Below are 144,179 nucleotides of genomic sequence, written 5' to 3' on the forward strand. Positions count from 1 at the left end.
ACTATGTAGAAAAGTCTGTCACATGAGAGGAGTGAGTTAGCCTACTGATTAGGCTACTGATAGACCAGAATTCTGCCAGAGTGATAGGACTGATAAAGTGATGACATTTAATATTTACCTACAAAATATCTCCTTAAAAACAGCTTTCAAATGGGTAGATTTTGGTAACCGATTGTGTCTTAAACACTCCATGTGAAATGTACCCTGGTGATCTGATCCAAAGAAAAAAAGATTTAGGTCATTTATGGTATAGTAAGAAGTCTGTCAAAAGCAAAAGGCAGTAAAATTTTTGTGTTGGGATACTTGTGAGATCATTAAAAAATAGAAGTTATTAATTTTTGTTCAGATTTTATACCGCCCATATTTTAATGTAAAACCAAAAATATATCATAGCTTGGGTCCCATTTTAATAGCAGGAATTTATGCTACAAGAAGATTACCCCAAGGGATGTAACTATAATCACATTTTAGAATCCTCACACTTTTCCTCTACCTAGATGTGTGCCCATAGATGGTTATACACTCTCTATCAGATTCAGCTTTCTCATTTTTAAGGTGAGAAAAATCGGTAACACCTGCTTACTAATAGGTGGCAACACATGTAAATTACTTTGAGTAATACTTGGTACACTGTAAACATTCAATAATGGGTTTTGTTGTTACTATTCACTTTCAGGTTTCTGTCTTAGCCACTCTGCAATTATAAGCATTAACTATTTTACACAACTTAAAAAAAGTCAGCCAAATAGATAAAGAATTTGTCTATTCTACCAATATTATGGAATTTGGATGAGCAAACACAAACATTATTAGACTGCACATTAATACATGTATTCATAATTGTCCTGGGGGTTAATTAAGTTTCTGACAAATCTGGGTAGTCCCAGATTTTAGTTAAGGCCAGGATAAGAGGGGATTAGTCAGGTAAAGTTCTGAGGACATAGGGCATTTTGGTGGTTATGGAACAGAGATTCCAGAATACTCGGATTAGATTTGCTTGGGCAGTCTCAGCAGACTTGGTACCTGATCACTGTGCTTTCTGATTGTTTAAAAAAAAACTTTATACACTTTGAAAATTACAGCAATATATACTGGTATTTCTATTTGGGGACACAACCAACAAATTACATATAAGATTAAAATTTACTCATACAAACTCACTCAGCGAAATTATAAAGTATGTTCCTCTCCAACTCCAAATTATAAGATCCTAGAAATCAGGAATCCTGAGTAATGTATTTAAAATATATTAAAGGATTCAGATTCTGAATAAATATTTTTAAGAGACAAAACTAAGGATTTTGTTCGTATAGTGAACTCTTCATCCAGAAACTCTGTATCTTTGCTACATTAGTGTATGATAATAATAACAATACCAATATTAGTAGTAGGAGTGGGCATTTAAGTACTTATTCTGGGAAGGCATCTGTTCATTTCATGGTTTAACTCAGTTAATTCTTGTAACATTCTCATATAGATTACACTTATCATCCTTACTTTATGGATAGCGAAGCACAGGCACAGAGAGTTAAAATAATTTTCCCACTTTCCTAAGAACTGGCATTTCAACACAAGCAGTCAGACTCCAGATATGAACTGATTCTCACTTTGTCTTACTTTCTGGAACAGGCAACATACATTCATATGGAAACTCTATTCATTCATAACCATCTTCCCATTAATCTAGGGCTTCAGGATCTTTCTTAATCACACTGTTCTGCTATTTCCAGACTATTTCTCATAGGTAGAAAAGGTAGAAATATAATACCAGAGCTCTGTTTTTTCTCTGTCAGGATTTTTCTTTTGCTAATCAGTCTATACTACAAAGTCCACAATTTTAGCCACTCCTTCAAAAATATCGTAAAATCCTATTTTATTGTTAACCCTGGACCAAAACAAATATTTTCTAGTATCTCAGTTTCTGAGATCTGCTGGGAAACAAGCAATAACAATATGGACTTAGACCACTGCAAATGTAAGGTTTACAATTTTAGCTGTATTTCTAAGTAGTTCTTTCTGCATACAAAGCTGTGGCTATTCTTACTGCTTGAAGTACTTGCTCAAGTCCAACAGTTCTCTATTTCCCCACCTCTCCCACCTGAGGAAGATGACCTCGTTTCCCACTTCAAAGAGGAATAGAGTGAAATATGGCACTCTGTCACCAGCTTCTACATATTTCTTGCTTAGCATGCCCTTTCCCCCCTGTGCACACAACGGATGCTAATATAAACTACATTCAATGTGGTTTTAGATTCCAGAACAGGCTATGATCAAAAGCACAAACTCTGAAACTGAACTTCTTGGGTTCAAACATGGTTCCGAATGTTGTTTCCTATCTGACCACGGGCAGATTTTTTTAACCACTTGCAACTCAGATTCATTATCTGTAAAATTGGGATAATAATCGTTCCTACTCCTTAGGTGATTATGGGGACTAAGTGAGCAAATGAGTATAGACTGCTTGGAATAGGGCCTAGCACATAATAAGTGGAACAGTAATTATTATTTTAATTACTTGTCTTCCAAGAATTACCTTTAGGTTTATCCTTTGCTGTATAGTTGTCTCTGATTCTCCGTGTGGAATTAAGTTAGTCCCTTTACTTCTGTAGTCCCACAATTCTTTATATTTTAGTTTTATTATAGCACCTATCACCTTAAATTATACCCAACAGTGTAGAGTTGTGAACAGAGGTTGTACCTTACCTTTGTACTGTTACCACATTCCCTTCCAGTAGTTCAGAATCTCAAAATATTGTTAGTAAATGAATTAAAATGAGATTATGAAACTACTCCTCATTAATACCTGAAAAATAAATGTAATGTCATTGATATGGAATGGTCTAGCTTTTCCAGGTATTCAGTTAGTATCTGAAGCACTTCTGTTCACTTAGTAGTGAATAATATTTTATTTAACTCTCTAGTGTGAACAACCATGGGTGTCTTATAACACACATCTTTCCTGTTTATTTTTTAAAATCTGCAGATAAATTTCAGGAAATATTATCTGTAGACAAAAAGTACCTTGATAACAACAAACAGATATATTCAAATTTAAATAAGTCTAGCTGCATTTTGGCTCATAAAAATTTCAATCCCTATGCAATTTTGTGAGCTATTATTAATGTGGTTATCATGTATCTATGTATAAATATAAATAGAAAACTTCTAACTCATGTATAATTCATACACTTCCTTGAATGAACTGCAAATGTAAGAATTGAGGCTATAATCTTTTCATGTTATAGATCAGCAGTCCGAAAGTATGATCTGTGGGCCTCTAGATGCTTCTGACACATTTTCAAGAGTGAGTGCAAAACTATTTTCATAATAATATGACATTAGTCTCCTATTTCATTGTGTTGACATTTTAGGGATGGTGCAAAAGCAATGATGTGCGAAAGTGATGTGCCTTAGGGCAAGCCAACGCAGTGGCACCTATTTGTACTGTAGTGATTGTATTCTTCATCACCACGCAAGCAAAATTCAAAAAAAAAAAAATACTAGCTTCACTTAAGGATGTCTTTGATGAAACAGTAAGTAGGATTTTTTTTTTAAAACCTTAACCCATCAGAACATGTGTGATAAAACTGGAGTATGCATTCAGCACACTTCTGTTGGGTACATACAAAAAATTGTTGGACACGTAAAGGGACTAGTGCAATTGCTTGACTTGCAGGTCAAGCTAGCTGCTTTTTTTTTTTTTTTCATTAAATGCCATTTTTTCTTGAATGAATGACAGGTAGATGCACTCTGATTATTCAGACTTGTATATCTATATCTGGCAGATATTTTCTCGAAAATGAGTGAAGTGAGCCTGTCACTTTAAAGAAAAACTGACAGCATTTGTTGCCAGTGAAGGAACTCAAGCTATCAAGTAAAAATTCAAATTTTAGAAAACGTGTTCATCATTAGGAGCTCCACAGTTTCTAATACCTAAAGACTTTCCTGATGAGGTTGGTGATAATAAGTGATTTTTTTTTATATTGTATACTGAAATGTGTCAACACCAGGAAGGTCTGCAAACCTCTGTAAATTTTCCATATAACCAGCATATAATTTTATAAAATCATGCACGGTAAAATATTCAAAGTACAAGTTAAACTAATGGGTTTTAATATAACAGTTCAAAAAGTTGATTGATATAATTACAGATTTCATAGTGCAGCTCACCTTTGAGAAACTACCACCTGTCAAATACTGGTGAAGTAGCAAAGAAGAATATATGTAAGTATTTAAAAAAAACTGTTAAAATATGCCTTCCTTTTCCAACTAAAAATCTGTAGGAGGTCATATTTTCTTCATATACTTCAACAAAAATAATATATTTCAATAGATGAAACGCAAGGACAGATTTAAGAAACCAGTTATCCTTCACTAAGGTAGACATTTAAAAGGATTTTTAAACATGTAAAAACACTTAACGGTGTAAAAAGTAACTATTCTTGCCAAATATTCTTTTTTGGTTTGGAAAATATAGATACTTTTCATAAAACTATGTTATTTATACTCACATATAGTGGTGGTATTATTGCTATTTTAAAATTGATACCTCTCTTTGGGTATCAATTAGTTGAGCATCTGGCTCTTGGTTTCAGCTCAGGTCATGATCTCACCGTTCATGAGTTCAAGCCCCACGTCGGGCTCCATGCTGACAGTGCAGCAGAGTCTGCTTGAAATTCTCTCTCTCTCCCTCTCTCTCTCTGCCCCCCCTTCTCTCTTTCTCAAAATAAATAAACTTAAAAATTAATTTTCTTCTTTAAATTGATACATACTGAATATTGACATATGTAAACCACATAAACAAAAGCTCTTTGGGAATCCTCACCAATTTTTAAGAGTATAAAAGGGTCCTGAGACCAGTACATTTGAGAACTGCTGCAGTAAACAGTGCAGTCAGCATTGCCAAAGCATATGGAAGGAGAAATCAATTTAGGTGTTTGGAAGTTCCTATCCATACCTATGTATGTTTGGCAAAGGGAGATGGAACACTTGGTGTAAAAGGGTCTTTAATGAAACAGTCTCCTTTCAAGTTCACATGCATGTCTGAGCACAGCCCCAAAATGCCAATCCAATCACACAGAAGGAGATGCTATTCTTATTTGTGTCCATTATGTGTTAAGTATGAAAGCTGGGTCCTGGGTACCAGATTCTGTGCTGCTAAAACAAAAGTAAGGGTATTAAAAAGATCCTTGTACACAAGAGCCTTTCTTATTGGCTTATCTACTTTGTGCTGGTTCTTTTATATCATTTGATTAAACCTAAGAAGAAAACTTTCACTGGTACATAGACCTGAGAACAGACAGGAGAAAATGTGTTTTCTATTAGAGAAAGAAATTGTTGATTTGAGAAAGAAAAAGTATACTATGAGAGAATTCTTCAAAGTGAAATTATAAAAGTACATTATTGAATTTTTAGTATCAAAGAAATAACATGTTATGAAATTTTGGCATCATAAACACCTGGAAGGGTTAAAATGGATCACATGCTGCTGCAGAAATTTTGTTATCCATTTCCCCAGCCTCCCCTCCATTTCCTGCTTTGTGTTCTTTTTAAAGAACACCACTTCAAGGATGTAGAAGCTACTTTTTGATGTCAAAGTGACACTTCCCTTGTTTCTTTTGAGTGAGGAGAGGCCTGGAAATTTCATTAGTCCCTCATTAGGGCTTTCAAAAAGTTCAGCTATTGATTTCATAAAATTCCTTTCCTGTATTTTTCTGTAAATGTATACAATAGCTCCTAACACATCCTCCTCCAGGAAAGCAGACACTCAACTAGCAATTTGACCTTCAGAATTTCTAAATGATGTAAGAGTGAAGTAATTATAGCACATATGGATAAATCATTATCAAAAGTATTCAACTACTGATTTCTTTTTTCTTTTTTCTTTTCTTTTCTTTCTTTCTTTCTTTCTTTCTTTCTTTCTTTCTTTCTTTCTTTTTTTGATAACGTGAGGGCAATGGGCTTGATATCTGGCACAGGGCTAACACTTAAAAATTACATATTGATTTCTAAATAATAATAGCAATTAGAGTTTCTTGTTAGGTACATTAGTTTCTATATGTATGTTAAGGATTTATAAAGGTTCATGAACTCTTTGGGGTGAAAAGGATAATAATTGGCCATCTGTGAAAGAAAAGCCGAACGATCAACATTTCTGGAAGTTTTTCTTTCTATAAACTATTTAAGACAAAATTTGTAGTCTAGTGCCGTGCAGTTTTCTACATTCTTGATTTCAATCCCTACTTAGAAAGTTTTTTGGCTTCAGCATCCTCTTCTGTTAATAAGAATAGCAAAACCACAGTCACTTATATGAAAGGTATAATTCAGAATAAGAGTTAGCAATTGCAATATTAATTAATCCTCTAATCTGTTTCCAAACAAAACTAAAACAATACAAAGTAACAGAATTAAGAAATAATACATTTTTAGAATCCAAGTTAAAGCATAGGTAAGAACATAAGATTGGAAATCAAAAGATCAGAATATGAGTGTAGGTTCTAAGAGTTCTATTTTCTTCACTTAAAATAGGAATAAGAATACTGTCATAATGTCTTGTCAAGTTACTGTATAAAAACATCTAACATACTCTAAAAAGCTCTAAGTGTAGTAGCTATGATTGCCATGGATCTTCCCTTTACTTCTTCAAATTTTCCCCATCCTTCAAGATACAAATCAAATGGCTTGTTCATAAGAATCCCTAGTTCCATTCAGACCCAAATAGCTCTTCTTCCTATGGACTCAGCTCTTGTGGCACATACAATTAAATCAGGCATGCCATCCCTCATGACATCATTTATCTAATGTTTGTATGGTTTTATTTGATTTTTCCTGTATTCATTGTCTCTCAATGTTGTATGTTCCTTAAAGTTATTAATGATGTCTTATTTTTCTTTGGATCTTTTATAGTTTGTGGTGTCTTGAACATAATTAACATACTATTAATATTTGTTGATTATTATATTAATGATAGGCTTTATGAGGTTTTCAAGAGTACAGGAGACACTTTCATGAAAGCATTTAAGAAACTATAGAAGAAAATAACTTACCTATAAAATTAATATGCCTCTTTGGAAGAGAGATAAATCACTGTGGTTTGGAATTGGAAAGGGACAATCAGATCATCTAGTTTAAAGTTTTATGTTATGGATAAAACTGGAATCAATACATAATTCATCACTGATTTTCATATTAGATAACTAGCTATCATTCTATGACTTTGTAAATCATTTGAAACAAATTTTCAAATAAGCGTAAGTCATTTAAATGTGTGTCTTCTAATAGATGTATATGAACTCTACATGTTATTCGAAGTTTCTTATCTTTTTATCCTTGGTAATCATAGATCTAGCTATTGAGACAATTTATTGGTTATAAGCTATTTTCTTTCTGAAGGAGGAAAATAATTTCTGATTCCATGTTTTTCTTCTGAAAAAGGTTTAAATGTTTTGTTTCTGAAGATTCTGTTTTGTAAGGACAATGCAAACCTAACTTAAAAGTCAATATTTCATATATGTCACATGAAGATTCACCTCATGAAAAGAAAACAGGTTGAGGAAATAAAATCCTAGCTGGTTTATAGGGATAAAGAGACAGGCAATGAAAACCATTTTTTCCAGGAATAAGAAATCTGTCCTTATTATCTGTACATGTAACTGCCATGCCAACAGAGTGTCAGATACATTACAAAGTTAACCTCAAATCCTGCTCAACTCTGATACTATTGTGCCCAATCTATGTGCTGATGCCACTCAAAACACAGAAGCAACTTCATACCTCAGAGGCTTAATGGGAAAAGCACCTCTCTTACTTCTTTATGCTACAAGCATGAAATGTGGACTTTTCTTAAACTATGGAAAAAAAAATGTATCACTCATCCCAAAATTGAGGGAAAGGGTTATTTTGTTCTGTTTGTTGGTGTTTTGGTGGTTTTTTTTTTCTTTTCTTGTTTTTAAACCCCAAAACAGTGCCAAGAGCATTAAGTACATTTTTTTAAATATGAACTTTATTGTCAAATTGGTTTCCATACAACACCCAGTGCTCATCCCAACAGGTGCCGTCCTCAATGCCCATCACCCCCCTTTCCCCTCCCTCCCACCCCCCATCAACCCACAGTTTATTCTCAGTTTTTAAGAGTCTCTTATGGTTTGCCTGTTTCGACTAAGTACATCTTTAAAATACCACCTTTTTTGGGGTGCCTGGGTGGCTCAGTCGGTTAAGCATCTGACTTCAGCTCAGGTCACGATCTCGCGGTCCGTGAGTTCGAGCCCCGCGTCGGGCTCTGGGCTGATGGCTCAGAGCCTGGAGCCTACTTCCGATTCTGTGTCTCCCTCTCTCTCTGTCCCTCCCCCGTTCATGCTCTGTCTCTCTCTGTCTCAAAAATAAATAAACGTTAAAAAAAATTTAATAAAAAAAAAATAAATAAATAAAATACCACCTTTTAATAAAATACCAATTTTCTGGTACAGAAATGATTTCACTGAGTCAGGTAAACCCAGCCTACAAATTAGCGTATAGTGTTCCTTTTATAAAAGTAATAAGAGCTGATCTACATGGATAAGAGGCTTTTAGTTCTCACAGAGAAAGGATGATCACAAAGTAAACTCCACACTGCTTAGGTGAGAGGGAGAGAAGCATGAAAACAAACAACAAACAAAAAAGTACCTGAAAACTGAAAGGTAAAAGAGAGGTCACCTCCAGGGTAAAATGTTGCCTCACAACAATTATAGACATTAGGACATATTTAATTGTCTCTGTCAACCCCTCATTTATGTATGAAAAAACCTCTCAAAGAAAAAGAATGTCGCTGTGATGCAGAACTCAGAAGGCTCCCCCTTGAATCTCTGGCAAACGTCTTGGATGTTAAGTGAGCGTTCTTTCCAAGAGATCACAAGCACATCCAGGCATCCATCACTCACTCCTTTAACAACCAGATATCAGACCTGTCCTTGGCACTAGCACGGTGCCGGTGCCGTGCACTCCATGCCCTCAGGCCAGGCCAGAGAAGGCGGGGGTGGCTGTCAGGGACCCTGGGATCCTGTTTGTCTCCAGGTGGGGCTGAGACAAAGCTTTGCATATTCTGCCGCAAGGCTGGCAGCCAGAGTAAGTTTCCTGAGATAAAGCAACTTATTTCCCTTTCAAACTGTTACATGAACTCACTGGGAGAACGAGAGAAATGGCTGTAATGGGAAGGACACTGAATCCTCATTTTAGAATAATGGATTCAAGTTCCAGCTCTGCCATTTATTGCTCGACTTCTTCCGCCCCCGTCCCCTCCTGTAGTGGATGCAATTTAACCTCTCTAGGCCTCATCTTCTCCACTGATAATGTAACAATAAGACCTCTCTAGGAAGCTTATAAGGTTGTTAGATTTCAAGGAGAAAATCAATGTAAAAGCACTTTATACGTTTGTAAATACACTGCAAACAACAAAGTTATTATTCCAGGTCATAAAAGAGAATAGCCTCTATTTCAGAAATATCACTTAATCAAATATTGCACAAACGTATTGTAAAGATTAATATCTTCAATAACTTACATTGGCTTGATTTAATAAGCTGAGAATTCATTAGTTTTGCTCATCAAATGTGTGCCTTACTGGTGATCATAAGAATAAATAAAAAAATAATACGACACGACACTGAGAAATTGCAAATAATGACATACATTCCCATTTAAAACATATTTAAAGTTCCCTACAAAAGAAATGCTATATTTTGGTATTCTGTTAAAATTCAAACGTTAACTTAAAATAGAAAAGAATAAAACAATGCCCCAATTTATAAAAGAAACAATTTAAATAATATTCAGTATATGATTCTTTATGATTAGCTCTGCATAAAAGTATGTAAATCATGCAATTACAATGTGTACTCTCAAAGACTATTTCCTGGGTTTCCCATCAAATCATCACATTTAGCTTTGGAGACAGGAAAGATATTACAGCATCGTTTAAGGAAGAGAAATGCATTTATTTAAGTCTGGCTTTGTACAAAAGGAAATATCAAGTTGAAAGCAACCCTTTTTCTGATGATTTCCTTGATGAAGGTATAAAGAGTTTCTATGGCAAAGAAGCCTAGCTCAAATGTGAAATGCTTGACTGTTTTGTTTGGAACACACATTTCTATTTTGCAGCCACGGCAAGATTGATGAAATTCTGGCTGGTGAGTGTAGGGGGAAAGATAAGCCCTTATGTCAAGAGTTTCTGCTAACCTTGCTACATTTAGTATCAGAAAGAGAGTGGAGATTTGCGGCTTACTGAATTCTGAAGCCAAGAAAATGAGATGGAAAAAAAAAATTAAAGAAAAACTACACACATTCTGTTTTAGTAATCTCGTATGCTTTCAGGGTACTAGATAGCTATAATAGGATTAACTTCAAGACAGTTTTAATAAACAGAATTATTAAGTTATTGGGTTCATGCTATATCTTATATACACAGGCACATTTTTCTTGTGGCTTAATTGGGGATTGATATTTCAGTCTGGTAGAAGGTCTCCTAAATGTAATAATAATAGAGTTAAAGGAAATTTTTCTAGTCAAACTCTTTCCCCTTTCCCAGCCAACTGCATTTAAATGAGGATACTTCTACTTGTTTGGTATAAGGATATTTTAAGCCATCCTATATTAAGTAGGACAATACAAAGAACTACTAAGTTTGTAGTTCAGATAGGTCTAAGTTTTATTCTAAAATTGCTGCATCCACTTTCCTCTAAATTTATAACCTTAAGTAGCTCCTCTCAGCCTCAGTTTCTCATGAAAATCAAAACTATTAATAATTAGCGGTCATACCTCCTGGTTGCAAGAAACAGGCTTTTCCTAATTAATGAGGAAACTGGTCCAATAATACAGTGGACCATTATGGAAATTTCTCTGTGCCACGGAATCTTCAAAATACTGCAAACACATTTAACCCCCACATTATTATTGTTATTCTCTGTGACAGATGAGGAAAGTGAAGAGCATAGGGATTAAGTTACTTGCCCAGGGTCACACAGCTAGGACGTGGCAGATCTGGGCCTGTGCTCATAACTCATACTCTAAACTGAGTCTTTTGTTTGTTTGTTTCTTTGTTTGTCTTTGAGTCTTCAGCTTATTAAAATAACACTGGGTGACTCACAGAGATATTAGCCTGGAGGCAAGCAGTCAAAAGCAATGATCAAAACCATGTTAATGAGGAAATTGCCCGCTGCCATCACTCCCCAGCTTTGAGCCAATGAGCTCTCCCAGGGTAGCTTCTATGCAATTTCCACCTCTGAGACGTGCCTGTCGTCAGCAGCCACCACTGTTGCTGCTGCCATCCCCAGAGTATGAGAGGCAAAGCTCCTCATTGCAAGCCAGGCTCCGGTGAGACTGGATGTTAGTAGGAAAGTGGGGAGGGAGTTGACAAGGAAGGCTGGAAAAGAGAGCTCTGGCTTGTTTAGCTCCTCTAGGCCAAGAACCTATCTTGTTTCCAGCAGGACTCAGAGGGTGAGGGATTCTCCCAACAGAGAAAAGTCTCTTAAAGGTTCGAAAAGTGAAACCAACAACAAAATCCCACTTTAATTGTTCTAAAGATTAATAGAAATAATGTCTAGAAAAGGCCAATTGTTTAGTGATTAATTATGTTCTGGTGTCAGCTCACCTCAGTTCAAACGTCAGTTTTTCCCTCTCAAGTTGTGTGACTTTAGAGAAATTACTTTATCTCACTGAGTTATTTGTTTCATTGTATGTTTTTGTGAGCATTAAACAAAATAAAGCATGTAGCTAATTATATTAAGCACTCCAAATGTACATATAAAGTAAATCTAGCTATGCCTATGTAATAGCAAAAAAACCCAAAAACAAAAACAAAAACTGGTTAGTTAAAATAAAATGAAAATTATGGGACTCCTGGGTGTCTCAGTCAGTTAGGCATCTGACTTCGCTCAGGTCATGATCTTGGGTTCATAAGTTCGAGCCCTGCTTTGGGCTCTGTGCTGTCAGCTCAGAGCCTGGAGCCTGCCTAGGATTCGGTGTCTCTGTCTCTGCCCCTACCCCACTTGCACTCTGTCTCTCTCTCTCAAAAATAAATAAATGTTAAAAAAATAAAAATAAAATTAATATACTGATTATTTTTTACCAGTTGACAGGAAATTTCTGATTTGGGTAAGTATAAAGTTCTAATCAATTTTCTTCAAATGATTGGAAAAGTTCCATTAAAAATATAGATCCATTTTTAATCAATATTTTAGAGTTTAAAGGAGCAGAATATTATCATAAAATGGGCAAATTCAGTTCTTAAAGTTCGTTCCCATTCAATTTGGAGCTAGGTACTCTTCTTGTCTAATAAAACCTAACACACATTAATATTTGGGGACTGACAGAATTCAGAATATAATCCTGAAGTTTAAGATTTTTGAGTTTTAAATGAAATTTATATCTGTAAATGTCAATCCTTTTACTTGAGCATTCTGGGGTTGGGGTCTTTTAAGTAAAATCCTTACCGTTAAAACTATAGTAATTTCACAATTGTATGTTTAGCTCGATGTTTCAAAAGGAGTTATTTACACATATTTTGTGAGATTGTCATGTATCTTTATTTCCAGATGCACGGGTCATCATTTCTACACACATTGAATGGTGTGGACCTTGAAGGAGAGGAAGACCAGAATTGTTGAGTCACGCTAAGGAAGATCACAGGCAGACCCGGCTAATTTCCTACTCACGTTATCCATTCTCTCATTTCTCCTTGTTATTGTAACCCCGACTGTGTTTAAAGTAGAAATGTCTCTTCTTAATGTCCCAGCCTTTACTGAAATTAGGGGTGGCACATGATGGGGTCCAGGACAGGCTACCCCAGACTGTGCCACTTTAGCATGAAGATTATTTTGAGCTGAAGACAATCAAGGCCAACAAGACTCAAGAAGAGTCTTTTTTTACTTCCCCCATTAATTGCCTACAATAATTTAGATATGGAGCCTGTACCAAGAAGAGAACTATTACTAAAGTAACTTTTTATACAAGAAATACTTTTCCACATAGCTTGTTTACCAAACATTTGTCTTCCCCTTTCCTTGTGAATTGATTTCCTTTCCTTTGAAGTCCCAAACCCCTATCCCTTTCTCCTTAGCTCAGGACTGCCTAGAAGTCTCAACTCTCTGACTCATATTTTTATGGGCCCCTTACATATATTATTAAATGTGTTTTTCTCCTGTTATTCTGTTAATTGTATTATTAGACCAGCCAAATAATTTAGAAGGATAGAAGAAAATTTTCCTCCTCCCCAAAGCATATAGCACAGATCTGGCCACAGAGTTGTAGGTTAAATCTTCTGGGTATGGCTAGGAAAGGGCACCATATTGAGTAGAATTTCCCATATAGGATAGGCTTCCCCCCCCCCCCCCGCCTTTTTTTTTTTTTACTTTCTTCTTCTTCTGTAATATAGATGTGAGTCAAGAACGAACAGCCATCTTATAACTGGGATGCCTATAAAGGTGGCAAATTATATCCAAAAGACAGCGGTCTTTAGATTGAAGCAACATGGGATATAAATGGTATCAAATAGTTGTTTCCTTACTATGACAAATCTTATTAAGTGAAAACTTCATTTATGCCAGTGGAATAATATTTCTGCTGAATTCACTATCTCTAGCAATCACCACAGGGGATAGATTTCTAGGATGGAAAAAATTTTTATCAAAAATTGAAAACCAATATTCCATTGTCTTTTAGATCCAGAGTTTTTATTAAAACAATAACAACAACTTACTCTTGTTTATTGAGCCTGTAACTTTTTTCGGCCTCCTCAATTGCATTTAAATTTTTCTCTTTATCATTATTTTGAAATTTGAGAATGTGTGAGTTTGTCTTTGATAATTTATATTGTGTGGCTTTTAGCAGGTCATAAGCTCTGAGAAATATTTTTCCCCTTTATATCCTTTATCCAATCTTCCTGGATCTCTTAAGCAGATGTTGGAATTTTAAAATTTATCCTCAATGTCTATTAAGCCTTCTTTCCATTTTCGTTGTTGTTTATTTATTGGCCATATTTATATTAGAGAAATCTTGATCAGTGGTGGATGCCATTTCTGAGAGTTATTTTATGGAAAGGCAGAGTGGGGTGGTGATTTACTGACCTTAGCTTCCAGGTGAGTGGGATCCCGTTCTTCTTAGATGTTACCAGCTAGGAGATACTACCAAGGGAGAACTATAAAGTACTTAACTGCTGGTAGATTAAGTCAGGCTTTGTTTTGGTGTTTTAATAGTCATTCTACAGATCTTAATGATACCAAACAAATATTTATTGTAGTCCCTAGGGCACCTAGGCTGACAGGAAATCTATTCGGTTTGGAGTCTAACATTTTGACATGAAGCTTCAGGATTCACCATGGAAGGTGAAGAATACATTTTCTGAATGTTTCCATTTTGGAGTGACATTATAAGAATGACATTATAATTGTGTTTATCTAATATTTGAAGACTGACCATTTACAAAACACATTAGATTATTTTGATCTGATATTAGATTGTATGACTGAAATAGATGAGATGGTGAAAAAAGCTGTTGATTTCATACCTAGTAAAAGAAAATGCTTGTGTGTTTGTCATTTTGTATTTAAAAAATAGTTATACAGCTATACAGCTGCCTGAGTGGCTCAGTTGGTTGAACACCCAACTTTAGCTCAGGTCATGATCTCACAGTTCATGGGTTTGAGCCCTGCGTCGGGCTCTGTGCTGAACACTTTAGCTTAGAGTCTGGAGCCTGCTTTGGATTCTGTGTCTCCTCTGTCTGCCCCTCCCCTGCTCATGCTCTGCCTTACTGTCTTTCAAAAATAAATACATGTAAAATAAATAAATAAATAAATAAATAAATAAATAAATAAATAAAAATAGTCATACAAAGAATACAAGCCTCTATCCTCTTTAGTAAAATACTCAAATTTCCTTACACATTTTATTGGCTTGAAGCAAGTTACACAGCCACTTGTAAGCATAAAAGAACATGTGTTAAAAAGGGGGAGAAAGCAAACATCTGAGAAGCCTGTTACCATCTGCTCTACTTTGTATGGCACAGATAGTGAACAGCCAGAATGGATACTGGCCAGAGCCTCAGACTGGAATCTTGCAGTCCCTGGTAATGCCAAACTACTACCCTTTGGTTGTCGAGTTGCAAGGAAATCTAAGGGTCCTGGAAGAGATGCTTGTGGGCTGGAGCAGTGAGCAGCACATAGGGGCCTAAGAGCAGTGTCCATTTGTCCATTTGTCCATTCTCAAAAAGAAGTCCTACGATATTTTAACAACTGGTTCAGCTAATCTGTTCCAGCTGCATATTAGCCCTGCCACAGTCCTTTGTCCTAGATGGCCACACCTTCACTGCTTTAGCCTGGAGAAGAATCTCTGATGCCTATTTATCAGCAAAAACATAAGAGGAAGCACCTATTAACTTAAGTTAATAAACATCTATCAACTTTTCTGAATCAGAGCCCCACTGATTCATCCTGACAATTGCCAAAAGGAACTCTTCTACTTTACATTCTTTGTCTGTGAACATGGTGTGCCTTAGATTCCCTCCTGCATCTTCAGCAGGCTTTCCCAAAAATGGTTTGAACTATGGATCTTTTGACAATCTGGTCCCATCAACTTTATCTTCTTTCATAATTCTCCCAGAATTTTAGTCTGCCAGCGTTTGTAGTTTTCTAGTGATAATAATGATATTTCTTTAAAAATTCCGCATTTGGTCATTTCTAAGAATTTGAAGTGGGAAGGAAGATAGTCCTATTTGCTTATTCTGCCATCTTGCTATGATGTCTTAAATGGATTATCTACTAAAGTTCCTCCTTAAAAACTGATGAATTTTACATGACTAAGATAACTGCGAAATAGGTTGCACAGCCATCTGTTGACCAGCTTTTTCTGGGGGTATAGGAGATAAGAAAGACAAAAGAAAAGTGCAAGGGGTAATATCAAAAACCTGGCACTGAATCCCAGCTTTGCCTGTTAATAATTAAATACCCTTTTTCAACTCACCTGTTTACTCTGCAACTCTGTTCTCACATTTTAAAGTAGAGATAATAATTTCTACCTGAAGAGTTAAGTGCAGATGATAAAGATAACACCTATAAACAAATCTGAGTCTTAGAAGCAAGTATTAAATTGCAGTTCTTGATATTAGTGTAATGCTAGAAAATTCACACATTGTATGATGATTGACCAAAATTGTCTATAAACAGAATGAACAAACATTCCAGTTTACTTGACCAATACTGGCTTATAGCCGTTTTCCTAGCAAAGTATCATTAGCACAGTCTTCAATTCACAAAAGTATCCCAGTTTGGAAGACTGGGCATTGTATAATAATGCTAACATTAAATACCCCCGAGCTTCTGTGATACTATGATCCAGGATATAGGTATGCCAATCAGTGGAGATAACTGCCTTTCTTGGAACTTTGGTAATAAGCATTGAACCAGCCTTGTTCATTAAATGAGTATAGCCATATAACTGCATACTGGAGGATCTGTAGTAGCTAAGTGTTCAGCTACCCAACTGGGCAAGCATAGGTTGAAATTCAGGTTTTCACGTATACCAGTTCTGTGAACTTGGACAAGCACTCAATCTCTCTGAGCATTGGTTTCTTTCTCAGTAAAATGGATAGTCATCAAACCCTTTGAAGATAAATGAGATAACATATGTCCAATGCTTATCACACTGTGATAAGCACATGTTGCAGCAGCATAGATGCTTTCTGCAGAAGACACAACGTAGCATGGAATTCACAGTAGATTTTGGCACTTTTTAACTTGTGCAGATGGGTTTTGGTATCCACTTTCATAGTGTACTATTTTTCCCTCAATGTGCAACAAATTGCACCTTTCAATTTATTAATTCTCTGTTTTAGAACACACGTGATACTATGTTGAGATGAAATAAAATGGCACATAGTCCCACGGTGATGTTCATGAGTAAAAAAGGAAGGCTGAAGCCTATGTCCTCCAAAGACCAGATGGGATATTTCCACTTGTTTCTGTTCATTTTACAGCCCAGATGAGACTGAAACAACAGGATCTTCGGGGTCCCCAAAGGAAGAGAACTCCATGTTGACTTCTGATTTATTGATTCCTTCCATTATTCTATCTCCTGGGTTTAAAATGTTAGTGAATGGAATGATTTTGTTGATGTTTCCAATAGTGGTCTCTTGCCCTCAAAGATGCATACTATTTAAACAGGAAATCTGCCCTTTTAGCACTGAAATAAATACAACTAGTGATGAACCACCCGCAGGCAATTTTCTAATGAAGCCCCTCAAACCATGACTTTCCGGCTACATGGGCCAAGGAAGACAAACACAGCTTTGAGAAGAAAAAGCTGACTTTCATTTTTATTGGAATTTCTCAGTTTTTAATTCATAGAATTTTGATAAATGCTATTGCTCCAAGGTCACCTCCAGGGTATTGTGAGACTTCCTTCTTCCCAGCCATCCTAAATATTTCCCTTTTTCCTCCTTTAAAGAAATCTTCATCCGTAATTTTCATGTGTTGTCTATTAACAAAACATGCACATGGAATGCAGACGCTCTATATTTCAAACATTTCTAACCTTCAAGGATGGGGGAAGAATTAAACAAGGGAGAAGGCTGGCTTCCAGCAATAACACAGCTTTAATAAATACATGAAATATTTATAGAACACATAAAGAACAAAGGAAATAGAACACTTCCTCTGTGTATGATTTCTCTCAATGTTTCAGTCAGCCAGGTCTTTTGCCAGTATTTTTTTTTTTTTCCTTGAGATGTCCGCTAAGCAACAATGAGTGAGGTGTACCTGGGTAATGTACTTTCAACATACTGTCTCTCCTAATTCTCAAGAAGAATTTTAGACGTTAATCATGCTGGATTAACATTTTTATTGCGGGCACATTTTTTTTGGAGTAAGTTCATTGAGAAGTCTAAGGCCTTTAATAAGTCATAGCTAACTGAAGGCACTATACAATTTTAAACCAGAACAATAACAAAATTTATTGAAATATCATAATTATTATTAATTATTAGAATTAGTAATTTCTCTGCATAACTTAAGAAACTTAAAGACAGTTATTTTCTCAAAGTCAAAGAGAGAGTTAGTGGCTTCATTTCTGTAACTCCTTTCTAGGGACCTAGCTCATATTTCTCTAGAGTTTAGTTTAAATAAAGTCTTTGCAAATAAAATAATTTATTTAATTGGCAACAAAAATGTATATAATTTTTGTGATGAGAAAGAGAAAATTAGAGCATGACAAATACCTTTTTGGTAAATTACTGATGTATAATATCTACCCTGATAGTAGCATTACTGGGTATCTTCCCCATATATCATTCCCCATATACCTTCCTCAAAGTTATATCTCTTGTCCTGTCTTCCCAAACTGGGATCCTGAATTTAGCACTGTTGTTAAGATGGTATTTATATTCAATAATTAAATTTTATAATGCTAGCTTATATTTATTTTACCAGAAGCTATGCTAAGTGCTTTACACAGATTATTCCATTTCATATTCAAAACAGCTCTATTGTATTGTATCACTCTTATCATAATATAAGAACACTGAGGACTTGAACATTTTAAATAATTTGACCAACATCACAAAGGGAAGGAGAACAGCCTCCACGTAGACACCTGGCTCCATGTGGACTCCATTCAGCCAAGAAAGAAGATGGTGCAACTTTAAATTGCAGTGTTTCCTCTCTCCTCAAAGTAAAATGTGGTAATTGATTCAGGAAACTTCTGTGTGTGTGTGTGTGTGTCAAATTTCAAATTTCACATATTCATGTCATATATACATAGGATATACTAACCTAAGATAAGAGCAAGCATCAATGTACACATGTACATTCTGGAATCAACAGGCAGCTGCCCGTGGAAATGACCTCCTAGTGTCCCACCTCCATTTTCTGGACCTGGCCTTTCCTTCTTCCGGTGAGGACCTTGCCTATGTTGTTTGCTTTGTTTAGGGGGCAGATCAACTTTCACTTATAAATGTTTTCTCCGCATGTGGGATTCAAATTGTCTGAACTCAAGGACTGTTAGGAGAGATATTGTATATGAGCCAGGACAAGACTTTCAGGGAATCTGAATAAGGCTGATTCTTAGCAAACCACTTGGAGAAAAGTTCAGCATGGAAGAAAGGGAAATCTGTACACATACTGCAACTGGGAAATTAGTTTAAATAATCAAAGCAATTTTAAACAAATTTATTCCATTGGCTATAAAGACATGGTAACCTAAATTATTATGTCTGTGGACACCAAGCAGGGGCTACAGATAGATCTGTTACACAACACGTAAGCACATACACATATTCAGATAGATATACAGATAGATCTGTTATGCAACATGTAGGTACACATACATATTCACCTACTTTTTATTTAATTGTTCTTCTGTATGACCTAATGACATGATATTTTTACTATGGTAAATAATTTCTCTAAGAATTCCTTTTAAATTTTGCAAGCTAACTTCTACTAACTCTATCAAAATTGGTTGATCCTCTAAAAATGTTGTGTGGATCTATACTGTGGGTGAACAGTTTTTTTTTTTTTTTTCTTTTTCAGTTCAGTCTTTCCCCCCATGCTCATCTCAACTCTATCCTGAAAATCATAAAGATGGCATGTTGGCTGCCTTGAGCTAGTCAGCTAGCTGACTGCTATCAGTTGGATCTTATTGGCTTGCTGGTTGTAATTGTCATTATGTAAGTAAATTTTCCACCCCATGCTTCCTTCCCCTTTAAGGCTCAGATAAAAAATTAGCTCTTTCACGAACCTTCCCAGAATCCCAAGTAGTACAGTGTTCCCCGCTTATCCGCGGTTTCACTTTTCGCGGTTGCAGTTATCCACTGCCAGTCATCCTCCGGAAACAGATGATCCTCTTCAGAATCATGGCCAGAAGGTCCACAGTAGCCTAATGCTATGTTACAACGCCTACGTCATTCACCTCACTTCATCTCATCGCGGTAGGCATTCTACCATCTCACATCATCACAAGAAGAAGGGTGAGTACAGTACAATAAGGTATTTTGAGAGACACAGAGAGAGAGACAGAGAAAAAGACCACATTCACAAATTTTTTTTTTTAATTTTTTTTAATGTTTATTTATTTTTGAGACAGAGAGAGACAGAGCATGAACGGGGGAGGGGCAGAGAGAGAGGGAGACACAGAATCTGAAACAGGCTCCAGGCTCTGAGCGGTCAGCACAGAGCCAGACGCGGGGCTCGAACTCACGGACCGTGAGATCATGACCTGAGCCGAAGTCGGCCACTCAACCGACTGAGCCACCCAGGCGCTCCCACAAAATTTTTGTTACAGGATATTGTTACATTTTTTGCATTTTATTATTAGCTATTCTGGTTACTCTCTTACTGTGCCTAATTTATAAGTTTAAGTTTCTTATAGGTACATATGTCTAGGGAAAAACATAGTATATATATAGTGTTTGGTACTATCCACAGTTTCAGGCATCCATCCACCGGAAGTCTTGGAATGTATCCTCTACAGATAAGGGGTTAACTACTGTATTACTTTCTCCAAGGCTCAGTTCCTATAGCAGCTTCTGGTATCTCTGAAAGAGCTCCTTTTACCATCTGTCTTGCCTTATACGTGAGAAATCTTATATACTCTGTCTCTTTCACTAGTGTGAACGTAATGTGTACATAGAGGAAGGCTTGGTTTTCTTTCTCTTACTCTTTTTGCTAGCAAGGCCTAGCACTGTGTGTACTAGACATTTAAACGTATTTGTTAAATAACAACAGACCACTTTTACGTTGGTTTATGTGAGGTTTTTGATAAAACGTATTTCTTTTAAACTTCAGAGCTATTATTCCCATTTTACAGTTAAGCAAACGTAGGCTCTGAAGAGTTATGTGACTTCCTTTCAAAAGGTGGCAAGAATCTACTGTTATAGCATCCATCTTAGAGATGTTCCATTTTCATCTTGCAGTTCAGTATTTTTATTCATATTTGTCATCTTACTCTTTCTTAACCTTTTAGAGAACTTTAAAATAATGATAAATACGCTTATCACTTTTATGCCTATTAGTATTTATAGTTGACCTGAATTCTACCTATGTGATACGATTTAAAAAGATACAGATGAACTCTGCTTATCTTTAAATTCTCTTCCAATGTACTAAATTTAAAACAAACAAACCAACAAACACCTCTCTTTTGGTGTCAAAGTAAAAAGTTAGATTTTTATCTACAGAAGGCAGCAGTTAAAGTACATTGAACTATACTAGCCAGAGTAGTAAGCATGATTGTAGCTGACATTATGGAAGCTGACAGAACGAACTGCCAAATACATGAGAATAGATGTGTGTGGCAATCCCTAGAGGTTGAGACACGCCTTGAAAGCGCTGTGGGAGAACCCACAGAATCTCTTTTCCTCGAAGATCCCAGTGGCCCTGACATTTCAAGGGAACAGAGACCACTGCTTACAATTGTAAAACACTTTAGTTACTGGTGCGTGTAGCAGTGGGTTGCCTTAAGAGTGGAAACATTGGGCAGAGGGTATTAAATTATTAAAAAGAGATGCCATCCAACAAATAATGGTGGAAATCGTGTCCTGATGAGAGACTTTTGATTCAGAAAAAATGGCCTGATTTGACAAAAAGTAAGTTATGTAGTTAAAACAACTAGTGTTCATTTTAGGATGTGGTTAGAAGAAATTTGAGGCCAGCTCTACCAGTGAAGGGGCTATGAATATTGAAGAGTAAACATGAAAGAGATACAGAGACAGAGACAGAGAGAGACAGAAGTGCCATTAGCTTTATTTTCTGCACTTTTCTTCTACCTAGGCTTTTCTCCTGTAGTCAGTTCTGAAGAGGACTGTTCTGAAATTCAGTCTGTGAGCCTTGTTAAATGAGATTAGTTCAGAGAAACTCTCAGAAATGACAAAAAACTAAAAAAACACATGAGGATTATGGGGCCCCACCCCTAGGACTGATAGCTTATGGTAACACCAGGGAAATGGAAGTGTTCCAGATATAGACTTCACCTGTTGAATGACTACCATTTTTGTCTTCCATGCTGTTTACAATACCTTATAGGAAGCATTCAATTACATTAATCCAAGATTCCCCAGAGATTTTAATATACAATGGAGGAGAAAAGGCAAATACTGAAAACAATCAAAAGACCTTTGAAAGCTAGGAGAAGAAAAGGGATAAGAAAGGGGAAATAAAACAAAAAAAACGAGAGAGAGTAAAGTAACTTGGATGTTAGGGAGAAGTGGAAAGCTACAAATTATTTCCTCAGAGGCCACTAGGAAACCTTTAAACAAGATTCCTCTCTGGCATAGAGCAGTTTGAGCATTAAATGTAACTGATTGCTATTTTATGAAGAAAAATATTACATCATTTAAACAACCATCTATCCAATTGTATTCCAACAGATCAAAACTAAAAGCAGTCAAAATCACCAATATATAAAAAAATTATGACAACATAGTTCTAGAATTATCGCATCTCTTTAGTTGAGTAATCACACAACCAGGTGAGTATTTAAAAGGCATATGTTGACTAAATTAGAAATGCAACAATTTACAAGGTAGTCAAGTAAATACTTTGCAGTATTTATTGAATGAATTAAATTAATTTTGTGCTTTCTAACTTAAATGCTGAGTTTTCTTGGATCTACTTTTGTCTAAATATATTTTTGCTAAGAAACCAAAACACATTGAAATTAAATTAGATTGCATAAACAAAACAATACTGAGGTTGAAATAAGCTTTTAGCATTATTTCTGCAAGTATAAGCATGTGTAAAAGTAACATACTTCTATAAGTCTTTAGTAGCAACTATTTTTAGGGACTATGATAAAACCTGATTTTGAGTAAATTAGATTTTGAAACCTCAAAATTGAAATAGGTTTGGCATTTTCTCATCACTGGAAACTACCCATGTTATTAAATAAGAAACCTGAGAACTGTATTTTCCATGAAATTTTTGAAATGCCACAAGTGGCATTAAATGATATTTGGCTATGTCAGTGCAGTCTTGAGTCTCTTTTCGCTGAAATGCTATCCAAAGACAAATGATGCAATTTGCCTATATGTACTTCATCCTCCAAACCCCACTTTTTTTCCCCTTCATGAACATGTACTGAGATCCATTGCAGGAAAGCTTCCTTAAAGTAATATCATAATAGTCATGTTTCAAAATCAATATGTCAGATATTCCCCATTGGTATTTAAATATGTTCCACATTCTTTTTTCTGTGGAGTAGTATTAGCAAATTATATTATTCTAATTCACTGATGATTTGCCGTTCCCATCTACTACTATGGAAAAAAAATGACATAAAACATTTATTAAGCTTCTACTATGCACCTAATAATTAAGAAACAATCCCTATTCTTGAGGACTGTATATTTTATTGGGAGACTGACAGTAAATAGGTTATGAAAATGCAATAGAGGGGCACCTGGGAGGCTCTGTCGGTTAAGTGTCTGATTCTTGATTTTGGCTCAGGTCATGATCTCATGGTTCATGACCTCGAGCCCCCGCATCAGGCTCTGAGCTGATGGCATGGAGCCTGCTTGAATTCTGTCTCCCTCTCTCTCTCTGCCCCTCCCATGCTTGTTCTCTGTCTCTCAAAATAAATAAAAATAAATGTAAGAAAATAACTAAAGTGCAATAGCATGACTATGGTGACAACTGTATGAACAAAATACTATACAAGGGTTCAGAAGAGAAGCATCTAATCTAGTGTTAGAGATAAAAGATGCTTAATGCTCAATAAAAATATCTGAAACTATAACAAGAACATTAAAATTTTAAATTATGATTTGTCAATAAATGTCTGTTTAGTCAGGAGTAAATTCACCAATTAGCTAGATGTCCTTGAGCAATTTCCTCACTTCATTTTTGTGTTTAAAATAGAAATAATAGTATCAATTACAAAGTACTTTACTAAATATTAAGGGTCCAGTGTGTTTGGTTTAGAAGAAATTCAATTTTTGTTCTCAGATTTGTATATGGAGGTAATAAAAATCAACTGTGTATATGCTTAAGTATCAGGGAAATTATGTTAACATAATGGGATGGAAAATAAAGTTTTATTTATCTTTTTAGTGATTTTATTTAGGACCTGATGAAAAATTTTGTAAATCATGGAAAAACATCATGGATGACATTGTAGCTCAAGGCCATTTTTACTTGAAGGCTATTATTTTTAAGCTATTCATAATGGTTTTCTCACAAATATAGCCTGAGCTCTGTAATTTCTCAAAAACTATAGAAATAGTTTACAATCCAAATGGTCTGTTTAATAAGATGGAATTGCTTTTTTATTTAAGGGATTATGATTTGCTAGTAGAAAAAAATTTAGATCTATTGTATGTGGTTTTAATAAAACGTGGAAAGTTTACAAAGACTTTGCAGTCTTGAACTTTGTCTTGATTGAAGCTCATACACATTTTACAAGCCTAGTCTATCTTTAGTACAGAAAGAGGTGCCAAGTATGAAGAGTTATGGTCCCTACCCTCAGAAAAATTGATGTGCACGTAGTGGAGTGCCAAATGGCATAACATAGGTAATATGTGGTGGTGAGGTCATTGGGTATGGATTAAATATAGAACTACACAGATAAAAAGGTTCTGGTTTTCCCAAAGAAATCTTGTTAATTCCTACTTCTATACTTGTGTCCCTCTAATTCATTCTCTACCCACTGGGTCTCTACACACGGTAACATAAGGTTCTTTAAAAATATTTATTGTATCTTTCAAACTTCTTGCTAAAAACCCTATGATGTCTTCCACTGAACTTGGGAAAAAGACTAAAATGAGTACTATGCTCTATAAAATGTCTCATGATCTGAGCTCTGCCCATCTCTCCTGTTTTATTTATAAAGTGTCTCCCCCCCGCCACGGCCTCCTTCATCAGACCTGAGCTCATATGACTCTTCTGTCTTCACAGGTCAAAACTGATTCAGTCTCACAGTTGCTCTCCCCCCCCCCCCAGCTTTTTCTTTTTTTTTTTTAATATATGATATTTATTGTCAAACTGATTTCCATACAACACCCAGTGCTCATCCCAAAAGGTGCCCTCCTCCATACCCATTACCCACCCTCCCTCCCTCCCACCCCCCCATCAACCCTCAGTTTGTTCTCAGTTTTTAAGAGTCTCTCGTGCTTTGGCTCTCTCCCACTCTAACCTCTTTTTTTTTTCCTTCCCCTCCCCCATGGGTTTCTGTTAAGTTTCTCCCCCCCCCCAGCTTTTTCAATGTAACATTTTATCATAAGCATTTTCTTACATAATTAAATATTTTTAACAAAACGATTTGTAGTAGCAAAATAGAAATACATCACATTTTAAATCATTTTGAAGGGCTAACTTTAGTTTCTCTCAGCTAAGAAATACTTTCCCTTGTTGGATAAATTTCTTTTTAACCATCAATTTTCTTTTGCTTTGAACTCATGATTTGGGTAGAGCTGTTTCTGCTCTAAGTACCAGAGGTAGATTCTACTTAGCTTAAACTCTGAATCAGTTTGAGGTAATCAGCGGCAGACACCAGGAATATTGCCCTGAAGGCCCCTATTATTTAAAAAAAAAAAAAAAAATTTTAACGTTTATTTATTTTTGAGACAGAGAGAGACAGAGCATGAACGGGGGAGGGGCAGAGAGAGGGAGACACAGAATCTGAAACAGGCTCCAGGCTCTGAGCCATCAGCCCAGAGCCCGATGCGGGGCTCGAACTCACGGACCGCGAGATCGTGACCTGAGCTGAAGTTGGACGCTTAACCGACTGAGCCACCCAGGCGCCCCTGAAGGCCCCTATTATTATAAAAAAAAAAAAAAAAAAAAAAAAAAAGAAAGAAAGAAAAGAAGAAAAGAAGAAAAGAAGAAGAAGAAGAATAGAATCTACAGGCAAAGAAAGGTTGGAATTCTGAGTCCATCCATTTCTGAAACTAGCTCTAATTCTGATTTTTTCATTTCAAATTTCTTAAAATTTTACATCCAATATCTCAGCAATCTACCTTTGTCCTCATGTCTGATGTGAGATAAAATATTTATTTATTTATTCATTTATTTCTTTATTTAATTTATTTATTTATGCCCCTGGTTCCTGGCATGGAATTCCTAAAACCTTTGCAATCTCCTAAGTGATAAAAATATTAGAAGCATCTTTTATTCTAATATTTGATCTTGCCCTTAGTTCTTGACACAGAGTTCCCGAAACCCTTTAATTTCCTGGGCTACAGTGAGGTGACTCTGGGTGGGCTTCTGAATGACTCCTGGATGAAGGCTGATCCCTAGAAAGACCAAGCCATGATTTGAAGCTTGGAATTTTCGGCCCTCTGTCCCCCATTCTCTTGAGAAGGGAAGAGGGACTGAAAATAGAGTCAGTGATTGATCATGCCTACATGATGAAGCCCTATATAAAAATCCCCATTGTATGGGGCTTGAAGAGCTGCCAGGTTGACCAACACATTTGCATATCAGGAGGGTGACACTCCCCAACTCCCTAAGGAAAGAAGCTCCTGTGCTCAGGACCCTCCCAGACCTCAGCTTATGCATCTCCTCATCTGGCTGCTCATCTGTATTTTTATCATGTCCTTGAATAAACTGGTAAACGTGTTGCCCTGGGTTCTGTGAGTCACTTTACGAAGGGTGAGAGTACCTTGGAAATCGAGATCGGTGGCCAAGTCAGACAGAAGTTGTGGGTGACCTGGGGACCCACTACTTGCCACTGACACCTAAAAAAGGGTGGAGGCCATTTTGTGGGACTGAGCCCTTAACTTCTGGGATCTGACACCATCTCCAGGTAGACAGGGTTAGAATTGAGCTAAATCGTAGGACACTCAGCTGGTATCACAGAGAACTGTTTGGTGTGGGAACAATCTCCACACATCTGGTGTCATTGTTGTGCATTTGTGGTAGTGGTATGAGAGTAAAGGACACCCTCAAGAAAGAAAGACATAAGAGGTAGACTGAATTGAGTTTTTCTAATATATCTGTTTCTTCCAGGAATTGAGTTAATGTTTCAAAGGGCAAGATTGTTTTTAAATCTTCTGATACATGCTTCCAAGTTGTTTTTAAGAGGTGAGAGTACCCTTCCAAATTCAAAGAAAAACAAAATCTAAGGGAGGAAATAAAATCTTTACCTTACATTCTTCCACTAGTTACTTACAGGATGTTACTAACTTTTAAGTTGGGAGTGATTTACATATTAGTACATGGGGAAAAAATGACAGGAAATGAACCCATCTGGGGACTGATTAACTCTCAGTGTTCTCGACATTAAGGATATTTAAATGATTATGAATGGATGGAAATCAGTTTTAAGATATTAGGCAATTAAAAAAAGTTCCCAGAAGCCATATATATTGTAAAATGTACTTATTTTTTTCTATGTATTTAATTTTAGTTGACTGTTTTACATTTTGCCTCATAATAGTGGTATAAGGATTATTTTATTTGGTTGGGCCCCTAGGCCTATTTTAAAAGCCAAATGAGAACCATCCAATTAAAACTAAATAGTTAGAGAAATAACAACTTTAGCAAGTTGGTCATTTGGAGGATTATCTGTTTGGTGAATTGACTTTTGAAGAACTGACTTTCAACAAAATGACCTAGACCCAGATCCAGTGGGTCAAATTTTACTGTCTTAGATTATATGAACAGTCTTTGTTTATGAGACTTTACTAGCCCACAAAAGACCAACTCCAAAACCAAGAAATGGGCATGAAATAAAGAAGGGCAGATTTGGGAAGGGGGGGTATCTGGGTGGCTCAGTCGGCTAAGTGTCAGACTCGGCATTAGGTTCCACACAGACAGCTTGGAGCCTGCTTGGGATTGTCTCCCTCTCCCTCTCTCTCTGCCCCTCCTCCTGCCTCAAAATAAATAATAAATTTAAGAAAAGGGCAGATTTTAATTAGACATAAAGAAAAATTGTGCTAATTTTAATTGAGTTGACTTTCAGTATGCTTAGACACTCATCTCTGAAGTTCTTTTCCAGGCCTATGAGGATAATGCCTCTCTTAATCCAATCCAAGGCTAATGGGAAGGTTAAACACAGGGAAATGCTAAAGGATCCAGGAATACATGGAGAGGATAAGTTCAGAGGAATGCAACGAAGGGGAAGGCAAAAGTTCAGAAAGCACTGGCTGGGCACAAAAAGGACAAATGACAAGGGTTTTAAGCATTTCACACTATTATTGGGAGAAGCAGTGTGGACACAGACATAGGACATATGATGCCTATGATTGTTTCTTTAGAGGCACAGCCCGAGCGGAATTTTTGTGCAAATGATTTATTGAGAGAATTGTCTCAGGAGAAAGGGAGTGAGGGAAGCAGGGTGGCAGGAGGAAGTTAAGTAAGCATGGGTTTGGTCTCAGCTGGAATGCAGCTTCAGCATGACCCCAGAGGCAGTCCTGGAACCTGAATCCTACCTCAGAACTGATCCTTTCCTAGCAGTTGGCCATTGCCCAGTGGCTACTGTTAACACCCCACACACGATTTGTCTGTGGCTTACTTTAGGCACTTGGGGATATTTATACCTACATTTGTGAAATGCAAAGTAGGAGTCATTAGCCATCCTTACCCTTTATGCGTGAGGTAGTTGATAATCTGAGGGAGCTAGATTTTCTATGAATATTTTTATGTTTATTAAATTACAGGGGCAAAATTGAGAAAAGGTTGACTTTCTTTGGTCATTAAATCATGTTAGAGCTACAGAACTGTTTTCCACTGGTAGATACATTTAGCGGACTAAAGACTTCTTGGGTATACATTTTCTCCTAATTTTTTTTTTTAATTTTTAAAATGTCTTTAATTTATTTTGAGGGGGGAGATAGGCAGAGAGAGGGGGAGAGAGAATCCCAAGCTGCCAGCACAGAGCCTGACGTGGGGCTCAATCTTACAAACCATGACCAGAGACGAAATCAAGAGATTTTGACTGAGCCACCCAGGTGTCCCTCCCCTAAATTTCTTATATCATTTGTTCCATTAAAGTGTATTTAGATTCATGTGATTATTTTTCTTAACAAGAGCTGTGATTGTTTATCTGAACTTCATCGTGACACAAGCAGTGGGACTATAAAATGGTTTTAACCAATCCTGTTTACTTTGTGGGATGGCAAATGAGCTGAGTTAGACCACAAAGTGTTGGGCTGGATTGGAAGACTGGCACATGTTAATTCTGACTGGCTTCAGTAGTGTCTCATTTCAGCTTACCACTGAAACAGTAATCAAGCAGTACAAAGGTTCCATGAATTGAGGATACAAATAATTGACTGCAAAGAGCTTGGCAAAGCCACCCTGCATTTCTTAAGGAGACATGCCTATGGTTTAGGAGTTGGAAGCCTGTAGGTATTGAGAATCCTGCCCAGTGATAGATAATAGCTGACAAATGAAGGTATTTTATCCATTAGATTGGGACAGGGGCCACCTTGGCACTAAGCTCCTCTTTTACCAGTATATAAGACAATTCTTTCTATGCCACAGGTACTGTTTAATTTCTTACTGCTGCATTAGGCCTATTACTATGGGCACACAAACATAATCAGCTTAATTATTGGAGATCTAGGGTGAGTAGGCTAATCGTGGGGTCAAAACTCATAAACTAAATCTATTTCTTGAAAAAAAAATCCAACTATATAAAAATATTCTAAATTGTGTATTAAAGACTGACTCCAACTGACCACAAGACTGATCCATTAGTTTCAGAAAAATTGGTCAAATGCTAAATAATCAGTATGAACCAACCAACATACATAGATTCAGTCGCCACTTAGGAATAGAACTGCTAAGGTTCAGTAAATTGGGGCAGTAAATAAGGTTCAGTAAATTGGTTTCCTCTCAGGTCATGATCTCACGGTTTGTGAGTTCGAGCCCCATGCTGGGCTCTGTGCTGGGAGTGCGGAGCCTGCTTGGGATTCTCTCTCTCTCTCTCTCTCTCTCTCTCTCTCTCTCTCTGCCCCTCCCCTGCTTGTGCTCTGTCTCTTATAATAAATAAATAAACTTTAAAAAAAGATACTGGTAAATTACCATATGTGGAACACAGTAAGCACTTGCAGCATGTATATGGGATGAATCATTCTATTTTCTGTGCAACTTTACTTCAGGAAGTGTTCATACATGTTTTAAAAAATATAATAATGCATTTACATCACATTATAGTACATCCTGCCTACAAAAAGTAAATGATCATTCATACTATTGTAAGACTATTATTATCAGGAACTCCCTGATGCCAACTAGGAATCCTGTGATTTTTTCCTATTGAGCCCAGGGTGTAAACTTTACTTCTCAAAAAACACCTCTCTTCTCTTACCTCTTTGTCTCTTTCTCAGACACTTACATACATATCTTCTTTGTCAATCAGATTTCAATCTCTAGTTAACTCAGATATTGCTGGATGACAATCCTCTTTAATTGAACTTCCATAGTTCAGTAAAATTTTATGAACAACAGATCTGCCTGTTTGTGTGTGTGTGTGTGTTTATCTGTGCATTTATCTATTCACTCATCAGTGATTGCTTCTTCTGGCTACCACCTAGAATCAGGTCAACAGTGCGTGTGCTCTGCATATTCTTTTGTCATCTAAGACAATTCACTCATCTCTTACATCGCATTTGTTGTCTACTTGTTTAGGGATAGGAAATCATTATATACCTATTTGTCACTAGAAAATTAATCAAGTCAATTTAATACATTGTGGGTTCCTTTTGGAAGGTAGGGGCATACAACTCAAGTCAATTATTTTATCCCTTAATTATACCTATGCGGCATTAAAAGAATTATTCTATAGAGAAATAATTGACAATTTAATTCCTCAGACACATTTCAATACATACTATAATCATGAATTTGATAACCATGACCCCTAAAGTATATTGTTTGAGAAAACATAATGAAAATTCTTAGCATTATTTCACTGGATTAACAGATTAATAACAAAACTAAAGAATTTTTTAAATTATGCCAAATTAAATCATTTAGTAAAGAAAATAATAACAGAAGATGAATTTCCACTTCTCAAAAAATATAAGCCATATTTATATATGGGAAAAAACTACTGTTTGGCCTACTTTCTTCTGAAGCCTAGGAAATAATTCAGCAACAGTAACATAAGAGCTTACTCACTGCATTAAAACATAGAGATTAGTCAAGCACAGGTTGCTCCTAACAATTAGGCTTGATAACTCACAATCACATTCTTCCTGAACATTCTGAGCTTTGATACCATCAATATTTTTTAGTCAAGTTTCAGAATCACCATATTAAGGATTTGAGTTTAAATTATCCATTAACAACTTTCTGGCTGATGATATTGAAATACAACACTCTTGTATCTTTGCTTTCACTCATCACCATGCAATATGCTCCTATTTAGTGTTAAAATGGGCCGAGCCATTTTGAGGAGTGTTTTTCTTTAAATACAGCTATTATTCCAGAGTTTTGCCAGCCAGTGACAGAAATCTAACTCCATGGCTTTAAATGGAAAAAAAAAAAAAGGAGACTTTTTGGCTCTGATAACTAAACCATGAAAAAGAATGCAATAGCTGAACCCCGTCTCAGTGTCAGATTTCCTCACCATATCCCTTCCTCTGTTTCTAACTGTAAATGCTCTTCAGTCTCTTAGTATCTTGTTTTCACTAGTGACTGTGTCACCTTCTTCCAGATTTGCTTGCGTGGTTCTGCAGATGCCAACTGTACCCTTGGTTTCAAAGTTACATACTTCACAACATAGAAAGCTCCAGACTGTACTACAGGCCTATTGGATCACTGACCTTTTAGGTATAAGATTGTTTTTCCTTTTTTAAATTGAGATAGAATTTGTGTAGCAAAAAATTCATCTTTTAATGTATAAAATTCAGTGCTTTTTAATATATTCACTCAGTTGTACAACCATTACCACTATCTAATTTGACAACATTAGCTTGTCTTGAAAAGAAATCTTTTATAAACTAGCAGTCAATCCCCATTCCCACCCCCTTTCTTTCCTCAGCCGCTGGAAATCAGTAAACTACTTTCTGTCTCTATGGATTTGCCTATTCTGGACCTTTGGTATAAATGGAATTATACAGGAGCTCCTGGGTGGCGTACTCGGTTAGATGTCCGACCCTTGATTTCAGCTGAAGTCGTGATCTCAGGGTCATGATATTGAGCCCCGAACAATGGGCTCCATAGTGATCGTGGAGCCTGTTTATGACTCTCTCTCTCTCCCTCTCTCTCTGTCCCTCCCCTGCTTTCTCACTGTCTCTAAAAAGAGAAAGAAGGAAGGAAAGAAGGGAAGAAAGGAAGGAAAGAAAAAAAGAAACAAAGAAACAAAAAAAGAAACAAAGAAAGAAATGAAATGGAGTTATATAAAATATGGGATATTTTGTGTCTGACCTTGTGTTTAGCATAATGTTTTCATCCATGTTGTAGCATGCATCAACACTTGTGTGGCTATATAACATTCCACTGTATGGAGAGACTACTTTTGTTTACTGATTTATCAGTTGTTTCTATTTTTTTGGCTATTAAGAATAATTCCACTATAAATATTTGTGTGCAAGTTTTTAAGTGGACACATGTTTTATTTCTCTTGGGTATAGGTCAAAGAGTCAAACTGCTGGATCACATAGTAATTCCGTGTATAACTTTTGAGGAATTGCCAAACTGTTTTCTAAATCTACTGTACTATTTTATACTCCCATTAGCAATGGATGAGGGTTCTAATTTCTCCACATTCTCCTCAACGTGGTTATTGTCCATTTTTTTATTCTAGCCACCCTAGTAGATATGAACTGGTATCTCGTTGTGGTTTTGATTTGCATCTTCCTGTGGCTGATGATGCTGAGCTTTTGTCATATGCTTATTGCCCATTGTATATCTTTGGAGAAATATCTGTTCTTATGCTTTGCCCATTTATTGGGTTGTCTTTTTATTATTGAATTGTGTAAAAACTGTACACACTATAGAGAATAGACCTTTATCACATTTATGGTTTGCAAAAATTCCACGTGCACTTGAGAAGAAGGTGTAGTCTGTTGGTATTAGACGGATTGTTCTATAAATGACTATGTAGCTCTAGTTGGTTTATAGTGTTGTTCAACTCTTATTTCCTTCCTATTCTTCTGTTGTCCATTCAGTTACAGAAGTATGGTATTGAAGACTTCATCGATGATTGTTTAACTGCCCATTTTTTCATTCGATGAATCTATACATAACAGTATGGGCTCTGGTTGACAAACTTTTCCTATCCTTTTATTTTCAATCTATTTGTGTCTTTGAATTTAAAGTGTGTCTTTTATAGACAGCATATAGTTGAACAATGTTTCTTTTTTATCTATTCTGCCAATCTCTGCTTTTGACTGGAGTTTTTAATATATTTACATTGGATGTAATTACTGACAAAGTAGAATTTATGTGTGTCATTTTGCTATTTTCTATATATCTCTTTTTGATTCTGTAGTTCCCCATCACCGCCTTCTGTTGTATTAAATGTGTATTTTCTCATGTATAATTTTGATTCTGTTGTTTCTTTCAATACATTTTTGGGATATTTTCTTAATGCTTGCCCCAGGTGGTCACAATTAACGTGTTATAACAAACTAACTTGGATCAATATACACTTGATTTAAATAGTTTCCAAAAACTTTGCTCCTATATTGCTCTTTCTCCCATTCTTTATGCTGTTATTTTTATAATATATTTCATTTTTATACATTGAATGCCCATCAACAAAGATTTGTAAGTATTGTTTTATGCAGTTGTCTTTAAGATGAGACAAGTGAAAAAAAAGAGTCACATAAAAGATGAAATGTAAACCGTCCTTTATATTTACCCCTGTGGTACTTTTACCAGTGTCCTTTGTTTCTTTACACTAATTCAAGTGTTTTGTCTAGTCTCCTCTTATTTCACCATAAAGGGCTCTCTTCATATTTCTTGTAGGATAAATTTTCTAGCAACAAATTCTTTCTGTTTTTATGTATCCAAGAATGCCTTAATTTTTTTTTTTTTTTTGATATTTTAAGGATAGTTTTGTTGGATATGGACTCTTTGGTTGACAAACTTTTTCTTTCAGCGTTTTGAATATGTCATATTCTGGTATCCATGATTTCTGATGATAAATCACCTGTTAATCTTACAGAGGATTTCTTATGCTCAATGCATTGCTTCTCTTATGCTCTTGTCAGCTTGTCTTTGACTTTCAACAGCTTGAATGTGATGCAATTAAGTGCAGATCTCTGTGAATATATACAGTTTAGAGGCTGTTGAGCACATACAAGAAGTGCAGATTAATATTTTTTCATGAAATTTGAGAAGTTTTGGGCATTATATCTCCAAATACACTTTCTGCCTCTTTCTGTCTTTCCTTTCCTTCTAGTACTCCCATTATACACATGCTGATATACCTCATGGTATCCCACAGGTCTGAGGCCCAGTTCACTTTTCTTCATTATTATTATTATTATTATTATTATTTATTATGTTTCTCAGTGCAATGGCCTGAATATTTGTGTCTCTCCACAATTCACATGTTGAAATTCTAATGTCCAATATGATGGTATTGGGTGGTGGGGTCTTTGGGAGAGCCTAGGTCATGACAGTAATACTCTCATGAATGGGATTAGTGCTTTATAAAACAGACCCCACAGAACTTCTTAGCCAATTCCACTCTGTGAGGACACAATGAGATGTCTGCAACTGAAAGAGGGCCCTCACCTGACCATCCTGGCACCTTAATCCTGGACTTCCAGCCTTCAGAACTGTGAGGAACAAATTTCTCTGGTTTATAAGCTACTTAGTCTGTGGTACAATCCTAAGGGAGTGAGACACTGAGACTGGATAATCTCAATTGAACTATCTTAAAATTTTTTTTCTATTTATTAATGTTCTCAGTTTGGTGAGATACTGTTCCCATATTTTCCTTTAACTCTTTAGACATGGTTTTCTTTAGTTCATTGGGTAAATTTAAAATAATGATTTAAAATCTTTATTTAGTAAAACTGATGTCTTGTTTCCTCAATATCGTTTCTATTGATCTATCACATATTTTTCTTGTGTATAGGTCATACTTTGTTATTTATCCGCATGTTTCATAATCTTCATTCTAAAATTGGACACTTTAGATAATACAGTGTGGCAACCCTGGAAATTAGATTCTCTCCCATCCGTAAGATTTATTGCTGTTGCTGCTTATTGTTGTAGCTATTTGTTTAGTGACTTTCCTGAACTAGCTCTTTAACATTGGTACTGTTTATGCAGTATGCATTGGTACTGTATGCAGCCTCTGAAGTCTTTGCATAGTAAGCTTGATGGTTAGCTAATACTTGGACAGAGATTTCCTTAATGCCTTGAATCAATAAATGTCCCATCTTTCTGAGTGGCTGTGGATGCATTTGGGGACAACCTTCAATATTCATACAGGCAGTTAGCAACTCTGCCTTAGTCTTCATTTCCTGCTCAGGTGCAGTTTCAAGGACAGCCACGGGACAATGCTTACAGCTTTTCTTCATCTTTCCTGGGCAAGCACAGAGACCTATGCATGCACATAGACTTCTAGATTCCCAGAAATATCGTGGAGATTTTAAAAGCATCCTGTAGACATTTCATTCTCCAGGTTTTTTTCTTTTAAGTTTTTCAGTTACCTTGTTGTTTTCCCCAATTGTTATTGCTACATATGACAACTCTAATGTTAAACAACTGCTGCCGATTACTTTTAAAATGCTCCCAGGGAAAAGATGTTCATACTGGATGAACTCTGACTCTAGTCAAATAAAGGAAAGCTTCGGGCTTTTCCAGGGAGCTTCCAGATGGATTAAATAATGGCAGTAATCTGGGCATGGGGCTTTGAAAGAGCTCTCGTTCCATTCTGCTCCCTATCATGGCTGCTAGTCTGGTAGTTATCACCATGATTGTGGGACTGATAATTTTTAAGGCTACCATGAAATTTGTGAGAAGGGTCTAGGAATATGAAAAATTAAAATTCCACAAGGCTCACTGATGCTACTGAGATCCAGGCATTTCTTTTAAATAAATACTTTCCAGATTGTTCCAAGCTCTTTGTTCATTTCTGCTAATTTAATTTCTGCTAATTTCTGTTAATTTAAAAATTGATTTTGAAAATGTTTGCCAATGTTCTGGTTGCTTTTATTGAGCAGAGAATATTTGGGGGTTCTTACTCTGCTCTTTCCACTCATGTCATCTGCCATCTGCCACCTAATGTGTGAGAATTTGAGTTTATATTTTCCTCTGGATTACAACCAAGAGCATCTCCACTGATACCCTTCTCCACTCAGTATAATTTATGGCCTCCAGTTCTGACTTTAGATGTCTTTTTGAAGAGCTAGCTCGTAATTAATAAAATCTCGGGATAAATTCAGATTGACAGAACCTGAGATGTCTCTCCATGTCCTGTACAGTCACTAAGACAAGAGAGTGTTGGTCATCCCTCAGTTGTACCAGCTGAGTTGTCAGATGAAAACCGAAGTGAAACTGTGCTGGCAGGCCCCACCTGGGCCACATTATCAGAGCAGGGAGAAACAGTTTCCTCAAAGTAAAGTGATGTTGTTCTGAACATAGAGAATGAGAAATGAGAATGCGAAATGAGAAACTATGATGTTCTGGTCATTCACAATATGGCAAAATCAGAAGAGAAGCTATATAGTCTTGTCATTCTGCTTTGGTTTCTTCCATGTTCCATACTCCATGTTTGTTATTAAAATAAACTTCAAATCTCAAATTCTATGCATGAACTTCAACTGTGAACTATGACTTCCCTGATCTGTAGGAACAGTGAAAGGCTTTGATATAAGGGATTCTGTTGGGAAGAAGAGGAAATACTAAAGAACAAAATAAATAGCATTCTACTTATCAGAAATTGCATACTATGATTTTTCACAGATAAGAAAAATAATAGCAGAAGATAAGCCACCAAGTGTCTACTATATTACATGAATTCAAAAATAAGCCAGCAAGCAGAATGTTGGTTTGTTTGTTTTTGGTTAGAAATTCTGATAAAACATATTCATGACTGCATTTTAATCAGTAACTATGTTGCTGTTGAATGTTGTCATAATGCCAAGGCTTAAAGATTTTCACATATTTTTTGTTTATTTTGCTTTTAGAAAAAGCTCTTTTCACCTAATGTATGGATTTTGATAAAAATAGCTTTGAGAAATGATTGTCTAAGTGAGATTCTTATACATAACCATAAGCCACTCTTACATTTCAATAAAAGATTTCCCTCTGTCCATTCTCTTAGTTCAAAAATGTTATACACAATTCAGACAATAGTGCTATCAATTAAAACAGTGCAATATCCTTGAAACAAGTTATGATTGGATAAATATTCCAAATGAAGTAGAGAAGGGGATTTTTGATGTCCTTTGTGGCTGATCCTATTTAAGTCTAAGGGTATAACTTAAATGTCTGGATATCCAATAGGAATAGTAAAATAATTATTCTGGTCCTTTCCTGTGTAGAAATAAATATTTCATAACTTTAAGACTGTTAGAAATTCAATATTATTCTATATCCTGGGGTCATTGCCAGTATACTCTTGTGTTTTGGGGTCATTGCCAGTATACTCTTTGGAGCTACAGATAACAAGGAACTGATAATGAAAGTGAGGTATGAACTACAGCTATTTGCTGTGTATTTAACCTCCCTTGCAACTAGACACTCTCAGCAGTAAGACAGAGGTTGTTTCCTTGCCAGGTCCTTATTCGGCTGAACAAAATTTTAGATTTCAAAGACTCTCAGAGATAGACACGGTTTTGCTTGTCACCCAGTCCACGATTTAATTGATACATGGATTTCTCTCAGTCATCTTCAAATGTTATCCTTCATCTTTAGAATACAGTCAATGACTGGAATCCTGATTTCCTAATGACACAAGCCATTCCAATTCCAAATACCTTCTAGAAACTTGTTTGTTGTATAAGCTGCAGTTTGACTTGAGATTTCAAATACTGCACTTAGTTTTGCCCCAGATAGGTAGGGAAAATCGAAAGACTTACATACCATACTATTGAGAAATTTCATACTAGGTTACAAAGAAATAATTCAATTTAGATTCTTTCATTGAGTTAATGAACTATAATATTAGAAGACTGATAAAGATATTGCTATTATAGTCCATTAAGATATTTGACAGTTTTTTATTATGATGATGAGAAAATAAGGACTGGGTGGTGGGGTGCCTCAGTGGCTCAGTCAGTCAAGCGTCCAACTCTTGATTTCGGCTCAGGTCATGATCTTAGGGTTGGTGAGTTCAAGCCCTGCATTGGGCTCTGTGCTGACAGTGCAGACCCTGCTTGGGATTCTCTCTCTCCCTCTCTCTGCCCCACCCCCTGCTTTCTCTCTCTCTCTCAACATAAGTAAACTTAAAAAAAGGGGGGGGGGGGCGGTAAAATTAATCTATAATAGTTGAGTGAAGAAATGTCCCCCAAAGAATGTTTATTAATGGATTTCTGTTAACTTGGAGTTCCATTGTGAAAGAGCATTTCTTTGAGCTTGTCTCATTCAACAATTCTGTCAATATTTTGCATTAGAATGATGAAAAGCATATTTATTTATATGTAGATGGCATGACAGAGAAGAGGAGCTCTTACATGTAATAGCTAACAGAGTCAGAATCCACATGATTGTGGCACATTAGATGTATGGGCCAAACCTAATCCTCTAAAATTTTAACAGAGAAAAAAAAAGTCTTAAACCGTGGAGGTCTATACCTTACAAGCATATGAAGAAAATCCAGGCGTTGTAGGTGACTAAAAGCATATGAATAGCTAATGCAGAGATTAGCACACTAAAACCCAGTCTGTTTTTGTAAATAAAGTTTTACTTTACTATATTTTGTAAATACTGTTTTTGTAAATAAAGTTTTATTTACTGTATTTCATCCAGCCGTGTTCATTCGTTTACATATTGTGTTTGTTTTCATGCCACAACAGCATTGAGTATTGCAACAGAACTTCATGTACCTCAACACCTAAAATATTTACTACCTGGCCCTTTATGGAAAGACTGTGCTGACCCCTAACCTAATGCAGACAGTTTTTGTTAATAAACATAGAGTGTCCATGTACGGGGGGATAATAGCCCCCAGTGTTTTCTGCGCTATTTCCTAGTTTTGTCTTTATTAAAAATTTCAGTCCTGGGCTCCATGTTTTGCTAGGGACATTAACAACTACCCAGAAGACAGGTAAAGGGGCTGCAAAGAAGCCATGTTGAAGACGAGTAGTTAAATACATTGGAAATAATTAGCTTAAAGGAGAGAAAATGAAATCAACATAGCTATACTTGTTTTAAATAGATGAAAGATAATTATGGAGAAGAGTTATTTGCTATATTCTCAAGCTTCAGAGAGCTGGGAAAAATGGGTTAATGAAATATATAGAGTTAAGGTTTAGCATATTATGACAAAGAATAATCTACCGATGATAATTATCTGAAAATAAAAAGTAGATTCCCATTTGTGGAAAGAATCAAGACCGACAGCTATGTCTGCTTTTTGGAATCAATATACACTGTCTGAGGAACAAGAAGAATTGTACTTCAGATGAATTTTGAGTCCCTACAAATTCTGATATTGACCACCACTCATCTAACACCAGACTTTGTTTTGCGCTGATTGGTTTCCAGCTTTTATTTCCTCTGTTCCCACCCTTGGATCTGTCTGCTTTTGTGGCACACAGCACAAGTTATAATTACCCTATCCTGACATCTATCTTTGATCTTAGATGCAATAGTACTTTAATTATTTTATCTGAATGATTATAATTCTGGCCTTAGACTATATAGTAGATACCTGGCTCAAATCCAACCCTGTGATCATATTTACTCATGCAACAAAACATGCATTGATCACCTACTATCTATCAGGCATTATTCCAGGACCCAGGGATATAGCAGTGTTTATTGTTCATAACTGATCTGAATCTGGGCAGCATCTTGGATGCACCTTATTTTCTTAACCACTTGTTGTATAAGGATAATATTCACAGTAGGCTACTATTTTGTACTGTTTAAAGATATTTATTACACACTTAAGTGATACTACTTGGTAGGTACTGTTCTAAGTAAATCTTTACAAATACTAGGAAATCTTTACAGATACTAGATTATTTAATGGTAGTGGCATTTCTACAAAATAGGTTCTATTATTACTTCCATATTACTGATCAGAAAACTGAGACCAAAGAAATTCAATAACTTACCCAAGACTACCAAAAGTGCCAGAAACAGGATTCAAATACAAGCAGTCTAGCTCTAGAATTCCTGTTCATAATCACAAGAAGTTGAGTGAAGTTTCTATTAGTTTAGATGGAAATGTTTTCCCTTTCCTTCCCTCCTTTCTCTGATCTTACTTACATTACCCAGAAAGTCTCTTTCAAAGGAAGCCATCCCACGAGAGTACTGAGTCTGAAAACCACATCAACCTTCTGAGTTCCGGGAGGTATTTGTTGGATAAGAGCCTGACAGATCTTAGTATAACTGCAAAGTGGAAATTCAGAACTCTGCTTAACTCCAGCCTAAGTACTGGGTTAAAGAAATGGAGGAGGCAAGAGCAAGAGGAAAAGCAGGATGGGAGAGAATGCTGAGTCAGAAATGCAATCTTATAAAAAAAAACAAAATTATCTAACGCCCACAAAGAATATTCTTCAGGTACTGTGGTCATTTTTACAAAATACATTGCTCATGTATAAAATTAAAACTCTCAAATAGCTTCCATTAGAAGACCATAAGGGCTGTTTATTTTTCATGCTTATATTATGCCTAGCTGCTGGACATAGCCCATAAAACTAAAGCTGTTTCCTTTGGTAATTCAAGTACTTCACAGGAGCAGAGCAGAATTCATCTATGTATACAGATTTTTAAAAAGGCAGCTTGTATATTAAAGGCTCACTCTTAAGTACATGCTTGTCCACAAGTCTATCTTCCTCCAGGTATTGCCTAAGCTTTTGATCCAATATTGTATATAGATCTATATATTGGTTTGTCACATGGTTTCCTAATCACCAAAGTTTTTACTGATCCTTTACATACCATCATCACTACACTGGACCAGGTAGAAACTTCAGAAAAGTCACTCCCTATTCAGTCTTAGTAACATTTTGCTTATGTTTTATACAGTGAAAGGAAAATTCACTGTGCAGATTTAGTCCAGTTGAAATACATAATGAGTTCCTGCCTCCTTTCCTTTCTCCCTGATTTTTTCCCTTTTTTTTTTTTTTTTTTTTTTTTTTGCATGTATCAACTGTCCAATATGTGCTAGGTTCTAGAGCAAAAAAAGTTAGAAAACAGAATCTGGTCCTTTACTTTAAAGCTTATCCCCCAGAGGGGAGTCTCTAGAAAAAGATAACATGTACCGTAATGAAGCTATGTCTTTTTTTTTTTAACGTTATATTTATTTTTGAGACAGAGAGAGACAGAGCATGAACGGGGGAGGGGCAGAGAGAGAGGGAGACACAGAATCGGAAGCAGGCTCCAGGCTCTGAGCCATCAGCCCAGAGCCCGATGTGGGGCTCGAACCCACGGACCGCGAGATCGTGACCTGAGCCGAAGTCGGACGCTTAACCGACTGAGCCACCCAGGCACCCCAATGAAGCTATGTCTTGAATACTATTATGTAATAAAACCCAGATAAAGGGTATTATTTATTATTTATTGGATAAATAATTAACATGTGTCAAATAAGAATTAGACATTGTGTTAGTTGTTGACAGGAAGTGAAGAAGTAGAGACAGATTGTAGACAACTCTTTGAGGAGTTTTGTGGTGGGAAATGGCAGAGAAATTATATCCTAATAGGGTCTAGGGAGGGTAAGTTGGGTGATCAGAAATTAGATTTTTGTGAAGATGGAAAGACAATGGATAATGCACAATAAAAAGGAGGTGACTGAAGGATCAAACTCCTTGAAGAGGTAAGAGGAAGACAGCTGTAGGTCACAAGTGAAGGTGTTGACAGAGATAGGTGCAGGAGCTGTGCTTTGATTATAACAGGAGCGAAGATGAGATTTTGTGGCCAGAGACGGTGGGGGGTGGTTAGGAAAAGATGAATCCTTTGTCAGCTGCTTGCATCTTTTTTTTTGTATACAGTAAGGTGAATGAAGGTAGGAGGGATGTTGGAGGTACACAGAGAAGGCAAAACAGTAGTTGGTTTAGAGAGCAAAAAAGTGAGTTTACTAGGTAGGTAGTCTTTCTCAGAGTTTTAAGTGCTTATTTGAGATTTTGCTCTTTAATTTGAAGGGAGTCAAAACACAAACTTTTCTTCAGTCAGGTCCCGTGATTTAATATGTACAGTTACAGAGTAAGCAAAAATGGTTGGATTTAATTACTATGGAGCTTTCCAAAGTGAGTCCATCAGAAAGAGGGGTAGTAAACAAGGGTGTTTCTATGGAAGTAGTTATAGTGGAGAGTCATGAAAAATGAGCTAAATGAGAAGGAAAGTGAAACATTACTGAACCATTTTAAAAACACTTTTCAATTTTGCTCATCTGAGCTTCAAAATTTTCCCTCTATTACATGGGTAGGATATGGCTGATAGAGGGGTATGTTTAACAACATCTAAAGGGGATCTTGACCTCAGAGTTTCTTTTTAAATAGCAAAATGAGAATAGCAAAAAAGAAACTTCTAATAAGTTCTATGTTTTATGACACACACAATGAATTATGAATGATGGATAATACATGCTGATCAGCCTGCAATTTCTTCTGAATCTAAACTGTCGAAAAACTTCAATCCATGAATTTAAGGGAATACGTATGGAACAGAATAAAGACTCTACTGTGCATTCTAATTTGTTGTTATATTTGGTCTAAGATGGTGGCTTTTTGCCTCCAAAACCTTATTAGTTATTACAGAATGTTCTTATTATCTGTTCAATAACTTGGAAATGGCTCTGAGCTACTGTAGCTCTCTGTCTCTTTAGTTTTTGAGTTTTGTATGCATCCATGGTCTCTTCATTCCTAGTATTTGTTGTGTAAAACCCCCCACTCTTCTATTTTTTTATTACATGGAGAAGATGCATATAGAATCCCCTTCAGTAGAGCTATGGACAAAACAATCTAGATCAAATGTTGGCAAACTATAACCCATGGGCTAAACCTGGCCTGCCACTTGCTTTTCTCAATAAAACTTTATTGGAACATAACCACAGTCATTCATTGATGTATTGTCTATGGCAGAGGTGAATGGTCATGACAGAGATCACATGGGTTGCAATTTACTGTCTGACTCTCAACAGAAAATATTTACTGATCTCTGGTTTAGAATAGTATTATGTATATGCCTGAAGTCTAGTAGTGAAAGGTTCTGTTAGTCTCTCTTTAGCAGGTGACTACAGTGCCCGGACAGAAAGGTAGGTCCTCAAGGACTTCTCTAGCTTACCTGCCTCACCTTCAATGCTGCAGCCAGCTCCTTACAGTTGCCAAGAGTTGTCTGAATCCCTGCTGCTCAGTCTCTGGCTGCCCCAAGGGTTCTCTTGCCCTTGATCAAGACTAAACCTGCAGGCAGAATGGAACAACTTTTCAATTGATTTGGGAGACAATGCCGAGTTTGCTATTCTTAATCCTTTAATTTTGAAATTCTTGTGTTTTCCTATGTTTTGAGGAAGGGCAACATGAAGAAAACTGCTTTCCCTAATCTCCGTCAGTGAGTAACAGAGTTTAAATCAAACAGACAAGAACTCAGTGCTCTTTTTACTGAGCTGCAAAGTTCCCACCTCTCACTCCTGCTGGATTATGCATGCATCACAACGTGAATGGAGTTGCTGGGAGTATGATGTTTATTCTCACAATAGGTCTAATGCTGAGTGAAAGAACTAATTGAAAAATCAGAAGAATTTTGTCTTTAAGTGTTCCTGTTAATGATTACATTCATCCATTTGAATTCTGATGAACTGGGTTTTTGCGGTGGAAATTCTTATCACAATGGCCTGACTCTAACTTGTGCCCTGCCTGTGGCTTTGATTTATGACGTGCTTCTTGTTTGCCAGCTCTTTTTGAAACTGCAGAATGGAAAGAAAATGTTTTAAACAATGTCACATCCAGAAGGTGATTTCTGGGAGCTTCGAATGCAAGCTTTAATCTTTCTTCCAGGTTAGCCATCCGCTCAGGCTGCTGAATAGCACTTGGGCTTCTTAGACACATTAGGGATTCTGGACAGGTTTCATCCAGACACCCTTGTGCTCCTTGCCATTCTAATAGTGGCATTTTGTCTCTCAGTGGAATCTTGTCACATTACATTTAGGGGAAGTGATTTGTTTCTAGGCTACAGCTTCCCAAAAGCTATGATCACATGAGTTAACTGATGTTAAATTAATTTCCCAACGTATCCTGTTCGGCAGTCTAAGGAGAAGGAAAGCAGATACTGCTTATTTTTTCTCTTGTATTCCCTTGAATTTTCCTCAAGTTTTTATTGTGCTGGTAAAGATGAAGAAAATGGGAATCAGGGTGGCAAGGAAAGGAGTTATAAATGGAGTATCCACGGCAGGACAGTTTTTTGTTTTGTGCTGTGTTGTTTTTACCCATGGGAGACCTAAAGAAAGCTAAGTCAAAATTCACTAGGGTTTTAGGACTGTGGGCTGCGAATTTAGATGGCATGGTCTTTTAGTGTCTGCTATACCACACATATGTGGAGTTAAGGTATAAACTGGGGAAGAGGTTGGAAAAACATATAGACTGCCATGGAAGTCTTCCCTATTCTTTTTTTTTTTTAATTTTTAAATGTTTATTTATTTTTGAGAGGCAGCGGGGAGAGAGAGAGAGAGAGCACAAGCAGGGGAGGTGCAGAGAGAGAGGGAGACACAGAATCTTGAAGAAGGCTTCAGGCTCTGAGCTGTCAGCACAGAGCCTGACATGGGGATCGAACCCACAAACTGTGAGATAATGACCTGAGCCAAAGTCGGATGCTTAACTGACTGAACCACCCACATGCCCCCCCCACCCTATTCTTTTAGAGAAAAACCAGCCTTTCCTTCCTTTCTTCCTTCCTTCCTCCTTCCCTCTCTCCCTTCCTCTCCTTCTCTCTCTCTCTCTTTTTGTATGATTGTGACTTAAATATATAAAGTATGTGTGGAGATTTCTTCACCCTTCTTGTCCAGAACGAGAAACCGCTTGGCAGCAAGAGTATGGAAAGAAAGATGCACTCTATAAAATCTGAGTCAGAAAACACTTACCATAATTGGCAAAATGGGTAGTTTGGGATTTATGTTTGGGATCATCTATTATTTTAAGAGAGTTATACTTTTTTGATGAAAAGTTTAGGGTTATGTTCTCTCTCTCTCCCCTCTCCCTTCCTTCCTTCCTTCCTTCCTTCCTTCCTTCCTTCCTTCTTCCTTCCTTTTCTTCCTCCCTTCATTTCTTTCTTTCTTTCTTTCTTTCTTTCTTTCTTTCTTTCTTTCTTTCTTTCTTCGTCTCTGATGAAAACATCTATTCCAATTCAAAAATTAAAATAATCATAGACTTGGGGCACTGGCTGTCTCAGTCAGTTAAGCGGTTAAGTGTCTGACTTCAGCTCAGGTCATGATCTCACATTTCACAAGTTCAAGCCTCACGTCAGGCTCTGTGCTGACAGCTCAGAGCCTGGAGCTTGCTTCAGATTCTGTGTCTCCCTCTCTCTCTGTCCCTCCCCCGTTCATGCTCTGTCTCTGTCTCTCTCTCCCTCTCTCTCTCTCTCTGAAAAATAAATAAAAATATTAAAAATAATTTTTAAAATAATCATAGACTTGGAAATAAGAATGTAGATTTGTGGGAAGATTTCTATGACCTAAGTAGTAATTAATAAGTTAGAAAGTCAAAACCCAAATGAAAGAGAAAGGGAGGAAGAGTAGAGCTATAACTTAAAATTTGTTTTACCCGGTGAAAATGTCAGAAAATTAGATCCAAATCCTGGGTTCCCTCCACATTTCACCATCTACCCTGGATGTTATTTTTGTTTCTTTGTTTATTTGAATGTTCAGAGAATATAATCACAGAAAAAGTAATGTAATTCTAAGAAGACTATCACTAATATTATAGCTATAATTGCAAAATAATCTGATTATAGTCTACTGACATTTATCAGTTATTATTTTTTATTTTTTTAAAAAATTTAACATTTATTCATTTTTGAAAGACAGAGAGTATGAGGGGGGAGGGAGAGAGAGGGAGACACAGGATCAGAAGCAGGCTCCAGGCTCTGAGCTGTCAGCACAGAGCCTGATGTGGGGCTTGAACCCATAAACTGTGAGATCATGACCTGAGCCAAAGTTGGATGCTTAACGACTGAGCCACCCATGTGCCTCTATCAGTTATTAATTAACATATGCAGTCATTCAATAATCACTGAGTGTTCACGCCATGCCAGGTATGGAGCTACATAATAGGGATAGACATCTGAATAAAATGGCCCACCCACCCTTTATCCTCAATAGGCTTAAAGTCTTTTTTTATAACACTAGTGAATTAATCAAAAGATAGAAATAACAGCCAAACGATTTCAGTTCTCAAAGTGATTATATCTTTCTGATCAGGCAATAATAAACAACAATTCTAGCAATTAGGCAATACCTTCCTTGAAGTCAACTTCGTTTTTTATGAGGTATTATAACAGAGCTAGATGGGGAGAAAAGTGGAATAGTAAATGGGATGGCACTTTTATTTTTATTGTGTCAAGTGCAGAATATAAGCAGGTATCATAAGTATGTAAAAGAAGATTAGTGAAAGAGAGAGGTCAATGAACTGATTGTGTTTAGGAGTTTATATAATTCTATTACCCTAAGAATTCACCTTCCAGAACCACAGGCTGCTGTGAAACACTGAAAACCGCAGGTGCAACTCTAAGGCCTGACTCCACCATTTACTAGCTAGGAGACTTTGGATGTGCAATGTCATATTACTTTGAATCTGAGTTTCAGACTTTTTTTTAATAGCCACAATAATACTTCCTAAATCACAGGAATAAGGATGTGAGATCCAGCAAGTGAAAACACTTTGTAAGCCCTAAAATTAAAAGCATTGTTAATATTAATAGACGACCAATTTGAGGATATTGTATATATATGAGCACATCTTTCTGTTTCCACAATCTTTAACAATGCACAAATATTCCTCTTTAAACTTTTTTCTGTTTTGCCCTTTCCTCTAATGTTTAGTTAATTTTCTTAATTGATACCTGCTACCTGCCCTATTCCTTCTCCATTTCTCTTCATTATATTTGTAAGTCAAAATTCGATATTAATTGTGACCGATAGACCTAATCACGAGGTTAATAATGAAAATAAAATTAAAATATGACTTTTGGTGCAGTGGAGATCTCAAATCTTAGAATCTTCAAATATATTTCTTCCTATTTATCCACATTTGAGTCTAATTAAAACAGCATTTCCACATGCATTAGATTTCCAATTATATTTTTTTTTTTACAAAATTTATTGGTATTGCAATATGATGATTTTCATCAGTTTTTTGTTATAAAAATAGAATAATTTCCAAATATCCTGGAATATTTAGAACATCTGAAGGGTTAAATCAGCTTTACTTACCTAGCGTGGAAAACAACCTCTACTCTCTCAGCATTTTGCTCTTACTTCTAATAACAGCATTTACTCCACCTCTTTTGTAAGTTGAATGCTCATCTTACGTATTCTTTACTTTATTTATTTATTTATTTATTTATTTATTTATTTATTTATTTATAGATGTTTATTTTTGAGAAAGAGAGAGACAGAGACAGAGTGTGAGCGAGTGAGAGGCAGAGAGAGTGGGAGACCCAGAATCTGAAGCAGGTTCCAGGCTCCAAGCTTTCAGTGTAGAGTCCCATGCGGGGCTCGAACCCACAAATGGTGAGATCATGACCTGAGCTGAAGTCACTTAACTGACCGAGCCACCCAGAAGCTGCCTGTCTTCTTTACTTTAAAACTTATCCAGGCAGGGTGGGTGATGGGTATTGAGGAGGGCACCTTTTGGGATGAGCACTGGGTGTTGTATGGAAACCAATTTGACAGTAAATTTCATATATTAAAAAAAAATACTAAGATAAAAATATTTACATGTTAAAAAAAAAAAATAAAAAAAAAAATAAACCACCCAATCAAGATTCTCAAAAAAAAAAAAAAAAAAAAACTTATCCAGGATAAGAGTTAAGTTCTTATCCTATCTATATCATCAGCACTAATCCTAATACCTAATAATTATGTTCAATAATGTTCACACAATAAATTATTTGCATTGAAAATGTAACATTGAGAGGCGGCTGGGTGGCTCAATCAGTTAAGTGTCCAAATCTTGGTTTCAGTTCAGGTCAGGATTTCGTGGTTCATGGGATCAAGCTCCACACTGGGAGAGTGCAGAACCTGCTTGGGATTCTCTCTGTCTCTCTCTCTGTCCCTCTCCCACTTGTATTCTATCCCTCAAAATGAATAAATAAACTTAAAAAGAAAATGTAACAGTTATCTATAAGTAGTTTTCAATGGCATTTCTAAAAAGCATTTTTGGAAATAGAGGACTTTCTATGGCTATTGTGTATCTGTGGATGTTTACACATGATAATCAGATTAGATTTACCAATAGCCCTTGAGGTCTTATTGTGTTTAGCAGTGATATATTCACGATATCAAATTACTCAACTTTGTTAACAATCTTGAACATTTGTATAGATTATTTTAGTACAATGGTAGAAACACCATATAATAAACTTTGATTGTATGAGAATATTAAAACAAAATCTATGAAAATCCTAGACTGTAAACTTTATTAATGATATAAAAGTTTATTTGAATAAAGAAACATGTATGGGGCGCCTGGGTGGCGCAGTCGGTTAAGCGTCCGACTTCAGCCAGGTCACGATCTCGCGGTCCGTGAGTTCGAGCCCTGCGTCAGGCTCTGGGCTGATGGCTCGGAGCCTGGAGCCTGTTTCCAATTCTGTGTCTCCCTCTCTCTCTGCCCCTCCCCCGTTCATGCTCTGTCTCTCTCTGTCCCAAAAATAAATAAAAAACGTTGAAAAAAAAAAAAAAAAAAAAGAAACATGTATAATAAGCAATATTGTTTTATAGATATTAATTCTGTTTAAACTATTTTACAATATAATACAAACCAAATCAACATTTTAACAAGACTTTTGTCTTTATAAAATTATTAAAACATTTATTTGAAATAATAAGTGAGCAAGCATAAATAAAAATTTTAATTATGTAATAAGGTAGTAGGTGGAAATTGCACTAATAGAAAATAAAATATATGATACATCTAAAAAATCAGTAGAATAGATTGGGACTATTTTATAAAACAAACAAAAATATCATTTTATGGGACTACTATCAAAACAAACAGAAAATAAAATAAAACATATCATAAAGTCCTAAAATTGAACCAGGTATGGGTAGTATATAATAATGCTTATATTAGTACATAATAAAAATATGCTTCAGGGGCGCCTGGGTGGCGCAGTCGGTTGGGCGTCCGACTTCAGCCAGGTCACGATCTCGCGGTCGGTGAGTTCGAGCCCCGCGTCAGGCTATGGGCTGATGGCTCGGAGCCTGGAGCTTGTTTCCGATTCTGTGTCTCCCTCTCTCTTTGACCCTCCCCCATTCATGCTCTGTCTCTCTCTGTCCCAAAAATAAATAAAAATATGCTTCAAATTATTGGGAAAGTTGTATACTACTTAGCACCAATTCTTATTTTTTTCATAAAAAATACATCATGGAAAACTAGTAAAAATTATTGAATATATGACAGCAAAGAATTAATGGTTTTAATATACAGGAGCTTTGTCAATCAATAAGAAAAATGTAAGTGTACTAACAGAAGAATAGGCAAAGGGCAGGACAGGGATTTCTAACAGAAGAAATACAAAGATATCATAGACTCATAGAAATCATGTTAACTACACTAATATCCAATGGACAAAAATTAAATAAACTGTTATTTTATGTATGTTAGGATAAACAACGAGTTTTAAAAATCAATTTTGAATTACTTTGCATATATGTGGAGAATAGGCTTGCTAAGTATCTAAATATCATGGGCAAATTTAACTCTACCCTTTTTTGAAACTCACAAATAAACATAACAAATAAAAGCAATTTTAAAATACAGTATGAAGACAAAAAAAAAGAAAAAAAAAAAGAAAGAAAGGAAATGCCTAACTTGAATTGGAACAGAAGCACATGGTTTCTTTCTTTTCTTTTTTCTTTTTTTTTTTTTCTGGAGAGAAAATTAGCAGTATTTACCAAAATCTCTAACAGTAAGCATTCCATTGCCCTCCAAAAATTACATTCCTTGAAATCTTCCTTAAGGAACTAATTGAGTATGAAGGCAAATATTTATCTCACAAGATATATTACAGAGCATTGTTTATAATGGATAAAAATGGAATTTAGTTAAATGACCCTCCACAGAAGGATTAAACAAATGATGATAAAGTCTACAATGGAAAGTATATATTCATTTATAATCACATCATCAAAGAATATTTAATTACATGAGTATGTCTATGTATGTCTATGTCTGTCTGTCTGCATATGATATGATAGATGTATGAAGCAGTATGTATGATATGATACAATTTTTGCAAGAGGCTTCATTACATTAGGAACACAGCAAGTATAAGATATAACCCTTGCAGATGGCTCCCTTCATTATTGGCCTTGATGTTATAGTCAAAATGGCTGTTAAGGTACAGATGCTGTATTTTACCCATTTACCTCTCAGGCATTCCTTTAACCACAGAACTTAATCAGTCTTTGCACATTCTACTCCTTGGTGAAGAAGTAAGCACCTCTCTAGGAAACCAGCACCTACACGGGCCAATCTCGTGGCATGACCATCAATCATCAATCATTAATCATCATTCCCATGCACTCGCTTTGACCTAAGTCTTTAAAAATGTCCTGGAGAAATCTGAATTTCTCCAGAAATCACCTGGAGAGACAGTGAGCTAAGTAGTTTAGACACTAACTGATATCTATTTAAATTATTACTCATCATTACTTAAATGAGAGTAATGAGGCCCAAATAGCATAAGGCACAGAGCAAAAAGCAGTTTGAGAAAGTGAGAAAGTAAGAAAAATGTAAATACAAAACACAAAATCTTTGTTTTACTTCTATAAATTTTTGTCTCAATGTCAACAAATTGTGACAAGATACAATTTTGGTAAAGTTTCCAATGTTATTACATTTTTAGTCATTCATGAAAACCAGGGTGCCATTTAGTGGGTATCATTTCATAAATGAGCATCATAATTTCTACAGCTCAATATCTGGCATGATACACTGCATTAGTGACTTCACTGAAGAATGTAATATATCTGGTTTGCTTCAGTTTGAAATCACCCAGATTATTTTAGTATAGCCCAAGCAGATTTTTTTCTAGCATCTGTATCCTCTAGATCTCACAATTATTTGCTAAGAGTCTGTTGAGTACCTACTATAAAAAGTAAAGTACTGTATTTCTCTAGTACTGGACATCTACCTGCCTAAATCCACTTCCTAGAGGAGGGTAACCTAAGTCTTTTTAAAAATTTAACATTCTTGGGGGCACCTGGTTGGCTGAGTTGGTAGAGCATGTAGCTCTTGATCTCAGAGTTGTAGGTTCAAGCCCCACGTTGGGTGCAGAGATTACTTAAAAATAAGATCTTTAAAAAATGTTTACATTCTTAGTTTCATAAAAATTAGGGCACTATGTGGAAGAAGATGCTGGAACATCTCCTCAATGAAAATCATCAATTGGCTCTGAATCAGAAAAAAAAAAATGTTTCCATTTAATTAGTAACTGCTCTGTATTTTTCTTCATTCATCTTCATATGGAAAATGCTCTCACTGAGCTAATCTAATGCCAAGTCTGTGATGTAAGATGCTTTTATTGCTTTGACTTTGTAGTAATATGAGGAAAGAACAGCTACTAATGAATTCTGAAGAAGGCAGTAAGTAAGCTTCCATAAACACAGATGATATTCCTGATAAAATGGAAATGTGCTTAGTCTTAAGTCAGGTAAAGATGGTGGCACTTATGTTGTCAGATGACCCTGAGTCATACAGTTTTCACTTCTTAAAAACCATCTTCCTATCCAGAAGCCTAGAGGCCACGCCACATTTATAGAGTATCTGCTATGTGACGGGCATGGGACAAAGAACAGACAGTGCAGACATGAAGGAGAAGATCCCTATTCAAAAGAAGCTCTTGTAAATCTAGAGACATAAAATAAGTTAATTTTGATAATGAGATTTTTGTTCTCTTATAGACATGAATAGTTAGAACAGATATTTCTACCTGGGAAGGGCTTGAGACATCTCCAGTGAGGTGTGGAAGAAACTGGGGAAAGGCAATGGAAAGAAATGGCATTTCAGGCTGAGGGAATCACGTGAGCAAAACTACCATTGAAAAAGTTCTGTCTGGTAGAAAGCAAACGCTCTGCACGACTCACCCAAAGTAAATAGCAGCGAAGCCAAAGACAATCCTATAGTTGCTAAAGGTGTATGGAAAAGCCTACGTGTACCTTCCCTGCTATAGGCTGTATTTGCTTGTTTCTGTTGCTGAGTTTCCCCCGAGAGCTGGAAAGTCTTTCATGTGTATCAAATGTTTTTCTCTGGGTTTCCTTTCCCTCGACTTTAGTTCTGCATTTTTGGGGATGGTTGCTGGTTTAAGTTGCTCAATGGTATTTTTTTTTTCTTGCTATCTTTGCTGGAGGTTGTGCCAAATACAGTTCTGCTGCTTAATTATATTCTTAATCTCTATAGGCTTATAACAGAAAGTCTTTGGCTCTAGGCTGCGAGAAGAGAGAATGTAAGAGCAGCAAATAATACACAAAATGAAACCATTCATAATTGTTTAAAAAATGGGAAAGCTAGCAGCTGCTCAATTCCAATTATTTCTGTTATCTGCAGAATTTCTTACTGAAGGCAAGAATAATCACTGTACTCAGCAGCTTGGGAAATGCAGTCTTATATAAAACACAGGCTCCATAAAACTGCAAAATTACAGGAAATTTGGATGTACTTCAATACAGGAAAAAGTGAGACCGGGGGAAAAAAACAGTGTCTGAGGTTGCCTCAAAATAGTAAAATGTCCAGAGGGCTTTTAGTATTCACAGATACTCGTTCATCCCTGCATTGTGTTACTGAAGATTTTATTAGCCCCACTTCATAGATGAGGAAACTAAAGCATTCAGCATGTTCAAGTTCTTATAGCAATTCAGCAGCTAAAATCAAGAACAGAATTCTGATTTTCCAGTTCCCAGGCTCATGATTTATTCCCCTGTGTCACAGCTCTGTTTTTCCCACACTGTGACCTACCAGATGGCAGCCACAGCTGAAGTCAATGTCTGAATATCCTTGTGTTATGGCTCTTGACTTACATAAATGTAATGCGATATTGCCATTTCCTCTATTAATATGGATGTGTTTCTGTTGGGAACATCTCTCTTTATCCATCTTCCAGGAGTACTTTTCTGGTAAGATATAACATTTTGTAATCCTGAACTTTCAGATTCAGAATACTCCCTCAGAAATCTACTTTTCGGGGCACCTGGGTGGCTCAATCGGTTAAGTGTCCTACCCTTGATTTCTGCTTAGGTCATGATCTCATGATTCGTGGGTTAGAACCCCATGTCATGCTCTGCACTGACAGTGTGGAGCCTGCTTGGAATTCTGTCTCCCTCTCTCTGCCCCTCCGTGCCTCTCTCTCTCAACACAAACATTACAAAAATTATTTTTCAATTCTCTATGACAGATATTTGCCATCGCTTTCCTTTTATAGGCTTGCCTCAGTGAATCCATGTCAGAGAGTTTGTTTGCTTTGTTTGTTTCAGTAAATATAAGAGGATTTCTACTCAGCTTTTTCAAATACTACCTACTTTCTGGTGTTGGACTGTGTGTTTTGTTCCCATGCTTCTCCTTTCCTTCCACCCACTAACATTTTTTCCACCCATCCCTATATCTCTTCCTTTAGTTAAATAATCACTCTCTAGTGATTACCAGGTGTAAGGCACTATTGTGGATGCTATGAAGAAGATAAAGATTCAGTCACCAAATTCTTTATCCCATAAACTTACAGTATGATAGGTTAGTCAGGACATTCATTTATTACGTTTTTCACTCATTCCACCATTTTTTTAATGAGCAGCTGGAACATAAGTCCTGTGCGAGATAGTAGAGAACAAAATAAATGCTGTCTTTGTCCATCATAGACTTCCTGAATGAGTGAGGAGCTATTGTATTATTGCTAGACTGAAACAGGAAGAGTATTCAGCAAATACATACAAGCACCACCTTCTAGGGAGACAGGCTTCTCGAAAGAATTATCTGGTACCTGAAACATGAGTATGAGTTAGCCAGGTAGAGGAAGAAAGGAGTATTCTAGGAGGAAGAAACATAAAGGTCCTGAAGAGAAGAAAGCTTATCGCATTTGAGAATCTCAACGAAGTTTAGTAAGACAGTCTCAGCAGTGTGAAGAAGGGGACTGCCAAGAAATAGGCTTCAGTAGAGAAGTGTGGTATGAATGAATGGAAGCACCTTGTAGTACAGACTGGTTAAGTTATTAGAGTTTTTTAAACATGCTTGGGTGTTTGTTTTTAAAACTTTCTCCATCTCCTTGTTGAGAAAAGACCAGTGGTTCTCCAAATAGTCTCAGGACGAGCGGAAGGAGTATCCCCTGGAAACTTGTTAAAAATGCAAATTTTCAGACTCCACCCCAAAGCTACTGAACCAAAACTGTGGAGATGGGGACTCACCAATACATGGTTTCATAAGCCTTTCAGGCAATTCCACCTGAACTTGAACTTGCACGCCTCATGTTTGACAGCCACTAGATTAAAGAAGAACAAGACTGGAGGAAGAGACTGTTTAAGAGATTGGGGCAAAAATCTATGTAAGATTACACAAATAATTACAAGGTGAGCTAGAAGATTCAGGTGACAGGAGAGGCACAGACCAACTGTCATATTTGTTCAGAGGAACAGGTCAGACTATTAAGATAGGCTTTTTAGGGGAAATGCCATTTGAGCTGAACCTATGAACGTTAACTCATATTTCCTATCATATTTATTACTTTTTTTAAACTGTATTTCTCATCGTAGTTTTGAAAAAAAATTTGCCACACTACTAGCTTTATATAAATAATAACTATGGAATAATGAATATTTTTAGTGAATAATTTCTCACTGAGAATTGTATCACAAAAACTGTTCAGAATCAATTGACTCATGCACTTAAATACAATTTTGATAAAATTCACCCAATAAAAAATAAATACTTCATGATGATTTTTAATACTGAAACTCATTTTTTAATTGTTCATAAATAATGTAAACGTGGTGAGGGATACATTTATGGTTCTTTCAAGGTGATTTTTTTAGCTTATAAAATTATATATACATAACACACATATGTACATAACATATGTATATGTATACACATATGTATGTGTGTATATGTATATATAATATTCTTGTCTTTAGAATTTGCTGGACATTTATATATGTTTGCTAGAGAAATTAACCAAAACATAACTTGAACATAGCACTGTGTCTGTTTTCTTTTTTCCTCCCTCTGTCCCTTCTTTCCTTCTCTCCTTCTTTCTGTCTCTTTGAGCTGTGACCAATTAGATCACAAATCCTTAAGGAGAAGCTAGTTTGTTTTGACCATGTAGCCCAGAATTGGTGCAAAGTAATAATTAAAACTACATGCTATTCTTTTTGTGTATAATCAAATGGAAACTTTGCAAAGTTTGCTTTTCCTCATGTTCATATTTTTTAGCTTGCTGGCCAAAAATAGAATCTACTTTTTGTTTTTTATGCCATCAACTTAGCACTTATTTTAATAAACATTTCTGATATTTTTAATGACTCATTATACTTAATTTGTTATATGTAGAATGTGCAATATTTAATTCTACAAATAGTGACACTACGGTTTCGGTGGGCCAAGTCAAAACTTAATTTTTGTATATGTATTTAATTGTTTTTTCAATTGAAATGTTCTTGTATCAAATAAGGTCGGTGTAAAATATTCCAAAAAGTCCTGTAAGGATTAATCATAAGAAAGCTGAACAAAGAGTGAACTTTGCCAAGTCTTCTGAAAAGCCAGCTGTATGCATCTGCTTGTTAGCGTGTAGCATTATTCTGAGCTGGGAATTCTGTACACTTCAGAGTATACATGGGCCATTTGTCCTGGGAACATATTTTGTGACTGCCAAAACTAAACGGAGTTAGCCAGTTCCCGTGAGAGGAACATGATGGTTCTGAAACAAAAGGGAGAAAACTGAAAATAGAGGACAATTGTCATTGTGAGGGTGGGAAATGAACTGGAAACACAAGAAAAAAATATGAATCGGGCCAGTTTAACTACTTTCAAAACATTTTCCCTCAAAGCTTTTGAATTGAATGATTATTAATAATGGTAAAATATTGCAGTGTACTACTTTTATTTTAGTAAATACCTTGATAAATAACATGTTTAGGGCATTTTAAAAATTGTGTGTGATATTCAAGGATGTAGCACATAGGACTATGTTCTAAATAAAGATATTACTATTCAGTTTAAAAATTAAAACTTCAAATTCTTATTTATGCTACATATAGAATCAATCCTAGATTATTTTTTATTACATATTGGTTAGGATTGGGTTCAGATGATTACAGAAAAACAAACAGAAACAGAAAAACCCAGGCAGCTGAGACCTAAATAAATAAAAGCCTAGATATGTTGTCCAACGTAAGCGGCACATGGCGAGAGTGGCAGCTCCATCAGGTCTTTGGGACCTCAGATCTCATTCAAGCTCTAGGCATGGCTGTCCCTCAAGTGCTCCCCTTCCCTTCAGGAAGCCTCTGGAACTCATAAATATTCCAGACAACAGGATGGAAGAAGCAAGACATAAGATAGCTTCTCCTCTTCTCATATGAAAATATTTTCATGCCACCTGTCCCAGGTGCATATATTTTATATAGTTGCAATCATATTATGCATGTAATGCTATGCTTTTTTATCTGTAATGTTTTTCATATCCATTCCCACTGCCCCTTCATACTCTTTTGAATGGGCGTCCCCAATTATTCAACTTGTTCCCTATTTTTGGACATTTTTTGACTGTTTTTGCTTCTACAAATAAAATGCAATGTCTTCACCCGAGAGTTGTTTCTTATGTGTTACTTTCAAATGGGTGAATCTTACAAAATCGGAATATTAGAACAAAGAATGCAAGCATTATTATAGTATTGTACTTAAAACATATTGCCAAATTATTTGTCAAAATGATAGTGCTAATTTACTTTGCTATCAGCTAAGTATGACTTACTTTATCATTGTTATCATGCTCTTAAAGAGCATTAGATGGTACAGGTTTTTTTTTTTTAATGTTTATTTATTTTTGAGAGAGAGAGAAACAGAGCATGAACAGGGGAGGGCAGAGAGAGAGAGGGAGACACAGAATCCGAAGCAGGCTCCAGGTTCTGAGCTGTCAGCATAAAGCCCAGTGCAGAGCTCAAACTCACAAACCCCAAGATCATGACCTGAGCCAGTCAGAGGCTTAACCAACTGAGCTACCCAGGCCCCCCTAGATAGTACAGCTATTAATGGTCAATTTAATAGGTGAAAAATGGTACTACGCCACTTTTTTTCTAATTCTATTTATTGCTTATAAATAGAATTTATTTATTTCAATTTATTATTATTGAAAGTGCAGGCTTTTCAATATGTTGGTTTACTAAATGCATTTTCTCCTGAGGGGAGTGACTAATCATGTTTTTGTTTTTTGTTTTTTTTGTTTTTACCTAGGCATTGGAGTACTTTTTTCCAACTTTACAATAAACTTATATTTAAAAATGCAAACTTTTTTCATGTTTTTTGTAAATATTTTTCTAGATATTTTTACTATTTAAAAATCTTATAATAGATTAAAATTTCTATATAGCTAAAGATTATTTACTTTAGCATTTCTTCTAGTGTTTCTTTGCTTAGGAAACTTAGGTATTTATCAGCTTACATTTTCATTAGCCCTTCCTTCAGACAGTTGATGAATACTTAATTGTCTTTTTTTCTGTGGCACTTTAGATCATATGGAATTTTGTTGCATGGTGTATAATGTGGATCAAATTGCTTTATCTAATTGTTTTTGGGTTAACTCAACAACCTTTAGAAAATGATTTTAGTACTTTTTGTCATTTTCTTATGTCATATTCATCATGAATTAAATGTTTATGTAGAATTGAGTCTCTTTGGGGCTTCATAACTCAATAGTTCTTCATGACTATTCACGTATAAACACTTCACATTCATTAGAATTGTTTAAGTCATGTGCTCATTCATTCTTCATTCTTGAGTCATTCATTCATTCAATAAGTATTAACTGAATGTCTTCTTTGTAAGCTAATGCTAGGTATAAAATGGTAGATAAAACCATTCTGCTTCTGGTAGAAGTTATTTATTTTCAGATGAATAAACTAAGTATATAGATTACAATCCACAGGACATGACCTTGAACAAGGAGTACCATGACGTAGAAACTCAGCATTTACATATCAGTTTTCCATGTATTCTGTTTGGGAAAAAACATGTCTTATCATGAGAAAATGTCCATCATGGGTCTCCACTCAGAGTATGGAACAGTAGGAACAATAATTAAAGAATAAAGCACTTGTCTTGCTGACAACATGCAGAATGAGTACTTTCATTTTACTAATGAAGATGATGGATTTGGACTATTCAACCAGGGACTCTTATTTCTAAGATGATTAGACTGTTTTTCTTCATCATATCCCATAGTGACGATGACTCTTCTCTTACTGAATTGTGTCAGAGAGTCACTGTAGCACTGATGGCAGACTTGAAAGGTTTCTTCAGGGGCCCCCCAAAATATGTGTTCTCTTTCCTGTGGATCCCTTCTAATCAGTCATAATTCCTTGGACTTGATCTATTTTGTTGCCTCCTTGTCTGATTATAAATGGAAATCCCTATAAATAGTTTCACACAGACTACCTGGAAGAGGGGAATTTAAGGATGATTGTTAGAAGTGAGGTGATGTGGTTGTTACACAACATCCTGTATATTTACAGAGTTTATTTCAAGCTTAGCTAGGGAATGAAGTATTTTTGCTTATTATCTTTGATGAGTACATAGTAGAATAAATATTCCGATAATAAATTCTCACTTTGTAAGCGAATTTTTATCTTAGGAAGTTTTGAAAAATTGTGCCATCCGTAGTTACTATAGATAATCAGAAAATACTGTTAAACGGAAACGAAAAAATGGGATCTTCTATAATTCATTGTTTAGCGAAAACCATTGTAAACTATTTTTGGTGTATATATTTTAGACTCCTCCCCCAAATACATATAACAATTGTTATACAAGTTGTTTATAATTGACCAGTAGCTTAACTCAAAATAAACCATAAACACCCTTCCTTACCAGTAATAGATATATTTTCAGATTGTTATCTTAAACTCATCATATCACCTTATTACTTGAATGAAACAATTTACATATACAGCCATTTTTGTGCATTTTTAATAAAACTGTAATGAAAAATCTTATAAATAAATATTTGCATGCCTGTTAATACTGCTTTAGAAAATATCCTTAGGAAAAAAAAGAAAATATTCCTAGAGATGGGGTTTGTTCATTAGGATAGCACACATTTTAGTGCTTTTAAAACATAAGACCAAGTGGTCCACTAAGAAAGTTGGGCCAATTATAATAATCCCAGATGTACCTCAACACAACATTTTGTTTAATCACTAGGAATATTTAAACAGCAGTAACTTATCTTTTAAATTTGCACATATCTGATTAATATCAGGATTCAAGATGCATTCCCATGTTTTCGGCTTCATTTTTCTATAAGTCGTAATAGAAGATGTATTTAATCATTAATTTAAAAATAACTTACTCCTTCTATGATAATACCAATATTATGCCTTTACATAACGGACAATTGGCAAATGTTTAATGGAGAAGGAATGAAAACATTTGTGAGAATATTGCTATGAATAATATTACTGAAAAGCCAGAGAACTGCTAGTTGATGATTTGGGGGGTGGCAGTGGCCTAAAGAAACATTAGTCCAGATAGGAACTACATCATTCAATGTCACACAGCAGGATGGTATAGAGTTATTGGATTTAGCACAATACAACAGGGATACGGGTTGAAAAAACTGTCTTACAAGAAATCATAACATATAGAGATGAAAAGATGTGAAGAGATAAGAATGAATGTGAAAAGAGATCTCTCATCAAATAAAAGAATTATGACACTGATTAAAAGAATTTTAGACTTGTGGGTGGATAACTCCAGTTATATACACATTTCTTGGATGTCATTTAGTATTTTGGAGTGCTTTCCACAATGCAAGAATCTGTAGACAATTTAATATCCTGACACCACTTCTGTGAATTTTATTCAAGACTGTAACACTCATTATCCTATTATACTTATATTTCAGAGACTAGCAGTTCTCTAAAATTATGCAGTGATCAACACTGCATGCACATCAAGTGTCTTTCTTTTTATTCATGTTCACTGAGTATGGCACCAAGTTGCTCCTATAAATGACCAGTAAGGGTCAGAAAAACATAAAATGATCACAATTTCTTTGAACTAACATTTAAAAATACTTTTGGTTTTTATTAATTCTATTTTTAATTGGCTTTTTCCTTATTCCTTATGCTGTACATTTGATGATTTATTAGGAATGCGAGATGCTATCTAAATGATTATGAATCATAGCAGGTGATTATAAGCCAGCCCATATTAGGGCATGAATATGCTAGTGTTAAAAACTATTGGCTTTTAGGGGCACCTGGGTGGCTCAGTCAGTCGAACCTCTGGCTTCGGCTTAGGTCATGATCTCATGGTTCGTGAGTTCAAGCCTTGCATTGGCTCTGTGCGGACAGCTTGGAGCCTGGAGCCTGCTTTGAATTCTATGTCTCTCTCCCTCTCTCTCTCTGCCGTTCCCCTGCTTATGCTCTCTCTCTCAGACACACAAATAAATAAATAACTTAAAAAAAATAAAGATCTGTTCTAAAATGTTAAAAAAAAAAATTTAGCTTTTGGATTCTATCTCTTCAATAATGACTGTGTGATGCATTTAATTATTCAATGGCAGTTTTCTTTGGATGTAGCTAATTGCTAATTCATTGAGCCACTGCCTTTGTATAAAATGCAGCATTGTTAACTTTGGACTAAGAAAAAAATAAGAAATGGAAAATCTGTTTCTTGGGAATTACCATTGGTCAGGTATGTCTGCTAAACATCTAGGTGAGAAATGTTTGAAATCACATGAGTGCATATCACAATGTAAATGTGCAGCTGTCAGCCCTTTATCTAAAAAAGGAGAATGCTCCTTTGGGAGTAAAATGTTATAAATTCAAATTAGTTCACCCATGTTCAATCTCACTTTTATTTTTATATCAGTGAAAAGCAATTTTGAGAGCAATGAGTCATTTTGCAATTTTTTATCAATTTATCTTGACTCAAATAATACTTAACTTTAAAATCAAATTTATCTCATGGAATTTTTAAAGCTAACATTTGGTACGTGCATTATTAAAATACATAGAACTATCAACAGGCCACTCTGTCAGTGAAAATTTTTCTTTAAGAATAACACCATTTTTTATAGGGACTATGTAAATGAGATAAGGCACTAGAGGTCCCCCCCTTCCCCCAGTTCTGTTCTTGTGCTTAAAGTATTTAGGTTTGCCTCCTGTTTCATTTAAAATGCACTTCCATTTAGCTGCTGAGATAACCTGGATCAGTCTCAATCAGATAAGGGAGATGGAATTTTTAAAATGTTTATAGTGTTTATTTATGCTATTAAAGCACCTTCGCAATTTCAAAACTGGCTTTCTAAGCTCGGTGCTGCAGCCACAGCCCATGTCATCAATATGCTCTCACCTTATTGAACTGCTGTCTGGGAGAGCTGCTAATTTATCTCCCCTTTGGACAACTGGAGGCTCTCAATGTAAAGAAAGGCCCTGTGTCAGGTGATGGTGGAAGTGGAGGTGGAGGAGGGGGGAGGTCAGCTGTAGGGGACTCAGATTTATGCTATTCTTGACTCTAACGGTCAAAATCTAAAAGTGCAAAATCTAAAAATTTCGCTGGCCTGGTAGACTAGCTATCTATTCAGAGGAGAGACGATGGGAACCTGGCAGGTTCTGCAGGAAACGAGCAGCTGAGAACAGAGAGCGTGAAGGCTCTCAACCTGGCACTGTGGAGTGGTGTCCTCACAGTGGAGCATCCAGCAAAGGGATTAGAGCACTGCTCCAGGCAGATGGGGTCTGTTAGCCCCCATGGACTCCAGCAACAGACCAGACGGGAAGCCGCCTCTGTGTTCCCAGACAGCAACCAAGATGGCTTCTGGGGCTGCAGGCCTTGCATGGATGTTTAAAGCAGGAGGGAGGGATATCTTTAATACAGCTCAACTCAGACTTCTGCCACCATCTTGGGCTAGAAGCTGTGGATTTGGGCAATTCTTTCTCCCTTTGCTCCCCCCTGTACTCAGTTCCTACCAAAAAGCAAAAAATAGTTTTCATAGATATTTTCATTTGTTCATCCATTCTTTCCTGAACACTTATTGAGTGGCCAGTCTTTTCGAGGCAAAATACTAGCCCTGGGGAACAAAACAATCTGGCCCCCAATCTAGTAAAGAAAACACACATACAAAAACACGATAAAAAAAATAGAGAAAATGCAATAAGCCGCACTGACTCCCAACCCCATGTTCCCTAGAAGCCCTCACTATACGGTCCCCCTATGTTTTATTTCTTTGCCAACAATGATTCGGAGGGAGGTGTTAGTGGCTCCAGGTTATTAGGCAGTTTCCTTGGAACAGCATACATTTTCCCGACCATTGCCTGAGAAAATAGTTATTTGACAAGTTTGATTTTTCATTTTAATATTTAGAAGATTGTAAAATAAAGGTGACATGTGTCATAATCATAAATATAAATCAACATAACAAGATGATGGAGGACATCACTCCCCTAATTTTAGCGGAGATATGCCTTGCTAAAGAAGAATCAGAGGCAGAGAAGGATGACCTTTCCCATTAGACAAGATGGGACAGTTGTGTGTGAGGAGTAGATGGAAAGGCATGGAAGACAGTGTGCGTGGAAATTGTGCACAGAGGTTGGGTACAATCTTGGCTGGTAAGAAATTAAACTTTGGAGATGGAAGAAATGTCCCCAGATGAATTTCAAGAAGTCAGGCTGAATTAAGTGCCCTCTAAATCCTTCATATTTCTCCCAAAGAAAAACCCACAGTAAAGATATCTATGATTGTTCAAACTCATTGGATTGACATTTCCCGAAGGTAAATCAGTACAGATATTAGGCCACAGGTCTGCTTAGCTCTATGCAGTTGGTTACATAGACACTTACGATATTCTATTGCCTGGGAAGAATAATGGTTTGGAAGTGGACATCTGAGTCACATACCAAATTCTGAGCAAGCCATTTTCTCTTTCTGGGTTTGTATTCTCTTGAGAAGTAGGACTTTAAAACCTCTAAAGAACATTTCAGTTGTCATAGATAAGGAGAAAGAATGATTGCTGGGGAACATAGCTCAGGGTTTCTCTGGTGTGTGTGTGTGTGTGTGTGTGTGTGTGTGTGTGTGTGTTTAATTTTAATCTTCTGAAATGCTCTCCCTATAAGCAACATATCAGCACAGGAAATGCCCAAATAGAATCTGTGCCCATGTGCCCTGGAAGCTAGGAATGGCCCACTGAATAGCCATTTGTCCATCATGAAATTCCAGTAGGAAGACAGGACAGGCAGGAGGGTGGAGGACAGCCTCTCCTCCAGGCACATGGAAAGAACACAAACCAGAGAAAGACTTGAGCCTAGTCTGCTTTACTCTGACTCTGTATTCCCCATCAGATACATTTCCACTATGACAGTAAAAACTGTACTCTTCATGTTGTCATGAAATGGAAAGATCTGAAGTTTAGCAACAGAGACTCGTGTTCATTAAGAGCCCATGTTATGATAGACATCATTTTAGCTATTTAAACTGTAAGATGCTTTACCTACATTTCATTTAATCCTTAAAACTACCCAATCCATGAGATAGGAGACATGTATCTATATTTTGATATAGACAGCCTAAAGTCCCAGTGCTTATAAAGTCAGATGTGGGTTCTTTCCATACTTTGGCTACTGTTGATAGTGCTGCTATAAACATGGGGGTGCATGTGTCCCTTCGAAACAGCACACCTGTATCCCGTGGATAAATGCCTAGTAGTGCATGGATAAAGAAGATGTGGTATATCTATACAATGGAGTATTACTCGGCAATCAGAAAGAATGAAATCTTGCCATTTGCAACTACGCAGATGGAACTGGAGGGTATTATGCTAAGTGAAATTAGTCAGTCAGAGGAAAACAAAAATCATATGACTTCACCCATATGAGGACTTCAAGAGACAAAACAGATGAACATAAGGGAAGGGAAACAAAAATAATATAAAAACAGAGAGGGGGACAAAACAGAAGAGACTCATAAATGTGGAGAACAAACTGAAGGTTACTGGAGGAGTTGTGGGAGAGGGGATGGGCTAAATGGGTAAGGGGCACTGAGGAATCTACTCCTGAAATCATTGTTTCATTGTACGCTAACTAATTCAGATGTAAATTTTAAAAAAATAAAAAATAAATAAACACACAAACAACAACAACAAAAATGAAAAATAAAGTCAGATGTGGTATAGGAAGACTACCTGCTGACCCTCAATCCTATGTTTATTTGTTTGTTTGTTTGTGTTTTTGTTTTTTCCCATTCCATCACAATGCTTTTCACATAATAAAGATACCTTGTCACACCTGTAGTATCATAGAGACTATGAGCTAAAGGGAAAGTTTATTAGGATGCTATAGGGATTAAAACTATTATGCACCTGTCTGTCAGATATTATAGTTTGCTTGACAAAATGGCACACTTTCTTTATGGAACAATATGAACAATCTATTGTTATGCAATCATATAGATATATATGTTATTGAATAAAAAATAAGATTTTTATATTAGCCACATGTAAGTTATTTAACAATTATTAAAAAAATTTAAATGTTTATTTATTTTTGACAGAGAGAGAGAGACAGAGCATGAGTGGGGGGAGGGGAAGAGAGAGAGGGAGACACAGAATCCGAAGCAGGCTCCGGGCTCCGAGCTGTCAGCACAAAGCCCGACGCAGGGCTCCAACTCACGGAACGCGAGATCATGACCTGAGCCGAAGTCAGATGCTCAACTGACTGAGCCACCCAGGCACCCTAAAGAATTATTTTTAAACTTACTACAATTTATTATCTTAAATGAGCCCACAGTTATTGTTTTTATAACTATACTGTCCAATAAATAAGTATATAAAGTGGTTTCCTCCATCACCAGATTCTAAGATGGAGGAGAGACAAATCTCTAGATGATTCATCTCTATGTCTCTAAGACTTAGCCCTGAAATCCTGGTGATAAATATTTTGTTATTTTTTAAAAATTTTTTAATGTTTATTAATTTTTGAGAGAGATAGAGAGTGAGTGGGGGAGGGGCAGAGGGAGAGGGAGACAGAATCCTAAGCAGGCTCTAGGATCTGAGCTGTCAGCGCAGAACCCGACGCAGGGCTCAAACTCACGAACTGCAAGATCATGACCTGAGCTGAAGTTGGACACTCAACCAACTGAGCCACCCAGGCGCCCCTAATATTTTGAGAATACATATATTTATATATCAATTTCTTTTAAATATATTTAAAACAATGTCCATTGAGAACAATATGCGTAGTGAATAGCATCTCACCTTAGGCAATCATCATAACAGTTTTAAGAGTGTAGGCTCTGGTCAGGCTAACTGGGTTTAAATCCCTGCTCTGTGATTTACCAGCTCCATGATCTTAGGCAGGCCTCAGTGTTCCTTACCCTGTGATAGTTGATAACTGAACCAACCTCTTTCTGTTTTGTGAATGCAAAGCATTCAGTTAAGTAACTTAAGACATAATAAGTGTCAATAAATACATATTATTGAGTGAAAAAATTAGCTGTAGATTCACTAATGTGCAAAGAAGTGTCTCATAGTGCACTATCATTAAAGATATGGAGAAGAAATATTTTTAGCTTGATCTAAAAGATCATATTTTGCCCTTATTTTCTGAACTCTACTTTTGAAAAAGAAACTATGGCCAGAAGAAGAAAAGGGGATTAAAGCATACTTCAGGGAATCATATACTTTCTCATTATTATTCCATTCTCCCTGCTTTCTAATTCAGCCTCTAAGTTGAACTGAAACCCCAAGCCTCCTCCAATCTTTTGATCAACTCAGAGTTTAATCCTTTCCATTTTAGCTGGATTTGCACTAAGAAGAGACTGTTAAATTATAGAAGACAACTCAATCGTTGCTAAGCATTAATGTATTTGATTTTTGCTTTTCTTTTCTTTTCTTTTCTTTTTTTTTTTTTTTTTTAATTTCAGGGGATCCTAATGTCAAAATCTCTTTCTGGAATTTATGAGAGGATAAAAAGTAATATCTAAAATAAAAACTGTCTATCAAAAGTGATGTAGAGGTAAGTAAGAGCTTCATGAACAAAAACAAACTACCATGCTTTTGTGTTAGATATAAAATACCATCACTATTTTTTTTTTATAAGAACCTCACTTTTGACAATGAGGAAATGAATTACCCAAGAAAACATTTTCCTGATTAGAGCCTTTTATATAAATAAATATATTGCCCCTTTCCTGTCCTTCTTGACCAGTGTTAAACAATGGCCACTTATAAAGGAAATGATGTCAACACCCTACTGATAAAAATCAAACTGCACTGGAGAAAACACAGTGAAACATAACAGAAAAAAAAAAAAAAAAAACAAAACCCAAACACAGTTTTCTAACTTATGTATGTCCTGGTAACTCCATGAAGAACAGTAAATTATTAAATTTAAAGCATATTTCCATTATGTTTGTACTGCTTTAATACATGTATCTTTCAGCAAAAACAACTACGAAATCCAAAGGAAAAGGTAAAAATAAATTGTCTTTAGCAAACAGAATTTACAGCCATAAATGTATGTAACTCCCTTTTGATTAAATCTTAAAATTTGACTGGCATTCCAATCCCTTTCATAGCTATCCATTCTGGAAAGGGCTATTTCAGCAGGGTTTAAAGAATGATTGTGGGGAATCTTGAAGACCATTTATCAGTTTAATGATAATGAATCAATGCCTGGCAGAACATTCAGACTATGGATAAAAGATCGTATAAAATACGTGAAGAATGATCCCATACCTGTAGCAAAGTTGCAGGGTTAGAATTTAAGGTGTTGCAAATCAACCTTATTCTCAAGGAAGTGATTTCTCCCATGGATGTTCTAACTCTTCCTGAATAAGCATATACCTGGATGACCTGTTTTGCCAGCTTAAAGAACCATGAAGATCAAATATCTTTTTAGTTTTTTTAAATTCATGTCTTGTTTCCTCTCCTAATTAACAGCTTTTGTGCAAAGTATGCAGAAGAATAAACTAATAGTAATCCGTTTTATATATTTTGCCATCAGCATTTCTGAGTTGACTATTAACCAGATACGGTGTATAGGAATCCCTCCATTGTATCTGAATTTAAATATTTAAAACACTTTATATAAGTGCTATAAAAAAGCAGAGCTAATATTGGTATTCATTGTTATCTTGCATGTAAGACAATGAGATCCTAAACTGTACCCTGTGCTATGAAGTGGGGAGAAGGATACGGTTTAAAATGGATGGTATCATCGGGGCACCGATGGATAGCTCAGTCGGTTAAGTGTTCAACTTTGGCTCAGGTCATGATCTCGCAGTCTGTGAGTTTGAGCCTCTAGTCGGGTTCTGTGCTGACAGTTCAGAGCCTGGAGCCTGCTTCGGATTCTGTGTCTCCCTCTCTCTCTGCCCCTCCCCCACTTGTGCTCTCTCTCAAAAATAAACAAATATTAAAAAAAAATTTTAAATGGATGGTGTCATCAAATCCCTAGAAGCAACATGGCACTCCAACTCCCAAATGCCCAAAGGAAATGTGAAATGCTTTCCATGCCAGAACTCTCAGTACTTCATTTCCTCTGGTATCAAAGGTCTTATTTTAATTAAAGCCCAGGCAGCGCGGAGGACTCAGTTACCACCACAATTTAAGAAGTCAAGGAAACAGTAAAGCCAAAAAGATTACCCTCTAGGGAGCTCCAGGTGCTCCTGTCACAAAACCCTCTCTTTCCAGCAGTCTCAGGCTGTACAGCGTCGAAAGTCACAAGTTCTCAAGGAAAGCAACAGAGTAGAATATCAGTCCTTGAAATGACCTTGGAGATTTCTCAGCTGGCTTAATGCTCTCTACAAAGAGACCAAGGTGCAAAATAATAATGACAGTAATAATAATACACAATAGTGACTTATTCTGTTGTCATATTCTAAGTAGATTTAGTCTATTCAACGAACAAATAAGCAGATTAAAGAAAGAAAAAAAGAAAGCCTTAATCCATGTCTCAAAATGAGACTGAACTTAGTATGTTTTCTAGTATACTATCTTGTTTTTAGTCTCTTGAATAATTTGTTAAATCAACATTTAATTGTTTAATTATAGCCTCATATTTAAAAAGAGAGACAAAAGAAAGACATCAATATTAAGTGTGTGCTTCAGTTAATAGCTGTTATGTTTCAAATCAGGGAAACAAAATGTGAAGTATATCTCAATATAATAACAGAAAAAATGGAAGGGATGGAGACAAGCTCAAAAGGACCGTAGGACAATTACTCAGGCAAATAAAAAGCTTGACTGCATTGCACTGTAGTCTTTATTTTCAGAGCATGTTCATTAACTTCATCAAGTTTTGTTATTCACAAGGAATCGGCTATCATGCTACTCTTGTGACAAGCCTACAACCCTGAAATTCTTAGGATGAATTTGCAGCAGATCAATTTCCAGTAGACTTTTTAATTTCTCTCTAGAAACTTTGAAATTAAGGAGTAGGGTATTAAAAATGACTTTTAGGGTTCCCGCCCCCCCCCAACTACTTAGAACCACTCCTTGGATCATTTTATAATTTTATTATTTAAAAGAGTTATTTCTATAATAATCCTGTAGCAACATGAAACACATATAAATGACATAACTTGATACTGACTGCTAAAGGAAGGAAGAAAGAAAGTAATTATAAAGCGATACAGCCAAATAATGGAGTCATACAGTCCCATGATTGGAGATTCTACTTGAATTTGGAGTCTGATAAACCTGTGCTGAATTGCATTCTGGTTACCGGCCAGCCCTAGAATCTTAAACCTCAATCTGCATCTGTGCCTGTGGATGAGAGGCAAAAATTTATATCTTTGTTGTGAGGATTAATGGACATAACAAATGAGATCGCCTGATACAGTGCTGTGTTGGATAAATTGTAGATATTCGAAAGATAATTTTTGTGCAAGAGCGCAAATATCCTGTAACTTTACATGTGCAAGCATAGATGGCGAAGACTAAGATGTAGAGAATCACTCTGAGAACTTGTTTTGCAGATAGTATTTGAAGGATTTTAGGAATTTACTGGTAGTTACATGAACTAATGGAAACCGGCACTTCTTCCAAATCAAGCAAACATTCTAACCTTGAAACAAAACACCATGATCAATAGAGACAGACAGGGCCGGGTGGGGGGAGGGAATCTATATAAGAAACTGGTAAGGTTGTCTCTAGGAAGGAGAAATGGTGGACAAAAGTGGGAGAAGACATAATTTTCACTTTTTCCTCTGTTATGGATGGAATGTTTGTATCCCCCCAAAATTCACATGGTGGAATGCTATACCCTATTGTGGGACCTTTGGGAGGTACTTAGGATGAGATGAGGTCACAATAAAACCCTCATGAATGGGGTTAGTGCCCTTTACAAGAGTCATGAGAAAACTTGCTTCTCCCTTCTGCTCTCTGCCATGTGAGGATACAAAGAAAAGTCAGCAGTCTGCAACCTTGAGAAGGTTCTCACCAGAATTGGACCATGCTGGCACCCTCATCTGAGAGTTCCAAACTCTAGATATGTAAGGAATAAATGTCACTCAGTCTATAGTACTTTGTTATAGAAGCCCGAACTGATGAAGAAACTCCTTTTTATATATTTGTATTTTGGTATTGTGTGTGTACATATTTTTGTTACAATTACTTTCTTATTTTGAAATAAATAGAAATTGAAGAGAAATAGCATTTAAGTACATTGCCACAGTTGCATTCCCAACAATCAGTTCTTCTATATTTGGATAGAAACTTCCAAAAAAAAAAAAAAAAAAAGAAAGAAAGAAAGAAAAGAAACTTCTCTATACGGAATCAAATGAAAGTAGAAAAGTTTGTTGTTCATTCTTTTATAGGAGTCAAAACATGCCTTACATATTCAAGTAAACTAATTTTTTATTTATACATAGAAAACTACCATCACAAGCAGCTATGCAATACTTCAACTAAATAGCAAATATTTTAAAAAGTCTATATGCAAACCCCCTTTCTAGTCATTGGATGGGGAAGCAACGGGAAGAAGTCATAAAAGATTCTATAGATATGGCTAAGATACAGAGAGCTCTCTGTGCTCCAGATTATGATGTAGTGGAGAAGACAGAAACATACTTAAACAACATAAGGCATCATGTGATAGATTTTGTTAAGTGCACATGACATTTATACATGCTATATGAAGTAGAAGAAGAAAAGATATTTTGCGTGTAGGAATATTTGAGAAGGTGTCTTTGGGGAAGGTGTTATAAGAACAGATACCTGAAGGGTATCTATGGATTGAAAGGCCATTTAGACAATGAGATCAGCTTGAGTCACAAGGCAGTGTCTGGAGAGCTCAGGGTGTGTTAAGGCTGGGTGGGGTGCTGGGGCACCAAGAGAAGGACAGCACGTTCGGAGAAGAGACCTAGTCAAGAAAAAGCCAAACCAGATCAGGATTTGGACATCGTGCTAGGGATTTTGAACTTTTTTCTATAAAAAAAAATTTGAGAAAATTTGAAGATCTTCTACCCATGTTTACATGTTCAGAAGATACTTCTATGGGTGTATAAAGGCTGGATTGGCATGAGAAGCCACTTAGGACGGTGAGACAGGGAGGGTACACAAACCTTGGCTCTAACTGCCAGAGCAGAAATATTAAACTGTGGGCTGGCCTGCAAAGACAGCTCCAAAGCAGATACATCCCATGCCTCTTTTCACATATTTTTGAATCTGGAATCTTTGTTAACATCCTGAAAAGAAACACATGTCTGGCATTATTCGTGATTACCTTAAGTGGCGAGGTAATTCAAAAGCAATTGCCTGGCTCCGTTAACCTGAATTATGCCAAGGTCATAGCTATTTTTTTTTTTTATTTTTTTTGACTTTTATTTATTTTTAGGAGACAGAAAGAGACAGAGCATGAGCAGAGGAGGGGCAGAGAGAGAGGGAGACACAGAATCTCAAGCAGGCTCCAGGCTCCATGCTGTCAGCACAGAGCCCCATGCAGGGCTTAAACTCACAGACCTCAAGATCATGACCTGAGCCGAAGTCAGACGCTTAACCGACGGAGCCACCCAGGCACCCCAGTCATAGCTATTTGAGTCAATTAAAAAATAACCAGTTGAGATGCTGTCCTTTTAAGAGTTCAGGCTAGACCATTTTCACTATCCACACTAAGATTTTTTTTTTTTTTCAACTATAGATGCATTTGCTTTGAAACTGGGTTTTTGTATAACAAAATGTTGTGCAGTAAGCTTCCAGGGATACTTTCCTAAGATAAGGTTTCATTTAAAGCTTTTGATTCTTCGTATAAATAAGAGATATTTTTCCAACCCAAGAAGCTAAGGGTTACTTCTGAAATTCTTTGGAAAAGTTACACCGGCTAGATAGCTGGCTCACAGTTGAAGAAATGCCTTTGTAGTTTAAGGAAGCTTAAACAGAAGCCTTCATTGCTGATTTGCCGACTGTGTCAAACATCAGAGGAATTTTCCAATGGGCCTTTATGAGTTTAGCATTTGCTTTAATTAGGAAGATACCTGGATGTTTAATGGGAACTTTTCAAGCTATTGGAGCAGAACTAGAGTAAATGACCGTATTTATTTGAAGACATAAAGTTAACAGTGTCACAGGTGCTTCATAAAACAACACATAATTGCAAATGGGAGGTGAGGAAAGTAACAGAAATTTACATCAAAGAAAATTATATCCATATATGTAGCTTAGTTTTTCTTACCACTAACGTTCAAAACAATACATGCTTACCAGGAAAGACAAAAGAAAACCTATTTTCATAACAGATATCTGTAAGAATATTCATTTTATTTTGCTTGAATGAGTTCCATTATCAGTAGAACTTAAACAGTTTGCAGCGATATGGTTTTTCTGGTTATCAAGAAAATCTTGATATTTGAGTTTTTGTTTAGACAACGGGCTCTTTAGTTAAGAGAGGGAACTTCTATAAACTATTCAAAACTTGAGTATGCTGTTCATTTTTTAAAATAAAAGCTATGATAAAAATCTATGTTCTCTTTAAGAAGTAAGTTGGTGCTAGGAGCTTCTAGGAAGAAATACTTATAAAAAGAAAAGGCTTGAATAGCTTATAAAAAAATTTTAGTGTACATTAGCTTTTTATGCCAGTTGGTCATTTTAAAGGACAGAATCTCTTAGAAAAGTAGAGAAATTAGAAGAAACAGGAAATAAACCCTTTACCAGGAAGAAAGTCTCTGAGAGGTTTGGGTAAATCTGGGCACTGATGCCTCCTGAAAATATTTATATACTGAGGTGGATATTTCTTTTCTACCTCGGGCCACATGGAGCAAAAAGCTGTAAAAATCTGGAAATCCCAGCCAGGTGAGCTAATAGCTAATCAGAAGTCCTAAGGAGGCAACTTAATGTCTTGTCTCTGATCAGCTGTGAGCAGTGCTTAAAAACCTCCCAAGTAAGTTCAGAGTCAACTTTCTGTGAGGGCTATTTTTATCAAGGTTGTTCCAAAACACCAAAGTACTGGGAGTCCATAGTGTGTCTTCCAATGACTTTGCATTTAGGAAAATGCCTTGAATGAGTTAGAATAAGATTTGAATTTGCAATGGCTAGTAAGAATTCAAGTGTATTAAAATTTCTGACTTCTTCAACATTTGTTCTCAGTATTGTCATTTTATGATATATAAGTAATACGAGGAAATGTTTAAATGTTAACATCTGTGTTTTGTTATTTAAAAAAAAAGGTACTGGGTAGGTAGGAAAGAAATAGAAGTGATGAAAAATTTAAGGCTGTGGCCAGTGGTGCATGAAAACATATTCAGCACCCCTTTTATCTGGTGGCAGCCACCGTGTTATGCCTGTAGAACTTAGACAGAAAGTTGCTTAGCCTAATAAGCTCCAGTTTATGGAGAGAGGGCAGAATAATACAACATTATTCTGGACAAGTGTAAGAAATGGTAGTAGTTCCGTATCTCTGAAGTACAACAATGTCTGAATTCCAACTTTGGTCATTTCAAGTATTTCATCAAGCTGTAACTTAACCTCAGGGGTTTATCTCTTTGCTTTTAAAGGATTATTCATGAAACCAAGGGACTGCAGCCATTCTGGAATAATCCCATTTGCTCAGCACACATCATGTATAATACCACCTCACTCATAAGGGCCATTTTTCTTCCAGGACCTTTTATTGGTATTATATTACCAACCCTCTGAGTTTCCCTGTGAGGCATGTATCAATGGTACCACATTATTTCTGAAATTAAACCACAGAGAAGTTGGAAGTCTGTCCTAAGTTAAAATACACACTATATAATTATTGTGTACTATTTGTGATATCTGTCTCTTTTTTTCTCACTTAGCAAAATGTATAACCAAAGTGACCAGAGGAAAGGGAAAGTGGGCAATCTAATTCATAGTGTCACTTAATAGATGGCAAAACTGAGTCCTTGCAAATTTCTAAACCACTTTCTTTGATTTAATTTGTCAGGCCACAGAGCAATGTAACAGAATTGCCATATGAAGAAAAACTAAATATGTCCTTCACCTTGGTAGAATCTAGTGAAAATAAAGAGGGAGAAATTTAAGCAAATCTTTATTTTTTTAAAAAAATAACTGTATTTAACTTGAAATAAACATTTAATCTTCTTATAAAAATAAGGTGAATTATTTTGGTTTCCTGACCTACAGGGTTGAATCCAGGTTTTGTCAGTTTAGAAGTTTATATAATTGGGGACCCCTTAAAAATTCATAACAAATATATATATAAAACAAGAAAAGAATTTCAATAAATTCCAAATTTTTCTGAGGTTATAAATATAGTAAGCATCAAAATATCAGAAAAAGCATAATAGCTTTATTAATTTATTGTCTTCCTAATTTTTTTGTGTACACTTTTATATTATAATAATTTTGTACTATTTTCTGTTGAGAGAATAATAGGAAGAGAATTTAGTCTTTGTTTTAGTATTGGTGAACAACTTTTTCCCCCAATAGTTTAGAAAGTCTCCCTTACCTCTACCCATCATCATCAATAATGTTATACAGGACCATTAACATTATACAGCTGTCAAACACATTAGTCTCTCCTTTATCTGTGGTTTTCTTTCTGTGACTTCAGTTACCCATGGACAACTGTGGCCTGGAAGCAGATGATCCTCCTTGTACATGTCATCAGAAGGTCAACAGTAGCCTAACACTACATCATAATGCCTATACCATTCACCTCACTTCATCTCATCACGTGGGCATTTTATCATCTCATATCATTCATTCTAAGAAGAAGAAGGGTGAATATAATACATTAAGTATTCTGAGAGAGAGAAAGAGAGAGAGACCACATTCACATAACTTGCATTAAAGTACATTGCTTTGTGCCCTATTTTATTATTACTTATTATCGTCAATCTCTTACTATGCCTAAGTTATAAAATAAACTTTAGGATAGGTAGGTATGTACAAGAAGAAAAAAGTAGTACAGTTGGTCCTTGAATAATGCAGGGATTAGGGGTGCCAAACCCCCACTGAGTTTAACTTTTGACTCCCCAAAAGCTTAACTACTAATAGCCTACTGTTGAACAGAAACCTTACGGATAACACAAAGAGTCGATAACACATATTCTGCATATGTGTTATATACGATCATCTTATAATGAAGTGAGCTAGAGAAAAAAATGTGAAGAAAATTATAAGGAAGAGAAAATACACTTTCATGAATTTTTTTTATAGTATAGTACTGTATAAGTGGGCCTGTGCAGTGTAAACTCTTGTTAAGAGCCAACTGTATATGTGGAGTCCACTACTATCCACAGTTTCAGGCATCCACCAGAGCTTGGAACATATCCCCTGCAAATAAGGGGGACTACTGAATAGGAGAACATCTTTATCAACTGCCTTTCACAGAGAACCTTATGATTTTAGGGTATTTTAAGTTTTGTTATGCAATGTAACCACATGGTCTTTGAATTGATGACAAAGGACCTCTACTCTGTCTTTTGAGTCAGGATTAAGATTCCTGAATAGCCATCTCTGCATTCAGACAGTGGGCAATTACTCTGTGTGTATAGGAAAGTTATTGTGAACTACATAAATGTATCCCACTAAACCCAAACTCAAAGTATCCTCAGGATAAGTAACTACCTTTATCCAGATTCCCACACATGTTTGTGGCCACTCCAATATGGCTTGACATTGGGGGAAGTGGGGATGGAAAGATAGCAGAATTTTTAAAAAATACTTACTTATTTATTTTGAGAGAGAGAGAGAGTGCATCTGTGTGCACATGAGCAGGGGAGAGGCAGAGAGAGAGGGAGAGAGAATCCCAACTGATTCAGCGCAGAGCCTGACTCAGGTTCCATCTCACAAAAAACCATGAGATCATGACCTGCACTGAAGTCAAGAGTAGGATGTTCAGCCAACTGAGCCACTATGGCACTCGGAAAGACAGTGGTCTTAATCAACTTCAGTTAAAGTGTCTTATAATGATAAATTTCACAAAAATTGTGACCCTGTAAACATTGCTAGGGTCCTTCTGTCAAGGAGCCTGTATAAGTAAGGGGCTAAATCATAGTAATCATTTGTCTCTGCTAAATTTAACAAATTAAAGAAACTAAAGATTTATATAAAATTTAGAGTACTAAAATTTATGTAAAATTTAGAAATTAAGGTATCTCTTGATAGGCATCCTTTTTCCATGTCATAAATAATTAACAATTAATGAGTTTGTTTTAGTAACATATGTACCACAACAATATGAAGGATGAATGGCAATCTTAACACTGAGAAAACACTTTTCTGATGTTCAGTAGATTCTAATGTAAGACTAGGTCTGCCAAATCAAATTTTCAATAATGTAAAAGATTTAAAAGGCATTACCTACAGTTGAGGTTGTGGAACAAATGGCTGATTAATACAATGCTTAAGTGTTTGACTAGTATAATGAGAAATCTGAGCACTTTTCGGAATATGATGGTATTCCTGTGATAGTAAAAAAAAAAGTACAAATAGTTATCAAAAGTCTGAATATCTAAGGGAATATTGTCTGGGGACTTCTGTCAATGGGATGACCTATCCTAAGATGAAATTGATATGTAGGTGAAATCTTTTTGGCTACCATTTATTAAGAAATACTTCCATGAGGTGAAAAATGCAGTTTATAATGATACAGTTGCCTGAAAATCACTACTCCAAAATAAGATTTTGCTCCTTGTTTTGTGTGACATGAATATAAACATAAAAATGGATCGGATAATTATTTTTACTAAATATTCTTTCCATTTTTCATTAATCTATGTGCTAGATTCTGAAAGATAATTTTTAGTCATCAGTCTCTAAGTTTTCTTCCTTCCACCCTTCCTTTCTTTCTTTCTTTCTTATCTTTTCTTTTTCTTTCTTTCTTTCTTTCTTTCTTTCTTTCTTTCTTTCTTTCTTTCTTTTCTTTCTTTCCTTTCTTTTCTTTCTTTCTTTCTTTCTTTTTCTCTTTCTTTCTTTCTTTTCTTTTTTCTTTTCTTTCTTTCTTTCTTTCTTCTCTTTCTTTCTTTCTTTCTTTCTTTTTCTTTCTTTCTCCTTCCTTCTTTCCTTCCTTCCTTCCTTCCTTCCTTCCTTCTCCCATTGCTCATTAAGAGAACAGTAAACAAGATAGTTAAGTACTTAATTGCTCAGTTTTCTTACTGATAATTTCCTTATTTTGGCTTGTTCCCCTCAAATTCTCTATCTTATCTCTGCACTACCTAACACACCAAGCATCACAGTATGGAGAGAATGCGTAGTGCGGGGAACATGCCAACTTTGAATCAAATAGAACAGGCCCTGAATCCACCATAATGTGACCAAAGGCAAGTTATCTCACCTTTTCAGTGTTCCATTTTCTGGTGGGTTCAACTCTACTTACAAGAGGATAAAGGAAGAATGGACACGTCCCACATAGTGCTTTCTATGCAGCAAGCACCAACTAAATGAATGAATGGATTTATGTGACTTGTTTTGCCTGTCTATATGACAGAAAAAGTCACCCAAGATACATTGATCTCCCCAGCTGTGTCACTGTTTATGATATGACAACAAAGTTTATTCATTGCAACTCTGCAGATATTGTATGAACTTTATTGGACGTTTCTCAGGGTGCCTGGATGGTTCACTCGGTTAAGTGTCCAACTTTTGATTTCAGCTCAGGTTATGATCTCATGGTTTTGTGAGTTCGAGCTCCACATCAGCCTCTGCACTGACAGCATGGAGCCTGTCTGAGATTCTTCCTCTCTCTCTGCCCCTCCCCTGCTCACAGTCTTTTTTAAAAATAAATAATAAATAAAAAACTAAACAAAATATTTCACCTGCACAAACTCAATGCATCATAGTTTTCAGCAGATTAAAATACTGAACTAGAACTCCCTCTCTGCATCCCCTCTTTCTGTCCCTCCATCTCTCTATCTGTATCTTGGAATCTATTTCTATTGCTTTTTCTCCTGTTTCAAGAGAGAAGGAAGGAGGAAAGTTAATGAAGAAAGAACAGGGACATAAAAGCATTTGGCAATTAAGAAGACGGTTAGAAGGTTTTAATTTATTTTACTTGCCAAACTCTGAACTTATAATAAGGAAAAGAAGTGCTGTTCTCTTGGAGATTATTTCCTCCACTAGTTTCCAGGGGTAAAATAATTTCAGAGACAAACAGGAAATTGGTGGGCCATAAGCTTGCTGTCATTGCCTGGATCTTCTTTCCATGCCACATGTTTACATACATGCTGTGTTCCCCTTGACAAAGGCAGACACAGACACACAGGGACTTTAAGGATTTGCATTGTGTGTGTGAAATGGTTTCATTTAAGAGCTGCTGCTGTCACTTCTCAGACAATGCAGAGGACAGAGAGGGAGTGCCAGTGACTGACTAAAAGCTAGGTTGCACAGGAGGCTTAATTCTTTGGGCTCATATACATATACATACACATATATGTATGAGGAGTAGACATATTCAAGATTAGAATTTGTTATGAAAATTTGGCTTACGTGGCTGTAATCTGAGCCAGGAAATACTGAACTTTAATGTTAGCATCTTTGTTTCTGGCAGGCTTCACAGTGGTGCAGGAGGGTGGACCCAGTCCCAACAGTCAGTATGGAAATAAAGGACTATTTTGTGAGTACCGGCCAGTCCTGTGACTATTTCCCACCATTTATGCAGCAAGAGTAGAAGTTCTTACGATATGGGAGGATACAATCTGTGAGATTGCTTAATACTTTCTTCTCATTGGCTTCTCCAACTCAGAAGTAAAGAGCCAATGACAAAAAACCAAACATTTAAATCACTTATATCCCACATTTTCTGCCTCAGAGTTGCCCCTTTGCATATAGCTATTTTAATACTTAGAAGACCCTATATAGGTGATCCTAGGAGAAACACAGTGCCCCTTCTCCTTTATCAATCTAATGCACCCCCACACAAATCTATTCTGTGCTGCTGAAGGACCTAATCTTCAGCAGTTGTAAGGTTTGGTGGGGTTGTGGAGCTCAGAGGATTAGCAATTCATTCTTTGCCAAGACTCACCTAATATACTGCAATATTCCCAGAAAGGCTTATCATGTCTGTGTTTAGACTCAGGATAGAGGTGAAGATTTACACTCTTTAATATGAAGATGGAGAAGTGGGACGAGCAGCTGGCAAAGAAGGACACTCACGACATGTGTGGTCTTACATAAAATTAGAAGCAGCCTTGAAAGAAGTATTTCAGGGACAACAAAAGGAAATTTCCCTGATGCCTGCAGTTGCTCAGTTTGACTAAAGACTTTATCTTGCATGCATGTACTCATTCAACAAACATGTATTGAGCATATATTAAATGCTAGTCATTGCCCCAGGTACTGAAGATATAGCAGTGAGTAAAATGGACAGGATCTCTGTTCTAAAGTAGCATAATTCAAATCTAATGATTGAACAGTAAAGGAATTTGGATTTTTCAGTGATGTATCAGCTCTTTTCCTTAAGGAAGTTTCAGGAGTAGTATAGAAGAGAAATTGAAAAATTAATTTCTAAAATCATCTCTTGGTATATGAGGGATGTGTACATGTGTGCATTTATGGCAAAGGAGATTTGAAGTCTAGAGATAATCCTCCCTTACTTGTCATTCTTACCTGACAAAAGCCAAGCACAATAAAAGAGACTGACTTTGGACTTGAGTGAGAATGAATAAAGCAGAACATTGGAGGTGGCAAAACTAAACAGATGTTTAAAGTTTACGGATATTTTTAAAAGGAAATGTAAGACTTATTGAGAAACAGCCAGAGACCAATTTGCTTACCTACTACCTCTCAAATCAATCTCTCAGCCATTTCCTAATATCAAAAATCAGGAGACTAAATTATGGGCATGCTAAGATGTGGTTAGGAAAAACAGATGATTTATATTTCAGACTTGTCCTCTTGTGAAAAACGAAAACCTGGCGAAAGCCTTAAAACTATAAATATCACAGATTCAAGATGAGTTAATTTAATCCCGCCTATGTTCTCCCCCTTCACTCTTGTAAATTGCACACATTTATGAAGTACAGAAAAAAGTCCTTTTTGTTTCTCAATGGTCGGATAAAATGTTTTTTTGTCTAATTACTCAACACTGAAAAATTTTCCCCAAAGAAGTTTCTAATTAAATATTTAGCTAAGGAAGAATTTTTTAGTAAAGATAACTAATGAATTATATAGACCATGTTTTACTTATTGTTTTAGAACATAAACAATGGACTTAAACCACTACAGTTTTTGATTAGAACTAAAGAACATAAACCTTCCTTTTATATTTATTTTCTGTACCATGTATTTTGGCATTTCATCATGGGGTTTGCTATTCGTGAGGGTATGAATTGTTTTTTATTCGTTTGTTTCAAGATGTTTCCCATGTTTTAACTGTTGAAAAAAAAAAGTATCCATTGTAGAGATTTTAAGTTTCCTAAATTGACCTTCACTTCTATTTCCTTTGCACTCCCCATAACTCCTGGTATACAGTAAGCACAAAGTCCACACCAGTTGAATGAATAAACGTGGGTCAAATGGAATAACTTTGGTGAAACTCATCTGAAGACAGGACAATCAACCAGTTCTATGGAACTGGAAGTTTCTTCTAAATTAAGACACCCTGGGTCACATTCCTTAATCTCTGACATTTTAGCCAAATATATTTACCTTAATCACATAAATACAGTCATATATATCACATGGCCCTTAAGAAATTCAATCAGTGTTTTGTTAATTCTTTAGAAACATAGAAAATGTGTGGTGTATAAATTTTCCAGTTGATTCCTTTTGGAACTGGAGATTTAGGTGAGTAGGTGTAAAGGGAAATAAAGTATCATTTTAGAACTTGAGACTTTGGCAACTAACAAATAATTTATGAGAATAACAACAACAACAAAAAAAAAAACAGAATAGGAGCCATCCTTTTGTGTTCCAAAGAAAATGCCTTGGAGAGGTTATGAATAAAGAATACCCATTGAAGCAGAAAAATTCAAAAGAATGCAAGCTTCAAAATTTCAATAACAATGAACATGTTTTTATGTTGGCTTGCAACTTCTCTGCAGATGTTACTTTGAAAGTTTGGATTCTGCTGGATCTTCACATAAAGCATGCATCTTTGGTCTAAACATTGAAATTTGGTTAGGGAAAGCCAGCTGGAAACAGCTTCTGGAGATAGATCTTTATGTTTTCCCAAAACGAACATAATTTTTGCATTTTGGTATAGAAAAGATCTTTTGTAAACCAACCCACTACAGTAAAATTATGGCATAAATCTGGTTGAGTGTTTTCTAGGGAAGCAATAAAACAAGCAGAATTTAGTTGACATGTTGTTTCTTCTACCTGCACTTGACATTTATTGATTTTAGCTCATATCTCATTGAGTTTACATTTGGATTCAAGTAAATCCAAAGTCATAGATAATTGGTCACTGCATAAAAATGAAATGGTTAGTGCCTGTGTGCGTGTGTGTGTGTGTGTGTTGTATAAAATCATTTCAATGGAACAAATTGTTATCACAGAATCATTTCTATTTCTTATAAGGTAATTGGATATAATTTAGAAAATGTACTAAAGAACAAAAAAATGACAGGAAACTTTTTCAGAGAGGAAAGTGTGTGTGGTCTTATATTCTTATGGGGAGTTCTGCTCAAAGGGCAATTACAGTGAAGGTCTTGGTTACATCCTCTGTTGTTGCTGTTGTGGAACTTCACATCTAGTACACCAGTATTATGAAAAGAACAAACCAGCAACAAGAAAAATAAAAATATACATATATGAGCAAACAAAAACAAAAACAAAACAGACAAGATTTTTTATTCAAAATGATGGGCTTGAATGCCAGCCTTTTTATTTGCTAACCATAGATTTGTGGGTAAGATATTTCATACCCTTTTTCCCATTCTTATAGAAAAGAGAAAGATGGGGTACTAATAGTTACTCTTTGTGGCATAAAGGGAATTTTTTTAATATCATTAACAAGGAAAACAATTGGTGTACTGTTAATCCTTGAACAATGAGAGGGTTAGGGCTGCTGATTCCCTCCACCCCATCCAGTAAAAAATCCATGTATAACTTTTGACTCTCCAACTTAACTACTAATAGCCTACTATTGACTGGAAGCCTTACTGATAAACATAGAGTCAATTAAAACATATTTTCTATGTTACACATATTATATGCTGTATTCTTAAAATAAAGTAAGCTAGAAGAAAGAAATTTGGTAAGAAAACCGTAAGAAAGAGAAAACATTTATAGTACTGTACTGATAAAAAAAATTGCATATAAGTGGACCCATGCAGTTCAAACCCGTATGGTTCAAGAATAAGCTGGATACCTATAAAATATTTATTTATTATTTGTTACATGTAGATAGTAGGATAAGATACAAACCTTACAATTTAAAACATTACGGTCTCATTAATATTTCTAGACCAACATTTTCTCTCAAACTCATCTTCATCATCTTATTATGTATTTCCAAAAGAGACAACCACTAAACAGTTCATCCTGTCATTTCAGAAAAATTATTGCTGTCATGTCTTTCTAGTGTCATTTAAATTCTTTTGGGTTAGGTTTAAATATGTTTACATTTGGTGTTCCTTCTCAGTCCAAAAATTCCTCTTCATCTATCTGAAGGATTTAAACATTTTTTTTATGTTTATTCATTTTTGAAAGAGAGAGACAGAGCACAAGCAGGGGTGGGGCAGAGAAAGAGGGGGACACAGAATCTGAACCACACTCCAGGCTCTGAGCTGTCAGCACAGAGCCCGACGCAGGGCTCGAACTCACGAACCACAAGATCATGACCCAAGCCGAAGTCGGATGCTCAACCGACTGAGCCACCCTGGTGCCCCATCTATCTGAAGGCTTTTATGGAAAAAACTATATATAACGTTTATGTTTTGTAGATGGAGTTCTCTCATCTTTGTCATCTCACATAATGCTCATTGTGACCCTGGTAAAGTAGACAGCGATGTACTGTTATGGGTTGGATTGTGTCCCCCTCAAAAAAAGATATACTGAAGCCCTAACTTCCTACGTGTTCAAGAAAATGACCTTATTTGGAATGAGGGTTGTTGCAGATATAATCAGTTGAAGTAAGGAATACTGAAGTAGAATGGGCATTGAATCCAGCATGATTGGTGTTCTTGTAAGAAGATGGACATGTGAAGACAGAGACACACAGGGAGAATGCCATGTGACGGAGGTGTGTAGCTGCAAGCCAAGGGATGATGAAGATTGCTGGCAAACTACTAGAAGCTAGGAAGAGGCAAGGAAGGATTCCCTTACAGGTTTCAGATGGACAATGGTCTTCTTCACACCTTGATTTCAGACTTCTAGTCTCCAGGACTCTGAGACAATAAATTCCTCTTGGTTTAAGTCACCCAGTTGGTGGTACTTTGCTACGGCAGCCCTCAGGGAACAAACAGAGGAAGGAGTCCATGGCACTAGCTAACATTCACCCAGTGCTAAACGTGTATTATACACCAAGAAGTCTCACAGTCTATGAGTTATTTCCCAGCCTTATTTATATTTTACAGATTAAGGTATTTAGGTTCAGAGAGGTAAATTTGTTGGACCAAATTTATACAACTAGTATGTGGCAGAAATTGTTTTTGATTCATGAACTTGAGAACAGGAATCGTTAGTCAAACTTTCAAGATGAGTAAACTGATAGTCAGAGATTGACATACTCTTCACTTTGTCTTTTTAAGGCTAACTGTATTCATTTCCTGTGGTCTTTTTCCTGTGCCTAAAACCCAAACATTTTCTTTGCTACCTTTTTTTTTCCTTATGTAGACCACATGCCCTTCCTTTATGATACCCAAAACTGAGTCTAAAACTATGATCAATGGAACATTTAGAGAGAGGATGACCCTGCTCTTCATACATATTTTAATCAATTCAGCACTTTAGGTGGCCAGTCTTGAATAGCAGATGAGTTTAATGCCTGTTTCTTAGTAATATAAAAAATTCTTACGAAATTCTATACCTGAAGCTAATATTATACTGTATATTAACTAACTGGAAGTTAAATAAATACTTGAAAAAGAATTCTTATAATTATGATAATAACTATCATTTATTAAGCACTGCTAAGCATTAGATAGTATATTAGGTTTCTAAATACATGACTTGATTTAAATCTTTCCAGTGTCCTACAAGATCACTATTGTATTACTTGTAATGCTAAAGAAGAGTTCCATCAATTTTGTTTTATATTCCCAGGGAATATTTTCCCAGGGAAAAAATTCTAGATGTAAGTGATTTACATAAGACCACTCAATAAATCAATAATTATTATAGCACCAGAACTAGAAGTCAGACCTCTTAACTTCTAATACAGAATTCTTCATACTGGTAGTTTTTAATTGTTGATCACCTAAGGAATTACCCAGAAAGTTTGTTAAAAATATCGAAGGTTGGAGGGGCACCTGGGTAGCTCAGTCAGTTAAGCATCTGACTCTTGGTTTCAGCTCAGGTCATGATCTCACAGTTTGTGGGCTACAGGGCTCTGTGTGGACAGTGTGGAGCCTGCTTGAGATTCTCTCTCTCCCTCTCTCTCTGCCCTTCCCCTGCTCCTGCTTGTTCTTTCTCTCTCTCTCTCAAAATAAATAAACTTTAAAAAGTAGAGAACACTAGTATCTTTAAGATAGAGCTCAGGCTAAATTTTATGTGTTTCCCAATAAATTCTTAAGCATTCTAAATCACTAAAACTGTGGTCTTGGGGAAAATGTGTTAGTCACTTAGCTGACACCTGAGGAAATAGTCCTGGAGAAGAAACGTTTGAAAGGATGAAAGCGGAAGAAGAGGGGAAAAAGAGAGAGAGGCATTTGATGCTCTACTAACATTGAAGTATGAATTGAAATGCAAAGAATTTTACCTTTTCTAAATGTTAACAATTTTCTAACATTTGTTCACCCACTGATCTCAAATTTCCTTTAAAAAAATTATTTCATGGGGCGCCTGGGTGGCTCAGTTGGTTAACCGACCGACTTTAGCTCAGGTCATGATCTTGCAGTTTGTGAGTTCGAGCCCCGCGTTGGGCTATGTGCTGACAGCTCGGAGCCTGGAGCCTACTTCAGATTCTGTGTCTCTCCCTCCCTCCATCCCTCCCCTGCTCACGCTCTGTGTCTCTCTGTCTCTCAATAAATAAATAAATGTTAAAAATAAATAAAAATAAAAAAATAAAAAATTTATGTCAAAACACAGAAACATAAAAGCAACAAAGAAGTTAATCTGCGACCCGTTCATTCTCTAAACAGAATTGCAACTCAGGCCAGCATGTGCCTGAACACAATGCAGATTGATTGTGGGTAATATGGAAGTTAATTTTGAACACTCTTCCAGCAATGGATTCAAGAGGGTGTGTAAGCTACAGTTCATGTTCCTCCTTGCTCTCTAAACTGTTCCTGTTGTGACAGTCTGTGAGTTTGCCAAACTGGACTGAAGCAGCAGATCCTGTCTCCCACTCAAATTCTGTGCTTCCAATACTCAGTTAGCCTTTAATCCTTCATCCCCATGACATTCCATCACTTTGAGAACTGGGCACACACATAAGATTGATGCTAGAATACAGCTGTTTTAACAGGGCTTTTTTTTTTTTTTTTTTTTTTACACAATGGGAGGATTTTCATAGATGTTCAGCTCTTAACTCTACTTCCTCCTGAAATCTCACTGCTAATTCAACTGGGCATTGGTCTATTAACTTAAAATCGCTTCAATTTTCTAACAAAGAGCACGCTTCAATGATCCTCCTCATCTTACTAACACTTCACAGCTTTCTCTTACTATCCAAGTACATGCTTATGTAAAATACAAAGTAAGGATTCTAGCTTGGTTTAGTTACTAATTAGGTGATTAGATGGATGTTCTTACTCAAACTCTTTCAAATCAGTATGCCTGAATTTCTATAGCTGAAAAATAAGGTGCTTAAAATAAAGGGGTTTTAAAGGTCTCTTCCAGTATTAAATATCCATAACTCAGATTGGGAACTAACAGTTATATTCTGGGATATACACTGGGCTCTAAAATCATATGCTTGCACATTGTGTAAAAGTATCAAAAGTATATAGAAAATAAGATAAATTGATGGACTGATAGAAAGATGTGATAAAGCAAGTATAATAAGATGTCAGTAGTAGGTGATAAATATACAGGTACTCACTGTAAAATTATTTCAATTTTTCTCTACTTGAAAAATGTTGTAATATGTCATTGTAAAATGGTATCATTAGCATGTATGATATATATACATATGCATGAAATTATATCTTCTAAATACTGTGGCTACTCATATTTGGAATTCTCTAAAATAATTATACACACATACTCTCTAAAATATGTCTTCCTTTATTTTGTCCACCACGGCAGACTACAATTTTTATTCCTTCGGCTTTACTCGGTTATCTCCAAAGGATTTGGAGCATTCCATGGTGATTCCAGAGCATGTCAAATTCATTGCAGCTGTAAAACAGCTGGTGCAGCCTGCTCACAGTGGCACTCTGAAATGTAGTCTGAATTTATTAAAAGCTTGTGACTTGACTATAAACTTTATTTTCATGTTTTATGATGTTAGAAATAAATATGGGAAATAGTAATATTATATTGCTTGGTAATTCCTAGCATTAAAAAAAAAAATTCAACATCCAGTTTGAGCTTGATTAATTTATATGCTATCTCTTCCTTGATTTACTTTATGACATGTGCAAATCATTGAAGTTGAAGCGAACTGCATCAAACGTTGTTTTGTGAATTGTAGTATTTTGTTCTTTGAATGAGAAGACAGACCTAGAGGCATCTCTGCTACTTTTACATAGAATGCGGTACAATTTTATCACATGGAGATTCTGGAAAAGTCTTGTCTTGCCATCTTGAAAACAACACTTTAGATGCAGTGGAAAAATTGATACCTTGCTTATTTCAAGCCCTCCCAACAGGAATGACAGTGGCAGGTTGGGGAGGCTAAACTGTGGACATGGTAATATCCACAAAGAGGGACTATTCTGCACGACAGAGGTAGAAACACCAGGCATGATTACTGGGGACACCAGCACAGGTGGAAGCAGCGCCCAGAAGATACAGTGTGACACGGCCATATCTGGAGAGCAGGAAAGAACGTCTGGTGCTATGAATCAGCTGAATGATGTATTTATATTCCAATGAAACATTCCTGGGGACATGTTGAATACCTGGCACTTGTAGGAATGACATGTCTAGCAATATTAGATGGGGCTAAGAACCAGTGCTATACAGTATATGCATATACACACACACACATGACCCACACGTACCTCTGCCTATGTTTCTAACATTTACCACAAATTCCTTTTTATTTGGAAGCTGATATAATACACGAGTCCCTTGTGGATAAGTCCCCAAGGCCAAAAGCTCTTCCTTCCTCACCTCAGTCTTGTGTCTCTCCCACCACTTCCATAAGTTTCTATGTGTCCAATGAATCACTTTCACATATCTCTGATACACAATGGGAGGAGGAGGAGTCTCCACAGGAGACTATATTATTCCCTGTTTTGTGGTTGATATCTCTTGCAGTTAGTTCAACCCCTTCACATGTCCTCCAAGTTCAGGTGGACAGATATCATGCAAACATTTTTCTTACTCTTGCTGTTTGATTTCCATTTGCTACTTGCCTAGATGTATGCACTGCAGACATCCTTGAATACCATATTGTTCTGCTGCCCAGCGATGTTCATCTTATTAATGTCTTCTATGCAGTGGGAAAAGGTTACTAGTTGTCTTGACTTTACTATGTAAAAATAACTTATTTGGAGTTGTTCATTGTCTGATGTTACAAAACACCTTACATTCTTCCAATTCTATCATCTATAGTTGAAAAGAATCCACTTGCAACAAAACGGTTTCTTACTTATGGCTTTGTTATTAAACAGAGGCATAGTTACTTTGCACATATATTATATTGCATACTTTATCTGAGTTTGTCCTTGCCATATTTCTGTAAGAAAGGCAGGTGATCATAGTAAGTGTTATTGTTTCTACTTTACAGTAGGAGATCAGAGAATCTTGTGACTTTTCCAAGATTACCTCAAATCAGTGACTTAGAGGTATTAAGTATTGGGCTCAAAGGATGTGAATAGTTGGTTTTGGCAATATCCTTCCTGTTGTCAGAGAATGTATGTTGAAGGCTTGAGAAGGGAATAACTATCATTTTTGACATTATTATTCATATGGTGAAAGGTGAAAGCCTGGGCTTACAGCAAAATATGTGGGATTGCTTTGAGAATTCTCCTACTGGTTGACCCAAGGCTTCTCATTAGAATTCACCAGAATGTTTATTTCTAGGTTCATAATGAAAACTCAGGAGGAGGTGGGTGGATATTGATGTCTAATAATCAGTTTTAATTCCAAAACAATGACTGATCTTTCTCTAAAACAGTCTTCTCCCATGTTATCTCTTAGAATATGGCAACCCCATTCTTGTGATTGTTCAGGTCAGGATTCTTAAAGCTATTCTTGATTTCTTTATGTTGCACTGCATGCCTAGTCTATCAGCAAACCTTGAAAACATATTCAGAATCTGACCAATTTACTACTTCCATATCTCATACTTCATCCAAGCCAATAATTATTGGAATGGGCTCCTACCCTTTATCTTTGTCTCACCTTGATCTTCTTTAATCTGTTCCCAACACAATGGCCAAATGGCATTATGTTAAAACAAAGGTCAGATCATATTTTTCCTTTACACCAAAGCACGCAATGACCTCACACCTCACAAGGAAGTCAAAATTCTTATGATGGCTCGCATCCTATGGATCATCTGCCTCCCCCATTTACCTCTCCAAAATCAGCTCCTGTTGTTCTCTCACTCGCTCTATCCAGCTACACTTGCCACCTCTCTTCTTCTAATGTGCAAATATATTCCTGTCTTGGAGCTTCTGTACTCACCGTTCCTTCTGCCTGTAACCCTGCTGCTCCAGGTAACTGTGTAGGTTGTCTACACTTATTTCATCAGTCAGTTCTTTAGTCAACTATGACCTTGCTGGAGAGACCTTCCTGGTCATCTTATGTAAGACCGCGTAAGATCCATAAGCACAAACTCAGGCTCTACTTTTACACCTTAACTTTTATCATCATCTCACATACAATGTTTTACTTATTTGTATTGTTTATTTTATATCTCATCCAGTAGAACCTAAGATAAATAAGCGCAAAAATTTGGTCTGTATTTTCTACTGTTGTGGACCCAAGGTTTAGAAAAGTTCTTGCAACATAGTTAGGAGTTAATGGCGATTTGTTGCATTAATGCATTTGTTGAATATGAAGTAGATGCTCTCTTTTGGGAAAAAGGGGTCTTTATTTTCTTTAGGCTATCAAAATGGCAACGAGCCAAATATAAAATAGACCAAGTCTAATACTGTAAGAGGTGCTAAGTAAGAAATGGAAAAGACAGGCATAGGAGAAAAATACAAATATGGTAGTTGGTGATCAAGATATAATAACACAGTAAATAATAATGTCTTTTGCTTAATTTGAATTTCACCACCCTCAGATTTGCAGAAAGTACATATAATTTCCTTTTTATAAAAAAGAAAACAAAAGTTCAGAGAATTAATGTGATTTGTCTAGAGTCACACTACTAGTACATTAGAGAGCTAAAGTTTGAACACAAATCTTAAGATTTTGAATCAATGTTCCTTTCACTTTTCACAAACTCACTATGGAATAACTTATTTTCAAGTCAATGTTATAGTAACAGGAAAATTAAAGCTTCTTAAATCAATACTGAAAATATGTTTAATTAGAAGGGTCTAGTAACTATACCAAAATAAAACAAACTCTCAGAAGAGTCAAAATGATTTTTAAACGATTTTACTATTGGCATTATTTTACATAGGGAAAGTGATGGGAAAATATGCAAATATTGCAAAGAAGCCTCATTGGAATTTCATTTAATTTATTTTTTTCACTTTGCTTTCAGGAATGTGTAGACAAGCATTCTAACTCTAACAAAGAAATGCAAAATATTTTAAAGAAACACCCGTGTCAGGAATATGATAGCTGAAAATGAAATAGCTATGGAATTATACCATATAGTAGTTAACCTGAAGAGGTTCAATATACCATTCCAGATATTCTCACTAGGAAGACAATGTTTATTTAAATTTAATATTTGAATAATTTTCATGAAGAAGTAACTTCCTTGAAAGATAGAATAATCAGAGGTTATTTTTACTCTTAAATTGTTCTGAACTTCTTAGTACCTCACGGGAGCAGAACTTCACAATATTTTTTCGCCTTTACTCTTTTTCCCTGTCTCCCAAATGATTAGTTGGGATTTATCATTATGAATGCTTTGGTAAATCCTGTAGTTCCTTTTAAGGATGAAATGTAGAGCAAATTTGAATGACTGGTGGCAAACTTCTATATTTCTACAACTATAAACATTAACATGTGGCAGACTGTACTTTATTACTTGTCTTTCTTATTTTTTCTTTTCAAATTTTTATTTCAATTCTAGTTGGTTATTACTTGTCTTTCTTATTTTTTCTTTTCAAATTTTTATTTCAATTCTAGTTGGCTATCATACAATGCAATATTGGTTTTAGGAGTAGAATTCAGTGATTCATCACTTACAACACCCAAGGCTCATAATAACAAGTGGCCTCGTTAATGCCCATCACTCACCTGGCCCATGCCCCACCCACCTCCTTCCATCAGCCTTCAGTTTGTTCTCTAAATTTAAGAGTTTCTCATGGTTTTTCTCCCTTTTTTTTCCCTCCCATATGTTCATCTGTTTTATTTCTTAAATTCCACATAAAAGTGAAATCATATGGTATCTGTCTTCCTGTAACTGGCTTATTTTGCTTAGCATAATACACTCTAGCTCCATCCATGTTGTTGCAAATGGCATAATTTCATTCTTTTTGATGGCTGAGTAATATTCCATTGTATGTGTGCATGTGTATGTGTATAAGATTTGTTTTTTTAATAATTTGTAAAAACATATTTTTAATGTTGGTCTCATTTTATTTAAGAGTTTATTTTGTATCCTAAAATAGTAAACAGTAGCAAATGAGTTACAGAGCAAAGGAAAGGAACCAGTGTGGACTAAATGCTAACTAGTGACTAGATAGATACTTTATATGCATTATTTTACTTGCAATTCAGAATTATTTCATTAGTATGGGTATTCATAATCTGTATTTTATAGGCAGGGAAGATGAGATTCAAAAACTAAGTTTACACAGTTACTAAGGGAGAGACACAGAGTTTGAATTCCATTCCACCTCCAGAGTAAATGACCTTTCAAATACACCCTTCTGGATCCTCTGATATCAGGGGAAAATGATCCAGGAAACCGCCCACAAACTTGCAATGCTTGAAATGGCCTAAAGCTGTCTTGGCAAATGATTTATTTTTTTAAATATGGTCTTAATTTTTTTTTTCCAGTTTCATTGTGATATAATTGACACACAACACAGCACTGTATAATTTTAAGGTGAACGATTCTATGGCAAAGAATTTATTAATTTAAGGATCAGGATATAGTATTTAAGCTAAAACTGTTAACAAGTTCTTTCATATATTGAAATCCAACTCCATGTCTACCAGTCCCCATTTATTATAAGAAGCCACACACAACGACTTGCAATTTATTGCTTTTCAGGTATTTAAAAAGAGCTATTTTCCCCCTGAGTTTTCTCTTCTTTAGGTTAAATACTACAATCCATTTTAGATGATTCCCTAGTAAATAAAGTACCAATCATTTATGATCTGTAACCTGACAGAAATTTAAAACTCAGAGAGGGCTGCCTGGGTGGCTCAGTGGGTTAAGCCTTCAACTTTGGCTCAGGTCATGATCTCGTGGTTCATGTGTTTGAATCCCTGCTTGGGATTCTCTTACTCTCTCTCAAAATAAATAGGTAAACTTAAAAAAAAAAAAAAACTCAGAGAAAATTTTGACATTTAATATTTAATGTCCATTCTATTGATGAAATAACTGAGACCCACATTGGCTAAGTAACTTTTAAATAAAAATAGACTATATTTATCTAAGTTTACTACAATGAAGGTAAGTATGCACTCACATGTGCATATATGAAAGAGTAGTTTTAACCTTATTTAAACTCCAGAGAGAAACATACTTTCAAGGATTTTTAAAGGAATAGCCAGCATGCTTATGATTGATTTAAAAAAAAATGCATAGAGTCTATTGCTTATTTATTTTGATATCCTAAATGGCAAAGTGTCTTACACATAGTGAAGATCAATGAATACTTGCTGCATAAATGCTTTCCTTAATAACCATGACAGACATTTTGAAATAGACTTTTATAACTTAGCATTTGGTTTTCCCACTCTAATAGTATCCTAGCGCTTCTATAAGAAATTTTCAAAACTTGAATGGCTTGAAACAACAAATTTACTCTCTCCTAGTTCTGGAGGCTGGAAGTCAGAAACTAAGGTATTACCAGGGCCAAGCTCCCTCCTAAACCTCTGGAAGAGGATCCTTCCTTATCTTCCAAATTCTGGTAGCCCCAGGCATTCCTTAGCTTGCAGCTATTTGCAGCTGATTGAAATCTCCAGCCCTGTAGTCATGCTATGTTCTCCCCTCTTATAGCTTCTGTAATTCTTGTAAATCATACAAGATTAAGGGTCCACTCCACTCAAGTGCACCTACATCTACATCAACCCTATTTCTATTTCCAGATAAGGTCACCTTCTGGGTACTAACTAGGGTTTGTGACTTTAATATATTTTGAGAGGGACACAATTCAACCCATAATACTCACAAACATTAAAATCCTTATAATAATAAAAGTAAGTCCCTAACATATCCTTGTATAAGTTTTTAAGATGATTACACTTCATTTGTGCCAGAGTCTAAGTGTTCCTTGGTCCAACATGTAAGTGTTATCTACAAGCATTTATTACACAATCTTGGCTTATTCATTTAGTGACAATAGGCCTGCAGAAAAAAGCTGGCAGAATCTAGTAGAAGGATCATGCTTCCATTTAGTCAAAAGTTAAACTGAGAACTAATTTAAAATTTAGGATATGTGAGGAGGTAGTCTCAAGCTATTTTTCTAAGCCTTTTCTAGATTTAATAGATCATTCTACCTAATTGGTTATGTAGAAAATTCAAACTCCATGAAGGGCTGTGTATCTGAAGTCCACTGTACCTTTGATGGATAGACTTTAGAATATTCTGTGCACTTCTTAAAACTGTATGAAGCGTGTGTGTGTGTGTGTGTGTGTGTGCATAAATGTATTTTCCTGGGACAGAATTCCTAGCTTTCCTCAGAGTGAAGTGATTCATCATCCTTCCAAATAGGAGAACCACTGACTAGATTAGCTAAATCAAGATGGTTCAAGGAAAAATAATGAATGTTGGCAAGGACATCTCTCCATGACTTGCTCCTCAATATTCTACCTTTAACTTTTTCTCTTAGAGGTGCCTATATTCTTTAAAACTTTTAATTTCAGTGCAAAACTAGAGCCTATTGTTTTTTTTTTTTCATCTTAAGCTTTGTAAATTTTCAACCAGTTTTCCTGTTTTACATCATGTTTGTCCCATTACTCATTTCCTCATAGCCATAAGCTCTGCTTTGCAAAAAATGGTTAGATTTCTGATAACCAAATCTATAATAAAATTTAACGATTGACTCTGAGCCAGTATTATGTGTCATTCATCAAATATTTGGCTGACCTTATTATATTCTATTTAGATACTTACTAGGAATTAGAGATATAAAAGATAAAAATATTTTTTTTTAAAGAGTGGTCTTTTCATTCCAAAAAGGTCACAATTTATACAACAGTTTTAAAACTTGAACATACCTATGAATCACATGGGGATCATGATTAAAATGGAGATTCTGAATTGGTGGAGAGGAAGAATTCTGAGACCCTATATTTCAAATAAGTTATCAGATGATGCTTATGCTGTTGGTCTGCAGATGATATCTCATGTAAGAAGTGTTCTGTGCAGTCTTTCTCAACCAGATCTGGAGGAAAAGTCTGTCCTGATGCCTTAATCATCCATTTATGTCCTAATGACCTAATTATCGATTATGTATTCACTTCAATGTCTCTAGAATGTGCTAGTTACGCACCTTCCTTGAGAGAACTGAGAAAAATAGTCTTTAAATCACTTTTTGTCTTCTGTGTTCAAGTAGAAGCTTGTATTATTTAGGAATGAATTCAGATTTAAGCAACCAAAAGTCTATTCAGGGACTTAGACAAATAAGGGTTACTTATTTCAGACAGCCAGAAGTCAGGGCTTAGTAGTTCAGTGCTCCAAGGAACTTTCACCTTTTTTTTTCCTTCAGTTATTCTCAGCATGTACAGGTAGGTGCTTACAGATGTTGTCTCTAAGTTGTGACAGCTGCCTCAGCAAGCTCGCATCTGCTTTCCAGGTGGAAGCAGGAAGAAATATGGGTAAGGAAAAGCCAAAAGATAGCTCAGTTTATAAATGTCCCTTTTTAAAAGTTTCTTGGCAGGTAAGCACAGTGACTTCAAACTAATCTTTTTTTTTTTTTAACTTAAAATTTTTTTTTTTAATATTTATTTTTTGAAGAGAGAGAGAGAGAGAGAGAGAGAATGGGGGAGGGGAAGAGAGAGAGGGAGACACAGAATCTGAAGCAGGCTCCAGGCTCTGAGCTGTCCGCACAGAGCCCAACGAGAGGCTCAAACTTGGGAACTGTGAGATCATGACCTAAGCCTAAGTCAGATGTTTAACTGGCTGAGCCACCCAGGTGCCCCTCAAACTCATCTTTTTGTGTAGAACTGGTTCACACAGTCATTCCTAACTGGAAGTGAGTGTGGGAACAGGACTATTTGAACTCTAGTTTTGGAGCTTCCATAGTAACAGAACGTAAGAAAGAGGTTTCAAATGGCTTTGGAACAGTCAGGCCATAGTTCCTGCCACACTCATGGAACTGAAATATCATAAGTAAAAACGCAATTATCCGTGCTCAAATTTAAAGCAATAGTGTGAGCAAAAATTCTTCTAAAATATCCGAGTCGTCTAGAACTTCAAAGATACTGTATCGGATGCTGCGTGTTCCGATTACACTTAGATTTGGTTATTCCTGTACCTTCTACCCAATGCAAATAGAAGTGCATTTCTCCCTTTGGCTTTCCCTAAGTCTTTTCCTCAGTTTTACAAATTCCTTTGTAAATAGAAATAATACCTTAATGCACACAAGAACATGTATGTTTCACTTTTTATCTGTAAAATACCAAACTTTTCCACAAAAACACGAAGTTGTGAACAGTCTTAGTATCCTATGTTAGTCATAGGCAAACAAACCATTTGAAACAGATTATTTAAATATAGCTTCCTTTTTGATGTTAAAATCAAGTTCTAGTATTTACAGTCAGTTGTCTGTCTGACTTAAAAAGAAACAACGAAACTCCATGCAATGAAGAGTAGGGAATTAACAAAATATCATCGACTATGTCTTAGGCACTTTATATATTTTAATACCATTAGCCCTCTTAGCCACCAGCTGAGGTCTTCACACAGTCCACTTTCCTAATGGGGACTAAAGTTCAAAGCAGTAACTGCTGAACATCACATCATCCAGCTAAAAAATGTCAGAGCTGGATTTGAAGCCAAGTGTGTTTAAACTTTCCACTTCCTCTCTGTCTTAGAAGGCATGTGTGGAACGTACTATCTTGCTCTGCTTATCAATTACCTTAATGACATTCATGATGGATGTGTATGTAAAAACAGTAAAGATTCATTATTTGCCTCTATTCTCTTTTTTACTTAGAACTGAATTTAATAATTAAATATGCATCAAGTGATACTTGCTGGAAAGAAGAAATGCCTATCTTTTATTTCAATGCTGTGATATTAGTAATAAAAATTAAAGGGAGAAGAAAGAAAAGAGCAGAGGCATTGGGGAAATGTAGAAAGAAATGTAAAGAAGAAAATTTAAATCATAAATTAATTGCCACCTCTCTGACATAATAAATAAATTGGCATTTTACTTACAAAGTAACCAAGATAGTAAAACTTAGTAAAAGTGAGCCATCGGCATTTCACACATTTTAGATAATAAATGAAAGAAAATATTTAAACTCATGTTTAAAAATATATTTATGGCTTCAGATATCATTTATGGAAGAAATAACAGTTTTGATTATACAGATTTAAATTTTCTATATTTTTAGAATTTCTCTATAATATGAATTGCTCTAAAAATTAAGAAAAAAATTTTAACTAGGTAATTTTTTCATTCCTAACACAAGGAATTATCAAGAATTGACTGTGTTATAGCCCCTGGGCCAGGCACTAAGCATGTACTAAGTAAGGTACACAGATCCTGGTCCTGTCCTAAGAACCTACTCTAGTGGGATGACAGGTGAGAAAACGGCAATTCACACACAGTGTGACAAATACATGGGATTCTAGGGGAGCAAACAGAAAAAACATAGTTGTTTGAATCACTTTCAGCCTAATAGATTAGTAACTCCTCATTTTGTAAAAGTCCATTCCAAATGAATAAAATGTAAGGTTTAAATCTATATGAAGGTAACACCCGGGCTTCCTGAAAACTTTCCACTCTGAAATGAATCATGTTGGAGGAATACAGATACCAAGGCTAGCTCTAGATGAATTAAAAGATGTTTCATTTAAAATAAAAGAGAGAGAGAGAGAGAGAGAGAGAAGAATGAGGTGGCTTCTGTAATTAAGAGAAAGGATAATCGTTTCATGGTTTCAAAGCTTCTCAATGTTAGAAGAGACAGCCTATGTAGTTACACAGAAATTGCATATAATATACAGAGAGAAAGATATAGAGATATAGAGATCTCTGTCTCTCTCTCTCTATGCACACATATAAACAGTTAAATGCTGAGCAGGAAGTATGGCGTTCAGAGCCAAAGAAGTGAGGAGTGTCCTGGCTACCTCTGGGAGTTGGCAGGAAGCACAGAGGCTGCGGATAGGAATTAGAAGTATTTGATAGCTCAGAGGAAAACATAGCACGGAGGGGGAAATAGTGTAAACAGAAAGGTCACGAAATAAAGGCAGGGCACTGGGTTCCCTGGTGGATGCGGACAGGAACAGAGGCTGTAATCCAATAACCAACAGGGTACAAAGCGCTTCCATCACAGAAGTGGCGACCTTGGCAGGAAGCACAGATCATACCATTATGTCCTCATTTTTCTCCTCTGTTGGGAGCAGATTTTATGACTATACTTCAGACAGAAGACATTGTAGAAAGAAAAATTATGGGGCACAGAGTTTTAGAAAAAGAAGAAAGATTGCCTTGAGTCTGTTTCACCTAATAGCCTTTTCCTGCAGATCAGGTTTTGAGGTTAATGATGTTTATTCTGTTTGGGGGGGACTGGAATCTAATATGTGAATTTTGATATCAATATCTAAAGAACTAGATTGACAGTTTTGATTTTTTTTCATTCAAAACTTATCCGAGTTAGACATACCCTGAAGCTAATATTAACAGCTGAAACTTTAGGTTGCCTCACTTTGGCCCTTACAAGACCCTGTACCTGATTTGGCATTTGTAATTTTGATTCCTTTTCAAATTGCATAAAGAATATGAATGATAATTTTTTAATAAAGATGGCAGATGACTACTTGGGTCACTGCAGCATTACTGACAGATTTTGTAGGTGGAACACTTTCTTGCCAGCTCTACGGAGGCCAAATTTCTACATTCAATGTGAAGAGGGCATATGACATATCAACTAAATGTCTAGAAAACTGAAAAGGATATTTTAATGCATTGCATAAGGAAAACTGGTCAATCAATCTTGAAATGCTGCAAACTGAAATTCAACACAGTTTCTGAATATTTACTTCAGTTGCTCAGATCGTTGAAGAAAACCATAATTGCAATCTGTCAGCCTCTGATGGTTGGATATTGGATAGATTTAACTTAGTGTACAAGCAAACACAATGTGAAATAGATGTTTCTGTAAATCAGGTTTATAAGCTTTACTTTTGTTGTTATGCTACCTTTTATCTTTATCTAACTAAATTTTATGCACTAGATAATCAAATATGATGCTTTGGGCTACCGGTACGAGGACACTCAAGTGAAAATGATACGTATCATAATAAGCATTTGTGACCTCACATTAACAGAGTTCCAGATAGGGCTGGACAGCATAGTGATGTAGGTCTGGCACCCTGATGCCATTATCATTTTTTCATCTGAATTCCCTGCCACTGTCAGCATGTTTGCATCATCCCCCATCATGATTTCAATGTAGCGGTGATAGTTCCATGAGGCACATGACCTCTCTAGTGAAGGACAAAGAGATGATCCCTTCCAGGGTCTCTGTTTTTGTTACTAAGAAATAAAGATCTCACTCCATCAAACCAAGATTTAGAAAATAGATAAGTAATTTTCCTTTCTCATAAAGGCTAATTGTGTGGTCAGCATTGGTCACATGGCATACCATTGCTTTAGCTTTCCCCGGGGTCTGTGCCTGGCATTTTCAGCCTCTAAACTGGGAGTTGGGTTCTGCCAGGAGAGATGGAGGGGAGTCGTGGGGATAGGTCTATTGTGAGCAATCAAGTTCCATCACAATTAGCCTTTATGAGAAAGGAAAATTAGTGATCTATTTTCTAAATCTTGGTTTGATGGAGTGAGAGCTTTATTTATTTATTTATTTTCATTCTTTGGGTGTATACTTACTCATATGAGCACATCTGTGTTTTCACCATCTGTATGTTGCATTTTTTCTCACTCTCCAGCAATTTCACTTGCCACAAATCTTCCTCCAGAGTCTGAAAAACTTCAGACATTTTTATGTTGATGTAAGCTCCTTTGAGCTGCAGACTTTGGCCAAGTTATAACAAATCCACTAAACTGTGGAGATTTTATATCTCACTAAGGCCAAGAGGGTGGGCCTCTGAGCTACACAGCACAGAATGCCAACCATCCTGCATCCAATTACTTGGGCACAGGCCAGAACAATCGGTGTTTCCTGTCTCTAGTCCAAACTTTGAGCTGCTTCCTAGCAGAGGTCACAGGAGGGTAAAGGATGTTCCCTAAGGATTCTACTGACCCCTAAGAACTTACTGGAAAATAGCAGACTAGCTCAGGCTCCAGAGAGTATCTCCAACTAGTATCTTCAAAGACTCGCATTTATTCAAAATGTCTGGGCACTGTTCTTGCATGACAGGTGAAGGTCTAGCTCCATTCCTTACTTCCTCCAGGAAATTTTCCACCCATACAGCAGCCCTCATTCAGCTGACCTGAGATTATATAACACTTTGTCAATAATTCTCATTCAGCATTTAATCTTATGCTAGTCTGCAACATTTTTTTTTTCTTCAGGTGTCTTATAGTGAAAGACTTTTTGTGTTTTTCCCAAACTACAAAATAAAACCTTTCAGATCAAGGACCACATTTTTCTGTTTTTTTTACCACACTCTTACTATCCATGTGCCATATAAATACATTAAATAAGCAACCACATATAAGATGAAAAAAACTTAAGATGGTGATAAGTGCTGGTAGAGGAAGGATCATGAGCCATGTGATGTATGGGGGGAACGTAACCTAATCCCCAGTTGAGAAATGATTTCTCTGAGAAAGTAATACATGACCTGACTGACACCTGCAGGATGAGCAGGAGAAATTTAGGGACAGATAATATGCTCATGTGCAAATACAAAGTTGTGTCTGGAGTAGAGAGTGCAACGTGGATGACGGTAGAGAATGAAACTGGGGGAAAGGTGGGCCAGAGGGTGCCACAATCTGTTCTCCTTCCCAGAGTAAGAGCATGGAGCTGCCCAACCAGAAACGGCACTTCTCATTACCCTTTCCATTAACGGTAGCCACAAGATACATCTCTCTCTGATGGCATGCAAGTAGAAGTGATGTCCCTATATCTCAGACAGGATTTTAAGTCAATGGGTGCACTTCCTCCACATGCTCACCTCCCATCCTCTGGGCTCCAATGGTAACAGCAGGGTGACTTTGGAAGCTCTGTGATAGAGGCCTTTGTACTACTCTCGGTCTAGGACCCTAAATGATTGCTTGCGGAAGATCCTTTACCAACCCGGAGCCCCTATCCTCAATTGTCACATTGAAGAAGGACAAACTTCAGCTTTAAGTCATTGAAAGTTGGAGGGATCTTTGCTAAGATTGCTTAACCTAACCAACGTTAGGGAATTTGGTTCTGATATCACAAGTAATGGGAAGTTATTTAAAGATTTTTACATGGAGAGATATATGATCAAATCAACATTTTGAAAAGATTTCTTTTCAAAGAAAAGTGCAAAGTGGAGAATATATCGGGCTGAGTGAGAAAGAATTAGGTGAGAAAAAAATAAAGACAAACAGAAAAGCTATTGCAGAAGTCTTACTGAGAAAAAAGTCTCTTGAGGCTTTGGAAACAGAAATGGGTGGATTCAGATCTAAAGTGATGTTGATCAGATTTGGTAATGTATCGAACGTAAAAATTTGAGAGGGAGGGTATCTACAAAGACTGCTACTTCTCTGGCTTTGGGCACTGGGTAATTGGGTCATGGACTTCCTTTTAGATTAAAAAAAAACATAGAAAAAAGTCCTGAGTTCATATTCATTTGCGCACATGCACAGATACCCTTATTAATGTACAAAGATCAGTCTCTTATTCCACAAAAATGAAAGGAGAGCTGTGCTGTCTTTGAGAGGTAGCCCTTTAAAGTCATTGTGCTGGTGGTTAAGGTAACTGAAGCCTGGAATCAGATCAGCTCTTTAGCTAAATAGCTAGGATGTTTAACTTGGTTATTCAATTTTTATCTGCAAAATGGGGAAATAATAGCGCCTGAGACATAGGTTTGTAACCAGGAGAAAATGCAAGAATACATATAAAGCATGTAGAAGGATACTGACCCTTGGTAAGAACTCATTCACTATTGCTTCAAAGGCAGCACAGTCACATACTCTTACACGTTATCCAGGTTTGGAAGTGTCATCAGCATATCACGTACTCTTTAGGTGGCAAAATATATTCAGCTAAAGCACTTTTAATTTTACAGTGTATGCTTCATACAAATAAGTTAATTTTATAGGCCTGGTTTATTCACTGAATTCCACAGGCAAAGCTTAATGCTAATCTTCTGTTTTTCTACTCTCATTTTGGCAAGTTTGTTTTCGGGCCTGATTTATAGATAAATTCCAAGTCTTGGCCCTTTCTTCCAGGGCTCCACATTTACCCCCATAATAACATAATATTTTTCCACAGTCACCTAAATCTGCACTTATTTCCTTCAATTCTAAACTCAGTACCCCCTCTATGAATAGTCTCTTTAACCAATTTCTGCACTCTTTTAACTTCGTTAACTTTCATACATCTTTAATTCTTTTAGTTACTTTCTTCTTAAAGGAATCCACAGCTGCTCTAATCTTCCTCTTGAAAGCAGCTTTATATTCAGTATCAATCTTATGCCCTATCATTCCTGCCAATATTCTCCCCATTATCTTTCTCTCTGGTGCTTATAGAATCAGTCTTATCTTACATTCCTTTCAATAGGAATGAGAAAGGGGTGTGTGTGTGTGTGTGTGTGTGTGTGTGTGTGTGTGTGTGTGTGTGTTTGTGTGCGCGCGCGCGCACGCGCCTTTGTGCCTGGAGTTGGGAGAACCACTAAGGTTAAAAACGAGATAATATATAACAGCAAAACACACAATATAAATGTAAGCTCTCCACTAAAGTTATACACCTTAATCCAAATATTTCAATGCTTCTTGGGAAACACTGTAAAATTATGTTTTAGGACTATTTATAGAAGAGCCTTTCCAGGTATCAGCTATGTTCCCTACAAGCAATTTTCCACTTTTTCCTTGAGTGTGTGTGTGTGGGGACTTTTGTCAGATTCAGTGTCCTAATAAAGATTATGTTTTTTTTATATATATACCACTTTATTTTATATATTTTTTATTTTTATTTTTATTTTTATTTTACAGAAAGAACACTGCTAGTGGGGGAGAGGAGCAGAAGAAGAAAGAGAGAGAGAGAGAGAGAGAGAGAGAGAGAGAGAGAGAGAGAGAGAGAGAGAGAATCTCAAGCAGGCTCTGTGCTCAACATGACCCTAATGCAGGGCTTGATCCCACAACCCTGGGATTATGCTCTGAGCCAAAATCAAGAGCCAGATGCCCGACTGAGCCACCCAGGCACCCCAATATATGCCACTTTAGAATGCTGCCTAATTTTGTCCCAAAATGTCACCTTTCATTTTCATTCACTGCCTTCTTATTTTAAATCCATATAAAGTATTAAAGAAAAATATTCTTCTAATTTCTATGTATATTCGAGTCAAGTATAGTAAAATTTCAGGGAGATCCAAAAGAGAACAGACAGGGCAGGGCAGGATCTGTGTAGTTCTGATCATTTGGCCAAATGTTTTCATAGTATCAGAATAATATCACACCGCTACAGCACAGAAAAATGTAATGCCCCCAAAATAAATTTTTGATTTTACTATACAGAAATACTCAAAGGGCAGCTTTCCTTTTTTGAAGGAGATAACTGGAAGAATTCAAGCACTGCCAAATTCACTCCCTCCTTCATGCCTTCTATTCATTTATGCACTCATTTATTCTTACACCAAATACTTTTTGACAATTTTGTTATGTATAGTGAGGTTAGAAAGATGTGAGATATTTCCCTATTTTGAGGATTCTAAAAATCTGCTAGGTAGTTAGTAAGCTAATTAAATATATATTCACATATTATATATAATATACAATATAACTATATATAACCATAACCCAATTAATGTATCAACAATTAATAATATAATTAATTTATATATTTTGAGAACCAAAATCATGTCAAAGCATGTACAAAGCAATGCACTAGGACAAGTATTATTCTCCAATTTTTATGATGGAAGAAACAGAGACTCAGAGAAATTAATCAATATTTATAACCTCACCCAACTACTACTTAAGTAACAGAGCCAAGATTTAAGTGAAGCCATCTCCCTCTGATTCTAGAATAGTGCTCTGAACAGTTATACATTGGTTTCTACTTGACAATTGTTTTATCAAAATAAAAGAAAACCTAGTAATGTTCACACCAGGTACAATAATACAGAGGTTTTATAAAATTCATAAATCAAATTTTTTATTGTGTTTTACCTAACTTTTTCTCAACATAGCTATGTTTAAAGGCATATTTTCTAATAAGTGATTCTAATTCATATAATAACGTGTTTCATAAGGGGACTCAGAATACTTTTCTTTTGTGTTTTTTTAAATGTTTTTATTTATTTGTGTGTGTGTGTGTGTGTGTGTGTGTGTGAGAGAGAGACAGAGAGAGAGAGAGAGGGAAAGAGAGAGAGAGAGAATGTGCTATCAGGGGAGGGGCAGAGAGAAAGGGAGACACAGAATCCAAAGCAAGCTCCAGGCTCCAAAACGTCAGCACAGAGCTGATGTGGGTCTTGAACTCATGAACCACAAGATCATGACCTGAGCCCAAGTCAGATGCTTAACTGACTGAGCCACCCAGGCACCCCTGTGCTTTTAAAACTCCTATTCTTCCTCCTAGCCCAACTCAAAATTCCCCCCCCCCTCAAAAATCTTTCTCTGAACCAACTCCCAGATAGCACAAATCCTTTCCTTCATGACTGAACCTTGCTGATATGGAGTACACTTAAGAGTCACAGGGCTACATCACATGAGGTCGTATTGTGTCTGTCTATGTGCCTGTCTTTCTTGACTGAATATGAGCATGACAAGGCAAGTCATAGTACAGTTGCTTCTCTCATAATACCTCATACATCGTTTTCCACATAGTTAGTCTTAAGTGAATGTTGGACACTGCTGGTATTTAACTAAAACAGTATTCTGAGCCCAAATGTACTCAGGTATGTGATTCCCTGGCTACTCTAACGAGGCAAAACTGAAATGTTAGACACAGAAAGGATTTTTTTTTTTTTTTGGTATTATCTGCCTATACTTTTCTTGATGTAAAAATATGTGCACTGGGTAAAGATTATCTAATGGTTACATTTACTCCTGAATATAGGTATTAATCTAGTTGATGTGTGTCTAAAATAATGCTTTACAAATGATTTAATAAAGGAATGTAAGCGTAAACAAAGGCCTCTAAATAAACCAGGAAAAGTTGACTATAGGTATGGAAAACTTGCAGGTCTATGCAAGGTATTGTTAGAAAATTTGTTACTTAGCACGAGGCCAATGTCCTTATTTTTAACATCTTAAGGTACCATATTATAATGGTCCATTTGGTACTTCTCTGTAATCAAACTGCTTGAGCTGGAATCATGTTCTTCACCACTTACTGGCTTAGACATTTACTTTAGTTTTCCATATTATATCCATTTGTAAAATTGTTATGGGAATTAAATTAAGATAACTCCCCTAAAGCACTTGCTGGGTGCCTGGCATGCAGTAAACTCTGTACATGTTAGCGATTCTTATTTGAATTAGAATTCAAAGTTTCAGGTTTTGTTTCAGGTTACTCAATATGCTTATTGATGGACTATGTGAACACAGGACCCAGCAATGTCTCATGTAGCTAATGGAAAAACCTAAACCGTAGAAGATGGTCAAAATGGTAAAAATCTTGGCAAACAACATTTCCCCTTTACTTTAAGCTGCTGTGGCTCCATGTTCTTTTTAAGTTTTGTTTTAAATTTGCAATACATGAGGTTTAAAAGTTTCCACACTGGGTGGGGTCTAAATATGGTGCCTCTTTAGGTTAGAAAATGACAAGATATATACTGAAAGATTAGGAGAAATACAATAGAGAACCATATCTGTGAAGAATATATCAAACTGCCATCCTCAAGGGACCATTGTTCATTTATTCATTCAGAGAAGCATTTTGCAACAAGCAGACTATTAGTGAGGCAGGATAAAGGAGTGATTGTACATGAGAACAATTTCCAAAGTTTCTAAAAGGAAGTAAACACTAAATCTCTCCAAGAAGGACTTGTAGCCTTCTTGGCTTTACTATATGCCATGCATCCATCTATCTGCTTACATTGAGAAATCTTTACTCCACATTGCCAAGTAAAGTTAATGAGGAAATATTCTGAGACAAAAGCTCTGTATCCAAGCTTTCTACTGGACTAGCTCTTTGCCAGTCAATAGGTGTTCCTGTAATAAAATCCCTAAATGTCACAGTCAGAATAGCTAGAAACATTGATAATGGGACTTATAAGCAAACATGTCAAAAAAACATATATAACAAGAAGCAAAGAAAAACAACAACGATGAGAGACATAGGAAATAGGAGAAAACAAGAGGAAATTCCTCATGAAATAGATGAAATTTTTGACTGTACATTCTCTGTGAAATGAGAGGAACTGTTTCCTCTTTGAAATAAAAGCTCAAAGAGAAGATGTAAAGATTCAAAGACAAGCTGATATACAGTAAAAGAAAATAAATATTGGATGGCAGATCTTGTTCGAAAAAATAATGATGCCCAGTAGAGATGGCAAAAGTAGCAACATTTCTGTGGTGACAACTTCTCCCAGGGAAAAGTGATCTGGACAAAAGAAAGAGGAAAGAAACAGTAGAAGCCATATGGCAGCTGATCAGACGTGTTGGTGAGAATATAGGACACTTCTCAGAATTAACTCTTAAGATTCTGAATTGGGTTGGTGTCCTGTGTTAGTTCCCGGTAGTAAGAAGTAGTTAAATTATGTTTCCACGAAGTAATTCCTGACTAATCTGTTTTGTTTGAAAGAGACATTCTAGAACTAAAAACACAAAACTGAAACAAAAAGGAATGTTGTACATTCATATTATTAATACTTTCTCATTTTAGTTTTTGCCTTCCAAACACAGTCCGACAGTGCCTGGATCTAAAATGTCCAAACCCAAAATACCATCTCTGATTCAGGTAGGAAGTAGACATCTGTATTAGATTCTTGATGAGATTTTGGTTACAGTCTTGTCTGGATAAAAATGACTCTGGATACACAATCAGGAAAGGGCTGCTTCCTATATGTCAGAGTAAAGCTTTAATTGGAAGTATTTACTGCTGACTCCTTGTTCCCTATCCTCCATACAGAGGAAACACAACATTCATGCAATATTCGTATTTCTTGGAGAAAAGCGAAGATTACAAGTTTCTCTCAGTTCAATAGAAAAGATGAGGAGCCAAAGACAGTGACTGGCAGAAATTCAAAAGAGTGGGAACATTATGCTAAGAGATACAGTAAAAGGATGTTAAATTATGGAGAAGTGTTTGTTGTGTTTATTTTTTAACAACTGAGATAGCGTTTTAAGAGAATGAAACATTTCCAGTTATTTAAATGTCTTTGCTCCTCAACCGCCTTCACCATAGGGGTTGTAAACTCTAACTCCTTTCAAGTTCAAATACTTTGGATCTCTTGACTTCACTTTTTGTTTAGTTGTGTCTTTGAGAAAAGACCAGAGAGTTTTGAAATTTCACAGTGATGGCTAGGTGACATGGCTAGATGGATATCTACTCATGTAGCAAGTTGGTTGCTGAAATTCAGGAAACCAGGTACCGAGTACCTGGTATTTGCTATTGAATAGTTTCATACTGAAAGTTTTAACGCTTGTAACCTTAAATTGTGAAATGAAAACAAATGCATCCAAAAGTCTGAATTTCAAAGTTCTGACCTTGGGTTAATAACGTTGAATGTAGGCGAGGATGGTATTTTAAAAATGCATGCGGTTTTACAGTCCCAAGCAGTCTTCAACATTTTGAGTAGTCGAGGGTTGCAGAATATATCCCATATGAAAAGGGGGCCATGACTTTGAATTCCGTCTCCAAGCCAAATTTTACAAAGGTCCCTCATTAGCCCATTGTTCTCTATAATACCCATCACCTCTCCTTGGAAGTTTGCTCCATTTCAGAAGAAAAACGAGGTCCACAGAGTCCGTTCAGTACATTTAAAAGAAAAAAACATAATTGGAACAGGATTGCTATTCCATAAGATTTTTATTTAATCCTGCAAAGTCTCTTTTCTCCCAAGTAGTTTATTTTGTCTCTATTTATCTAACTGTATCTTCTTCTTTATTTAAGAAAAATATCTTGAAATGAAATTATCAGGTCAAAGAATATGCATTTTACATTATGATGCACATTGTCAAACCTTATTCCAAAAAGAGGAAAAAGGTTTACCCCAACCAATTTTGCATGAATGTGCTTATTTCCTCACATTCTATCTCTAAATATTCCCAATAGTATTCCTTTTTTATGTTTTTGTCCTTGCCTGTTTTTCTGTAAGGGGAGCCCATATTTTTCTTACTTATGTTTTAGAAATACTTGATATTTATATATTATAAAATTATTTTTCTGTCATAAAAGTTGCAAGCATTTTCCTAGTTTGTTGCTTATGTTTCTACCTTTTTATAATTATTCTATGTAAAAGAATCAATGTTTACATAATCACATCTCTTATTTTTTTTCTTAATCACTTATCTTTATGACTTTGTTATAAGTTTAGAAAGTCTTTTTTTACACTCAAGAAGTTAAAAAAAAACTTTCACTATATTTCCTTCTACTTATTTTATTATTTTTTTAACGAGACATAGAAGAGTTGTTAAGGACACCGATTTGCACAAATTTGGATTGCAGTTCTGCTCTTTAATTTTAAACCATGTGAATTTAAGCACATTACTTTCTGTCTAAAATGAGGAAGAGAATTTCTACCTTTTGTTATGAGAGTATTAAAGCAAAGAAATTTATGAAATACTTGGCATGGAGTAATGTAATGTGCCCAGCATATTATGAGTGCTCTCTAGATAGGTATTTTACTATTATTATCCCTTACACTTAAATATTGGATTCACCTAGAATATTTCCCTGAGAAGTCAGAAACACCTTTTTATTTTTTAATTTGTTTACTTTTTATTTGAGAGAGAGAGAGAGAGATAGGGAGAGAGAGAAAGAGAGAGAACACGAGTGAGGGAGAGGGGCAAAGGACAGAGAGAATCTTGAGCAGGTTCCACGTTCAGTGCAAAGCCTGATGCAGGGCTTGATCCCACAACCCTGGGATCAGGACCTGAGCTGAAATCAAGAGTCAGATGCTCAACTAACTGACTTATCTTTTAAAAGTAAAGATTTTTCTTGTTACAAATCTTTCTGATACCACCTTATGTTCTTCAGAATAAATCTTAATTCCTGAACTTGTCGCTATCAATCCTCACAATTTTGCTTTGACCTGGATGCCCAGCCAAAGCCTCCTGCTGCTGACTCTCATGTTATTATCTCATGATACCAATTTATTTATTATTTCTGAATGGGACTTGCACTTTGATACTCTTGTACTTTCTCCAAATTATTACCATTTTTTTTTCCTCCCTGGAACCTACCCTTTTTTCTGTCCTGAACACATTAAAATAATTCTTTGAGGCCCAGGTCAAGAATTGCCTTCTTGATGAAACTTCCCATTGTTGCTCCTCCCCAACAGAATTAATTGTTTTCTCTTCTGACTTCCATGGGATGTTTGCCCCTCTCTTAGCACTACAGTACACATGGGCATTGCTGTGTTCACGAATATCCACCAGTTCACGAATATCTTGTGGGAAATATTCTGTCATGCTTTTCAAACTTACCTGCCCAGTGTTTGACATACCGAGTGGGAATGGAAAATATGTGATGACTATAAAATACAATATATAACTTCTGTCCTATTTATGTACACCAATCACAACACTTACTTGGATATAGTTGCCCATATAAAACATATTATGTGTGCATACATATATATGTATAATTGAATATGCATATAATTTTTCTATGTAAATACTTATTACATACAAAACCTTCAGATTACATTTATAAATTATATCAACCATGAAAAGTACTTTTTGGCAATGTCATTGCATCTTTCAGGCTTCAAAATATTAAAAGGCTGAACACTTTCAGGTACCGATATATTCTGTGTAAAATTTAAGTCGGCAAAAGTCTTAAGATACAGAGAGTCTATGCTGACCTATAGTCACGGGACTTTAGAACGGCTGGCCATGTGTTCATATTCCTGCGTCATTTCCGTTACTGTACGATGAGATCAAAGATGAACTATAACTGGTCTGCATAAAATCTAGTTATATTAACATTCAGGGATCATCACTCTGTACCCAGATACTATCATCAGGGTGACCATTTTTCAGACTATCCTCTCTGAAATATTTGACCTAGAAGATGCTAAAAGGTTCTCCTCAAATAAAGGAATTCTATAGAACAATTAGTTTGGGGTGTAGCACATACCAATTTCTCCCCTAGGAGAGTCATTATCTCTTGAACTTATAATTTAACTCATTGTTCTCCAAAATTACTTATTTGAAAATTGAACTTTTTTTCCTAGTACATACATAAAAGCCACACTGGGAAACCCTGACGGGTATGATCTCCTTTACTCTTTACAACAATTCTGTCAACAAGTGCTGTGCAGAAACTCCTGTTTTCCACATAAGGAAATGGAAGGTTTGCCAAATGCCATTGGCTGTGAGAGGACAGAACCCAGGTCTCTTCATTCAGGTTCCAAGACTCTTTATACCTCAGCTTCCTCTTGTGAATGCTTTAAACAGTGTGGCAATTATCCTTATCTAGGAAAACAGGATATTGCTCTGGGAATTATGAAAAATATTTTTCTAGGAAAAGAGATTATTTTTCTAAGCATTGAAATATCCCACTACCACCCTAGCATCACCACTATCTTTTAATATTCTCATTCTCCCAAGATCATCCTGCAGTCCTATATTCTCCATGAGGTCTATTGTGACAATTCCATCACATCCTTCTCATCCCAAATCTTGAGGAATTCTCTGAATTCTGCATTCTGTCAGCTACTGGTTATTACCTCTTGTTGTTACATAACTGTTTCATGTGTGCCCGCCATATTTCTCTAACACCACATAATTTGTCTTAACTTCTTTATCTGTTATCAGTATTGAATACTTTATATAGTACTTGTTGAAGGAATGAATGAATGAATGAGTACAGAAGTAAATGCATCCAAGTGGATGACGGAGCTATGGACACATAGTATGGACACATACCGGTTTAATATCCCAATTTCTAAAATTCTCATATAGTGGGGATAGAGTGGCAAAGTGGGAGGGAACTCTGACTTTTTTACTAGTTCAGTGGATCTCAAACTTCAGTATTTATCCGAATCACTTAGAGAGCTTGTTAAACCACAGGTTGCTGAGCCCCACTCTCAGGGTTTCTGATTCAGAAGGTCTGGCATAAGGCCTGAGGATTTTTGTTTTGTTTTGTTTTTTGGTTTTTTTGGGGGGGCCTGAGAATTTTCATTTCCAGTAAGTTTCCAGGTGATGCTAATGTTGCTGGTCCAAAGTCCATACTTTGAGACACACTAAGCAATGATAAATTTGACAAGTCTGATCACTGGGTTTGTTCTGTTCAGCTGTGTGACTGAGCAAGGTTCTTAAATACTTAGCCTTAGTGTCATTTTAAAAATGAGCTTAATATACTTAAGTTGCTGAGTGATGGTGATATAATATATTAAAAAGAGCCAGCCACCTAAAAAGACATTAATACGTATTAGATTGCTTCCTTTCCTCCCTTCTGAGGAAGTCGCTGAGAGTGCTTTATACTGCAGTCCTTCTTTTTCCTTGTCTCCATCAGTTCTAGAAATTTATACTATGCTGTTCTCTTATAAATGTGCCCAAGTCCAATAGCATATACCTTGGAAGCAAGATATTGGATAACAGAAGTAATAACACAGACCCCAGGCACAGAATTCATTACTCACAGCCAACAGCAGTTCTTAGTTCAGACTACAGCCGGTTCTAGTTACAACTATCCCTTGCTCGAGTACAGGGCTTCTGCTTCAAAACAACTCAGAGACACTGACTGCTTTCTGTTTTATCTCCTCATGTAGCAGTGATAGTGCTTAAAGTTATCCCCAATCTGATGCCATTCTGTCTCACTCCATCAAAAGGCACAAAGAAGCCCTATCTTTGCTCTATTACGGCATCCTTTCAACAGACCCTTTGCTTGGGAAAGAATAGAGCTGAACTTGGATGATATTGCCTCACTTAGGAACTTGACCATTAGCAAGATTAATTGTGAAAAGAGAGACTACAGTAGTTTAAAAATTCTCTGGTGAGAGATTTCTCCTAATTTTCAGTGGATGGATTACAATGAATATGTGCCTCCCTTCTGGCTTATATTATCAAAATGGTCTCCTTTAAAGTTAAAAAAAAAAAAAAAAAAACTATTCTCCTGGGCTATTTTACTCCTTATTATTATGTGCATTACATATTTTTGACTCATTCACTTGGGATGATCAGAAACTATATTTACCCTGTTCCCAGTTGGATTCTGAGGTTGAGCTTAAGATGTGAGTCACAATTATGCATATTAAAGCTCAACATCTTTATATTATATAAATTTTCAGAATGCTGGAGGTGGAAATGTCCATAAGGATCAGCTACACTGACTGGCAACAAGTCTTCCAGGCTCCCACAGGAGGAGTTAGAAATGCGACAGAAAGTACTTGGGGTTCCTGCTATGCAATACAGAGAGTTTCTGAAGGTGGAGTGTGATCTCCTACTGCTACTTGGAGAGACATTTCACTCCATGTTTGAGAAAATGAATTACTCCCACTTGGTTTAACTTTCTGAGAACTTTTCTCCTCAGGTTTCTGGCAATTCTATCCCAACTCATCAGCACGACAACTGGGCTAAATAAGTCTGAAACACTGTCAGTGATAGATGAGTGGGCTTATGTTTTGGTGACTTTGCTTTCTTCACTTTGGCATACAGCGTCTTTTCATCAAAGAAGTAAAACAAACCATGGAGAACATGAAGAGAAAAACCCTTTGTATCTCATCTGACACCAGATGGATCACCCTAGTCCCTGCCAGTAGCAAGATTGGTAGAATATGAGAAAGGGGAATTAGGATCACCCGGACCTTTTTTTCTGCCACCAGGCAGCCAATGCTTACTGAAAGAAATCATAAAATCATATACATTGGTCCATTCCACACAAACACTTTCTAATTTCAACTGATCCTCTTGGCTAGGGAGTAATCCTTTGATACATCATCCATTGAGTCATAATTTCATTTGCTACCGTAGTTATTTCAAACTGTCTCTATTTTTCATGTTTAGATGCTTAATCCAACACCCTCCAAATCACTCTCTCTCTCGAAGCTATCAAGAATATCAGGACTATTTGACAGCAGTTTCCTCAGAGTTCCCTCTCAGTGCACCCGTACTTTAGACTTACCATCTCTGCATGCCTGACACACTTCTAAGGAAGAGGTTCCCGTCTTCCTTGCCAAGGCCCTGTGTGCATACTCAATCTCACTTTCTCACACTTCCTTCTTCACTGGTACCTGTTTCCTCATGTTGCTTTCTCCTTCTTTCTGGCTCTAAAAATTCCTATTCCTTTATTTGTGACCATGCATGACCAATAGTCATAAAACAACTTTCTCATAATTTACTCCTCTCTTAAGTTCTTATCCAGTCTCCGCTTCCTTTCACACAGAAGACTGACTTACCATCTGGCCTCTGCCCTGACTACTATATTGTAATTGCCATGTTGGACAGTCTATATTCTCACACTCCCTGTTCAACTGAACAGTGTGAGCTCCTTGTTTTTGTTTGTTTGTTCACTTCTTCTTTGATATTTGTGGCATGCGCTGCTGCTGCCACAATTTTCATCCCTTTTTTGTCTCTTTAATTGACTCTTATTCAAGTGTTCAGTGTCCTAAGTATTGGTATTTCCTGTTTCTACGCTAAACGCTATTTTTGCTTTCTGTGATTTACTTTGATGAGTCCTTTTATCCTTAAGTTTTGAACTATTTCCACTGAACAAATCAATAACCATCTATCTCTCCGGCGCTCCCCTTTTTCTAAACTCAAACCTCATCAGCTCTTCCAGCTCAAAATATTATAAATGAAATTTCCTTCCAAATCAACCTCTCCTTCTAGTTTCCAGTTTTGATCATTCAACACTGTTTCTCTGTTCATGTTATCATCCCCCTCCTAAACAGTAAGTTCCATGAGGACTAGTTTGTTCATCCCTCTCTCTGAACAACTAAAAAAATGCTGGCGCATGGTCCTTGGTATATAAATATGTGCCAAATTAATGAATGAGAAAATGAATGGATGAATCCTGCTTATCTAAGCTTGAGAAATTCAGTCATTTTTAACTCTTCTTCCCACTACCTCACTAATCAAAATGGTGGCCAAGTCTCTTGAGTACTTTTACAGCATTCCTTCTCTATGCACTCTCTATTCTGACTGCAATTTCTTTGGTGGTTTAAAATTTTAAATTCCTCTTGCTTGGCTTCTTGTTTTAGCCTCCTTATTGATCTTTCTAATGGCCAGAAGCAGTTTGTCCCTCCTCTCAATTTCTTCTATACATTTAAGATATTTATTACTGGTGTTAGGTAGCACAGGTCCAATGTACATTTTATAATGGTTCTCTAAATTGTATGCTTGTTGAAATAGAAGGTTTATCATGCTATCTTTTTTATTTCTCATGGCATTTAATGTATATTTCATTATTATGAAAATAATTGGCTAGTAAATATATGTGAGTGAACACCAATACCACAGTACACTTATTATTTAAAAAAAAATTTTTTTTTAAGTTTATTTATTTTGAGAGAGAGAGAGACAGAGAGAGAGAAAATGAGTGGGTGAAGAGCAGAGAGAGAGGAAGAGAGAATCCCAAGCAGGCTCTGCACTGTCAGTACAGAGCCCGATGTGGGCTTGATCCCACAAATGGTGAGATCATGATCTGAGCTGAAATCAAGACTCCAATTGAGTCACCCAGGTGCCCCAGAGTAAACTTCTTAAAGCACAACTCTTTTCTAGTCACTTCCCTATAATTAAAACCTTTAATGACTTCTCACTGCATACTGAATTAAGCTTAAACTCTTCAACTGAGAATTTAATCTATCACTTACTTCCTACCCATAACATAGCCCACAACCTTTTACCAAGGTTATACCTCTTTCCCTTCTTGCTTACATAGTCTGTACTCCGACCATTCTAAGGGAGGGAAAACTTTACCCATCTTAGGTTTTTAGCTGGGCTCTTTAACAAAAACTAAGATTGACAAGAGAAAAACAGTTTATTAATATATGCTATGCAAATCACAGGAGAAATCTTGACAAAAGTAACTCAGAGTGGTGGTCAGAACTCCAGCTTATATAGCATCTTAAAAAAAAAAAAAACAACAACATACTTGTAGCAAATGACAGCAGAAAAGAAGAAAAGAAAGCAGAAAAGAAAGTTTCATGCTTCCAAGAGCAGCAAATTGTGGGAGGGGAGTAATGGAGTAAAGTCTGTTTGCATATTCCTCTGGTACCTCTGTGCTGCTAAGAGTTTGTCTCCAGTAAAAAGAAAAACTATATCCAGCTTTTAGGCAGGAAAGGGGAGGGTAGAGAGAGCTTTCCCTGCATTTTTTCCTTCTTATTGTCTTCAGCTCAAAATGATTTTTGTGTCAGAGGCATATTTTCCTTCACCGAGTCTACTTCACCAATCATAATCCTCATTTTATTCAGGCTGTTCCCTCAAAAACATTCCAGCTTTGTTTCTGCCTGTTAAAATCCTATCTACTGTTCACGACCTATCTTCAAGAGTTCAGCATGTTGGAAATAATGTTGAAGCAAGTAAGAATCAGAAGAAAAATGAAGATAAAGAGACTGAGGACTGTTTCCTGTGGATTTCTCTGTTACCAAATCCCTGCATGAACTATGTGTCCTATCCAAAATTCCTGTCACTGTTCTGCTCCCTGCTGTGGACCCACGACTAGTATTAGGCATACGTTATGTTTAAAATAGTCTACTCTAGTCAAAATGCCCTAGTCATTATGGTAGCATTTGGATCTAGTTTCCTCCAATGTAGAGTTGTTTCCAGTTTTGCAGGGGAGATTGGCAAGTACATAACAGAAATAGTATGTGGCACTGAACAAATAAATCAGGGTTGGAAGAATAGGATAAGCAAGTGGAAAAGCTTTTTCTCATAATATTTTGGTCCACTTCTATCACCAAATAATTTCTTGGTTTTCTTTTTTTTTTTTTTTAATGTTTATTTATTTTTGAGACAGAGGGAGACAGAGCACAAGTGGGGGAGGGGCAGACAGAGAGGGAGACACAGAATCTGAAGCAGGCTGCAGGCTCTAAGCTGTCAGCTCAGAGCCTGATGTGGGGCTCGAACCCACGAACCGTGAGATCATGACCTGAGCCGAAGTCAGACACTTAACCGACTGAACCACCCAGGCACCCCTCTTGGCTTTCTTTATTACCATTAATATTTTTAGTCACTGGGATGTGGGCAACAGCTTGAATCATTCTTATTAATGTTAATCTCATAAATAAAAATTTTTTAATTTATTTTTTTATTTATTATTTAAGTATATTGAAGGTTATAAGTAAATTTTTACATAAATGTAAACAGCATCACCTGCTCCCAGGTTGAAAGAGAGAAACCTAGCACATTGTCTAATCATCACAGATATTGGTCTCATTGGATGCAGTCTCAGAGTCTACCAGAAGCCCTTTACTGCATTACTAAGGCTGTACAAAGCCAGTTGCACAGATGTAGCTCTTGTTGTTCAGATGCTTACAAACTGAAACTTTAATTCACAGTGCCACTCTTAGGATCTGCCAAGATCAAAAGTTTTGCGTGCCTCTTCTCTACTCAGGAAACCATTAATTAACACCTCTTCACCAACAAAGTTCACTCTGACTTTCCTTCTGCTCATTCTTTTGTCTTAAGATCCTCCTGACATAAACAGGTAGGATCAAAAGCCGCACCAGTTACTTATCTTCCATAACCACCCTTAAGTCTGCCCTGGTATTTATGTCTCTGCCTACCAGACAAGAGTTTCCTTTCCACTTCACCCAAGAGTATATTCTATTGTGTATTAGAGCTATGAGGATGCAAGCTGACACTCTGGTTAGGATGCTAAACAATGCCAGGGAAATACTAAAAAGCATCCTATTGAGAAAATCATCCACTTACTGAAGATTAGAGCCACATAGGCAAGCCAAACGTGCCCAAGTAGGAAGGAGATACACAAAAAAAGGGAGGTCAGAGGGTGGAGGGGTAAGTGATTAAAGGAAATAAGTAAATAGAAATCAAGTGACTCAGAGCCAGTGAATTACCTAAAGGCAATGAAAATAAAACAGCACACATGGAATCTGGTGATTACGTAAAACTTGGAAAGTTATGTGTAAGTCTAGAACTTCTTCAATTCAAATCCTATTCAATTCTTCTGAAAATAATCTCATTTATTTTCAAATCTTTGACTTTGAGCATAGCTGGCTCCTCTTCATTCATTTATAGAACAGACATTCATATGAACACTGCACTTTCCTATGATGACTAATCTAAGAAAAGTAAAAGGGGCCACCAGCTTAGCAATGGCTGCCAGATGGCAGCTGGGACACAAACACCCCCAGGCATCACAAGGAAGTAAAAAGAATAGTTTACTGCAGGTGATAACACCACTTAAAGCAACGCAAATCATGACTAACAGATTTGAGGAAAGTGTGGATGTTTGTTTAGCACTAACTGAGACCTAAATAAAATCAACTCTGAGTCATCAGGGGAAATTAATGACATTTAAATCCATTCTTCTAAAACAGGAGTAAGACATTCCCAGATTGCAGCTAGGGCTTTTTGTGCCCCAGAAAAATTAGCTTGTAATCCTCTGACAAGGCTGTGAATAACTCAAATGAATATAGTCTTAGTTCAATTTGGAATTAAATTACCATATACAGTTCTGCTGGCATCTGTGCTATCCTGGCCTTTAGACAAGTGCCTTATTTAATTTACTCTAACTGTCTATCTGTCTATCTATCTATCTGTCTATCTATCTAGTGTTTATTTAATGGATATAGCATGTTTCCATGTTTCTGGATATGGTTTAGATTCTACCAATAATATGGTCTTGTATGTAACTTGAAAGATAAAACATAGAGCCCAGTTTTTCTTTGCCAGAGGTGAAAGCCACAAAGCTCTGGCAGACAGGAGTTCTTACAAGGGCAGTCTGAATCCATTTCAATCACCCACTTTGGGGGTGTGGGGGCAGTTGAGACACTAATAGTCATTTTTTGCATTTTCCTGACCTCTAGTGGCAGTAACTTCACTATTTTCTGGATCACAGTTGCATCTGTGACTGAAAGCCAGTAATAGGTGCCTCACACTTGCTTCCCTAGTCCTCGTAACCATTATATATGCACCTAACTCCCTGCATTAAGTCCATTTCATTTAAAATACTTGGAAAGTTAGTTCTAAATGAACCAGCCTCCTACCCCACCTCAGTGCTTAAAATCTTAGAGCATTTTTTCACAATGCGTGTAAATAACACACATTTTACTTATCCATTCATCAGTTGATGAGTATCTGAATTGTTTTCCTTTTTGAGCTGTTATGAATAACGGTTCTATAAACATCCATGTACAATTATAGTTCTATAAATATACATGGCTTGTTTTCAGTTCTCTTGGATACATACCTCAGAGTGGAATTACTAAGTCATATGGTAACTGTATGTTTAATCATTTAAGCAATATCCAGACTATTTTCCAAGGCACCTGCACCATTTTATAGTCCCACTACCAGTGAGCAAAGGGTCCAATTTTTCCACATTCTTGCCAACACTTCTTATTCTCTGTATTTTTTACTATAGCCATCTTAATGGATCTGAAAGTATATCATAGTGATATTCTGGTTTGCATTCTTTATAGCTAATAATATTGAACTTCATTTTATGAACATTTTAATCATAGTATGCCTTCTTGCTCCTTTTTTATTTACCTTTCTTATTAGATTACTTACCTTTATTACTGGCTTGTGAAAGTGCTTTACTTATAGATACAAGTCCCTTATCAGATAGATACTTTCCAAAAATTTTCTTCCATTCTGGGCATTGTCTTTTCACTTTCTTGATGTTGTCTTCTGAAGAACAAAGCCTTTTAAAAATTACTTCGATGATTTCTGCCCATTTCTTCACTGGATTATTTGTTTTTTGGGTGTGGAGTTTGGTGAGCTCTTTATAGATTTTGGATACTAGCCCTTTGTCCAATATGTCATTTGCAAATATCTTTTCCCATTCCGTTGGTTGCCTTTTAGTTTTGTTGATTGTTTCCTTTGCAGTGCAGAAGCTTTTTTCTTCATGAGGTCCCAATAGCTCATTTTTGCTTTTAATTCCCTTGCCTTTGGGGATGTGTCAAGTAAGAAATTACTGCAGCTGAGGTCAGAGAGGTTTTTCCTTGCTTTCTCCTCTAGACACTTCTCTAAAGAAGACATCCAGATGGCCAACAGGCACATGAAAAGATGCTCAACGTCGCTCTTCATCAGGGAAATACAAATCAAAACCACACTCAGATACCACCTCACCAGTCAGAGTGGCCAAAATGAACAAATCAGGAGACTATAGATGCTGGAGAGGATGTGGAGAAATGGGAACCCTCTTGCACTGTTGGTGGGAATGCAAATTGGTGCAGCCACTCTGGAAAGCAGTGTGGAGGTTCCTCAAAAAATTAAAAATAGATCTACCCTATGACCCAGCAATAGCACTGCTAGGAATTTACCCAAGGGATACAGGAGTACTGATGCATAGGGGCACTTGTACCCCAATGTTTACAGCAGCACTTTCAACAGTAGCCAAATTATGGAAGGAGCCTAAATGTCCATCAACTGATGAATGGATAAAGACATTGTGGTTTATATACACAATGGAATAGTACTTGGCAATGAGAAAGAATGAAATATGGCCTTTTGTAGCAACGTGGATGGAACTGGAGAGTGTTATGCTAAGTGAAATAAGTCATACAGAGAAAGACAGATACCATATGTTTTCACTCTTCTGTGGATCTTGAGAAACTTAACAGAAGACCATGGGGGAGGGGACGGAAAAAAAAAAAGGTTAGAGAGGGAGGGAGCCAAAACATAAGAGACTCTTAAAAACTGAGAACAAACTGAGGGTTGATGGGGGGGGGGGGAGGGAAGGGAGGATGGGAGGATGGGTGATGGGTATTGAGTAGGGCACCTGTTGGGATCAGCACTGGGTGTTGCATGGAAACCAACTTGACAATAAATTTCATATTTAAAAATAAATAAATAAATAAATAAATAAATAAATAAATATTAAAAATAAAATTAAAAATTATTTTGATGATATCTTTTTTATTGTTTCTTGTGTTGCTTGTTCTTTTGTTGTCTTATCTAAGAAACTGTCTAATCTAGGACTACGGAAATTTATGCCTACATTTTCTAAGGGTTTTATACATTTAGGCTTTTGATCCATTTTGAAGCCATTTTTGTTGTTTTGTTTTGTAGATGGTGTGAGGTAGAGGTTTAAGCATCATTCCTTCAATAGTGGATATCTATTTTCCAATACCATTTGTTGAAAAAGCATTCTTTTTCCATTTATTTGTCTGGATACTCCTATAGAAATTCAACGGACTATTAAGTGTGTGGGTTTCCTTCTGGATTTCAATTCTTTCCTGTTTTTGTTGACTATATATTCTAGTGACCTTTCTAACCTCATTATATCTAATAATTTTTAAATATATTCCTTTGGACTTTTTAAAATGCAAGATCATATTACTTGCAAATAAGGAAAGTTTGTTTTTTTTTTCTAATCTGGATGCCTTTTATTTCATTTTTATGCTGAACTGCCCTGACTAGAACTGCTAATACATTGTGGTGTAGATGTTGTGAGAGACAGAGAAAAAACAGTCAGTCTTTCATCATTTCGTTTGAAATTAACTCCTGTGGGTCTTTGTGAATTCAGTTTATCAGGTGAGAAAGTTCCCTTATGGCATAATAGCCTGTTTATTTTTTTCATGAAGAATGCTGAATTTTTCAAGTGTTTGTGGTTCCTGATATAGTCATGTGATTTTTGTCTTTTATTCTATTGATGTGGTGTATCACATTAATTGATGTTCAAGATGTTAAACCAATCTATCAGAGCAAAACTCATTTGGTCATGGTGTACTATACTATCTACCTATATTAATATTTCTGGATTTTGTTGAGGATTTTTATATCAATATTTGTAAGAGATAGTGGTCTTCAATTTTCTTGTGATGGCATTATGTGGCTTTGGTATCAAGGTAATACTGACCAACTAATGCAATTAGTTCCCTCTTCTTCTATTTTTGGGAGAGTTTGTAAAGAATTGGTTAGCTTATTTTATAATCGAACTACCTTCTAATAATTAACTTCTCTAACCAATTCAGAAGTTATTTGGTTGTATAGAATGAGGTAGCAAAATAAACTGATTTTTTTTTTAAATTAACATTTTACCAAGATTTTGTTTACACTAACATGGAACCAACTGGACCAGTATTTATGGAATCATGTTCTTAAATCACTGAATTGGAAAGTTATTCTTTAATAATATTAAACTCATAGATTCATCAATTAAAAAATTGCTTAGTTATTCCTACTTTATTATTTGTCTAGATTATCTACATTTTGGAGTCATTCCATGAAGAATGAAGTCCATAGACTTCCTGGATGCCATAGTAATACTGCTTTAGAGGTAAAGTCTGTAATATTGTGATTCTCAATCTTCTTTAGCTCTGTAATTAAGAGAATTCTATCTTGTATCCTACTGCATAACTGCTCAAGGAGTTTTTCAGTCTTGTACTCTTGCATCTTTATCTTTGTGGATAGCACATTTGACTTCTATTCTATTCTATTCTATTCTATGGGGCAAATAATGAACAATACATTTGTCAAAACCCATAGAACTATGCAACACAAAGAGTGAATTCTAATGTAAACTATGGATGTCAGTTAATAACAATGTATCAACATTGGTTCACAAATTGTAACAAATGTACTACATTAGTTGACCAGGATGTCAGTAATACTTTGTAATGGAGAAAGGGGGTATTTGGGACCTTTCTATTCTTTCTATTCAATTTTTCTCTCAACCTAAAGATTCTCTTTAAAGAATATATATTGACTTAAAATAAATGAATAGTATGTGAAGACATTCTAAAGAGCTATATGAATGATAGTTGTTTTTAAAACTAGGTATAGGGATGCTTTGCAGATTATGGAGTTTCACACTGTGGTTCATTATTAGTGAATTCTTTCCTTTACTCTGTTTCGCCAAAGACACTCTGCAGATACACCAGTCCCTTGTGACCTATTTTTCTAAATTATCAGGTCTCTGCTCTATAATGTGTAAATGGTAACAACTGTGACAATGTCATGTCTATTCCCGTGTGACTTAGTTGGTTATTTCCTTTTACAGAGTCTGAGTGCTGATAAACCCTTGAAGATTCTACATCCAAGAAAGCAACATCACTCCTCTCTGTAAATTGTTGCTTCCCAATAAATCATAACAAAGAAAAACAAACTTCATCTAATTCCCAGGACAAGCACAAACTGAAATAATATGAATATACATCAAAGTTAACAGAATTAAATAATCATAATCTAATGAACAGTGGAATGTTCTTCTGCTATCAAGATGGTATGAACATTTAATGACATGGAAAACACTTTCAGTATGTTCAATGGAAAGATAAAAATCGATAGACATAAATACAGATATGAAAGGAGATACATCCAAAATAACTATTCTGAGGGCGTCTGGCTGGCCCAGTCAGTTAGGTATCTGAGGCATCTGACTTTGGCTCAGGTCATGATCTTGTGGTTCATGGATTCAAGCCCTGTGTCAGGCTCTGTGCTGACAGCTCAGAGCCTGGAGCTTGCTTGGGATTCTGTGTCTCCCTCTCTCTCTGGCCCCCACGCCATTTGTACACTCTCTCTCTTTCTCTCTCAAAAGTAAGTAAAACATTAAAAAAAGTTATTCTGTCCAGAATTGCCTTAAAGAATCAAGAAACATTTTAAATTTAAATATTCCTACAGTTTGTCACCCTGGCATAAACTTCATTAAGTAGTCAATTAGAAAAAACAGCTCAACTGAAAATGTACACTCACAAGTCTGAGGTCCTATTTTTGTACACGGAAGTGGAAAACATGAAATTTTTTAAACTTTTTATTTTGATATAATTTTAGATGAGATACAAAGAATTCTTATATACCCTACACCTAGATCCCCCTAATATGTACATCTTATGTAATGACGGCATGCTTATCAAAAGGAAGAAATTATTGGTAAAACACTATTTAAATAAACTACATATTTTATTTGGATTTCATTAGGTCCCCGACCCCTCCCCCCCATGTCCTTTTTCTGGCCCAGGATACCATATTGCACTTAGTTGCAATTTTTTTTTTTTTAATTTATTTCTTCTGTCTACTCCAGTCTTGACAGTACTATGTTTTCCTGGTTTTCATGACCTTGACACTTTTGAAGAACACTGTCCTGGCAGTGTTTCTAAATTTAGGTTTGTGTGGTATTGCCTTATAATTAGACTGAAGGTATTTACTTTTTTGTTTCGTTTGTTTTTGAGGTTTGTTGTTTGTTGCAAGACTTCTACAGAGGAGAAGTGCCCTGCTCACTACATGATATCAAGGAGTACACGGAGTCAACATGACTTACTACTGGCAATGGTTAAGGTGATGCATTCAGGTTTCTCTACTATAAAGTTATTATTTTTCCTTTTCTGCACTCTATTCATTAGAAATTAGCAACTGAGTCCAGCCCATATTCAAAGGCAGGTGAATTAAATGCAGAATATATTTTAAAGCAATGTTTTAAAAACATCTATTTTCTTGGGGTGACTGTGTGGCTCAGTCAGTTGAGTGTCGGACTCTTGATTTTGGTTCAGGTAATGATCCTGGGCCGTGGATTGAGCTCCACACTGGGGTCTGTGCTGAGAGTGAAGCCTACTTAAGATTCTCTCTTTCTCTTTCTCTCTCTCTCTCTCTCTCTTTTCCTCCTTCCCTGCTCATTCTTTCTCTACAATAAAATTAAAAAAAATAAAATATTTATTTTCTCTATGGCTTCTTTTTTTAATTTTTTTAACGTTTATTCATTTTTTGATAGAGACAGAACGTGAGTGAGGGAAGGGCAGAGAGAGAGGGAGACACGGAATCTGAAGCAGGCTCCAGGCTCTGAGCTGTCAGCACAGAGCTCGATGCAGGGCTCGAAATCACGGACCATGAGATCATGACCTCGGCTGAAGTCGGCCACTTAACCAACTGAGCCACCCAGGCGCCCCTCTCTATGGCTTCTGAATGGTGTCTCTCTTGGTTGACAACGTGTAGCATCCTCATTGTATATGAGTTTTTGCCTCTGAAGGGTGAGGCCTAGCCATGAGGGGCTCACAATATATTTCACACATGCCCTAATAGTTAAAGTTTGGTGCCATTTCTACAGCCATTTTTGCATGGTGTGATAATAGGGATAACAGACAGAGAATGACTACCTTCTTACTTTTTTTTTTTTAAGTTTATTTATTTATTTTGAAAGAAAGAGAGAAAGTGTGAGCAGGGAGGGACAGAGAGAGAGGGAAAGAGAGAATTCCAAGCTGAAATGACAGTGCAGAGTCTGAAGTGGGGTTCAAATTCATGAACCATTAGGTCATGACCTGAACCAAAATCAAGAGTCAGACACTTAACCAACTGAGCCACTCAAATACCCCTCCTTTTAACTTTTATAAATAAAAATATTGGTTCATTCTGGGGACTGTAATATTAATGCTTCTATTTATTTTTAACCTTTTGGTATTCATGAAATTTTCTTCAATATAAACGAGGGGCTTTCATAACAGCAAAAAGTGATGCTATGTAAAAACAAATGAAACAATGGGTTTATGCAAGGAATATATACTAATGGACGTGTAGCCTGAAGGTAGACTAGAGAAGAAACATCAATCTTAAACACTTTTTCTATGACTAAACATATGGACTGGTTTTGGTGGTGCTGGTTGTCTGATACTCTTTTCTAAACTTTTTACATTCCGTCCAGTTGTCCAGGTTTGCTCTCATTGCTGCCATTCATAGCAGGGTGAAGGATTAGTGGGTGCCAATTATAAAATAAAAAAATTTCCAAAGGAAATAAAACTTGTGAAGTGGATGGACCCTCAAATTATGCTGCTTTTTACTTAATAAATGTGTCTTGAGGTCAGTCTCTTTTCTTCATCTTGTTTTATGTCACAGAATTATTTCAGAGCATCACTGCCTACCACTTTGCAATAGTCTGGTGGCTTTTGTCATTACTTACTGCCCAGATAGGACAACTACACATTGTGGTCAGGTTGAACTGCCTATTATACGTCCTATAGTGTGTTGAACGGTAGGTCCTCCAAGAGATATGACTACATCCCAGAACCCATGAATGTAACATTATTTAGGAAAAAAGATTCTTGGCAAATGTAATTAAGGATCTTGAGATGACATAATCTTGGATTATTCAGGTAGTCCCTAAATCCAATGACAAAAATCTTTATAAGAGAAACACAGAAACATACAGAGAAGAGAAAAAGGCCATGCAAAGATGGAAGCAGAGACTGGAATTATGCAACCATGAGTAAACAATGCTTGGAGCTACCAGAAGCTAGAAGAAGCAAGGAAGGATTTTCTCTGAGACTTCAGAGGGAGTGTGCCCCTGCCAGCACCTTGATTTCAGACTTCTGGCCTGTAGAATTGTGAAAAAAATAAATTCCTGCTTTTTATTTATTTATTTATTTATTTATTTATTTATTTATTTTTAAGTTTACTTATTTATTTTGAGAGAGAGAGAGAGAGAGAGAGTGTGTGACAGTTAGCGGGGGAGGGGCAGAGAGAGGATGAGATAGAATCCCAAACAGGCTCTGTGCTATCAGCATAAAGCTTAATGCAGGTCTTGAACTCACAAACTGTGAGATCATGACCTAAGCCAACACCAAGAGGCAGACCCTTAACTGACTTAGCCACGCAGGCGCCAAAAATTCTTGTTGTTGTTAAGCCACAAGTTAATGAAAATTTGTTATAACAGTCCTAGAAAATTAATATATTTTCGAATTATAAGCTCTTGTTAGATCCTTATGATCTAAGACTGCTTTTCAAACTTGGGAACTCACAAACTCTAGGAATATTTCTATAGGCCCCTGAAGTCTAAGGACCCTATTTTGAGAAATGTATCAAATTCATGTCATCATTTGATTTTGAATTCGTTGGGTATTTCCTATGTACCAGACACTGTGGTAGTCTTAGACAGTATATCAGAAACAAGACTGGTATAATCTCTACTCTTCTCAAATTCATATATTCATGGGCAGAATGAGTAATATAATTCTAGATGGTCATAGAGACTATAAATAAAGCATAGGCTGATGGGATAGAATTTAAACAGAGTGCCAGACACTTCTAATTTCAAATGAGTGATCAAAATCTCTTTGAGGAGATGACTCTCAAACAAGAAATGGATAACATGAAGCAGCCACCCAAGCAAAGTGAGAGAATAGCATTCTAGATGGAGAGTGGTGTGAGATTACAAGAGAAACATATTTGGGGCTCTCCTGGGATTCTGGAGAGCCTTGTAGGCACCGAGGAAGAGTACAGACATTAGTCTGGTACAAGGGGCCATCATCAGTGGGTTTTAAATGGAGAGTTATGTGAGGTGATGCCCTTATAAATAATAAAATAACTCTGACTCCTCTGTGGAAAATTGATGTAAACTCCTCAATGAAAGCATAAAGAAGGAAGTAGGAAAATGAATTGGTTTCTCAGAGATGAGAAAAAGTGGAAGTATAAAGAACTGGAAAAATCTTGGAGGTACAACTAATAGAACCTTTTGATGGGCTGGATGTAAAAACTTGGAAACGGGAAAAAACAGGCCTCACAAATCTGGATGAGCGATGTAGAAAAAGGGTATGGAAGAATAGATTTGAGAGGAAGGAAATTAAGAGTTCTGTTTTAGACATGTTAAGTTTGAAATACTATTAGACATTTAAGTAAAAATGACGTGTTGACATTTGGACGAAAGTTCATTGAAGATGTAAGGACTACTGGGAGTCATTAGCATAGGGATGATGGTTAAAGACATGTGGCTGGAGTAACTGAACTTCAGAGAAGACAGACAAGGATAAGGAAGGAGAAGGGAAGAGAGGAAAGTAAAGAAGAGAAGAGGAGAAGGTGAGCCCTAGGGAATACTCACATTTAAATTCTTGCAGATGAAGAGACCCCTTATTGTAAGAGAAAGTCTGGAGAATACAATCTCCAAAGAGAAGAAAGTGTTTCATTATGGGGTGATTTTTCAACTCTACTGTTTGCTGTTGGAAGTCTGTATGAGGTGAAGAACAGAGTGTTAATTTGGTAATGTAAAGGTAATTGGTGATTTTCACAAACAGTCATAGTAGAATTATGAGTATGGAAGTATGGAAGACCAATTAGAATATATTTACAATAGAAAGAGAAGTGATCAAATGGAGACAGGAACTAGGTATTATCATTGGAGATTTTTTTTTTCTAGAATGTAAACAGAGGGAGTACAATATGTAGAGGAGTATAAAGGGCCATGGGTGGGATTTTATAAGATAAGAGACAAAACATCATATTTGTGTACAGATGGAAATAAGTAAAATGAAAGGAAGAAATTGGTGAATGTAGAATCTGGGGAAAAAAGTTACTTGCAGTAGGGGAGTCCTTGGGGAGCAAGACAGGGTGATATTCCAGGCACACAGAAAGGATTTAGCCCATGAGAGAAGGAAAGGAAAGGAAAGGAAAGGAAAGGAAAGGAAAGGAAAGGAAAGGAAAGGAAAGGAAAGGAAAGGAAAGGAAAGGAAAGGGAAGGGAAGGGAAGGGAAGGGAAGGGAAGGGAAGGGAAGGGAAGGGAAGGAAAAAGTCGTAGGACAGAAACAGGTAGGCTGCTAGCAATTGTGTTAGCATTTTAAGTGGTGATTAAATGAGTCAAAATATCTTTTTGTTAATTTTAGGTAATTACATAAATGTAAAAAGTTATTTTTTTTCCTTTGGATGCTGGTGATTTCTCTCTCCCTCCCTTTTTTCCCCTCAGTTTACACACAGTGTAGTCTTGGCTTCAGGAGTAGAATCCAGTGATTGATCACATATAACACCCAGTGCTCATCCCAACAAATGCCCTCCTTAATACCCATCACCAATTTAACCTACTCCACCAACCTTCAGTTTGTTCTCTATATTTACGAGTCTCATGTTTTGCCTCCCTCTCTGTTTTTATTTTATTTTTCCTTCCCTTCCCCTCTGTTAATCTGTTAAATTTCTCAAATCCCACATATGAGTGAAATCATATGTCTTTCTCTGGACTGACTTATTTTGCTTAGCATAGTACCCTCCAGTTCCATGCACGTTGTTGCATGCAAATGGCAAGATATCATTCTTTTTCATTGCCAAATAGTATTCTATTGTATGTATTTACCATATCTTCTTAATCCATTCATCAGTAGATGGACATTTCAGCTCCTGCCATAATTTGGCTATTGTTGCCATAGCACCAGAATTCTTCACAGAGTTAGAACAAACAATCCTAAAATTTGTATGGAACCACAAAAGACCCCAAATAACCAAAGTAATGTTGAAAAAGAAAACCAAAGCTGGAGGCATCACAATCCTGGACTTTAACCTGTATTACAAAGCTGTAATTATCAAGACTGTATGGTATTGGCACAAAAACAAACACAGAACAATAGAATAGAATAGAGAACCCAGAAATGGACTCACAAATTTATGGCCAACTAATCTTTGACATAGCAGGAAAGAGTATCCAATTAATAAAACAAACAAACAAACAAACAAACAGTCTCTTCAGCAAATGGTGCTGGGAGAACTGAAGAGCCACATGCAGAAGAATGAACCTGGACCACTTTTTTACACCATACACAAAAATAAATTCAAAGTGGATGAAAGACCTAAATGTGAGCTTGGAAACCCATCAAAATCCTACAGGAGCAAACAGGCAGCAGCAACTTTGACCTTGACCGTGGTCACAGCAACTTCTTACTTGACATGTCTCCAGAGATAAGGGGAATAAAAACAAAAATGAACTACTGGGACCTCATCAAGATAAAAAGCTTCTACAGAGCAAAACAAACAACAAAACTAAAAGGCAAATGATGGAATAGGAAAAGATCTTTGCAAATGACACATCAAATAAAGGGTTAGTGTCCAAAATCTATTAAGAACTTACCAAACTCAACCCCCCCCCCCCAAAAAAAAATAATCTGGTAAAGAAACGAGCAGAAGACATGAATAAACACTTTTCCAATGTAAAAAGTTAATTTTTAAAAACCTCTTTACAATCTGAACACCTGAGAATGTATCAGCAGACTTAGTTTGATATATACTAGCCTACAAAATGAAGCCCAAATTTTAATCTTAACTCCTTTGAACACATGAGGATAATTTGCTAAATATGTGTATACATCATCTTTTTTTTGGCTTTAGAAGGAAAGTCTGCCTCATTAAAAAGCTTTTGTCAACACTGTAATATTCTTCAGCTAAAGTCTAAACTGTAAGAGGTTTTACTTGGAGTATACACCTCTTTAACCTTGTTTTGTTTTGTTTTGTTTTGTTTTGTTTTTTCATATAACTTTTGTTTAGGGTCTCAAATTCTGTGCCAGATTTTTGGTCAAGTTGTTTCCATTAAAAGATACTGATTTTAAAAACTAGTAACTTAAAACTGCCACACAGACCGCACACAAATGGTCCACTAAACATTCTCCTTCCCTTCTGATGACTTTAGGATGGCACTGTTACCATTAACCAGTCTTATACTATTCAACTTAAGTGGATAAATTGACACAAACAGTTCTGAGACCATTTTCCCACTACTGACTAAGACTGGGGTGGCAGGCATTGGGGACAATATTCATTTAGCCGTCTGAGCTTTCTGGGCAGACTTGGTGACCTTGCCAGCTCCAGCTGCCTTCTTATCTTCTGCTTTGATGACAGCCACGGCAACAGTCTGTCTCATGTCACAAACAGCCAAACAGCCCAGAGGAGGAGAGTCCAAAGGGACAATGGGAGTTAACAGTTTTATATTACAGATTTTTTTCTCCGTTTATACCAACTCTAGCAGGTTGTTAGTAATTCGGCCTATTGTTTCATCATTCATAATTCTGAACTATCCTATATTGGTCTAAACAAGATTTAGTCTTCCCACACCTGGCTGAATGAACCTTTTGTCTACAAGGAATGCTATGTTAGGGTCACCGTTCTCTTCTCATTCTCAGCACAGTGACTCAGTTCATCAAATGCCAAAAGGTTGCTGGGAAACTGAAGACATATAAATATATACTATCATAGAAATCATATTTTCTACTTTCTACACATAATATGATAATAATGTAATTCAGAAGAAAGAGCATATTTTTAGCTTACAAAGGGTCTGAACCAAAGTTCATTGAAGAGGTGAAATCCTATCTGAGCAGAACGATAAAGGATGTTAGCCATCCTTGGTAAAGAGTGAGGTAAAGAACCAGCCAAAGAGAGAAACTTGCATGATTAAAAGAATATATACCATCCCTGAGTTTGACAGCAGCATAGGGTTAATGAAAGCAGGGGAAGAGTATAAAATTAATTTGTAAATGTAAATTCTGACCTGGTTAGGAGATGACCTGGCTTTGAAAGATAGGTCAAAACTTGACCATATAAATCTGAAATTAATAGATAACCACTTACATTTTAAAGACAGGAGGTGCGAGGTGTAACATGATAAGACCTGTGCTTTTGAAAGATGGATGAGGGAGCTGCGTGTCTGGAGACAAAGCTGAAAGGCTGCGAGTAGTAATTGCTGTCAACCTTGCTCCGGAAGCGCAGGTTAAACTAGACACGTGTCCATGGCCAATGTCTCTTCTGTTTCCATCAGGCTTCTTCTAAAATTAAACAATTTAAACAAATTTAAAAAGTCACAAATAAAACAAGTTCAGAAATTTTATTGACTCCTTAAAATTCCACAAATAGGGAGAGCGATGACCTTACTTTTTGCAGAGACTTTCCCCAAACCTTGCCAAAGTGGAAAGCTTCAAAATATTCTAATCACTTGATAAAAGCACAAAATTTGCTACTCAGAAAAGGGTCAGTATTTTACAGCTAGGATAGATTCTAATAACATCAGCTAAATAGCTTCCAGTGGCCAAAACATTGTTTTGAATGCTTTTAACCTATCTGACTTATTTTAATAGAAAAGATGACCATTTTATTTCTTTACTTATTAATTCATTAGGATACTCATCCATTTAAGTTTTTATTGTGTTGCTTGTCTTTTCTTCTAAATGACCTTAGTTATATATCCATGTCTATATTTATCTGCCTAAAATGAACATGGCAACATAGGACAGCATAAGGCTTACTTAAGGGACATTATAAAGATGGGGACAGACTTATCAGAATGTAGAATGTTACATGGTACACAACTCTACCTAACTTTCCCTATTCAAGAGATTCTTCATTCTCATAAGAATCTAAATATGAAGATTTAAAGTAAATACGGGCATTTTTCTTACTTTTTTTTTAAGAGAGGGTATTGTTTGATTTCACACATGTAATTAAAAATTGATTAGAGGGGGCATGTGGGTGGCTCAGTAGGTTAAGTATCCGACTTCGGCTCAGGTCATGATCTTGCCATTCCCGAGTTCAAGCCTCACGTCAGGCTCTGTGCTTTCAGCTCAGAGCTTGAAGCCCATTTCAGTGTCTCCCTCTCTCTCTGCCCCTCCCCCACTCACCCTCTGTCTCTTTCTCTCTCTCTCAAAAATAAATAAAAATTTTAAAAAATGTTAAAAATCTGATTAGAGGAAATAAAATGGGACTTATGCTGTATTATATATGATTTAAAATGATTACATCAACATTTTCAACGCATCATGATTACAAATCAATATTTAAAAATAATAAAGTATAATGTAAAGTTAAGTTTAATTTAAAATTTTTACTAAATTTGGTTCATCTTTAATCATAAGTGATAATCCCAGTATAATCCAAGGTACTCATTGTTTATTGTTTTCTACACTTAGAAGGAATGAAAGAAAATCTTCTACATTCATAGTAACTAGCTCAGTTTTTTAGGAAACCAGGAGAGAAAATAAATGTAATTTAGCTATTAGGATTTCAGAAAAAAATAGACATTAAGGCAAAATACATTTTTAGGGTCACTACATAAAAGATCAGTGTGTAAATGTACCCAAAGATATGACAATTATGATTGCATTTGTCTCTAATAAGCTAGCCTTGAATTATATAAATCAAAAAATGTATAGAATTTCTGACAAGTTTAGGTAAATCTAATATAGAGGGAGAGTTCAATATCTTTCTATTAATCACTGAAGAGGCAAATAGAAACTCCCTCCAAAATTAAAGGTATTATTTGAATAGTAAAAATGATATGTTTATTCTAATGGAGATACACAGGTTTCTGTGCTCTCAAATTAGAGTAACCACATTTTTTTGAGTGCATAGAGGCACATTTACAAAATTTATCATTTCACTCAGCTACGGATAAGGTAACAATAAATATCAAAGTGTAGATATCATATAGATCATGTTCTTTCAGGATAATACACTTCAGTTAAAAATGTAAAAGAAACAACAGTAACACAAGATGAATAAATATTTTCATATATTTGAAAATTAAAAAAAACTCATCTAAACACTTTATAACGAAAGAAGTTGACATGATGCAAATTTAAAATAACTTAGAACTAAAAAATAATCACACTGTACATCAAAATGCAGAAACAATGTTTAGAAAGAAATATATACCCTTAAATCTTAAACTAGAAAAGAAAAACAGTTGGAAAAGAATGAACCTACTTATAAAAGGAACGCCAAATAAATCCCAAATTAGAAAGAACGATGGGAGCAGATCAGAGAACTAGAAACACTTGCACACATTTACTATGCGTTTCAAGGCAAGACTGTTCACAGCACTGTCTATAATAACAACAGCTGCGAAGAGCACAAATGCTAATCAGGAGAAGAATATACACATATAGAAGTGCCTGGGTGGCTCAGTCAGTTAAGCATCTGAATGCTGATTTCAGCTCAGGTCACAATATCATGGTTCATAAGATCAAGGCCCATGTAGGGCTCTGTGTTGACAGTGCAGAGCCTGCTTGGGATTCTCTCTCCTTCTCTCTCTCTGCCCCTTCCCTGCTTGCTCGCTCTCTCTCTCTCTCAAGATAAATAGATAAACTTAAAAAAAAAAACAAAGAGAACACACACGTTATAGTCATATTGGAATATTAAACAACAGTAAAAATGAATGAAAAAAATCTACATGCAAGAAACTGTATATCTCCTGGTAGTTAACCTGTCACATAGGATGAGCTGGAGTAACCAAAAGAAAAGAAAAAAAGAAGTCCCGGAAGACGATTTGTAGTGTACTCTACGGTAAAACTCTAAAACAAGCATTGTACTTTTAAATTAAACTTTCTATTTTGAGATAATTGTAGATTCACATACAATTGCAAGAAACAATACAGAGAAATCTTGTGCACCCTTTATGCAGTTACTCCCAACGGTAATATCTTGCAAAACTATAGCATATTACCACAACCAGGATTTTAACATTGACTCAAACCACCAAGCTTATTCAGATTTCCCAAGTTTACCTTGTATTTATTTTTGTGGGCATATTTAGTTCTATGCAACTCTATCATATGTGTAGGTCTGTGAATCGATTGCTCGGTTATATAGAGTAATTGTATCTTTTTTTAAATTGTTTTTTAATGTTTATTTAATTTTGAGACAGAGAGAGAGAGAGCGAGCGAGCGGGAGCGGGGGAGGGGCAGAGAGAGACGGAGACACAGAATCCAAAGCAGGCTCCAGGCTGCAAGCTGTCAGCACAGAGCCCAATGCGGGGCTCGAACTCATGAACTGCGAGATCATGACCTGAGTGGAAGTCGGCCGGTTAACCAACTGAGCCACCCAGGGGCCCCTAGAGTCATTCTATCCTAAGGATCCCTCAGGGTGCCCTTGTATAACCACGCTTCCCCAACATTATCCCTAACCTCTGGTAACTACTGACCTGTTCCACATTTCCATAGTTTTGTTATTTCAAGAATCTTATATAAATGAGATTTTACAGTATGTAACATTTGGGGACTGGCTTTTTTCTCTCATTACAACTCTGCTGGTGCACTCATGCCACCACCTGGATCAGTCATTTTTCCATTTTATTGCTGAGTAGTATTGCGTGGTATGGATGTACCACAGCTTGTTCCACTGTCCACCCACTGAAAGCCATCTGGGTGGTTTTTAGTTTTCAGCTATTATGAATAAAGCGGCCATTCTTCATGTACAGGGGTTTGTTTGTTTGTTTGAATGAATGTAAATTTCCATTTCTCTGGGATAAATGCCAAAGTGTTCAATAACTGTGTTACATGTAATTACATGTTTAATATTATGAGAAGATGTCGAACCGTTTTCCAAAGCCAGTGTACAATTCCACACTTGCACCACCAGTGTACGAGTGATCAGTTTCTCTGCATCCTTGTCAGTATTTGTTATTATCACTATTTCTTGTTTTAGCCGTTCTGAGAGATGTGTAAAGAGATCTTACTGTGGTTTTAATTTGCATTTTCCTAATGGCTAATGATGTTGAAAACCTCTTCATATGCCAGATATTCTGTCCTATTTTTTTCTAAAAGTTTCATGATTGTGTATTTTACACTTAATTTCTTTTACCCATTTTGAGGTCATTTTGTATAAGGTGTGAGGTTTAAGTCGTAGTTTATTTTTATTTGTTTGCTTATGGATGTACAAGTGCTTCTGCATCATTTGTTGAAAAAAGCCCAGGGATAATGTCAAAGATTGGGTTCTCTGGAAAACAGAATCTGAGAAGATTTCTGTGTAGAAAGTGAAGGAAGAGGAGAGATTGGACTGAGTAAAATACACTCTTATAAAAATGCCTAAGCAGGCCTCACACTTGGACCAATGATGACAGTGTGTCATATATGAAAAATCAATACAAAAAGTCAAATATAACTTAGATAACGAACTTGTGATCGTTCCTATGGACAAATGTTAGCTTCAGAAGCTGAAATATCCCATTGCCAGATGAATTGCTCCTCCAATACACCTGGTCTGGGAGTCTGTTTCCTATGCCTCATGTTTCCTCTCACCTTAATATCAAATGAAAGGGTTTTCACCCATTCCAAAGATCTATTCACATCTTTGCAATTTATTAACTTGCCGTTCTTATCCTCTGAGAAACAATGAAGAAACATACAATATAATCAGATATGTGGCTCTCAGAAATTAATCAAACAAAGCAATGTATGATTTCAAAGCTTTAAACTTTAGTATTATTTTCTTGCTTTTTAAAAAGAGAAATCATGGGGCGCCTGGGTGGCTCAGTTGGTTAAGGGTCCAACTTCAGCTCAGGTCATTATCTCAAGGTCCGTAAGTTCAAGCCCAGCGTCGGGCTCTGTGCTGACAGCTTGGAGCCTGGAGTCTGCTTGGGATTCTGTGTCTCCCTGTCTCTCTGCTCCTCCCCAGCTTGCTCTCTCTCTCTCTCTCTCTCTCTCTCTCTCTTAAATTTAAATAAAAACATTTAGAAAAAATTAAAAAGAGGAATCATTATAACATTCTTGTTTCTTAAACATGAATTCAGGAAAAATGTACGTGAGGCAATCATTGAAAATTTAAGTAACTGAGCCTCCCGCAGGCAATTTCCATTCCCAGTCTGATTCAGTGATTTCCATTTCCAGTCAACTTCACTAGAGCGGAAGCCTGTGAACTGTCATGTATTTGCTAACAGCAGTTCTCTCTCGGAAAAAAAATCATTTGTTCTCTCTGAAGTGTGACTCTTTAGGCAGAGGATGCTGTGAGTGTTTACTTTGTGGTGTTTGAAGTTTCTTCTTAGCTTGAATTTCCCTTTACTCAAACACAAGTATGTAGGACATCGGGTGAAGGGCAGGGAATGGTGAAGGAATAAAGGTCAGGTTTCTGTGCAGGCACAATTTTGATACAGAACTCATATTCACTCGTTTCCAATTCTATACCTAGACTTGTCCAGAAACCCATGTACTCTGTGCTCGAATTTCTGACTTTTCATTCTTTAAAGTCCTTTTATGATTTGCAGACATGCTGAGAGTGATTTGAATGTAAAAGAGGGTTCAGGGTTATTGTTTCTGCAGTTGCTTTGTTAGTCTGTAAAGTGTGTCTCCCTGAACTTTGATTGTAGCACCAGTCAGGTTCTCCCCAAGCACACGCATGATGCTGTTTGCCATTCCACTACATGACATAGGATGGTAACAGCCAAAATTGTTCACAGCCTCCATCTTTGAAGTTACCCCAGTGCAAAAAAATATTGCAGTTGAGAGATTTACATAAATATTACATTTATAATAATGCAGGTTTGATTATTTCCCTTTAGAGGAAATATTTATTTCTAAATGCTGCTACGTATTTTTTTATATACAAAATGGCTGGTCACAATTTTCTCCTCTGGTTTAGAGCTTAGAAGAGAAAATGAGATTTTTGAATAGGGAATCTGGCATTTCTCATTAAATTCTCATTACACTAAGTAATAGGTGTGATTATTGCCATTGTACAAATGAAGATAGGCTGTGAGATGCTAGGTTATTTGAGGGATAAAAGAGACTGATACAGTTGCTAGTTTGGAACTAATTTTCTGTCCCATTACACCTAAATTTTGCCAATTTTTTCTGAGTGACTCAGATTTTAACAGGTGTTCAAACAAACAAACATAACCATCACAGTTTGGTTGCATGATAAAATGTTTAGAAAATCTAGAGTAATCTATGTTGCTCAAATTTATTTATGGCAATACTTCTCAAAATTTTTAATTGTATCATACAATATGATATGAACCACCCACCCCCAAAAGATGTAGGATTTCCTTCTGTAACTTAAAACATTTCAAGGAAATGTCATTCAAAGGTACAAAATTTTAGAAGGGTGTTGCCTCTAAAGTATATATGCCTCTCAATGAAGTGGTCTTTGAAAAAAAAACTCTAGCTCATTTTCAAAAGCAGGGAGTCCCAAAATTGCTTTTTCCACAAGGTATAAAGATACATTTACTTTGGAGTGACTGCAAATATGTGCTGAGGGTTGCATGTATTTTGTTCTCAATATTTTCTTAAAACCACAGGAAGGGATTAGGTTTTACATATTCCTCATATCCTCACATCTTTGAAGGAAGACAAAGGTATCAGGGTATGCTATGATTTATTTTCAAGGGAATTTCTATTTGCATTTTATAAGTATTTTTGTTTTGGTATATAGGATTCTCTAGAGTATATATACCAAGAAGACTAGAAAAGACTTCAGAATATGGCAAGGTCTTTGATAAAAGAAAGACAAATTATCCCCCATACTGCTTTCCATACTACTGGCCAAAATACATATTAATTGGACTTTGCCAATAATACCTTGTTTCTTTTCACCCTCCACACTTTCCACCCTCTACCACATACCTACACACAAACACCCAACATGCACATACTCACAGACAATCCTAATATGCAAAACAGAAGTAAAATGTGGATTATGACAGTTTGGATAGAATGCTTTGAGACCTCTAGTCTTGAGCATTTTAAAGGAAGCTGCTACACATTTTTAAAAATCATTTTTATATACTTCATTCTATTTGATTAAATAATATTTATCAAATTTCTACTATGTTTCAGGATTTATAGCACAAATAAGGAGGCCAAGCATGGAGAAGGTAGATAATATCCCAGTAGATATGGGGCTTAGAGTCAAGTGTGGACACTGACCTGGAAAGTGAAGTGTGAAGTACATTAAGAAGGAAGAAGTTCTGCTTCAGATTCTGTGTCTCCCTGTCTCTCTGCCCCTCCCCTGCTCTGCTCTGTCTCTGTGAAAAAGAAATAAACGTTAAAAAATTAAAAAAAAAAAAAAGAAGGAAGAGGTTTGGCGTAAAAAGTCATTAGATTAAATCATGAGGAATTAAACTTGTCTAGTGACGAGAGGCTTCCTTAAAGAACTGAGTCTTACATGAGAGGATAAATAAGAATAGGGTAAGGATGAAGGAGTGATAGGATCCCATAAAAATATATCCCCCTGCAAAAACAAAACAAAACAAAACAAAACAAAAAAAAAAAAACCAATGAATTCTGTAAATAATGCTTGAAATCTGAAATGAAGTTAGAAGATATATAGCATAAAGATCAAAGATAAAATGACATGAGATAAGTTTGGAGGTATAAGAAATATAGTGTGGATAGTTGTGTAGGGATTTTGGATATTTTAAGACAAAATGAAGCTACCTCATGATTTTAAGAATGGCAATGATAAGGTTAGATTTGTATTTTCACAAAGATTCCTCTGGTTTCTGGGCCAAGAATGAACGAATCAGAGAGGACAAGTATAGACACGGAGTGAATGATCAAAAACCTTCACAGAGGTAAGCAAGCCTTTGAACTTCATTAATGATGGTGTAAGAAGGAATATTATTAATATCCCAAACATATTTCTGAGATATGAAGAACAACTTGATGAATGATTAGATATGGACTATGAGGAAAAATGAAAAATCAAGGATTACTTCCAGATATCAAGTTTGACTAGCTTGGAGGTGGTGGTCCCTTTTGCAGTGAAAAGGAACACTGGAACAGAAATATGCCTCTTTGAGATGATGAGTTTGTTTGGTTAATATGTTGACCTAAACATTAACCTATGTTTAACCAGAGCTTATTGAACTAATGAGAAAGTGTAGTGGTGACTGGGGCTCCCTCACCTCTTCCCAGTGGCACTATTCCCCAGCCCCTCATTTTACAGAGAGTGTTCAATTTAGGACTGTTGTGGCCATTTCGATCATCTTTGAAGCACTGTTCATTCTGAATTGGATTCTAATATTGAGTGTGATACACAAGCACACAACTGCTTGTCATTCATGAGTGCTGACATTCCCCCCAAAAGTATCAGGTAAAACCTGGTGTGTCTAAGCAAATATTTAAGAAAACTCATCACTCCTTGGGGTGCCTGGGTGGCTAAGTTGGTTAAGCTTACGACTTCAGCTCAGGTCATGATCTCACAGTTCGTGGGTTTGAGCCCCACGTTGGGCTCTGTGCTGACAGCTCAAAGCCTGGAGCCTGCTTCGGATTCTGTGTCTCCCTCTCTCTCTGCCCCTTCCTGTTCATGGCTCATTCTCTCTCTCTCTCTCTCTCTCTCTCTCTCTCTCTCTCTCTCAAAAATAAATAAATGTTAAAAAGAATTTAAAACAAGAAAACTCATCACTCCATTTGTCTCAACACAATATTACTTGATATACTGGTAAACTTGATATCCTAAGTCTAAAACAATCAAACTGAGAATTTTTTTTTCTGTTTTGCATTTTAATTTTCTTCTTTTCTTAAAAATTGAATTTAGTATTATTTTCTTTCTGAAAACACCAGATAACTTAGCAGCCATAGGTACAGATTTAATTTCAACTGAAGTTCCAAGGTCACCAATCATGATAGTGATAAATATCCATATACTGTTTCAAATAACTTGGGGTCCCTTGTTTTCATTTATAAATTCAAATTGAATTTGAATATAAGCAGATTTGCTAAATTTGTCTATTTGGACTCTAATCTCATAATATGCCTCAAGATTAGATTTTAGTTCTTAGTAGTTTCACCAACTTTTCCCTTTGGAAGTTAGGAAAGCAGTTACCTCTAAGACAAGACTGGAATTAGTGTGTAATTCTTGGAATAAGAAATGGCAATCACATCTCTGTAGGAGATCTAGTTCCTTATGTCAACTTCAGAGCTTTCTGCCTTATATCTAAAGCTTCTGTGGTTAACGAACAGTAGTTCTTTATACAAGGTCAACGAAACTCTGATTTGAAAGTTGCAGAGACTCATAGTGAAAAACTTAAAAGGAGAGTAAACAAAATGAATGGAAAGAATTTTTAGAGATTGATTAGCTCTTATTTTTGGTCTTTTCTCTCCAAAGTTTAAGATATATTTACTTTATCAAATAAAAGATAGCAGTAGAAACACTAAGGGAAATCTAACATTAGAGGAAAGGCTTTGGAATAAAAGAAGACAGAAAAAAAAAGCTTTTAAATAAATTCTATGGTTTTACTACCATACTATTATATTCCAGTCCATAAAGTATATGTCATGTTTGAAAAAAGTGTCAACCATTGGAGCATTTAATACACAATGTAAACTTGGCTTCACTCTGTCCTGGAACAGACTGCACTCGTATGGAGCCAAATTTCAGATCCAAGTACAACTGGAAAATTAGGACTTTAGTCTTGCAGCAAAGGCACACCATGAAGTCAGTTTAATTGCCTGCCATAGTTGCTGTTTCTGTAACCATGTCAACAAAACATAAACAATAGGAGATATAACTCTTTAGGGTGTTTAGCCCATCAAGCTACCAAAATTGTATGGAAAATTGTATGGAAAGGAAGTACTCTAGCAAAGGAACCCAGGGTGGAAGAAGAATCTCAGAGAAAGCAGCTATTTTCTGGCAGAGACTGTTTGCTTAGATTTCTCATTCAGAAGGACCTTTGGAGTTCTACCATCCACTGACTTCATCTGTATGGAGTATTTAACCTTGGATGGTAGAGTGCCTTCTAAATTTCTTGCCCATTGCAAAGTAAGTTTCTTAAAAAAATCATCCCCTTGTATATGTGTCGTGTAAATTCTCAAGGATAGACACTACTTGTTTACCAAACAGACCAATCAACATTAGTGGGATTTTGCAGAATAAAAGTAGAAACTTGAAAATTTATAATTGGGGCAATTTTCATTCATTGTTTTAGCTATTTTTTTTTTTTTTTAAGTATCAAAAGTTGGTATGCAAAGTTGTTTTCTAATGTATCAAAGTCTTATATTAAAGAGTGCGGTCACTAACCATATGTCGTCTCATCACTCAGACAACTTCTCCAGAGGCAAGAATTTTGTTTCTTGGTAATTATTTCCACATTTCTAACTAAAATATGCTTACATTGTTTTTAGTGATTAGCAATTTAGCATTTTTATCTATGGACTTCTGTGAAGCGAGATGGAGACAGATCTCTTTCTTCAACCTGTCTCTTCCCACCCTCTCAACATAAGTATGTAACTACTGATTTATTGAATTAAACAGTGTTTGCATCATCATAACTATATGCTACTGTTCACTATAGCACCAAGAACTGTACTTTTAATTGTACAAACTTGTTTTCCTTAAGTCAACAGTTCCTTCTTTTTCTCTTGTCTTTCTCTCCCTTTCTTCTCCCTTCTGCCATCCTTTCTCTTTTTTCTAATGTCTCTGTATGGAATCACCACCAAATCACCAACAATAATCATCAACAAATCACTTCTCAAATTATCTATTTACTAAGTCTCTTATTTTCCTGGAGCTTGTTCTTCATCCCTAAGCTAAAAACTACCCTGGATATTTTAGAAATCTACCTGATTGCTGGTCACCCTAAAGCTTCTTTCTCTTCACCATTCTCCTGGGTTATCTTTCTCTATCTTAGTTTACATTACTACTTCTTTTAATCACTCATTAAAAAGGAGTGCATGGGGACAATATTTTGGGGTCCTTACATATCTGAAATATGTCTCTGTGTATTGTATACACTTCAGTCAAAATATCTAGTTATTTTTTTTTTCGGAATTGTTAAGGCAGTTTTTTGATATGTGTCATTTACCTACTTTAAAAAATAATTTTATCAAATATGTATGCATCTGTAAATAATATATTGTTAAGTTTTGTCATTTTTGAATTTTAAAAAGAAGAATAATAGGAATTATTTTGCAGCTAACTCTTTTCTCTCAGTCCTATTTTTGAGATTCATACATATTGGTCCATGTAACTTAGAGTTTTACATTTTTTTTATTGAGGTATGATAATTCTAGTATATGGGTATTCCAAAATGTATTTATCCCTACTAGTATTCAAAGGTTAAATGGATTGGTTTTTGTCATCATAAACCATGCTACTATGTCTATAATGTTACAATAATGCTGTAAAGATCTATTGTTAGTGTTTCAAGAATATGTAAAGGAATGGAATCCTGGGACCATATGATAAGTACATATTCAATTTTACTAGGTAATGTGATACTATTTCCAAAGTGGTGGTAAAATGTAGATCCCCATGGGTAGTTCATGTTAATCCATGTCCTTGCTGATACTTGGTTTTGTCCAACTTTAAAATTTGTCCCAATCAGTTCTACGTGAAGTGATACCTTATTTTGGTTTTACTTTGTAGTTACCCAATATCTAATGTAGTTTGGCATCTCTTCATGTTCCTACACATTTTGCATATCCTGTTCTGAGGAAGACATTGATGTCTTCTGTGAATTTCATTATTAATTTTTCTATTTCTTATTTATAGTGAGTTCTTTATTTTGAATATAAAACATTTTGCCAACTGAATGTATTGCAAATTTATTCTCCCAGGTGTAACTTGTCTTTTCACTCTCTTTATGCTGTTGTTTGATCAACACAGGGCTCAAACCCACAAACCATGAGATCATGATCTGAACTACGAGATCATGACCTGAGCTGAAGTCAGATATTAACCTGCTGAGCCACCCAGGCGTCCCCTATTTCTTTTGCAACCAACATAGTCTGTTACATGCATTTTTATTATTGTAGCATTGTTGAACATTCATTTTCGTTACTGTATAGCATTTTATTGTGTGAATAAACCAAAATTTATTTATCCATTCTACTCTTGGTGGGTACTTTGGTAGTTTTTTGCTATTAGGTACAGATCCTAATAGAAGGATCCTAACACATGTCTATTTCTGAGTATTCTCATCCCTCAGGGTATACACAGTAGAGTAGAATTGTTGGATTATCGGGAAATATACATCTTATACATGTAACAGCCAATTTTCCCATAGAGATTATACAAAATCACCTTCTTACTAACAATAGAGTTTTGGTTCCTTACATGCTCACAAATACTTGGTATTTTCAGATCTTGTTATTCTAGCAATTTTGATAGGTAGTATTATCTCAGTGTGATTTAAATTTGCATGTCTTGGTAAATAATGATGAACATCTTTTCATGTTTACCAACATTTGGGCATCCTTTTGTGAAATGTCTTTGGCCCATATTTCTATTTTAGAGTCTATCTTTTTCACATTCTTTTAAGAGTTTATTCAGTATTCTAAATCCAAATTCTTTGTTAGATACATGTATTGCATTTTACCCTCTGTTGTGGCCTTCCTTTTCACTTTCTTACGGGTGTCTTTTGGTTAATAGAATTTCTAAAATTAATAAAATTCAATCTACAATTTCTTTTTGATAAGCACATATTATGTTATTTTTAAGAAATCTTTACCATTCCCATTTGATGATTTACCTATTATTTAAAAAAAAAAAGTCTTCAACTAGGGTTGATTTTTTTTTTCATAAATGATGTGAGGTAGAGATGTAAATACCTTTATTATATGAATAGTTAACTGAGCACCACTTATTAAAAAGATCAAGCTATCATTTTTCTCATAGTATTTCAGTGTTGCTTTTGTATATTCTATTTCTTAACTGTTCTACTCCATTGCTAAGTTTTTCTACCTTGGCCGAATACCATACCATCATCACCTCTGGTATTGGTAAATCTTCATTTATTCTTCAAAATTGGCTTTGTTTTTCTTTGTTCTTTGGGTTTCTGTATAAATTTTAGAACTATTTTCTCATTGTCTGCCACAGAAAAAGCTGAAATTGTCACTAGAATTTAGAAAAATATATACGTTGATTTGATGGAGAATTGCCATATTTTCTTCCAATCAATGAATATGATATATCTTTCCATTTATATACATTTAAAACATGCCCTTTAATAATGTTTCATAGATTTGAGTGTAGCAGTCTTGTGCATCTAGAGATATATTTATTCCCAGCTTATTTGATATTTTTATTCTATGTAAATTACGTTTTTTATTTTTGTTTCCTTTTTTATTTTTGATGGTACCTAAAAAACAATTAGATATTCCCACCAACAGTGCAAGAGGGTTCCCGTTTCTCCACATCCTCTCCAGCATCTATAGTCTCCTGATTTGTTCATTTTGGCCACTCTGACTGGCGTGAGGTGATATCTGAGTGTGGTTTTGATTTGTATTTCCCTGATAAGGAGCGACGTTGAACATCTTTTCATGTGCCTGTTGGCCATCCGGATGTCTTCTTTAGAGAAGTGTCTATTCATGTTTTCTGCCCATTTCTTCACTGGGTTATTTGTTTTTTGGGTGTGGAGTTCGGTGAGCTCTTTATAGATTTTGGATACTAGCCCTTTGTCTGATATGTCATTTGCAAATATCTTTTCCCATTCCGTTGGTTGCCTTTTAGTTTTGTTGGTTGTTTCCTTTGTTGTGCAGAAGCTTTTTATCTTCATAAGGTCCCAGTAATTCATTTTTGCTTTTAATTCCCTTGCCTTTGGGGATGTGTCGAGTAAGAGATTGCTACGGCTGAGGTCAGAGATGGGTATTGAGGAGGGCACTTTTTGGGATGAGCACTGGGTGTTGTATGGAAACCAATTTGACAATAAATTTCATATATTGAAAAAAAACAATTAGATATTATATTTTGACTTGTACATAAGACAAAAAGTTAAATTTTCTTATTAATTCTATTAGTTAATTCTACTAGCCTCCCCTAGATTTTCTAGGTTCATAATAAGATTGCCTTCAGATAATGACAATTTCTTTCTTTCTAATCTATATGGTTCATTTCTTATACTTGTCTTACGGTTATAGCCAGCATCTCCAAAATAATGATGAATGGAAATCGTGACAGTAGTCAATTGTGAATTGTCTTTTTATTTTTCCAAACTCAGGGTGAACATTTTCAATATTTCTCATTAAGTAGAATGCTTGCTATAAGTTTTTGGTAGATATTAAGGAAGTTCCTTTCTAATCGACAGAGACTGATCTGTCATTCCTTTCTCTTAAGATTCTTCACAAGTTTTAGAATTGAGCTAAACTAGTCCTTTAAAATAGTTAGGGGGGGTTGTCTCTTTTTCTTATATAGAGGAGATTTTTCAAAATCTGTCTATATTCACCCATAAAATTGTGGAAGATTTCACAGGCAAAAACCATACAAAACCATGGGTTTTTCATTGTGGGAAGGTATAAAAATGGTTTGAATTACTTTAGCAGAAAGAATAATATTCATATTTTCTATTTATCGTTCAACCAACATTGGTAAATTGTATTTTTTGAAAAAAAAGTGTCAATTTTATCTAAATTAAATTTAATCACATAAAGTTGTTTATAATATTTTTCTTGTTATATTTTAGTTATCTGTAGAATCTGCATTCTTGATATTGGTAACCTTTTGTTCTCGGCTTATACTTTGATCAGTCTTACTTACAGCTTATTGTTCTTTCCAGGATCATCTTTTGGCTCTATTGATTTTCTTTTTTGAATATTTATTTTCTATTTTACTGATTTCTGTCATCATCTTTATAATTTCTTTGCTTTCCCATCTTTGAATTTTATTTTTAATTGACATATAATATTGTGTTAGTTTGAGTTACACGACAAGATTCAATATTTCTATATATTGCAAAATGATCACGACAGTGTCTAGTTGACATATGTCACCAAACATAATAACATTTTTGTGTATGATG

At 36.0% G+C, this 144,179-nt stretch overlaps 1 long non-coding RNA gene across 2 annotated transcripts; it reads left to right on the plus strand.

Annotated features, from left to right (window-relative positions):
- The first annotated feature begins 19,774 nt into the window (after positions 1 to 19,774).
- On the plus strand, positions 19,775 to 102,080 carry LOC128776545 (uncharacterized). 2 transcript variants are annotated; one of them, XR_008421687.1, is made up of 4 exons: positions 19,775 to 19,984; positions 66,359 to 66,450; positions 78,409 to 78,474; positions 101,759 to 102,080. It is a non-coding gene; the product is annotated as an uncharacterized LOC128776545 (long non-coding RNA). The 2 variants fall into 2 exon arrangements; XR_008421688.1 differs by lacking the exon at positions 78,409 to 78,474.
- The last annotated feature ends 42,099 nt before the right edge of the window (positions 102,081 to 144,179 follow it).

The sequence above is a fragment of the Panthera pardus genome, unplaced genomic scaffold (assembly GCF_024362965.1).
Source record: "Panthera pardus isolate Hobbes unplaced genomic scaffold, ASM2436296v1 HiC_scaffold_13, whole genome shotgun sequence".
Taxonomy (NCBI): Eukaryota; Metazoa; Chordata; class Mammalia; order Carnivora; family Felidae; genus Panthera; species Panthera pardus.